Source organism: Ranitomeya variabilis, chromosome 4, assembly GCF_051348905.1.
Source record: "Ranitomeya variabilis isolate aRanVar5 chromosome 4, aRanVar5.hap1, whole genome shotgun sequence".
Lineage (NCBI taxonomy): Eukaryota > Metazoa > Chordata > Amphibia > Anura > Dendrobatidae > Ranitomeya > Ranitomeya variabilis.
The window spans coordinates 718025073-718169251 of NC_135235.1; the positions used below are offsets into that span (position 1 = coordinate 718025073).

Below are 144179 nucleotides of genomic sequence, written 5' to 3' on the forward strand. Positions count from 1 at the left end.
CTCTCAGATGCCATTTATCCATTTGCTATTTTCCTCCTTTGACTGTGCCTTTTTGAACAACCAAACATCCACTCACTGGCATTTTTGCCTTTTTCAATATTGATTTTACATCTTTCACTGCTTCCTTTTTGCAATCTATACAGCGGTTTTTGGATCCCATTGGGGGCCCTGACTGCACACAGAATAAGTTGCCCATGGCTTCAACTTATCCGCTCAATAACACCAAGCAGGTTAACCACCTACCACTCGGTGGACTTAAAGGATTTTACCAAGCAGGTTAACCACCTACCACTCGGTAAATCAGCTGGCTAGCACAGCTCCATGGACGGCAAGGTTACACCACCTAATGCCGTAGACTGACTGTAGCAGGTTACACCACCTATACTACATCAGCCGTGCAGTTGGTTACCTCCTCTGCTGATCCTCAATTTGCTATATCAATCACTCAACTTGAAGCAGGTGAATCTTTTACCAATCTTTCAATCACTTACAAGTTTTCCTCTAAAATAGGCACAGTTCTTTTTCACTTTCAATTTCATACAGTACTTATTGCTTTAAACACAAATCTCTCAGCGTGTACTAAACTAAGAACAGAGAAACTTAGAATGCAATACATGCCCTCCCTTCCTCTGGCCCACAGCGCAAAGGGGAGAAATCTCAAGCAAGTCGCGCAGGGGTCCGCTTCCCTCCTCCCATCTGGTATTTTGCACAGATAAGAGCTTGGTGTCTTCTACACAGAAACGGATTGCAGCAGTTTTCAGACTTAATCTCTACAAAACATTCAAACATTCATCCTCTAGGAATTAAAAACAATTTCTCTATACAGGCAAATCACTGCACAACTTGAATAAGCTGATTCTGACCGCGTCCGGCCAAACCACATATAGACATATCCACAACTCATTCATCCTGGACCTTCAACAACAGTTAGATAAGTAATGATACTTATGTGATGACTCATTCATACATGCTCATTCAGGAATTGTTTCTTTTCTTTCTCCTTTCACTTTTCAGTTGATTTTACAAGAAGAAAATCCTTTATCTCAATCATGCCACCTAATTCAGCTCAAACTGAGTTGAATAATGTCTTCTGTCTTAGGTGTTAGGACCACACCTAACGGAACCCCTCATCAATCAGGGATTTATTTATCCTCATTTACTCACCTCTCATCTCATTCAGAGGTTTCTCATAGACATACATACAAGGCTCACACAGCCTGCCCATTTTGCACTTTGGAATTAACATAACTCTATATAAATAAAACTGCAGCAGTGTCCACTGACACTCTGAAAGCACTTTAAGGCCAAACAACAAAAACCACGGCCTTATACAAAATACAAGCTTCATATAATGTACTGCCAATCCAAAATGACCAAAATAACAACACTGCACAGAGCCTATCCCAGCTCTTGTATTACACACACTAAACAAATACACAACCAATTAGGATATTGACAAATAATACAGATAACAATTATCACAATTATCATCTTATAACTCTATTATTCAACTCTCATACGGACATAAACAGACAAAAACAGAAAACTCACTGGTGATGTGGATTCTTTGAACTGTGTTTACAGCCTTTTACCCAGAGGTATGGAGAAATTCGGAAGAGATATTGCAGGTGCAAAACAATTGTAAGAATAACATTTCTCACCTTGCTGCAGCTGTTGTTTTGCATGTCCAATCTCTCAGGAAGCTCCCACATACGGATTCCGAATAGGCGGCTGGTTACACGGCCCCACGTTGGGCGCCAAACTGTCGTAGCTGTTTTTGTTCTGACCCAGTGTCAGCTGACAGATCACCAGTGAGGCCTAATTGTGGATTTACGCCCTTAATTGACAAGCGCTTGGAGACAAAAGACACCTCACACGTATCCTGTGAGCAAGTCACTTTTATCTGATATATTAAAAGCCAAAGCAATGTTTTATACCATTTACACAAAATGCATTTCAATGTAAGTCATGTAGCCCCCACCATCACCCAGGGTCATACTGACCTTTATTCCTCACAACGTACCAAAAACATGTTGTGACTGACTATTGAGAACATACATGATAAGAAGTGTAGTCTCCTTGAAGGGGAGACCATCAGACTACTGCGTTAACAGATTCTAGTAATTCTAACACTTAAAGGCAAGAGGCACTTAAAGGCAAACTATTAACCCTTCTATAACAGTCTCATATTCAGGCCCCAGCACCATGCCCCATTATACAGAAGAATAGCGCGATCTCCATAGTTCTTACACAGGAGACACAGATCAGACAAGGTCTCCTATTCAGGCCCCAGCGCCATGCCCCATTATACAGAAGAATAGCGCGATCTCCATAGTTCTTACACAGGAGACACAGATCAGACAAGGTCTCATATTCAGGCCCCAGCTCCATGCCCCATTATACAGAAGAATAGCGCGAGCTCCATAGTTCTTACACAGGACACAGAGATCAGACAAGGTCTCATATTCAGGCCCCAGCGCCATGCCCCATTATAAGGAAGAATAGCGCGATCTCCATAGTTCTTACATAGGAGACAGAGATCAGACAAGGTCTCATATTCAGGCCCCAGCACCATGCCCCATTATACAGGTTGGAGGTGTGTTTAAACTAGGGATTGGGGGGGAGGGTATTCAATTTATAGGAGGGGTATATAATGCAGATAGAGACCTGGGCACAAATAAGAAAGTTGGGGGTGGCGGTGGCATGGGGGGTGGGGTTAGAACAGGTAATAATTTAAGAAAGAATAGAGGTACAGAGAGGAACATCAAGTGCATGTATACTAATGCCAGAAGCCTCGCCAACAAAATGGATGAATTAGAACTAATGTTGTTGGAACATAATTATGACATGGTGGGATATCTGAAACATGGCTGGATGTGAGCCATGACTGGGCTGTTAACTTGCAGGGCTATAGCCTTTTCAGAAATGACCGTACAGATGAGCGAGGGGGTGGGGTGTGTCTATATGTAAAATCGTCCTTAAAACCCATCCTGCGTGATAATATAAGTGAATTTAATGAAAATGTAGAGTCCCTGTGGGTGGAGATAAGGGGAGGGGGAAAATAATAAATTACTGATAGGGGTTTGTTATAAATCTCCAAAAATAATGGAAGCAATGGAGAATATCCTCGTCAAGCAAATAGATGAAGCTGCGACTCAAGGAGAAGTCATTATTATGGGAGGACTTCAACTACCCTGAAATAGATTGGGGAACAGAAACCTGCAGTTCCAGCAAAGGTAATCTGTTTTTGACAACTATGAGAGACAATTACCTTTCACAACTGGTTCAGGACCCAACAAGAAGGGGGGCACTGCTAGACCTAATATTAACCAACAGGCCAGACCGCATATCAAATATAAGGGTTGGGGGTCACTTGGGGAATAGTGATCACAAAATAATACGTTTTCATGTATCCTTTAATAAGATGTGTAGTTAGAGGGGTGACAAGGACACTAAACTTCAGGAGGGCAAATTTCCAATAGATGAGAGAGGATCTTGGTGCAATTAACTGGGACGATATCCTGAGACCTAAAAATACACAAAGAAGACGTTTATTAGCATCCTGGATAGGACCTGTGCACAGTATATACTGTATGGGAATAAACATACTAGAAATAGGAGGAAAACAATATGGCTAAATAGAGCTGTAAGAGGTGCAATAAGTGACAAAAAGAAAGCATTTAGAGAATTAAAGGAAGTAGGTAGTGAGGAGGCATTAAATAAATATAGAAAATTAAATAAATTATGTAAAAAGCAAATCAAGGCAGCAAAGATTGAGACAGAGAGACTCATTGCCAGAGAGAGTAAAAATAATCCCAAAATATTCTTTAACTACATAAATAGTAAGAAACTAAAAAATGATCGTGTTGGCCCCCTTAAAAATAGTCTGGGTGAAATGGTGGATGAGGATGAGGAAAAAGCCAATATGCTAAATGACTTTTTTTCATCAGTATTTACACAAGAAAATCCCATGGCAGACAAAATGACTAGTGATAAAAATTCCCCATTAAATGTCACCTGCTTAACCCAGCAAGAAGTACGGCGGCGTCTACAAATCACTAAAATTGACAAATCTCCGGGCCCGGATGGGATCCACCCCCGAGTACTGCAGGAATTAAGTACAGTCATTGATAGACCATTATTTTTAATCTTTAAAGACTCTATAATAACAGGGTCTGTACCACAGGACTGGCGTATAGCAAATGTGGTGCCAATATTCAAAAAGGGGAAAAAAAATGAACTTGGTAATTATAGGCCAGTAAGCTTAACCTCTACTGTAGGTAAAATCCTGGAGGGCATTCTAAGGGATGCTATACTGGAGTATCTGAAGAGGAATAACCTCATGACCCAGTATCAGCACGGGTTTACTAGGGACCGTTCATGTCAGACTAATTTGATCAGCTTCTATGAAGAGGTAAGTTCCAGACTGGACCAAGGGAATCCAGTGGATGTAGTGTATATGGACTTTCAAAAGCTTTTGATACGGTGCCACACAAAAGGTTGTTACATAAAATTAGAATAATGGGGATAGGGGAAAATATGTGTAAGTGGATTGAGAGCTGGCTCAGGGATAGGAAACAAAGGGTGGTTATTAATGAAGCACACTCGGACTGGGTCGCGGTTAGCAGTGGGGTACCACAGGGGTCAGTATTGGGCCCTCTTCTTTTTAACATATTTATTAATGACCTTGTAGGGGGCATTCAGAGTAGATTTTCAATATTTGCAGATGACACTAAACTCTGCAGGGTAATCAATACAGGGGAGGACAATTTTATATTACAGGATGATTTTTGTAAACTAGAAGCTTGGGCTGATAAATGCCAAATGAGCTTTAATGGGGATAAATGTGAGGTCATGCACTTGGGTAGAAGTAATAAGATGTATAACTATGTGCTTAATTCTAAAACTCTGGGCAAAACCATCAATGAAAAAGACCTGGGTGTATGGGTGGATGACAAACTCATATTCAGTGGCCAGTGTCAGGCAGCTGCTACAAAGGGAAATAAAATAATGGGATGCATTAAAAGAGGCATAGATGCTCATGAGGAGAACATAATTTTACCTCTATACAAGTCACTAGTTCGACCACACTTAGAATACTGTGCACAGTTCTGGTCTCCGGTGTATAAGAAAGACATAGCTGAACTAGAGCGGGTGCAGAGAAGAGCGACCAAGGTTATTAGAGGACTGGGGGGTCTGCAATACCAAGATAGGTTATTACACTTGGGGCTGTTTAGTTTGGAAAAACGAAGACTAAGGGGTGATCTTAGGTTAATGTATAAATATATGAGGGGACAGTACAAAGACCTTTCTGATGATCTTTTTAATCATAGACCTGAGACAGGGACAAGGGGGCATCCTCTACGTCGAGGAAAGAAGGTTTAAGCATAATAATAGACGCAGATTCTTTACTGTAAGAGCAGTGAGACTATGGAACTCTCTGCCGTATGATGTTGTAATGAGTGATTCATTACTTAAATTTAAGAGGGGACTGGATGCCTTTCTTGAAAAGTATAATGTTACAGGGTATATATACTAGATTCCTTGATAGGGCATTGATCCAGGGAACTAGTCTGATTGCCGTATGAGGAGTCGGGAAGGAATTTTTTTCCCCAATGTGGAGCTTACTCTTTGCCACATGGTTTTTTTTTGCCTTCCTCTGGATCAACATGTTAGGGCATGTTATGTTAGGCTATGGATTGAACTAGATGGTCTTAAAGTCTTCCTTCAACCTTAATAACTATATAATCCCGCCCCCAACCACATTACCACACAATCCCGCCCCCCACATCACACTCGCTAATCCCACCCCCTGCACAGTAGCTCCGCCCCAACACATCACCACACACAATCCCACCTCCCACCACATAATCCCGCCCCCCAACACATCACCACACACAATTCCGCCCCTCCACCCCATCACACACACAATCCCACCCCCACCCCATCACCGCACATAATCCCGCCCCAACCCATCACCGCACAAAATCACGCCCCCCATCACCGCACACAATCACGCCCCCCACCCCATAACCACCCATAATCCCGCCCCCCACTACATTACCACACGTAATCCCGCCCCCACCACATTACCACACATAATCCCGCCCCCCACCACATTACCACACATAATCCCGCCCCCCACCACATCACCACAATCCCACCCCATCACCACACATAATTCCACCCCCCCACCCCATAATAGCACATAATCCCACCCCCCACCATATCACTGCACATAATCCCGCCCCCACCACCTCACCACACATAATCCCGCCCCCCCAACACATTACCACACATAATCCCGCCCCCCCACCACATTACCACACATAATCCCGCCCCCCCACCACATTACCACACATAATCCCACCCCCCACCATATCACTGCACATAATCCCGCCCCCACCACCTCACCACACATAATCCCGCCCCCCCCACCACATTACCACACATAATCCCGCCCCCCCACCACATTACCACACATAATCCCGCCCCCCCACCACATTACCACACATAATCCCCCCACCACATTACCACACATAATCCTGCCCCCCACCACATTACCACACATAATCCCGCCCTCCGACCACATTACCACACATAATCCCACCCCCCACCATATCACTGCACATAATCCCGCCCCCACCACCTCACCACACATAATCCCGCCCCCCCACCACATTACCACACATAATCCCGCCCCCCACCACATCACCACAATCCCACCCCATCACCACACATAATTCCACCCCCCCACCCCATAATAGCACATAATCCCACCCCCCACCATATCACTGCACATAATCCCGCCCCCACCACCTCACCACACATAATCCCGCCCCCCCAACACATTACCACACATAATCCCGCCCCCCCACCACATTACCACACATAATCCCGCCCCCCCACCACATTACCACACATAATCCCACCCCCCACCATATCACTGCACATAATCCCGCCCCCACCACCTCACCACACATAATCCCGCCCCCCCCACCACATTACCACACATAATCCCGCCCCCCCACCACATTACCACGCATAATCCCGCCCCCCCACCACATTACCACACATAATCCCCCCACCACATTACCACACATAATCCTGCCCCCCACCACATTACCACACATAATCCCGCCCTCCGACCACATTACCACACATAATCCCACCCCCCACCATATCACTGCACATAATCCCGCCCCCACCACCTCACCACACATAATCCCGCCCCCCCACCACATTACCACACATAATCCCGCCCCCCCACCACATTACCACACATAATCCCGCCCCCCCACCACATTACCACACATAATCCCCCCACCACATTACCACACATAATCCTGCCCCCCACCACATTACCACACATAATCCCGCCCTCCGACCACATTACCACACATAATCCCGCCCCCCCACCACCACATTATGACACACAATCCCATCCCCACACATTAAATTGTACCTGGTAGAAGTCAAGGAAAGATCTTTGAAAATTACGAAAATGACTATACATTTAATTGTGTTTACAGAGAAATTTTTACTTAATTTATGTTTCGTTATGAAATTTGTTTAGATGATGGAATGAATAAAAAACGCACATCTTGCTGAATCCAGTTTGTTTTTGATTTTACACTGTGAATAAAATGTATTTTTAGTATTATTCAGATTTTTAATGATTATTATTATTAACTTCATTTTAAGTTAAATTACCACCTGCGTAAGCGGTATTGAATGTTGTCATTATTTACTTTAGTTTAATCACCAGCAGCGTTAATTAGAAAGCAATGAGCGTGCCGAGCGTTAGCTGGCTGGAAACAACTAGTACTGTATAATAGCCCCACATGATGCTCCATACTGTATAATAGCCACACATGTTGCTCCATACTGTATAATGGCCCCACATGATGCTCCATACTGTATGATGGCCACACATGTTGCTCCATACTGTATAATGGCCCCACATGATGCTCCATACTGTATAATGGCCACACATGATGCTCCATACAGTATAATGACTGCACATGATGTTCCATACTGTATATTGGCTGCACATGATGCTCCATACTGTATAATGACCGCACATGATGCTCCATACTGTATAATCACCACACATGATGCTCCATACTGTATGATGGCCACACATGATGCTCAATACTGTATAATGACTGCACATGATGCTCCATACTGAATATTGGCCGCACATGATGCTCCATACTGTATAATGACCGCACATGATGCTCCATTGTCATGTCGGACACTATTCACTCTAGGGTGTCCGACAGACAGCGGTAATTCCGCATTCATCCACTATGCGCTCAGTGGCGCCGGCTAGATTTTATGTAGGTTGTCCAGGGTTAATGTAGCTGGTACTCTGATTGGAGGCTGGGTCACGCCCACTGCCTTTAAATAGTTCTGCTGAACTTTGGGCGTCGCCAATTATAGCTTGTGTCTTGTGCCTGGTGATCTCGGTCTGGAGTGGTGGTCTAGGAGAAGAAATATCGTATCTGGTGGTGTATTATCCTTTGTCATATTTCTCCTTCCTGTATTTGTATTTGTTTTGCCCTGGGCACATTATAGTGTTTTCCTGTGTGTCTGCGGCGTGGTGCGTTTTTTGGTTTTCCCTGTCTGTGCTTTCTGTGGGGGTTGGTGTGTGGTCTATTCACTGGGTGGCGGGTGGAGGTTTCAGCATAGGGCTGAAACAGGAGTCAGGGTCAGGCCTGGCGGCCCAGACAAGCACACCATTAGTGTAAATTCTGGGAGAGGGTTTTACCTAGTCTGAGGGATATCGCAGAGGCCCGGGTAACCAGCCTTAGTCTACCCAGTACCCCCGTGATGTCCATACTGTATATTGGCTGCACATGACACTTTGTACCGTATAATGGCCACACATAGCTACTCCTACAAACGCGGCTGCGCTCCGTACACACACACGGCTCCACTCCATATACCTTGTACACATTCAGCTCTGCTCTATACACCTCGTACACATTTAGCTCCGCTCCATACACCTCGTACACATTTAGCTCGACTCCATACACCTCATACATACACGGATCCGCTCCGTACACCTTGCACACATTCAGCTCCGCTCCATACACCTCGTACACATTTAGCTCCGCTCCATACACCTCATACACCCACGGCTCCGCTCCGTACACCTTGTACACATTCAGCTCTGCACCATACACCTCGTACACACACGGCTCTGCCCCGTACACCTCATACACACACGGCTCCGCTCCATACACATTGCACACACGGCTCCGCTCCGTACACCTCATACACACACGGCTCCGCTCCGTACACATTCAGCTCCGCTTCATACACCTCGTACACATTCAGCTCTGCTTCATACACCTCGTACACATTCAGCTCCGCTCCATACACCTCGTACACATTCAGCTCCACTTCATACACCTCATACACACACGGCTCCGCTCCATACACCTCGTACACATTCCGCTCTGCTCCATACACCTCGTACACATTTAGCTCCGCTCCATACACCTCATACACACAGCTCCGCTCCATACACCTCGTACACATTTAGCTCCGCTTCGTACACCTCGTACACATTCAGCTCCGCTCCATACACCTCGTACACATTCAGCACCGCTCCATACACCTCGTACACACACGGCTCCGCTCCATACACCTCACACACACACACGGCTCCGTTCCATACACCTCGTACACACACGGCTCCACTCCATACACCTCACACACACACACGGCTCCGTTCCATACACCTCGTACACATTTAGCTCTGCTCCATACACCTCATACACACACGGCTTCACTCCGTACACCTCGTACACATTCAGCTCCGCTCTATACACCTCGTACACATTCAGCTCTGCTCCGTACACCTTGTACACATTTAGCTCCACTCCCTACACCTCATACACACACGGCTCCGCTCTATACACCTCGTACACATTCAGCTCCGCTCTATACACCTCGTACACATTCAGCTCTGCTCCGTACACCTTGTACACATTTAGCTCCACTCCATACACCTCATACACACATGGCTCCGCTCTATGCACCTCGTACACATTCAGCTCCGCTCCATACACCCATGGCTCTGCTCCATACACCTTGTACACATTTAGCTCCGCTCCATACACCTCATACACACACAGCTCCGCTCCGTACATCTTGTACACATTCAGCTCCGCTCCATACACCTCGTACACGTTTAGCTCCACTCCATACACCTCATACACACACGGCTCCATTCCATACACCTCGTACACATTTAGCTCTGCTCCATACACCTCATACACACACAGCTCTGCTCCGTACACCTCGTTCACATTCAGCTCCGCTCCATACACCTCATACACACATGGCTCCGGTCCGTACACCTCGTACACATTCAGCTCTGCTCCATACACCTCATACACACACGGCTCCGCTGCATGCACCTCGTACACATTCATGATAGGGAATTTAGATTGTGAGCCCCAACGGGGACAGCGACGATAATGATTGCAACCTGTAAAGCGCTGCGGAATATGTTAGCGCTATATATAAAAAAAAAAATTTAAATAAATAAATGCAAGGGGGCGTGTCTGCTGCTTCTCCTGCTGGCTGCGGGAGAAGCAGATTCCCGTGCAGGACTGCGGGGCAAAGCCTGAAAATCGGGACAGTCCCGCAGAATGAGGGACGGTTGGGAGCTATGACTAACGCTGTGACGCCGGCTGCGCTACCTTGCTACATCTAAAACTACGCTGTACTAACTACTATAATTTTTTTCTAAAAAAAAAATAAAAATCGGACGTCAGTTAGACTGTGATGTCCCTACACTAACTAGCTAAAAAGAGAAAAATCCCTGTGGCGCAGTCTCTGATCAGCAGTGATACTGATTAGAGTGCAGCGGACACAGGAAGAGCACAAATGCTCTGCGCAGGGCTCAGCGCACACAAAAAAAGCACAAAAAGAGTGCGCTAAAAATTCAATTGCGGGTGGGGGAGGGGGTACTGGAACAGGGAGGGGGGATGGGAAATGGGATGTCACCAAACACTGATGCCGGCTACGCTACCTTGCTACATCTAAAACTACACTGTACTAACTACTATTATTTTTTTCTTTAAAAAAAAAAAAAAAAAAAAGAATCGGACGTCGCTTAGACTGCGAAGTCCGCTATGCTAACTATCTAAAAAAAGAAAAATTCCTGTGGCGCAGTCTCTAATCAGCAGCGATACTGGTCAGAGTGCTGCAGACACGGGAAGAGCACGAATGCTCTGCGCGGGACGCCGCGCACAGGAAAAAAGCGCTAAAAAAGTGCACTAAAACGATAAATTGGGGGAGGGGAGGTGGAGGGTGTTCTGGAACAGGGACGGGCAAGGGGTGGGGGAAGGGCTGCTTCTCTGCTGTGATCACAGGCCTCACACAGCAGGCAGATGGCAGCAGAGAGCACGAAGCTGGAGCAGGAGATCAGCACAGCACAGGGGGGCAGGAGATTGCCGGGATGATCACACTGCCCACCAATGGATTCCTTCATTCAGGTCAGACAGAGGGGCTTGGACAACTGCTCTGCATGCCAAATCTGAGGTAAAGATAGCGTGCAGGTCGGTGATCGGCATTTTAAATTAACCCCTTTGGCGCTGATTGGCTAGAAGCTATTGTTCAGACACATATCTCCCAACCATCCCGGATCCAGCGGGACTGTCCCGATTTTGACAGTCAGCCCTGCGATCCCGGGTGGGACATTAGTTGTCCCGCACTGGTTGGGAGGTGTGTATATCACCCGGTCAGCTCCCTGAGCCCCTGCAACCGCAGAGCAGCATATTGGCTGCTCTGTGCACACAGGACCTGTGATGAAGTCACAGGATGGGAGGAGTCAGGGGGTCACATGATTGGGAGGACCTCCATGTACAAGACTCTGCTGGTTGTCATGGAGCTGGAGGAAGGTAAGTGTATGTGTCAGGAGGTGTTTACAGTGTGGATGTAGCAGAGCCGTGTGTGTACGAGGTGTATGGATCGGAGCAGCATGTGAAAGGTGTTATGGAGCGAAGTCGTGTGTGTATGAGGTGTACGGAGCGGAGCAGCGTGTGAACGGTGTATGGAGCAGAATCGTGTGTGTAAGACGTGTACGGAGCAGAGCCACGTGTGTAGGAGGTGTACAGAGCAGAGCCACGTGTGTACGAGGTGTGCGGAGTGGAGCAGCATGTGCAATGTGTATTGAGAGGAGCCGTGTGTGTACGAGGTGTATGGAGCGGAGCCGTGTGTGTACGAAGTGGAGCCATGTGTGTACGAGGTGTACGGAGCGGAGCCGTGTGTGTACGAGGTGTATGGAGAGGAGCCGTGTGTGTATGAGGTGTACGGAGCAGAGCCATGTGTGTACGGAGCGGAGCCGTGTGTGTATGAAGTGTACGGAGCGGAGCCGTGTGTGTATGAGGTGTACAGAGCAGAGCCACGTGTGTACGAGGTGTGCGGAGTGGAGCAGCGTGTGCAATGTGTATTGAGAGGAGCCGTGTGTGTGCGAGGTGTATGGAGCGGAGCCGTGTGTGTACGAGGAGTATGGAGAGGAGCCGTGTGTGTATGAGGTGTACAGAGCAGAGCCATGTGTGTACGAGATGTGCGAAGTGGAGCAGCGTGTGCAATGTGTATTGAGAGGAGCCGTGTGTGTACGAGGTGTATGGAGCGGAGCCGTGTGTGTACGAAGTGGAGCCGTGTGTGTACGAAGTGGAGCCGTGTGTGTACGAGGTGTACGGAGCGGAGCCGTGTGTGTATGAAGTGTACGGAGCCGAGCCGTGTGTGTATGAGGTTTACAGAGCAGAGCCACGTGTGTACGAGGTGTATGGAGAGGAGCCGTGTGTGTATGAGGTGTACAGAGCAGAGCCATGTGTGTACGAGGTGTGTGAAGTGGAGCAGCGTGTGCAATGTGTATTGAGAGGAGCCGTGTGTGTACGAGGTGTATGGAGAGGAGCCGTGTGTGTATGAGGTGTACGGAGCAGAGCCACGTGTGTATGAGGTGTGCGGAGTGGAGCAGCGTGTGCAATGTGTATTGAGAGGAGCCGTGTGTGTACGAAGTGGAGCCGTGTGTGTATGAGGTGTACGGAGCGGAGCCGTGTGTGTATGAGGTGTACGGAGCGGAGCCGTGTGTGTATGAGCTGTACGGAGCGGAGCCGTGTGTGTATGAGGTGTACGGAGCGGAGCCGTGTGTGTATGAGGTGTACGGAGCGGAGCCGTGTGTGTATGAGGTGTACGGAGCGGAGCCGTGTGTGTATGAGGTGTATGGAGCAGATATTGCTCCTCGCTCTGACACTGACTGGCACAGGAGACACAGGAGGTCTTTATCAGTGGCGTATCACAGCTGCAGCGACGTGAGCAGTCAGCGGCACAGCTGGATGACACCATTCAGTGCCGTGGGAGTGGAAGCTGCCGGCTGCTGCGAGGGAGCGCGGTGAAAGGTATGTGTGTGTAGTGATGGAGAAGGCAATAATGGGGGTGAGGTAACCATGTGTGGCCATTATACTGCACCCAGCATGGTGTGGGGCCATTTTACTGTATGGAGCATCGTGAGGGGCCATTATACTGTACCCAGCATTATGTGTGGCCATTATACTGTACCCAGCATCGTGTGGGGCCATTATACTGTACAAAGCATCATGTGGAGCCATTATACAGTATGGAGCATCATGTGTGGCCATTATACAGTATGGAGCATAATGTGGCCATTATACAGTATGGAGCATCATGTGTGGCCAATATACAGTATGGAGCATCATGTGGACCCATTATACAGTATGGAGCATCATTTGTGGCCATTATACAGTATGCAGCATCATGTGGGCCCATTATACTGTATGGAGCATCACGTGGGGCCAGTACACTGTACACAGCATCATTTGGGGCCATTATACAGTATGGAGCATCATGTGTGGCCATTATACAGTATGGAGCGTCATGTGTGGCCATTATACAGTATGGAGCATCATGTGTGGCCATTATACAGTATGGAGCGTCATGTGTGGCCATATTTTTTTTGTTTATAATTATTGTTTATGAAAAATTGTGATCAAAAGTGCTAGCTAAATGGGTGTGGTTGGGGCATGACTAGTCGTGAAATGGGTGTGGTCAGAGGTGTGGCCTAAAATTTGCCGCTGCACGCGCCGCTGACTTTGTCCCTCTTTGCCTTCCTCGAAAGTTGGGAGGTATGCAGACAATCAGTGCTCTAGGGGTTAATCAGGTGAGGTGACGTTGTGATCACCCCACCCATTGTGACGGCTGTGATTGGTGCTATGTCACTCAGCACCAATCACAGCCTGTCACATGTTTTTTTTCTTTTTTTTATTAAACTTTATATTTTATTGCTGTGATTGGCTGGTCAGAATTGACCAGCCAATCACAGCGATCGCCGATGTGGGGGCGCAGTGCAGCCCCCCGGGGCTATGTGCGGAGATGGTCTGCTGTCATGGACAGCAGCCATCGGAACCCGGTCACCGCGCGATGCCGTGTGGTGACCAGAAAATGGCAGCGCCGTACTAGTACTGCGCTGGTCAGAAATGCACCTCCCGCAGCGCAGTACTAGTACGGCGGAGGTCGGGAAGGGGTTAAGACTCTATAGAAATAAAGGGAGAAAATGGGCATCTGTGTGTTGAATTCTAAATGACAGATGCTGCCCAAAAGGTCCTAAAGATTTAGAGGGAGAGCACCCAAAGAGTCGCTCTTAGGCTATGTTCACACTTTGCGTTTTTTGCTGCGGATCCGCAGTGGATTTGACGCTGCGGATCCGCAGCAGTTTTCCATGCAGGGTACAGTACAATGTTACCCTATGGAAAACAAAAACCGCTGTGCCCACATTGCGGAAAATCCCGGAAAAAAACACGTGGAATTGCTGCGGAAAAAAAGAAAAAAAAGAAGGAGCTTGTCACTTCTGCGGATTCCGCAGCGGTTTTCAACATGCACCAATAGGAAAGTGCTGTTGAAAACCCGCAGAGGAATCCGCAGAAGAAACCGCAGGAAAATCTGCAGTGAAAACCGCAGTGGTTTTGCACTGCGGATTTTCCAATTCCGCAGCGGAAAAATCCCCAGAAGAATCCGCAAAGTGTGAACGAGCCCTTAAAGGTGACAGCAACCACAGAGTCGCTAAGGTGCGGCAACCAGAAAAGTTGCTCTAATGTCTGTAATTATAGCAGCGGCTGTTGCAGAAGTAATTGGGGCCTCATTTATGAGAATTTCCTCACAGTAAGATCGTTCTAGTAACCTATAGCAACCAGAGTGCAGCTTTCAGCACTGAAGCTGCTGAGGTAAAGTGAAATCTGAGCTCTGATTGGTTGCTATGGACAACTAGAACAGTCTGACTGGGAGGCAGTCACACATTTTCTGCTTTAATATATATATATATACATATATATATATATATATATATATATATATATATATATATATATATACGGTATATAGATTCACCTACTGTATTAGATCTCTAATCAGTGTGGCCTGATTACTAACGGTCATAACACTAAGAACTGTTTTTTAAAATGCTGCCCCAAAAACGACCTTCTATTGGCCAAGTTAATCCAAAAGCTCAGAAAGTAAATGTTCTCAAACAGCTGAGACAAGGGAACAATGTGGGCCCTGGCTTGAAAAGAAATGGATGAGACAGGCTGAATCAAAGGCAACTGAAACATCTGAGCAATGGAAATGTCAGGCAGGCTGACTTGAGTTTAGAAGTTAGGTCACATCTGAAAGTCATAATAAGCAAAATGGACGTAATATGAGAAGATTGTTCAGCAAAAAAGGTTTAACTTTAAAGGGAACCTGTCACCCCCCCCCCCAGGTGGTTTTAATTAAAAGAGCCACCTTGTGCCGCACTAATGCTGCATTCTGCCAAGGTGGGTCTTTTAGTTCGGGTCCCTGCCAACTCTGAAATAATCATTTTTATGATGTGCCCCTCATACCTGAAGTTTGTCAGGGGGCATGTCTTTTCCCCCCTGACACAAACGCCTCCCAGCCGTCACTCAGGCCCTCCATGTGCCTGCTCCATTTCCTTCCTGAAAGTCTCCGGCACCTGCGCTGTAAGTTTTTTTTTTTTTCGGGCATGCACAGTTTGTGCTGCCCTTCGACTCCCATCACATGATGGGAACTTACAGCGCAGGCGCCGGGGATGTTCAGGAAGGAAATGGAGGAGGTGCCCGGACTGCTCCCCACACTGCGAGGCCGACCAATAAACCAACCAATAACGAAAATATCAGATATGGACTTCTACGCCTACCAAATAATGACCAGACAACAATGTGGACAACTTTCTCATAAATGTATAGTAGATCTGTATGCCAAGGTGGAGAGCGAGCGTCTTCTGTACATACAACTGAACCAACAAACACTTACAGGGAGGCCATGCCAAAAGCGTGGTCTGATGGAAGATGGTCCACACTGGGACATGACATTGCAGGAGGCGTCCCTCGCTCACTTTCCACCTCATCTTCTAACCTGCTCCCTATAATAACTACAACCTGTGCACCTTCCAATCCCCGGGCTCTGTGGGACAAATACACGGAATATCCTAGAGGAGATATCCATAGAGAGCACAGGAGAGGTAATCCGGACTTAGCCATAAATGTCACTGCCAACAGATCCACCACAGTCCTCCTGACTCTAGAAGAAAGGAGCCAATGTGTCAGTAGTGACCCTCTAATAGCATCAGGTCACCGGCACCAGCTCCACCAGCCTGTGTGTTATGGGGAGAGAGATTCTGGGAGAGAAAAGCCAGGATTTGGGGAAGATGAGAGGATTTGTCCCAGTAAATAAGTCTCTTCTGGTTGATGACCACAGATCGGGGGATTTGGCAATTATGGCTCAGATTCCAGGTGGAAATAGGAGACGGTTTTCCTTGATGCCCCAGGAGGTTCCGGTAAAACATTCTTATTAATCTGCTGCTCTCAGAAATTCCCTCCATCAATAACATTGCTCCGGCCGCTGCCTCGTCTGGAGTTGTGGCCGTTCTCTTAGGCTACTTTCACACTTGCATCTTATGACGTACGTCGCAATGCGTCGTTTTGGAGAAAAAATGCATCCTGCAGAGTTGCCCGCAGGATGCGTTTTTTCTCCATAGACTTGCATTTGCGTCGTGCGACGGATGCGTCGTGTTTTGGCGGACCGTCGGCACAAAAAAAGTTCCATGTAACGTTTTTTTTGTTCCCTTTAAATGAGCATCACCAGCAGAGGAGCTGAATACTTGTCAGCACAGCAGAGTCCTGCAAACACTGAGGCCCCTGATCATGTGATCCCTGACTCCTCCCCTCCTGTGACCTCATCACAGGTCCTGTGCGCACAGAAAAACAATGTATGTGGAGTGCGGCTCTGCAGGTTGAGGTAAGCGCTGGAGATTCCCCATTACTGAGGGGGGACATTAACCCCTTCCGCACTGAGACTCTTTTGGGGTCTCTGTGTGGTGTGAGCAGTGATGTGGAGCTTACTCTTTGCCACATGGGTTTTTTTTGCCTTCCCCTGTATCAGCATGTTAGGGCATGTTAGGTTAGGGGCTATGGGTTGAACTAGATGGACCTAAAGTCTTCCTTCAACCTTAATAACCATGTGACTATGTTACAGAGGTGTATCTTGGGTTTTGGTTCAGGGGGGTGAAGCTTCTGAGTGGCCCCTAACCAGGTAACCTGGATTACAACTCAGTGACGCACCCTAAGGCCGGGATCACACACACATGCGAGATACGGCCGAGTCTCGCATAGTAATCCCCGGCCCTGCCGCCTGCACTCCGGAGCGGCTCCATGTATTGCTATGCGGCTGCACGCTCCGCTCCGGAGTACAGGCTGCAGGGCCGGGGATTACTATGCGAGACTCGGCTGTATCTCGCATGTGTGTGATCCTGGCCTAATACTGGAGGAGAACCTCAGCAGATGACCGCGCTGTTACTGAAGATAATCTCTATATAAAGACCAACATGGATATTACCGCCATATGGTCAGTGGTAGATACCAGCCCTACAGAACATATAAGAGATCACAGCACAGTTATAGATAATGACTTACCACTGACGATCTTTTTGATAGAATCGTTCACTTTTCCCGTCTTTTCCATCTGGCCCAGACCGACATGTCTTCTTCTAGCCAGGAGTCGGCTGCAGAGAATACAACAAAGACACGTTTCACTTCTCATATTCCAGCCCCATCACCATCTATTCCCAACCTGCACAAACTCCTCATCCTGCTGATATCCCAATACTGAGCCGCTGCTGCGGTATGTGTCCCTATTACTGCCCCTGATACCCCAATACTGAGCCACTGCTGCCGTATGTGTCCCTATTACTGCCCCTGATACCCCAATACTGAGCTGCTGCTGCCGTATGTGTCCCTATTACTGCCCCTGATACCCCGATACTGAGCCGCTGCTGCCGTATGTGTCCTGATTACTGCACCTGATACCCCAATACTGAGCCGCTGCTGCCGTATGTGTCCCTATTACTGCCCCTGATACCCCAATACTGAGCCGCTGCTGCCGTATGTGACCCTATTACTGCCCCTGATACCCCAATACTGAGCCGCTGCTGCTGTATGTGTCCCTATTACTGCCCCTGATACCCCAATACTGAGCCGCTGCTGTTGTATGTGTCCCTATTACTGCACCTGATACCCCAATACTGAGCCTCTGCTGCCGTATGTGTCCCTATTACAGCACCTGCTGTGTGGTTCTCTGTGCCTTCTAAATTCTAAAGCAACCCCCTAGAATATAGTAATGCCAGGTGCAAGTGCCCGAGAAAACAGCACCCACATTTTTCCAACTAGAAAGTAATAATTCCCCCTGTGTGCCCCTTTGACAGTCACAGTAACCTGAGTTCCCCTATAACAATAAGTGCCCACTTTACAGTTTATAATGTCCCGAGACTTCCCCCTGTACAGCTCCCCTATGCACAGTATGATGCTCTCTTATACACAGTATAATGCCCCCTCACTGTATATACTGACCCCTTAGTATCCCCCAAGTGGTTTAATAGCTCCAACTGTGTATCTCCACACTGTATGATGGCCCCCTAGATAGCCTCCATATAGTATAATGCACCAGACAATCCTCAATATAGTCCTCAATATTGTATAATGCACTCCCCATAGGCAGACTCTATATAGTATAACACACTCTCCGTAGGCAAATTCTATATAGTATAATACACTCCCCATAAGCAGACTCTATAGTATAATGCAGTCCTTAAAGGGAATCTGTCACCAGTTTTGTCCTATATAAGTTACGGCCATCACCTTTCAGGGCTGATATACAGCATTCTATAATGCTGTATATCTGCCCCAACCCGACCTGTAAGAGAAGAAAAAGACCTTTTATTATAATCACCTGTAGGGCAGCCCAGTCTGAGGGATGTCGCAGGTCAAAGAGCCCCGGCATCTGCGCACTGCAGTACTTTGCTCTGCCCAAAACAGGGCAGATAAGTACGCCTGCGCAGGAGCGCGATGTCGGGGAGCCTGTGTGGATGAAGCAGTGATGCATCATCCACATGAAGCAAGCAGGAGGACGGTGATCATAAGAAGATGGGAGGCACTGGGCCAAGAAGAGCGACACCCCTCAGACCAGACTGCCCCATAGGTGAGTATAATAAAAGTTATTTTTCTTCTCTTACAGGTCGGGTTGGGGCTACATAGCATTATGGAATGCTGTAGATTTGCCCTGAAAGGTGATGGCCGTATCTCTTATCGGCCAAACCTGGTGACAGGTTCCCTTTAATATAATGCACCCCCATAGACCGCCTCAATAATATATTGCATCCCCAAATATAATGCACCCCCATAGGCATCCTCTATAGCATAATGCCGCCTTTATTATAAAGCACCTCCCATAGACAGCCTCTATAGCATAATTCAGCCCCTAATATAATGCACGCTCATAGGCAGCCTCTATAGTATAATGCACCCCCATAGGTAGACTCTATAGCAGAATGCAGCCTTAATATAATACACCCACATAGGCAGCCTCTATAGCATTATACAGCCCTTAATATAATGCACCCCCATAGGCAGCCTCTATAGCATAATTCGGCCTTTAATATAATGCACCCCCATAGGCAGCCTCTATAGTATAATGCAGCCCTTAATATAATACACCCGCATAGGCAGCCTCTATAGTATAATGCAGCCCTTAATAAAATGGACACCCATAGGCAGCCTCTAAAGTATAATGCAACCTTTAATATAAAGCACCCCCATAGGCAGCCTCTGTAGAACAATGGAACTTTTAATATAATGCACCCCAATAGGCAGCGTCTATAGCATAATGCAGCCCCTAATATAAAGCACCCCCATAAGCAGCCTCTATAGCAGTGTTCCCCCAACTCTGGTCCTCAAGAGCCACCAACAGGTCATGTATTCAGGATTTCTTTAGTATTGCCCAGATGATGGAATTCTTGCCTTTCCAGGTAATGCAATTATCCCCTGTGCAATACTAAGGAAATCCTGAAAACATGACCTGTTGATGGCTCTTGGGGACCGGAGGGGAACACTGCTCTATAGCATAATTCAGCCCCTAATATAATGTGCCCCCATAGGCAGCCTCTATAGTATAATGCAGCCCTTAACCCCTTCCCGACATGTGACGGTATAGTACGTCACATGTCGGGACCCCCGCTTTGATGTGCGCTCCGGCGGTGAGCGCACATCAAAGTCGCGACATTTCAGCTGTTTTTTACAGCTGACATGTGCGCGCAATAGCGGCGGGTGAAATCGCGATCACCCGCCGCTATTAACTAGTTAAATGCCGCTGTCAAACGCAGACAGCGGCATTTAACTACCGCATCCGGCCGGGCGGCCGGATATGAGCGCATCGCCGACCCCCGTCACATGATCGGGGGTCAGCGATGCTTGTACATTGTAACCATAGAGGTCCTGGAGACCTCTATGGTTACTGATCGCCGGTGGCTGTGAGCGCCACCCTGTGGTCGGCGCTCACAGCACACCTGCATTTTAGCTACATAACAGCGATCTGATGATCGCTGTTATGTAGCAGAGCCGATCGGGCTGTGCCTGCTTCTAGCCTCCAATGGAGGCTATAGAAGCATGGTAAAAGTTAAAAAAAAAAAGTAAAAAAAAATGTGAAAAAAATAAAAAAAATATAAAAGTTTAAATCACCCCCCTTTCGCCCCAATCAAAATAAATCAATAAAAAAAACCCCAACCTACACATATTTGGTATCGCCGCGTTCAGAATCGCCCGATCTATCAATAAAAAAAAGCATTAACCTGATCGCTAAACGGCGTAATGAGAAAAAAAATCGAAACGCCAGATTTACGTTTTTTTGGTCGCCACGACATTGCATTAAAATGCAATAACGGGCGATCAAAAGAACGTATCTGCACCAAAATGCTATCATTAAAAATGCCAGCTCGGCACGCAAAAAATAAGCCCTCACCTGACCCCAGATCACGAAAAATGGAGACGCTATTAGTATCGGAAAATGGCGCAATTTTGTTTTGCTTTGTTTTTTGCAAAGTTTGGAATTTTTTTTCACCACTTAGGTGAAAAATAACCTAGTCATGTTAGGTGTCTATGAACTTGTACTGACCTCGAGAATCATAATGGCAGGTCAGTTTTAGCATTTAGTGAACCTAGCAAAATAGGCAAGCAAAAAACAAGTGTGGGATTGCACTTTTTTTGCAATTTCACTGCACTTGGAATTTTTTTCCCGTTTTCTAGTACACGACATGGTAAAACCAATGATGTCGTTCAAAAGTACAACTCGTCCCGCAAAAAATAAGCCCTCACATGGCCAAATTGACGGAAAAATAAAAAAGTTATGGCTCTGGGAAGGAGGGGAGCGAAAAACGAAAACGGAAAAACGGAAAAAGCTCCGGGGGTGAAGGGGTTAATATAATGCACCCCCATAGGCAGCCTCTATAACATAATGCAACCTTTAATATAATGCACCCCCATAGGCAGCCTCTTGCATAATGCAGCCCTTAATATAATGCACCCCCATAGGCAGCCTCTATAGCATAATGCAGCAATTAATATAATGCACCCCCATAGGCAGCCTCTATAGTATAATTCAGCCCCCAATATAATGCACCCCCATAGGCAGCCTCTAGCATAATTCAGCCCCTAATATAATGCACCCCCATATGTAGACTCTATAACATAATGCAGCCCCTAATATAATGCACCCCCATAGGCAGCCTCTATAGCATAATTCAGCCTCTAACATAATGCACCCTCATAGGCAGCCTCTATAGTATAATGCAGCCGTTAATATAATGCATCCCCATAAGCAGCCTCTATAGTATAATGCAACCTTTAATATAATGCACCCCCATAGGCAGCCTCTATAGCATAATGCAACCCCTAATATAATGCACCCCCATAGGCAGCCTGTATAGTATAATGCAACCTTTAATATAATGCACCCTGTGACGCGGTGACCCCTGTTACAGCTAATGGGCGCTGTGTGTGCGCTTCAGAATGCGCTTGGAGGCACAATTCTGATGGTGAATTAGGGACTGGCATTACTGTAAATGGCCGGTATGTTTCTCTGCACTGTAAGCCCTAAATGATACAGTTATGCTGGGACTTATAGTTTCACAAGTGTTTGTTGTGTTTACTTATAAGGGGGGCTTATAGGGTTATTCAAAGAGCTGGGTGGGAATTGACTAACCACACATGCACCGCCCATCCATGGGGGGTGGTTACAACCATATAATGTGACTGAGGTCTGGTCACATTGTCAGAGTGTATGGACCTGAGTGGTCTGTATTGTAGGTCCTGAAAGAGGTCAGGTCTGTGTTGGAAGCTCCGGCGAGTGGAGACTTCCTGAAGAGCACGTGGAGAGACCGTGGACCTGGATGGTCGGTGTTGGAAGCTCCTGTGAGAGGAGACTTCCTGGAAGCACCTGGTGATACCATGTACCTGCAGAGTCTGTGACAGCTTCTGTGTTGGCGAAGCCAAGACTGACAAGGAGTCAGCTTGTGGAGCGGAGCTCCTGAGAGGTAACCCCGGGTATGGGGAAAGAACTATGTGCACTGACAAAGGACAGTTACTATACTGCGCGGTCACCCGGTGACTAGAGAGACAGGCTTGACTAGTGAATGCTTTGTAAAGCCATGCGTGATGAAGTAATGGACTATGTGTAAGCCGGTGAAATGCAACCTGGCTTACGGAGCGGATTATGACATTTCAAAAACCGTATGGACTGTTTTGTGTGAAAAAACTGTGCCTGACTACATTAATCCGCTGCCAAGCGAGTGTTCCCCAACACAAACAGTAGGCGCAATGCCACAGCCCCCATAGGCAGCCTCTATAGTATAATGCAGCCCTTAATATGATGCACCTTTTTGACCTAGAGAGCCACATTCAGTACTGAGAGAGGGTCGCGAGCTTCATTCAGCTCTGACAACGGGTCCTGCTCCTGTCCCCCTCAATGTAGTGTCAAGCAAAGCCCCCATTACGGGTTCAATGATACCCAAGCTTTTCGACAGAAATAATTCCAAAGCAGTACACTGAGATCCAGGGGTTACCACAATGCCCCAATTCAGTATTCTCCCATCAAGGACTGACAATACATTGTCGCATCCAGCTTCAAGAACCTCCTCTAACAGGTAATATCATCCTCCATACCTAAAACACCTCTAAACCCCTAAGACCAGTATATGTGAATCCAGATCTGCTCTTCTGTGCAGGGCTACTCAAAAATTCACCATTTTTAGATGTACTCTTCACACCTGTTTGCTAGACCTGGAGCTAATGCATCAAGCTGGCAGACAGTCGCGAGCCACATTTCATGGGACCGCAAGCCACATGCGCTCCCGAAGTACAGGTTGGGGACCTCTGCTCTATAGTATAATGCAGCCCTTAATATAATGAACCCCCATAGGCAGCCTTTATAGCATAATTCAGCCCCATTAAAAAATTAAACCAATGCTCCCCTTTCTTCCTGGTTTCTCCGCTGCCCTGAGCGCCCGCACATCTCCGGACAGCGGGCGCCAGGTAGTGATGTCATCGTGACCCCCTGTCAGTGTCGGCGTTAGTGATATCAGACGCTGAGAGGAGGATAATGGGAGAGGGAGCATAACGCTCCTTCCTCATCAATGCGGTTAGCTGTATCGGAATCTAGCCGATACTGTTGAACTTACGATGATGGGCATGGGGGGACCACTGCTGGCACCAGGCCCCCTGCCTACTCAAGGGCCCCATAACGGCTGGGCAGCAGAGCTGGGAGATCGATTGTCTCTGCACTGCCGCAGAATGTAACTGTATGGGCACACTGTGCACGCCAATACAGTTACAGTAGCGTAGCTCCGGCTGGGCCCCCTCAGAGCACGGCTGGTTCCCAAGCCCACATTAGATCCATTCATACAACAGCAGGATGAGAGGACAGAAGCCCAAAGAAGTTCTCACAAAATGCAATTATTTCTCTCCTAGTTCTGTTCCAGCACAATAATGTAAATACTAGTGATGAGTGAGCCGCTCTCCACTACTCGATCAGGCATCGGGAGCTCAGACAAGCTTGTTACTGGAGTGAGTATCTCAGGTGATGGAGAGCCATGCTCCAGTTCCCAGCCAATAAACATGTGGGGATTTCCCGCCATACAAGGTAATACCGTAGCCATGTTGGCTACTGGCGTTATTGTGACTATCTGGCTGCATCACGTCATCTATACAATGTGCACAGCCAATTTTTTGTACAATACTTTGGCTTTTCTCATGGCACTGTAGAGTTTGAGGACCTGATCTGAGAGTTCTGCACCACCCATGTACCGATTGTAATCCAAGTTACAATCTGGCTTTGGGACTTGTGTTGTGGTACCACGGACAGTGACAAAGGAGCTGTTGTCACGGTGTATGGTGGTGAAGATGAGGACATCCCTTTTGTCCTTATAATTGACCACCAGCATTTTGTCGCTGCTTTGGGCTCGGCTTTCGCCTTTTCTCTGCGCTTGCCCATTTAGTGGCTTAGGCAGGCCTCTCTGATTTTTTTCGCATGGCGCCGCAGGCAACATTACCTCTGCAGAGAGGGTCTTGAAGAGGGGGATGCTGTGAAAGTTATCAATGTAGAGGTGATAACCCTTATCCAGCAGTGGGTGCATAAATTCCCACACAATTTTCCCACTCACCCCCAGTTCAGGGTGGCATTCAGGGGGGTGATCTGGGTGTCTTTTCCCTTGTAGACCCTAAATCTGTGTGTTTACCCTAGGGTACTCATGTACAGTTTGTACATTTTAATTCCATACCTGGCCCTCTTACTGGGCAGGTATTGTTGGAATATTAGCCTCCCTTTGAAATGAACCAGATATTCATCTATAGTGATGTCCCTTTGGAGGTTGTACGCCTCAGCAAATTTTTTACTGAAGTGTTCAACCACTGGCCTAATGTTATATAGACTATCAAAGTTCGGATCATCTCAGGGAGTACACTGCCCATTATCACTATAATGCAATCATTTTTGGATCTCTTCAAATCGTGTACTTGTCATGGCCATACAGAATATTGGTACTGTAGAGAATGCAGCACAATTCCCCAAAATGTCGTCATCTCTGCTGCATCTACAGGGGTCCATCTGATGTACGATGACGTGGGATTTTGGGTGAAAAATAGATGGGCATACAAGTTTGTCTGGGCCACCATAAGATTTATTATTTCCTCACTGAAAAAGAATATAAAGAATTCAATTTCAGTGAGGCCAGTGGTGTCAAACTGGATTCCTTAGCTGCTGATCAAATCCGGAATGACGGGCTGATAATTTTTGGGAGATGCAATCTATATAGGATCGATTGTTGGAGGGGTTGCCTGGGTCCTAGGGTGCCTTGTTGGGGTTCATTCCTAACTAGATGAGGAGGAGGACTACAGGAATGTGGGATCTTCCTCACTGGCTGAATCCGTCTTGGAGGCAAGGAAAGCGTATGCCTCCTCTGGTGAATACCGTCTTGACGAATGGGGCATTTTTATTTTATCTTTCAAAACCCCGGGGATGTTTGTGCGAGTGGTGCTTTACACGTGTAATGTGTGGAGCTTGTGTATAGGATACTATTTATTAAAAAACAGCAGGTAAAGACCCCAATATCCACAGGTGTCCCTTCTAATTGGGGGAAACTATCACCTCTAATAATCCTCGGACAGTTCTGACAAACACGGAAAAGTGCCCCTTTATGGAGGTGACAGAAAGTCTGTTTAGTCACTTTAGCTTCATAGTATCAGCTCTAATCCAATGGTGAGAGAGCGATTTACCCTGAAGAGTCACAGATTGTGGGGTTGGTATAAAAATGTTATATTTAGAGGGTTATGTGTTCTATCCTTATAAGAATCACAATGGTTTTGTTTCTTTTCAACTGATAGATACAAACGACCCAACTATGAAAGACCGGAACCAAGCAAACATGTATTACTCTAATTGTATGTATTGTGCCCCTTTTTTGGCCCCCACACACCCTATAATGTTCTCACAGTACCACCATCCTCAATATTATTCTTGTATTCAAGATAACGGAATGGAGAAAGTCAGCTCTCACACCTTTTTGAAGATGCTTCAGTTCTTCTACTGGTCCATGTTCATAGACCAGTGGAGCATGGACCAGTAGAAGCGCAAATTAAGCCTGAAACATTCATTGTCTGTCAGGTCTTTTTTTTTGGAAATCACTGAACCTGCCGCCACGCTGCTAGCAGTGTTGCACTTTTTGTCATTGTCCTGAATCAAATGAAAATGAAAAAGGACTGAAGTATCTTCTAAAATGGGTGAGTGCTGATTTTCTTCATTCCGTTGTCTTGATTATAAATAGTCTCACGTATGCAGCATCCTGAAGATTTAATATACTGGAGTTTGTAACATTGGTTCAATGTGTCCATATACTGGGTAAAAACTTTCTATTTGGTGCCTCAACACTTCAATATAATTATTTTTGGAATATTTTCACACCTTTTTTTGGTGTTGTTCATGTAATATATGGAAGCCTACATGGAGACTTTGGCATCAAATAACTCCTGTCTTGATGATCTTGTAAAAAAGCTTTTTTAAAAGCCTCAAACTTCTGTGTGTGAATCAGAGCTGAGATCTAACGTGATAGAAGATTCCAGTGCGGGGAAGACGGGAAACCTCCATATAGAGGCCGGTGGGGATGGAGTCAGTGACGGACTCTGGACAAATCTGTTTCTAGAGCCGTAGTAGAAGATGAAGATGTCGTCCTCATCATGAAGTAGTTATTTCTCCTGTCACGTGTAATGAATGTCTCCTGCAGTATTACTAATGCCGATTCCAGGGTCGGGAAATGAGACGAGAATTAGCGTTATGGAAGATGAGTCTATGAGAAACGTATTCAGCTGCCGACTCCGAGGAAGAAACTGCTTGTTGTCTGTGGCCTAAAATATATAGGTTTTATTAGTAGATCTAAAGAAGAAAACTGAATACTGTAAAATAATTAATCTCCTCATATGTTTCCCTTATTATCTCCAGTCATTGTATTACACAGGATTTATATGATGTTACATCGGCTCATCTTCTCATTCAGGTTTCTACAATATCGGATCCTCTCAGTGAAGATCTACATAAGAATATTTTCCTGATTTACCTAGCAAAGATGGATATGGACAGAGACAAGATGGTGGAGAGGATATTACACCTCACCCTAGAGAGAGAGATGTGTAATTAACCGCACCTGTAACTTACCTGTGGCAGCTAACAGGTGTTGGCAATAACTAAATCACACTTGCGGCCAGTTGACATGGATTAAAGTTGACTCAACCTCTGTCCTGTGTCCTTGTGTGTACCACATTGAGCATGGAGAAAAGAAAGAAGACCAAAGAACTGTCTGAGGACTTGAGAAACCAAATTGTGAGGAAGCATGAGCAATCTCAAGGCTACAAGTCCATCTCCAAAGACCTGAATGTTCCTGTGTCTACCGTGCGCAGTGTCATCAAGAAGTTTAAAGCCCATGGCACTGTGGCTAACCTCCCTAGATGTGGACGGAAAAGAAAAATTGACAAGAAATTTCAGCGCAAGATTGTGCGGATGTTGGATAAAGAACCTCCACTAACATCCAAACAAGTTCAAGCTGCCCTGCAGTCCGAGGGTACAACAGTGTCAACCCGTACTATCCGTCGGCGTCTGAATGAAAAGGGACTGTATGGTAGGAGACCCAGGAAGACCCCACTTCTTACCCCGAGACATAAAAAAGCCAGGCTGGAGTTTGCCAAAACTTACCTGAAAAAGCCTAAAACGTTTTGGAAGAATGTTCTCTGGTCAGATGAGACAAAAGTAGAGCTTTTTGGGCAAAGGCATCAACAGAGTTTACAGGAGAAAAAAAGAGGCATTCAAAGAAAAGAACACGGTCCCTACAGTCAAACATGGCGGAGGTTCCCTGATGTTTTGGGGTTGCTTTGCTGCCTCTGGCACTGGACTGCTTGACCGTGTGCATGGCGTTATGAAGTCTGAAGACTACCAACAAATTTTGAAGCATAATGTAGGGCCCAGTGTGAGAAAGCTGGGTCTCCCTCAGAGGTCATGGGTCTTCCAGCAGGACAATGACCCAAAACACACTTCAAAAAGCACTAGAAAATGGTTTGAGAGAAAGCACTGGAGACTTCTAAGGTGACCAGCAATGAATCCAGACCTGAATCCTATAGAACATCTGTGGAGAGATCTAAAAATGGCAGTTTGGAGAAGTCACCCTTCAAATATCAGGGACCAGGAGCAGTTTGCCAAAGAATAATGGTCTAAAATTCCAGCAGAGCATTGTAAGAAACTCATTGATGGTTACCGAAAGCGGTTGGTCGCAGTTATTTTAGCTAAAGGTTGTGCAACCGAGTATTAGGCTGAGGGTGCCAATACTTTTGTCTGGCCCATTTTTGGAGTTTTGTGTGAAATGATCAATGTTTTGCTTTTTGCTTCATTCTCTTTTGTGGTTTTTCATTTAAGACAAATTAAATGAAGATAATAATACCAAAGAATTTGTGTTTGCAATCATTTTCAGGAAGAAACTGAGTATTATCTGACAGAATTGCAGGGGTGTGAATACTTTTGGCCATGACTGTATATGTCAGAAGCATTAATCATGATTGGTATGGAAAGAGGATGTGACGCTTGCTCAAAAGGTGGCGCATGCGCAGTCCACCGCTCAGAGGTAAGAATCACTAAGGGCGTCATCGGATGAGAGAGTACACGTCACCAGGCCACACCCACGGGTGAACACGTGAGCGGGGCCGTGGACGCAACCCGCCCAGAGCTGTAATGAAGACGCCGTCGGCAATGCCAAACAAAGGAGCGCCGGGACGCACAGAGCAATTTAACATGAAGAAAGGTGTCCGGATACCACAGGAGGTAAAATAAGTGGGGAAAGAAGGGGTGATAATAATTGTGAGTAAAATCACATCCTATGTTTTTGCCTTGGGCTTTATTGCCTGTTTTTACTGTGGTGCCTTCCTTGCTCTTGGTTGACCACTGTCATTTTCCTGTGATTACCCTTTTGTTATGTTTGTTTCTGTATTTTAATGGTATTTAATAAAGTTTTGTACATTCGTCTATTGGTTCGGTTTGGTGCTTTTTTCCTTTATATGATTTTCATTAATTGAGCAGTGAGGGCCAAGTGTGACTTTCTGTACAATAACAGGATGTACAGTAACAAATTGTATTGTGGTAAAGTGTTAGCCAGAAAAATCGATGTGAATACTTTTCTGCCCAATGATGACAAAAGTATTCTAGGAATGATATCTTAATTGGCGAACCAGAAAATAATATGTTTGCAGCTTTCAGAGCACAGGTGTGAATTGTATCCATGTAGCGACTCATAAATCCAAGTGTTCATTATGACTACAGCTCCTCCTTTGTCTCCTGGTTTGATGATGATATTGTTATTGGCTTTTAAAGGGAACCTGTCACCCCCAAAATGGCTGGTGAGGTAAGCTCACCGGCATCAGGGGCTTATCTACAGCATTCTGTAATGCTGTAGATAAGCCACCGATGTTACCTGAAAGAGGAGAAAAAGACGTTATATTATACTCACCTAGGGGCGGTCCTGCTGCGGTCCGGTCGGATGGGTGTATTCGGTCCGCTCCGGCGCCTCCCATCTTCGTTCCATGACGTCCTCTTCGGGTCTTTACGCCGCGGCTCCGGCGCAGGCGTACTTTGTCTGCCCTGTTGAGGGCAGAGCAAAGTACTGCAGTGCGCAGCCGCCGGAAAGGTCAGAGAGGCCCGGCGCCTGCGCACTGCAGTACTTTGCTCTGCCCTCAACAGGGCAGACAAAATACGCCTGCGCCGGAGCCGCGGCGTAAAGACCCGAAGAGGATTTCATGGATGGGAGGCGCCGGAGCGGACCGGAGACACCCATCCGACCGGACCGCAAAAGCAACGATGCCAGCAATGTTTTACAATGGTAACCAGGGTAAATATCGGGTTACTAAGCGTAGGGCCGCGCTTAGTAACCTGATATTTACCCTGGTTACCATTGTAAAAGTAAAAAAGTAAAAGTAAAAAAAAAAAAACCACTTCATACTCACCCTCTGATGTCTGTCACGTCCCCCGGCGTCCGCGCTGCTGCTCCTCAGAGCTTCCTGCACTGACTGTCACTGCCGGCCGTAAGGCAAAGCACAGCGGTGACGTCACCGCTGTGCTCTGCTGCCGGCGCTCACACAGTGCAGGGAAGCGGACGCGACAGGCACCGGAATGTAAATATGTACTGTTTTTTTTTTTGTTTTTTTTTTACATTTACACTGGTAACCAGGGTAAACATCGGGTTACTAAGCGCGGCCCTGCGCTTAGTAACACGATGTTTACCCTGGTTACCAGGGGACTTCGGCATCGTTGGTCGATGGAGAGCTGTCTGTGTGACAGCTCTCCAGCGACCACACAGCGACGCTGCAGCGATCGGCATCGTTGTCGATATCGCTGCAGCGTCGCTTAATGTGACGGTACCTTAAGAACTTCATTCCCACTGCCTCTCCATTTGTAAGAAAATACCTAATTAGATTTCCTTGGTTTATCTTTAGGAGGCATCACACCTCCCACCCCTGAACAAATGTCCTACTGTAGTATTCCTTAAATGTTGTGCTTTTTTCTTATTAACCTATTTGTAATCTTGCCTGAAGAAGGAGCCACTGTGCTCTGAAAGCTGCAAACATACTATTTTCTGGTTAGCCAATAAAGGTATCGCTCCTAGAATACTTTTGTCATCATTGGGCATAAAGTATTCACATCGATTGTACAATAACAGCAGAGTTTCCCTTTATCCTGAAATTTCAATTTATTTTAGAACCTGTCAGCAGGATTGTGCACAGTAAACTACAGACAGTGTCAGGTCAGCGCTGTTATACTGAGTACATTGATACCTGTTGGTGAAATCCTTCTTGTGGTTGTTGTTTAATCTTTATTTGTAGTTTTCAGTTAATGAGATTCTTGTGCTCTAGGGCGGGGCTCTGTGATTACATATTCATCTGTATTGGCTTATGGCAGGTCACTGATCCCTCACTGACCTTCCTCCCATTTTTACATAATGCATATAATAGTGTTGATATTATTGTTGATCATGGCTATAATATTGTGGCTATTGTGAGGGTTCGAAAATTTTTTACATCCAACAAAATGACACTGACGGCGCCTGCCAGTTGCATCTATCTCTTACTTATAGATGCTACTACACAGGCGCCGCCATCACCGGTGACATTTTGCTGGATGTAATTTATTTTCTAAGCCTCACAATAGCCACAATATTATAGGCATTATCAACAATAATATCAACACTATTATATGCATTATGTAAAAATGGGGGGCAGGTCACTGAGGGATCAGTTACCCGCCATAAGCCAATACAGATGAATATGTAATCAGAGTATCACAGAGCCCCGCCCACAGCCTCGCCTCGGAGCACAAGAATCTCATTAACTGAAAAGTACAAATACAGATTAAACAACAACCACAAGAAGGATTTCATCACCAGGTATCATTGTAATCAGTATAACGGCACCGACCTGACAGTGTCTGTAGTTACTGTGCACAATCCTGCTGACAGGTTCACTTTAAGACATCTCAGCTCTGCACTATTATACACAGTTCTTTTTAAATGAGTAATATTTCTTCTTGATACTCATCTGACAGAAAATATTGGCCCTTAGGATAGTTTAGATGGTGAAGTCACTAAGACCCATACTTTTATTACCCCAGAAAGAGGTTTCACTGCTACCTATTACAGATGAAGACTATTGAGTTTTGATGATTTCAGTAGTTGTGTTATTGTCTATAGTCACAGTTTTTGATTACAGTAGTCAGTGTCAAAAATACTCTGATTTAACCTCTTCCTGCAGCCAGTTTTGTGTTCCTAATCAGGCCCCATGTTTCATATCTGACTTGTCACGTTATGTAGTGATAACTTTGGAATTATTCAGAAAGGATAATAGAAAACAAATGGATCTTACAAATTATTTTCCAGCTTTGCACAATACGCTACATACGATTGTACTGTCTGGGCACATGGAAGTGTCCAGAATGGAAGGAGCGCCATGTAACTATTTGAATGTAGATCTAGCTAGACTAGATTGCAGACACAATGTATTGGGTCACCTGGCAGCTCAAAAGATATCCACCATGAACATGCTTGGCACGATCTTCTCTGCTTTCCATATCCCAAGGATTGCCTTGCTCATCGACCTGTAAAACCTTTACATGTATCTGGACTTACACTGGGACCCCTAGGCTTGGACCATGGTGTTACCTGCTATTCTGTGGTGTTAGATGGCAAGAAGAATAGTCAAGTAGCTGGGTCAGAACCAGAAGGACAGAATCAGAAGACACAAGAGTAGTCAGTAATCGGGCCACATTCACAACAGGAAGCAAATACACAAGCCGCAAGGTGAGCACAGAGGACTGAACCAGAGGAGAACAACGCAGATTCCTGTCATGTCCTTTGAGCTTTAGTAGGGTGTGGTACTTTCCAAATGACTGAATTAGGGAGCAGATTACTCCAGCTGGACAGCAGGAACAGATCCCAGAGGAGATTCGACACACCATATGCAGAAGGCCTAACTAGGGTTGATCGAATAGCTTCGGATAAGGGCTTATCCGAATAGCTATAGCACTTCCCGAATAGCTGCCTCGGTAACCTGGATACCTGTAGCGCTCCTGATAATGAGCTGTTCGGTGTCGCTGCTGCATGTTTCGTGACTGTGTGACAGTCACAACACATACGTGGATAGCCCAAAAACAGGCACAGGCTCTGCATGTATGTGTTGTGACTGTCACACAGCCACAACACAGGCAGCTGCAGCGCTGAACAGATGATTATCGGGAGCGCTCCATGTAACAAGGTTCCCGAGGCAACTATTCAGTAAGCGCTATAGCTATTAAGATAAGGAGCTATTCGATCAACCCCCTAGCCCTTATATAACTAAATGGCAGAAAACAAGAATAGTCGAAATCCCCATAAAGTGATTCCATTTTATAAATTAATTCACTGAGGGTTATCATCTACGCACACGTGGTCAAAATTGTTGGTACCCCTCGTTTAATGACAGAAAAACACACAATGGTCACAGAAATAACTTGACTCTAACATTAGTAACTAGTGTTGAGCATTCCGATACCGCAAGTATCGGGTATCGGCCGATACTTGCGGGTATCGGAATTCCGATACCGAGATCCGATACTTTTGTGGTATCGGGTATCGGTATCGAAACAACATTAATGTAAAAATGTGTAAAAGAGAGAATTAAAATAAAAAATATTGCTATACTCACCTCTCCGACGCAGCCTGCACCTTACCGAGGGAAGCGTCAGCGTTCTTTGTTTAAAATTCGCGCTTTTCTTTCCTTACGTGAAGTCCCGGCTTGTGATTGGTCGCATGCCGCCCATGTGGCGGCGACGCAACCAATCACAGCAAGCCGTGACGTAATTTCAGGTCATTCAGTATTTTAAAATTACGCTCCGGCTTTGTGATTGGTTGCGTCGCAGTCACATGGGCGACGCAACCAATCACAGCAAGCCGTGACGTAATTTCAGGTCCTTAAGGATTTTAAAATTACGTCCCGGCTTTGTGATTGGTTGCGTCGCAGTCACATGGGCGCCGCAACCAATCACAAGCCGTGACGTCACGGGAGGCTGGACACGCGCGCATTTTAAAATGGGCGCGTGTCCAGCCTCCCGTGACGTCCCGGCTTGTGATTGGTTGCGGCGCGGTCAACCAATCACAAGCCGGGAGGCTGGACACGCGCGCATTTTAAAATGGGCGCGTGTCCAGCCTTCCGTGACGTCCCGGCTTGTGATTGGTTGCTTCGCGGTCAACCAATCACAAGCCGGGAGGCTCAACACTAGTCATAACTGATACAAGTCTGTTCCAATGATTCCATTTCTTTGAGGAGCGTAAGATCATCTCTTCAATCTTCATGTAAAATACCAATATATTTAATATACAGAATGTAGTGGTGCATTTTATTGCTGGCTAGATGGTGAAATGTGGTTTCCTAAATTAATTTGACCCAAAGGACGTGCTTTGTTCCATATCATTCTGGTCACTGAAAATACAGCTTTCAATTTGTTCAAATCTGAAAATCATTTCAATGTTCCCCAGTTTTGCACTGATAAAATGAAGAAAAACCTTGAAAAGTTATTCTATGCATGGATATAGAGAAAGTTAGACAAAAGGCATTTTTGTATGGCAGAGAACTTTTTTTGAGCGCATTTTAAAATGCGCGCGTGTCCAGCCTCCCGGCTTGTGATTGGTTGCGGCGCGGTCAACCAATCACAAGCCGGGACGTCACGGGAGGCTGAACACGCGCCCATTTTAAAATGCGCGCGTGTCCAGCCTCCCGGCTTGTGATTGGTTGACCGCGCCGCAACCAATCACAAGCCGGGACGTCACGGGAGGCTGGACACGCGCCCATTTTAAAATGCGCGCGTGTCCAGCCTCCCGTGACGTCACGGCTTGTGATTGGTTGCGGCGCCCATGTGACTGCGACGCAACCAATCACAAAGCCGGGACGTAATTTTAAAATCCTTAAGGACCTGAAATTACGTCACGGCTTGCTGTGATTGGTTGCGTCGCCGCCACATGGGCGGCATGCGACCAATCACAAGCCGGGACTTCACGTAAGGAAAGAAAAGCGCAAATTTTAAACAAAGAACGCTGCCGCTTCCCTCCGTAAGGTGCAGGCTGCGTCGGAGAGGTGAGTATAGCAATATTTTTTATTTTAATTCTTTCTTTTACACATTAATATGGATCCCAGGGCCTGAAGGAGAGTTTCCTCTCCTTCAGACCCTGGGAACCATCAGGGATACCGTCCGATACTTGAGTCCCATTGACTTGTATTGGTATCGGGTATCGGTATCGGATTGGATCCGATACTTTGCCGGTATCGGCCGATACTTTCCGATACCGATACTTTCAAGTATCGGACGGTATCGCTCAACACTATTAGTAACACTAAATAAAAAAGATTGTAGACGCCTGTGATACTAATTAGTGGACACACCTTGATTTAACATGTCCCTTTTGTCACGTTTTCAGGGGTACAATCATTTCTGTCCAGGCCTATTTCATGAGTTTCATTTTTTTTTTTTATTCTGTGGACGCATGGTTGAAAAGCAATGTCTGACGTTCATTTTCATAGATTATTTAATACTTTTGTCAGATTCAAGTTATTTTTGTGACTGTTGTGGGATTTTCTGTCATTAAACGAGGTAAATAATCACAGTTTTTTACATAGCTTGCCATTTTTATGGACAGTTTACGTAGAAATGTTGAAAAATATGAAATTCCAGGATATTTTATTCAAAAATAATTGTTTTTTTTCTTAGCAGATGACTGTACCCAGAGATCAGAGGGACAGCTGACATCTTCAATTTTTAAATCGGATGATCTCGAAATCCCACAGGCTGCAACTGAATTGAATGCCATTACTTCAGATATACCATCATCCCTTCACAGCAAAGTTCTGTCATCTGATCCTTTGAAACAGGTACTGTCTTCTGATTTATTACTGACTAAAAAGGAAAATGAAAGTCACAAAATAAGCATTTGGAGAGCCTCTAATGTGCCTAAACAGTGGAAACCCCCCAAAAGTAACACCATTTTGGAAAGTAGACGATCAAAAATCTGTTTCCAAACTGTTTCATGATAGTGTTGGATCTCAGTGACGCGTATTATCACATCCCCATCCACAAAAACTCTAAAAAAAATTCCTCAGACTAGCAGTGGCCATGAAAGGGGAAATAAGGAAATACCAATACAGAGCCCTTCCCTTTGGCATATCAGTCGCACCCCGCATATTTACCAAACTGATAGTGGACATGATGGCCCATCTGAAAGAAAAAGACATATTGATAGTCCCATACTTGGACGACTTTTTGATTGTGAGCAATTCGGCCCGACGTTGCCAACAACACTGCGACATAGTGATAAACGCTCTAACAAAATTAGGCTGGCTCCTAAACTTACAAAAATCAAAACTAAACCCAACCAGAGTTCAGGAATTTTGGGGTCTAACATTGGACACAACACAAGAATGCCACCTCCCAGTTCAGAAAAAACAAAAGATAGTAAATCTGGTGTCAAAAGCCTTCTTAAACCCTTCTATGACCCTAAGAAGGGCGATGTCGTTATTAAGGTCCCTTTCTGCCTGCCTCGCAGCGGTCCAATAGGCACAACTTCACACGAGAGACCTCCAATGGGATGTTTTGAAAAACCAGACTTCTCCAAGAGGTCACCTAGAAAACCACATGAGTCTAAGTTCAGCCACTATTCATTCCCTAGTCTGGTGGATGGATCTCAACAACCTAGCGAAAGGGATCCCTTGGGTAATAGAAGTACCTCAAATAGTTAACACAGACGCAAGCCCCACGGGGTGGGGAGCTCCCCTGAACAACAGGGTCACTCAGGGAGTTTGGACAGGTCAGGAACTCGAGGCTTCCTCAAAGCAAAAAGAACTCTGAGCAGTGGGCCGTGCCCTATTATCTTTCCTCCACAGCCTACGGGGGCATCATGTCCGAGTATTTTCGGACAATCAGACTGTAGTAGCCTACCTGAACTACCAAGGGGGGACCAGGTCTCGAGCCCTAATGACGGTCACCTCCGAAATCTTCAGCTTAGTAGAAAACAACCTACTATCCCTCTCTGCTCTGCATATAAAAGGAGTAGAGAATCAGAAAGCAGACTTCCTGAGCCGTACCCAAATAAAACAGGGAGAATGGGCATTAAATCAACACATTTTCGACCAGATCACAGCGCTTTGGGGAATTCCTGTAATAGTCCTTTTTGCCAATATAGACAACAGAAAAGTGAAAGCTTTTTGTTTTCTAGACTCAAGGGGGTCCCTTGGGCGCTAGATGCGTTCATGATTCCCTGGACATAAGGCCTTGCATATGCGTTTCCCCCACTAATCCTCATCCCAGCAGTTCTCCGAAAAATCAGGCGGGGCAAGACTATTCTTTTGGCCCAAAAGAGCCTGGTTCTAGTGGCTGAGAATGCTATCGATCACCGATCCCTGGGTTCTTCCGGATCTGCCGGACCTCCTATCACAGAGACCGGTGTTCCACCCTCAGTCAGAGAAAACTCCACTTAATAGCGTGGAATTTGAAAGGTCACTACTGAAGGAAAGAGGGTTTTCGGATAAACTAGTCTCCACATTAAGGAAAAGTAGGAAAACTGTAACCACTAAAATCTATGGCAAGACCTGGAGAAAAATGTTATCCACATCCGGGGTAAAATTATAGGATGGGGTTCCAATTGCTGAGATATTAGAATTTCTACAGAAGGGTCTAGATCTGGGCCTCTTAGTGAGTACTCTAAAAGTACAGATAGCGGCTCTAGGAGCATTGTACAGTGAAAATATAGCTGCCAACCCTTGGATAACAAGATTTGCTAGAACTGCGTCAAGATCTAGACCGATAACTATAAAAAGACTTCCTCCTTGGGACTTAAATCTAGTCTTGTCAGCTTTAACAGACTCTCCATTTGAGCCTATAGAGTCAATACCCCTTAAAACCTTATCACTTAAAACGGCCCTTCTGATAGCTCTAACGTCAGCCCGTAGAATAAGTGATCTCCAAGCCCTGTCTGCGAGTCCTCCCTTCACAAAAATCTTGGATGATAGTTATCCTTAAAACTGACCCTGCCTACCTACCCAAAGTAGCGTCCAGATTCCACAGATCTCAGGAGGTAATCCTTCCTTCCTTCTGCTCAGACCCAAATAATAAAAAGGAAGAAAATTCCACAAATTAGATGTAAAACGGCGTCTAGTTCAATACCTAGAATCCTCCCAGCAGCATAGGAAGGAAGGGTTTTTCTTTATCTGCTTCCAGGGACCCAGGAAAGGACTCAAAGCTTCCAAGGGCACTATAGCACGCTGGATAACAACAGATGCGATAGCCCTGGCATACTCCTCTACCAGGAATACAATTTCAGAGGGACTGAAAGCCCACTCTACAAGGGCTGTGGCAACCTCCTGGGCCGAAAGGTTGGAGATACCAACAGAGGAAATATGTAAGGCGGCCACCTGGTCATCACCTTCAACCTTCTTTAGACACTACCATCTATACCTAGCCTTTTCTCTGACTTAACCTTCGGAAGAAGGGTTCTGCAGGCTGTGGAAACTCCCTAAGCAACAATCTGTGCAATTCTCTCTGTGGTGCTGTCATGGGGGACTGAGAAAAGACATAGTTACTCACTGATAACAGTGTTTCTCAGAGCCAATGACAGCACCCGCTTATTTCCCCCCTCATCACGTGTGCGATGAGCACATTATATTATACGAAGTGTGTGTTTCATATAGACACGGTGTACACCTGTTAAGCATTATGTTAAAAGTGTCTATTTTTTATTGCCACTAACCTGGAGGACCTCCGATGCTCTGTAAACCAAACTGATGCAGGGGAGAGGTACCACCCTTTTATCCTGTAGGTTTCCTGTCCCTGAAGGGCGGATCCCCTCTCTCTGTGGTGCTGTCATGGGCTCTGAGAAACACCGTTATCAGTGAGTAACTATGCCTTTTTTTTCACAAAAATGATTTTTCGCCCCCAATATATTATTTTCCCAATGGTAACAGGAGAAATTTGACCCCAAACGTTGTTGTGCAATTTGTCCTGAGTACACTGATACCCCATATGTGGGGGTAAACCATTGTTTGGGCGCATGGCAGAGCTCAGAAGGGAAGGAGCGCCATTTGATTTTTCAATGCAAAATTGTCTGGAATTGAGAGAGGACGCCATGTCTCTTTGGAGAGCCCCTGATGTGCCTAAACAGTGGAAACCCCCAAAAGTGACACCATTTTGGAAAGTAGACCCTCTAAGGAACTTATCTAGACGTGTGGTGAGCACTTTGATCGCCCAAGTGCTTAACAGAAGTTTATAATTTATAACAAAGACCGACTTTGCAGATACATTCATAAATGTACCACTCCCTTCTACAAAAAGTTCCCATAGCACTTTGAAGGGGAGGAGGTGGGGCAAACTCCCACATAAATATTATCCTATAAACTTAACAAGAACATGATACCCCTTAAATAAACATGATGTCATCAATTATAAAGAATATAAACTTTATTAGTATAGTACAGCAATTTTTTTTAAATACCAGTAGTCCAACAATAGAAGTGTTTGAGGATCGGTGAATGAACAATGGATAACTCCAGCAAAACCCCCATTCAGCAAATGTAAAGGTGCAACCCAAAACAGCACATAATGTAATGCTCGGCTGTATAGGGCATAAGGGGCTTCTGAGATGTGGGGATAGGTACGGATAATACTATCCTGGACTAATACATAGTTACCAATAAGAAGTAAAGGCCAGTAATCCTCTCCTGTCTTAACCCACCCATATTGCACTTAGCCCATTCAGTAAAAAGATCTATCTATATAAAGTGCCGTACGTTTTGCTTACCCATATGTGGTTTACTGCTGGGTACATCCATCAATTAGCCCCGACACGTGTTTCGCGTGCTGAGCTTCCTCGGGGGGCTGTGTGGATTATGGTAAAAATTGGGTCTTATATGTCCCTGCTGCATCTGTGTCTAATTGCCGCTCAGATTTGTGCGGTGCATGGGGGCGGGTCTTCCCGCCGGTGCCACGCTCCTTCCGGCAATCTCAGCGGCGCACAGATGGGGAATAACGTTCCCGTGACGTCAATGTTCTGTGCGCCACTGTTAGAGATGCCTTTTGGAGCGTAGCCAGACAGGGAGTCCACCGCGCATGCGCACCACCGTCGCGGCCATTTTGGAACAGGGAAAGCTGCTGGCAAACAGCAACGAAGGATGAGACACATTGGGAGCTCACTAATGCAGGTACAATTATAAACAATTCCAGAGAAAACATGCAAGACATCAGATATTTAAATGTACAACAGTAATTTCTCTGATCGCCCATGACGGCACCACGGAGAGAGGGGATCCGCCCACCAAGGACAGGAAACCTACGGATAAAAAAGGCGGTACCACTCTCCTGCATCAGTTGGTTTCCTGTCCTTGATGGGAGACCTACGGACTTACCAGTTCGACGTTGGAATTCCGGGGCCAACCAGTCCGATTCAGGCAGCTGGGGTCCCTCTGCCTCGGCTAGGGTGGTGACCCGAAGCGCCACCGCTGGGAGCCAGGGGCGACAGGGTGTGCGGGGGAGGTGACAAGGAGTCGCGGTCACCTCCCCAGGTAAGATGCAGCAGCGGCAACATCCAGGGGGGTCCCTCTGTGGTTGCGGGAGGTGCAGCGCGACCCTCCCTGAAACAAGCATGAGTCTGCACGCTGCACCGCCATCGGGCGTGCAGAGGAACGCGCTACAAGGGCTGCATAGGACCGGGGGCGCCGGTCAGCAGCGCCATAGCTGCTTCCCGGGCGCCATCTTGAAAGTCGGCGCATGCCCGGGATCCAAACTGGTCTCGCGAGAGCTCGAGCGCTGAGCGCGGTCTGCGCAGGCGCTGACGGGGCGCCGCTCGAGAGCGCGGTCTGCGCAGGCGCTGAGGGGCGCCGCTCGAGCACTGAGCGCGGTCTGCGCAGGCGCTGACGGGGCGCCGCTCGGGCGCTAGGAGCGATCTGCGCAGGCGCCGGCGGTGGGCGCCGAGCTAATGCAATACGCGGCTCCTCTCCGTGGACAGCGCAGAAGCGGCGGGAGAGTTTAAATATAGGAACCAGGACACCAGCAAAGAACGCCAAAGGTCCCAGCACAGTAAGGAGTCCAGTACGGCGTCGGGGAAGAAGCCAGAGGCAGACAATCCCCAACCGGTATTTATGGGTCCTGGAGGTGGTAAGTGGATCTTCGTGAATGTCAGAGACAGTAAGATTGTTATTTGTCTCTTATAGGGGAGGAAAAGCGTATGTAAAACTAAGCACAAAAGTTGCGCCATCTGTAGAGAGGATCTTCCACCTACATGGGATAAGAGACTATGCAATACTTGCATTCAGCAAACTTTATCCGAAAACCTTCCTGGGTTTGCAACAGACCTTAAGAGCCTGATTAAAGAACAAGTAGAGGACACCTTCAGATCACTAAAAAGTGGGAAAAAAAGGAGAAAAACCAGACTCAGGTCCCCATCTCCCATCTCAAAATCAGGAAGTGATAGTGAGGGTTCAGTGTCCTTCAACTCCTCCACCTCATCTTCATCATCTACTTCTTCCTCGGGGGGACATAACTGTTTCCCTCTAGAGGATACTGATGGCCTCATAAAAGCTGTGAGAAGTACCATGGGTCTGGTAGACTCCCACCCTAAAAAATCGGTACAAGACATAATGTTTGGGGGCCTGGAACAAAAAAAGAGAAGAGCTTTCCCTCTTAACGAAGCAATAGCAGCCTTAATTAAGAAAGAATGGAAGAAGCCTATGAAAAAGGCTCTTTTAACGCCTAAAAGAAAATACCCCTTCGAGGAGGAATCCTGCTCCTTTTGGGAGAAGGCCCCCAAATTAGATGTAGCGATCGCTAAGGCCTCAAAAAAATTTTCCCTCCCGTTCGAGGACATGGGAGTCCTAAAAGACCCTATGGACAAAAAGGCAGACGCCTTTCTCAAAGGTGCCTGGGAGGCAGCGGGAGGAGGCCTGAAGCCGGCGGTAGCGGCAGCATGTACTTCACGCTCCCTGATGATTTGGCTGAACCAACTAGAGGGCCAATTAAAGGGGAAAACTTCCCGGGACTCAATGCTGGACACACTACCTGTAATGAGAGGGGCCGCGGCTTTCCTAGCTGATGCCTCGGCCGACTCTATCAGGCTATCCGCCAGAGCAGCAGGGTTTGCTAATGCGGCCAGGCGCGCCCTCTGGCTTAAGAATTGGCCAGGCGACCTACAGACGAAAACAAAACTGTGTACTATCCCCTGTGAAGGAGAATTTCTGTTTGGTTCCACCCTGGATGACATCTTGGAAAAAGCGGGGGACAAGAAAAAATCCTTCCCCCCTCTGGGTCTCCCCTCTTATAGGAAGCCCTTTCGGAACAAGAGGTTTTTCCGTAGGAACTCGGGGAGAAACCAGGGGAAATGGGAAGATAAAAAGAACAAAAATAAGGGGTTTATCTTTAATAAAAACCTCAATGACAACAAAAAACCTTCACAATGAAGGTTCGCCCCAGGTGGGGGGGAGATTATCTCTCTTTCTCCCAGCCTGGGAAAAGATTACCTCAAGTCGATGGATACTAAACATCATAGAGTCGGGACTGAGATTAACATTCAAGAGGTACCCCCGTCCCTCCTTCAAGATAACACCCACAAGATCCTCGGCAGAAGAGCAGTTGACGCTAGAAAACGAGGTTGTCGGGTTAGTAAAAAAATGAGTACTACTGGAAGTTCCCCCTCAGGAAAGAGGGCAAGGGTACTATTCCCCTCTTTTCCTGAGGAAGAAGCCAGATGGTTCCTTCAGGACCATTATCAATTTGAAAAACCTAAACAACTACCTAGAGGTTCAAGCATTCAAGATGGAAACAGTAAAATCATCTATCAAGATGCTATTTCCTCAAAGCTTCATGGTGGTCCTGGACCTAAAGGACGCATATTATTATGTCCCAATACACAAGGACCACCAAAAATTCCTCAGACTGGCAGTCCACATCCAGGGAGTCCTAAGTCACTTCCAGTTCTCAGCTCTACCATTTGGTTTAGCAATCGCCCCGAGGGTTTTTACAAAGTTGGTGGCGGAGGTAATGGCGCACCTCAGGGAAGAAAATACCCTGATCGTACCATATCTGGACGACTTCCTGGTGATGGGCTCCTCCCCGCAGCATTGCAAGAGTCAACTAGACCTAGTGACTCATTCTCTAAAAAATCTAGGTTGGCTAATAAACCTAGAAAAATCCAGACTGGTGCCTTCTCAGGTTCAGGAGTACCTAGGTATCACTCTAGACTCCAAACAAATGGAATGTCGGCTCCCAGAGACCAAAATACAAAAGATAAAAAGTTTAGCGTTAAGAGTACAATCTCTTCCCTCCATAACACTCCATCAGGGCATGTCCCTATTAGGCTCTATGACCTCTTGCATCCCGGTGGTCCAGTGGGCCCAACTACATTCAAGAGATCTCCAATGGCAACTACTGTCAGAGCAAAACCTTCTAGGAGAACATTTAGACGGGCGGTTAACATTGTCTCCTCGCACCAATCACTCTCTGACTTGGTGGACATTGCAGGAAAATCTTTCCCAGGGAGTCCCATGGGTAATCCCGATCTCGAAGGTCCTAACTACGGACGCAAGCCCCTCAGGGTGGGGGGCTCATCTGGGCGACCTAGTAGCCCAGGGCATTTGGTCTCCGTCCCTTGCAAACAATTCCTCCAATATGAAGGAACTCCTGGCAGTGAAATTTGCCCTTCAGGAATTTTTGGGAGTCCTTCAATCTCACCATGTAAGGGTGATGTCGGACAATCAAGTAGTAGTATCCTACCTAAATCATCAGGGGGGTACCCGTTGCAAAAATCTAATGGAAGTGACCAGCTCAATCCTTCAAATAGCCGAGAGCAACCTTCTATCCCTGACAAGCCTACACATAAAGGGCGTAGACAATTACAAGGCAGACTTTCTAAGTCGTTCCAGCCTAAAACAGGGGGAATGGGAACTAAATCCAGTGATATTTACTCAGATCACAAAAAAATGGGGGGTTCCCAAAATAGATCTCTTCGCGAGCCATTTAAACAAAAAAGTAGCCTCCTTCTGCTCCCTATCTCCCTTGGGAAACCCAGTAGCTGTGGACGCTTTCCTGATTTCTTGGGGTCACCATCTGGTCTATGCATTTCCTCCTCTCATCCTGATTCCAGCAGTGCTGAGGAAGATTCGGGAGGACGGGGCACTGGTCATCTTGATTGCCCCGTTCTGGCAGAAGAGACCTTGGTTCTCATGGATGAGGAAAATGTCAATATCCGACCCGTGGGTATTACCAGACCTCCAGGATCTGTTATCGCAGGGCCCAGTCTGTCATCCGCAAGTCAAGAACTTGCACTTGACAGCTTGGCTCTTGAGAGGAAGATATTAGAAAACAGGGGGTTCTCTTCGGGTGTAATCTCAACTCTGTTAAAAAGTAGGAAGCCGGTTACAACAAGACAGTACGGCAAAATATGGAAAAAGTTTGTCTTCTTCAGGTGCAAAAATAGGGAAGGAGATTCCCCTTAATTCCATATTAGAGTTCCTACAAAAAGGTTTGGAGATGGGTTTAGCCACCAGTACCCTAAAAGTTCACGTGGCAGCATTAGGAGCATTATTCAATTTTGACTTAGCTTCAAATAGGTGGGTCTCTAGATTCATCAGAGCAGCAGGAAGATCGAGGCCTCTGCCAGTGAAAGTGGTTCCACAATGGGACTTAAACTTGGTCCTTAAAGCCCTGACTAGTCCACCATTTGAACCATTACACAAAACTTCAATAAAAAAACTTCTCTCAAAACCGCTCTGTTAGTCGCCCTCACCTCTGCCCGTAGGGTTAGCGACTTACAGGCTCTATCAGTTAATTCCCCTTACACACAAATTTTAGAGGATAGGGTCATTTTAAAAACAGACCCAGCATATCTCCCGAAAGTGGCTTCGAAATTTCACAGGTCTCAAGAGATATCTCTCCCCTCCTTCTGTCCCAACCCTACAAATAAGGAGGAACAAACATTACATACTCTGGACGTAAGAAGGTGTCTCTTACAATACCTAGAAGCCACTAGAGAGAGTAGGGAGGATTCCTCTCTGTTTGTGTGTTTCCAGGGTCCCCGGAAGTGGAAAAAAGCTTCTAAAGCCACCATAGCAAGATGGATCACGGACGCCATCAGTCTTTCATACTCGGCAAGTGGGATGTCCGTTCCCGGGGAGGTTAAGGCTCACTCGACAAGGGCAGTGGCGACTTCCTGGGCGGAGAAGGCTGGAGCTTCTATAGACCAGATATGTAGAGCTGCTACCTGGTCCTCACCATCCACATTCTATAGGCACTATAGATTGGACCTAATCTCTTCCTCAGATCTTACCTTCGGTAAAAGGGTTCTGGAAGCAGTGGTCCCTCCCTGAATGTACTATCTATGCAATTCTCTCCGTGGTGCCGTCATGGGCGATCAGAGAAAAATATAGTTCTTACCGATAACGGTATTTCTCTGAGCCCATGACGGCACCCGTACATTCCCTCCCTTCACTTATGGGTGTGCACATTTAAAGAGTGCCATAGTCTATTCATAGTCTACTTTTAGTTAAAGTCACGCGGTATCTTACTAGGCTAAACAGTTAAAAATTACAAATGCCTTAGTAGTCTCCCATCATTCTCTATGTAAACAAACTGATGCAGGAGAGTGGTACCGCCTTTTTTATCCGTAGGTTTCCTGTCCTTGGTGGGCGGATCCCCTCTCTCCGTGGTGCCGTCATGGGCTCAGAGAAATACCGTTATCGGTAAGAACTATATTTTTTGGAATTACAAAAGAAACATTCTCCACGAAGTCCGTGTCCACATAATTATACTGGATCAGATAACATGGAATTCGAAGACCCTGCAGTGCCAATGGTGAAAGGTTCCATTAGTCATCCTCTTTACTAACTATTCAGTCAGCCAAATGTCCATTAGACGAATATATTGACACAGAATAAGACTGGGCAATATTGGAAAACTGTAACTAAAGAAAAAAACATAAATTAATCAATAAAACCACAAATAACAGATAAAAATTAAAAAAGTGGAAAACGGGGCAAAGGAAAAGTGATTTTATATTAAAACACACCTATAAAAAGGGGAACAAAGGACAATTTTTCATTGAGGCCATTCGGGGTCATGGTCCCCAATGTCACTATCCACCGGCATTCCAGTTGTGCTAGCGTACGCTTCAGATCCCCACCCCTAATGCCCGAATGGACCCAATCAATCCCCCGTATTTTAAGAGCATCTGGATTACAATCATGATGTAACCTAAAGTGTCTCGGAATGGTTTTCAACTCCGAGACATCGTCGGCATCCCAGGCAGCCATAATGTCTCTGACATGTTCTCGGGCCCTAACACACAGAGCTCACGAGAGGTGAGACCTACATAAATTAGGTTACAAGTACATACCGCATAATAAAGTACATGGGTGGTACTACATGAAATGTAGCTCATAATCCGGTACTCCCTACCTCCACCCGCCGCCGAGAACACAGTGGCCCACACGATATTCCTGCATGCCTTACAGGAACCACAGGGAAAGCATCCCCACCTCTGATGTCCGGATCCAAACAAACTAAGGGGGGCTGAGACATAGTGACTCCTTACCAGTTGGTCCTTCAGACTCCTCCCCCTTCTAGCCATAAGAAGAGGTCGATCTGGTAGAATTCTATTTAAGGTAGGTTCTGTTTTCAGTTCTGACCAATGTCTCTGCAGAATCTCCCGAATATTATCCCATTTGTTGTTAAATGTAGTGATGAATCTAAGTGGCTGATCCCTCTTAATGGGAATGGAGGGTGAAAGATCTGCAGAGTAATTGATCTCTTGGGGCCCTCCTGGCGCGAAGATAACCCTTCTTGATATCCCTCCTGCTATAACCCCGATCCAGGAAACGAGAGATCCCGAGCCTGACTCTCAAAGACCTCATCCGTGGAGCAAATCCTTTTCATTCTTAGAAATCGGCCTGTTGGTATAGCACGTATTGTGGATCTGGTATGTGCTGAGGTGGAGTGTAGCAGGGCATTGACCGACGTCTCTTTATGGAACACATCGGTCTGTACTCTGCCACCCTTACATCTGTTGACCTTGATGTCCAGAAAGTCAATGTCACCTACAGCTACCCTGTTCTTAAGGCGGATATTACGATTGTTCTGATTTAGTCCACGGATGAAGTCCAAGAGGACAGACTCTGGGACCTGCCAAATCATGAACACGTCATCAATGTACCGGTACCAGCACTGCACATGGGAGGCGGCGCACATGCCCTCCCCAAAAATCTCCCTCTCCCGGTTTCCAAGAAAGAGATTAGCGTACGAGGCCGCGCCCTTGGCAGAGCCGCGGTTCTGGAGGAAGAACCGATCTTTGAACGTGAAAAAATTGTGTATCAGAATGAATTGAAGTTATTCCAGGATCAGGGAACGCAGTGAGGGATCAAGGTTACTCATGCCCAAGAAGAACTCAACCGCCTCTAACCCGTCACCATGCTTAATGCTAGTGTACAAGGATTCTACATCAACTGTTGCAAACAACATGTCTGGTTCTAAGGTGAGGCCATCGAGTTTCCTCAGGACGTCCGTAGTGTCCCTGACATAGGAGGGGAGCGACTCAACCAAGGGATGCATGTAGGGTTCAATGAACTTACAAATGGGGTCGCATAACCCGCCTATGCCAGAAACAATCGGACTCCCCAGGGGTTCCACTGGGTCCTTGTGAACTTTCGGCAGCAGATAGAAGGTAGGGACCACCGGATACTTGACAATCAGGCCCTCAAACACCCTCTTAGATATGATGCCCAGTGTCAGGGCCCAGTCCAGGATCTCGAACAAATTTCTAGAGAAACTGGACAGTGGGTTATGTGATCGGGAAGTATAGGACTCCTGATCTCTTAGCTGATGAAATGCCTCCCTCTCATACTTATCCGCTGGTTTAATTACAACATCACGCAGAGATCTCAACTCCTTGAGAGCTCTCCTTTGTGCCACTGTCAAATTGTCACCCCTTTTGTCACTTGGGATTTTTTTCAAATCCTCCAAAACAAGTTTTATTGAAAATGTCAATCTGGGGACATAGGGAGAAGGGGGGAAACGTGGTACATCTCGGTGCAACGGAAGCAGGAAAGGTACCTGTGGCAGGTGGATCACTTTCTACTGTGAGTTCCTCCAAGGCAGCAAGTGCCTGTTGCTCTAAGGTTGTGTCCAAACTGAGAGTATCCATATGTTTAGCATGTAATTTTCGCTGGATAACCTTCCTCAGAAACAGCTGTGTGTCCTTCATAGCTGCAAAATAATTAAAGTTATTAGTCGGAACTAACGTTAATCCAATCTAATTGATCCTTAGACAACACATGATCTGATAAATTGATTACCTATAAATTATTAGTAGATTTAGATTTTCTCTCCTGGGATTGGGGTGGGGTAAAGCGTTGCTTATTTTTCCCTTCCCGATTTCCAAATTTGCCCAATCCTAGTCTTTCAGTAAGAACACTATTGGAATGACTGCTGCCGGCCGGTTCTTCATCCATAGAGGATGCAGAAGAAAAGGAGTTACGATGAACCGAGGATTTGGGCTGAATAGCCTGTCTTTTCCTCCATCTATATACATGGTTGTTTTTAAAATCCAGCACATCTCTCTGGTACTTCTTAGTCTTGGATGCAACTATTTATTTTTCCCATTTTTGGAATTCCCCCTCAAGTTCTTCATTGAGTTTTGTTTTGGCTGTCACCGTAAAGGGATAAAGGTGCTGAATAAGGTCTCCTGTAGGGAACCAATTTCATTCTCCACCTCCTGTAAGAAAGTCATGTTTGATTTGATCAATAATTCCATATAGCCTTTAGAACAATTCGAAGATGGCTCCTCCCACTGTTTAATAAGGAGTTCGTCCTCCATGGTAAACGATGGAAAAACCTGTATACTTAGACCTCTGGGGATTAGACCCTTGGCAATGTACCGCTCTAAAAAAGCCTTGTTCCACCATAGGCGTGTTTTTTTTGGTTAGCAAGTATTTCAATTTAGTAACAGAATCCTCTGTTTCCCTTGAATTAAAAACCACAACTGAGTCATCACCGAATACCTCATCCAATTTGGTGAGCCATTTTTTTTCCCGGGCTCTATGATCCATGCGATCGGTTGGAAAAGCTGTGAAAATACACAGTAACAAGATTAATTTATAACACAGACCGACCTTGCGGGTACGTTCATAAATATACCACTCCCTTCTACAAAAAGTGCCCATAGCACTTTGAAGGGGAAGAGGTGGGGCAAACTCCCATATAAATATTATCCTATAAACTGAACAAGAGCATGATGCCCCATAAATAAACATGACGTATGGGCGCACGGCAGAGCTCAGAAGGGAAAGAGCACCGTTTGACTTTTTCAATGCAGAATTGTATGGATTGAGATCGGACATCATGTTGCGTTTGCAGAGCCCCTGGTGTGCCTAAACAGTGAAAACCTCCCAATTCTAACTCCAACCCTATCCCTAAGACACCCCTTACCCTAATCCTAAACCTCACCACACCCCTAACCCAAACACACTTCTAACCCTAATCCCAACCCTAACCATACCCCTAACCCTGACACACCCCTAACCCAACCATAAACGTAATCCAAACCCTAACCCCAACTTTAGCCCCATCCCTAACTTTAGGTCCAACCCTAACTTTAGCCCCAACTCTAACCCTAAGGCCAGGTTCATATTGCGTTGGTGTAGACCATTTAACGCGTGCGATAAATGGACTGCACAATTCTAGTGCCTTTTCTAAGATCGCGTTATGCGATCGCGATGGCACAGAAGCTTCACCTGTGCTAGCAGTGACAGACCCGAAAATGCTGCAGCCCGCGTCCGAGGGTCTGTCACAGAATGACGGCACATCGCTAGCGCATGCCGATTATGGTATGCGTCGGCGATGCGCCCAATAATAGGGTTAATGGCAGCGTTAACTGACTGCGTTATGCCGCGGTGTAACTCAGTCCGTCTAACGGACTGCCGTAACGCAGTGTGACCTCAGCCTAACCCTAATGGGAAAATGGAAATAAATACATTTTTGTATTTTATTATTTTTCCCTAACTAAGGCAGTGATAAAGGGGGATTTGATTTCCTATTTATAGCGGGTTTTTATAGCGGGTTTTTATGTTTGGCAGCTGTCACACACTAAAAGACGCTTTTTATTTCAAAAAATATTTTTTGCGTTCACATTCTGAGAGCTATAATTTTTCCATATTTTGGTCCACAGAGTCATGTGAGGTCTTGTTTTTTGCGGGACGAGTTGTCGTTTTTATCGGTACCATTTTTAGGCACATTACATTTTTTGATCACTTCTTATTCCGATTTTTGTTAGGCAGAATGAACAAAATACACCAATCTATGAATTTCTTTTGGGGGGGGGGTGGGGCGTTTATACCGTTCCGCATTTGGTAAAATTTATAAAGTAGTTTTATTCCTCGGGTAAGTACGATTACAGCGATACCTCATTTATATCATTTTTTATGTTTTCGTGCTTTTATATAATAAAAAAATATATATAATTAACCCCTTACTGACATCGGACGGGATAGTACGTCCGATGTCAGCTCCCCTGCTTTGATGCAGGGCTCCGCGGTGAGCCCGCATCAAAGCCGGGACATGTCAGCTGTTTTGAACAGCTGACATGTGCCCGCAATAGCGGCGGGTGAAATCGCGATTCACCCGCCGCTATTAACTAGTTAAATGCCGCTGTCAAACGCAGACAGCGGCATTTAACTACCGCATCCGGCCGGAAATGATGGCATCGCCGACCCCCGTCACATGATCGGAGGTCGGCGATGCTTCTCCATTGTAACCATAGAGGTCCTTGAGACCTCTATGGTTACTGATCACCGGTAGCTGTGAGCGCCACCCTGTGGTCGGCGCTCACAGCACACCTGATTTTCTACTACATAGGAGCGAACAGCAGATCGCTGCTATGCAGCAGAGGCGATTGAGCTGTGCCTGCTTCTAGCCTCCCATGGAGGCTATTGAAGCATGGCAAAAGTTAAAAAAAATGTTAAAAAAATAAAAAAAAATATAAAAGTTTAAATCACCCCCTTTCGCCCCAATCAAAATAAATCAATAATAAAAAAAAAATCTACACATATTTGGTATCGCCGCATTCAGAATCGCCCAATCTATCAATAAAAAAAGCATTAACCTGATCGCTAAACGTCGTAACGAGAAAAAAAATCGAAACGCCAGAATTACGTTTTTTTTGGTCGCCGTGACATTGCATTAAAATGCAATAACGGGCGATCAAAAGAGCTTATCTGCACAGAATTGGAATCATTAAAAACGCCAGCTCGGCACGCAAAAAATAAGCCCTCAACCGACCCCAGATCATGAAAAATGGAGACGCTACGAGTATCGGAAAATGGCGCAATTTATTATTTATTTTTTTTAGCAAAGTTTGGAATTTTTTTTCACCACGTAGGTAAAAAATAACCTAGTCATGTTAGGTGTCTATGAACTCGTAATGACCTGGAGAATCATAATGGCAGGTCAGTTTTAGCATTTAAAGGCACAGATGATTGGCCTCGGGGAGACCAAAACATCCAACACCGCGGAGACACCATCACGTGTTTCTCAACGCAGTGATCCAGAACACTGCCCCCATCCCTTATGGGAAATATGCAAATGCATGTGGGATAGCTGCGGAGACACCATCACGTGTTTCTCAACGCAAGCAGTGAATAGCCAGGCCTTTCCCCGGGAAGGAACAACCACGGGAAGGGCAGCATCCAATACAGGAAAACCACCTATGCCAAGCATGGTATCCATCCACAGACAGCTGTTTCGGGGTGTTTGCCCCTCATCAGTGTGGAGTAGGAATCTGGCTATTAGGAGCAGTGCCTAGTAAAAGGCTGTAAAGGCACAGATGATTGGCCTCGGGGAGACCAAAACATCCAACACCGCGGAGACACCATCACGTGTTTCTCAACGCAGTGATCCAGAACACTGACCCCATCCCTTATGGGAAATATGCAAATGCATGTGGGATAGCTGCGGAGACACCATCACGTGTTTCTCAACGCAAGCAGTGAATAGCCAGGCCTTTCCCCGGGAAGGAACAACCACGGGAAGGGCAGCATCCAATACAGGAAAACCACCTATGCCAAGCATGGTATCCATCCACAGACAGCTGTTTCGGGGTGTTTGCCCCTCATCAGTGTGGAGTAGGAATCTGGCTATTAGGAGCAGTGCCTAGTAAAAGGCTGTAAAGGCACAGATGATTGGCCTCGGGGAGACCAAAACATCCAACACCGCGGAGACACCATCACGTGTTTCTCAACGCAGTGATCCAGAACACTGCCCCCATCCCTTATGGGAAATATGCAAATGCATGTGTAGCATTTAGTGAACCTAGCAAAAAAGCCAAGCAAAAAACAAGTGTGGGATTGCACTTTTTTTGCAATTTCACCGCACTTGGAATTTTTTTCCCGTTTTCTAGTACACGACATGGTAAAACCAATGATGTCGTTCAAAAGTACGACTCATCCCGCAAAACTTAAGCCCTCACATGGCCAAATTGACGGAAAAATAAAAAAGTTATGGTTCTGGGAAGGAGGGGTGTGAAAAACGAACACGGAAAAACGAAAAATCCCACGGTCATGAAGGGGTTAATAGAATATAATATAATAGAAAAAAAATATATTTTTGCATAACTTTATTCTTTGGGCTATAACTTTTTTATTTTTTTGCTAATGACGCTGTCTGTCGGCTAATTTTTTGCGGGACAAGATGACATTTTCGGCGGTCTTTTTGATTGAATGTTATTCCACTTTTTGTTTGGCGGTATTATGATAAAGCATTGTTTTTTGCCTCATTTTTATTTTTTCACGGTGTTCACTGAAGGGGTTATCTAGTGGGACACTTATAGGTCGGGCCGTTATGGACGTGGCAATACTAAATATGAGTACTTTTATTGCTTTTTTTTTTTAAATTTACATAAAGAAATGTATTTATTGGGACAATATATAATATTTTTTCAATTTATTTAGGATTTTTTTTTTTTTTACACATGTAATTATTATTTTTTTAACTTTTTTTCTTTGTCCCAGGGTGGGAGATCACTATGTAGTGACAGATCGCTGATCTGACACTTTGCATTGCACTGTGTCAGATCAGCGATCTCACAGGCAGTGCTGCAGGCTTGCCAGCACCTGCTTTGAGCAGGCGCTTGCAAGCCACCTCCCTGCAGGACTTAGAAAAAGCCCCGCGGCCATTTTGGATCCAGGGCCTGCAGGGAAGAGGACAGAGGAGAGGCTCGGAGCAACGCGATCACATCGCGTTGTTCTAAGGGTCTCAGGGAAGAACGCAGGGAGCCCCCTCCCTGCGCGATGCTTCCGTATGCCTCTGGAACGCTGCGATTAGGGTTGAGCCACTTTTACTTTTTTAGGATCGAGTCTGGTTTCCCGAAACCCGACTTTTTCAAAGTGAAATCGTCCTTTTATCGCGCAAAGTCGGGGATCGACCGAAACACGAAACCCAATGCAAGTCAATGGGGAATTTTTCTCTCTCTCTCTCTCTCTCATATGGCGGTTATAATCCCTGTGACGCCGCACAAAGCAAGCCGGATCCTATCTCATCACACTCCTTCATTGGCTGAAAAATGGCAGGGAAAGCGTCATACGAAACGTGACTTTGGCGAGAAGATTGCCGACCGCATAACTGATCCCACGCTGGGATCGAGTCGAGTTTCACGAAACCCGACTTTACTAAAAGTCAGTGATTTTTGAAAATATCCGATCCGTTTCGCTCAACCCTAGCTGCTATCATGTTAATGTGCCAGATGTCAGCTGTGGTAATCTATTAGAGGCACCTTTTCAAGCAAGCGCTTTGCCTGGCTCTTCCCACTTGCTCTGTAGCGGAGACAAGTGGGGTTAATACAGGTCCTTCTCAAAAAATTAGCATATAGTGTTAAATTTCATTATTTACCATAATGTAATGATTACAATTAAACTTTCATATATTATAGATTCATTATCCACCAACTGAAATTTGTCAGGTCTTTTATTGTTTTAATACTGATGATTTTGGCATACAACTCCTGATAACCCAAAAAACCTGTCTCAATAAATTAGCATATCAAGAAAAGGTTCTCTAAATGACCTATTACCCTAATCTTCTGAATCAACTAATTAACTCTAAACACATGCAAAAGATACCTGAGGCTTTTAAAAACTCCCTGCCTAGTTAATTACTCAAAACCCCCATCATGGGTAAGACTAGCGACCTGACAGATGTCAAGAAGGCCATCATTGACACCCTCAAGCAAGAGGGTATGACCCAGAAAGAAATTTCTCAACAAATAGGCTGTTCCCAGAGTGCTGTATCAAGGCACCTCAATGGTAAGTCTGTTGGAAGGAAACAATGTGGCAGAAAACGCTGTACAACGAGAAGAGGTGACCGGACCCTGAGGAAGATTGTGGAGAAGGACCGATTCCAGACCTTGGGGAACCTGAGGAAGCAGTGGACTGAGTCTGGTGTGGAAACATCCAGAGCCACCGTGCACAGGCGTGTGCAGGAAATGGGCTACAGGTGCCGCATTGCCCAGGTAAAGCCACTTTTGAACCATAAACAGCGGCAGAAGCGCCTGACCTGGGCTACAGAGAAGCAGCACTGGACTGTTGCTAAGTGGTCCCAAGTACTTTTTTCTGATGAAAGCAAATTTTGCATGTCATTCGGAAATCAAGGTGCCAGAGTCTGGATGAAGACTGGGGAGAAGGAAATGCCAAAATGCCTGAAGTCCAGTGTCAAGTACCCACAGTCAGTGATGGTGTGGGGTGCCATGTCAGCTGCTGGTGTTGGTCCACTGTGTTTCATCAAGGGCAGGGTCAATGCAGCTAGCTATCAGGAGATTTTGGAGCACTTCATGCTTCCCTCGGCTGAAATGCTTTATGGAGATGAAGATTTCATTTTTCAGCACGACCTGGCACCTGCTCACAGTGCCAAAACCACTGGTAAATGGTTTACTGACCATGGTATTACTGTGCTCAATTGGCCTGCCAACTCTCCTGACCTGAACCCCATAGAGAATCTGTGGGATATTGTGAAGAGAAAGTTGAGAGACGCAAGACCCAACACTCTGGATGAGCTTAAGGCCGCTATTGAAGCATCCTGGGCCTCCATAACATCTCAGCAGTGTCACAGGCTGATTGCCTCCATGCCACGCCGCATTGAAGCAGTCATTTCTACCAAAGGATTCCCGACCAAGTATTGAGTGCATAACTGAACATTATTATTTGATGGTTTTTTTGTTTGGTATTAAAAAACACTTTTATTTGATTGGTCGGGTGAAATATGCTAATTTATTGAGACAGGTTTTTTGGGTTATCAGGAGTTGTATGCCAAAATCATCAGTATTAAAACAATAAAAGACCTGACAAATTTCAGTTGGTGGATAATGAATCTATAATATATGAAAGTTTAATTGTAATCATTACATTATGGTAAATAATGAAATTTAACACTATATGCTAATTTTTTGAGAAGGACCTGTATTTGTGGGGTTGATGTCACCTTTGTATTGTTAGGTGACATCAAGCCCACGGCTTAGTAATGGAGAGGTGTCTATAAGACACCCACCCATTACTAATCCTATAATTGTATGGTAAATACACAGCCAGACTAAAGTCCTTTATTTGAAAAAATTACACAGACTCCTTTATTAATCTCAGTTAAACCCTACTTACTGCATCCCCTAATGTCAGCGAAGCCCTCATTCTGTTGTAATAAAAATAAAATAAAAAACCAACAATATACCATACTTGTCTATCGTTCTGTCCCACGCCGTAATCCATGTCTGGGGGGCTAAATAGTTTTCAACCTTCACGGTGCCAAGATGCAACCGTCCCGGCTGATAGCGCAGCATCATTCACCAGCGGTGACATTATCGAGGCCGGGCTGAACTTCAGTGACCTCAGGACCGTGGGAAAATGCCAGTGATGATGTCACTCTGGTCAATGATGTTGCGCTCTCAGCATCTCATTCACCAGTGGTTTTCAGCCGGGGCAGTCATATCTTGGAACTGTCCAGGTTGAAAACTAGCCCCCAGACATGGATTACGGCGTGGGAGAGACCAATGGACAGGTATGGTATATTGTTTTTTTTTTTATTTTATTTGTATTACAGGAGATCGAGAGCTTCGCTGGGATTAGGCGTAATAATAAAAATGGAAAACTGTGTTTAGTTTTATTTCAAGTAAAAGACTTTGTTCTGGCTGTGCCTTTATTCAACATGTAACTATAGGATCAAACATGATCGCGCCTCTCCTCCATCCTCCTCCCTGCAGGCCCTGGATCCAAAATGGCCGCGGGGCTCCTTCCGGCTCCTGCAGGGAGGTGGCTTGCAAGTGCCTGCTCAAAGCAGGCGCCGGCAAGCCTGCAGCACTGCCTGTCAGATCGCTGATCTGACACAATGCAATGCAAAGTGTCAGATCAGTGATCTGTCACTACATAGTGATGTCCCACCCTGGGACAAAGTAAAAAAAATAATTATTACATGTGTTAAAAAAAAATAAAAAATCCTAAATAAATTGAAAAAAATATATTGTTTCAATAAATACATTTCTTTATGTAAATAAAAAAAAAACAAAACAATAAAAGTACTCAAATATTAACCCCACTTGCCACCACTACAAGGCAAGTGTGATGAGCCGGGTAAAGCGCCAGAATAGGTGCATCTAATAGGGCAGCTTCGGGCTCCTATTGTAAGGCTGGGGGCCTATATCAATGACCTCTTACCAGCCTGAGAATACCAGCCCCCAGCTGTGAGCTTTAGCAAGGCTGGTTATCAAAAATGCCGTTGATTTAAATAATAAATCTCATATGTTTCCCTTATTGTCTCATTCTTATGATGTTACATCGGCTCATCTTCTTCTCATTCAGTTCTCTACAATATCGGATCCTCTCTGTGAAGATCTACTTAAGAAAATTTTCCTGATTTACCCATCAAAGATGGATATGGACAGAGACAAGATGGCAGAGAAAATATTACACCTCACCCTAGAGATCCTCTTCCGGCTTACTGGAGAGGTGAGAGATTCTGATGACGTCACATTACATCATTCTTATCTATGGGAATAACAGATGGACAGAACTGGAGAGGTGAGGACTCTGGAAATGTCTGTAGTGAGATTTATTAATGTGTCTCTCCATAACCAGGATTATACAGTAGTGAAGAAGACCTCTAGTGAGCGCTGTCAGGACCCTGTGTCTGAGGGTTGGGGAAGACCCCTGAGCCCAATCACGGGGCCTCAACCTCACCCCCTGATATATGTGGACATCAATGACCAGAAGATCCTAGAACTCACCTACAAGATGATTGAGCTGCTGACTGGAGAGGTGACACTGCTGGGAATGCTGGGACATTATACAGTAACGCTATGAAGGGATTGGGGAGATGACGGTATCATTGTATGTGTCAGGTTCCTATAAGGTGTCAGGATATTGCCGTCTATTTCTCCATGGAGGAGTGGGAGTATTTAGAAGGACACAAAGATCTGTACAAGGACGTCATGATGGAGGTTCCCCAGCCTCTCACATCACCAGGTAATAGGACTAAATACACACGGCCTATAATTATCTGTATGTAAAGAATGAATTCAGTCCCTGTATGTGTTTCCTCCAGATCTGTCCAGTAAGAGGACAACACCAGAGAGATGTCCCCGTCCTCTTCTTCCACAGGACTGTAAACAAGAAGATCCCAATGTTCCTCAGGATCATCAGGTAGATGGAGGGAAGGTGTCATGAGATCTCCCCTATGATGTGTAGACGGCTGTGAAGGTCTTGTGCTCAGTCTTGTTTTATCCCCAAGTATTGTATGTTTTATACTTGTGTAATGAGAATGGTGGAGATGGCAGGATTAGAGCTGATCATAGATGTGACTTCTCCATCCGTCTGTGACTTTTACAATATTTGTTTTAGGGTGAAGATCTGACCCATATTAATACTACAGAGACATATGTGAAGGGTGATGAGCGGTGTAAAGAGGAGATTCCTACATACGACTACCCAGGTGAGTAGTAACCACTAAATACAGAGAAGTCACAGATTCTTCACAGTTACCGGCTGTGGCTGCTTTATCGGTGGTGTAGTCCGGCCATATTACCATGATCGCCATTTTGCCTCTAGACCACATGTATTTTGACATTTTTGTATGTAATATTTACTAAATAAATGAAGTGTTTTAGAATGATTTGTGAGACCTTGTGCTTACTCCATGATTTTGCAAGTATAGTGCTCCATATAGTATAATGCACCTCCATAGTCATCCATATAGTACAATTCACTTAACATAGTATAATGCACCCCCATAGTTCTTCATATAGTATAACGTAATCCCCATAGTCCTTGATATAGTATAATGCAGCCCACATATAGTATAATGCAGCCACCACCCTACAGAATATAATGCAGCCCCCTCAGAGTATGATGCAATCACCCCTCAAAGAATATAAATATAATACAGCCCCCCACAGAATATAATGTAGACCCGAATAGAATATAATACAGCCCTCCTCCCTACAGAATATAATGCAGCCCCAACAAAGAGTATGATGCAATCATCCCTCATAAAATCTAATACAGCCCCCATAGAATATAATACAGCCCACTTCCCCATAATATATAATGTAGCTCCCATAGAATATAATGCAGCTTCCCCCATAGAGTATAATATACCCCCCATAGTATAGAACACGGCCTCCCCATAGAATATAATATACCCCCCATAGTGTATAGCAAAGCCCGCATAGTATATAGCACAACCCGCATAGTATATAGCACAACCCGCTTAGCAGATAATACAGCCCACGTAGTAGTATACAGCACAGCCCACACAGTAGTATACGGTACAGACCACGTAGCAGTATACTTAGGCTGTTACCATGAGGGATTTTACTTATTTCTCCACTTATCCCCTGGTATTCCACTAGTTTGTTCCTTGTCCTATCCTGTATTTTTCATACTATGTATTTTGACATTTTTGTATGTAATATTTACTAAATAAATGAAGTGTTTTAGAATGATTTGTGAGACTTTGTGCTTACTCCATGGTTTTGCAAGTATTATATTCGGGAGTACTCTCACTCAAATAAATTCCTTTGATAATTATGATGGGAAAGTGATACCGTCTCACTCTTGGCCACGATGTGATTTAGTGCTTTATGACCCATTAAGTGAATATATGGAGCACTTTGAGGAGTGTATTATGCTATATGGGGGAATAAGCAGTGTATTTTAATATATGGAGGACTATAGGGAGTGTATTATACTATATGGAGGACTGTGGTGCACATTATAATATATGGAGGACTATGGGGTGTATTTTACTAAACAAGTAAAATGCTGCATATTCAGATTGTTTTTGCTGGAACAAAAATCATTGTTCTCAGCAGCACAAAGTGTAAACTGTAGATGTGCTGCTGATAACATGATACTGTATGGTGATCTGTTAGTGATCATTCTGTCCCATCATTGTTCCTCAGCTGGTGGAAAGAGGCCAGAAAACAAGCGTTGAACAACTTCAGTATGGTCGATCACACTCATTTAGCGGCCTGAACTCAGGGAATGTAAATACAACCAAAATGCTTCTGTGTGATGTGCAATATGTTAGCATTTGGGGCCCCATTTTAAACTTTGCCTAGGGCCCCACTTTGCCTAAAACCGGCCCTACCTACAAGTGTACAAATATATTATACAGTCACCATGTGACAAATGGGCCTGTGTGACTTCAAATGCCAGGGCTGAATTTTAGTCCCAGTCCGGCCCTGCTGCAAACATATTATTTTCTGGTTAGCCAATAAAGGTATCGCTCCTAGAATACTTTTGTCATCATTGGGCAGAAAGTATTCACATTGATTGTACAATAACAGCAGAGTTTCCCTTTATCCTGAAATTTCAATTTCTTTTAGCGCCAACGAACTTCAAGGAAGATTGTGATAAACTACATAAAATCCATTACATCTGTGCCGTGATGTAGCTCTGAGCTGTGCGCGGCTGATTGCTGTAATATACATTTATTCACGCCTGCAGGAGATGTGTTGGCTCGAGCCCTGGTTTCATGGCTTCACTCCATGTTATAAATGACATTCTGTTTTCCATCCTAAGGAATTCAGATTACTGCACAATCTCTCCTGAAATCGGGAGCAATATTATTTTCTCTAATCTTCTGGTCAGGACTCATAGTAGCTTCAATGGTCCACCATAAATGAGTGCAACTCCGGTTTAATGTTGAAGTTCTTCCCTCGCACATACGTTGTTGTTGGGAATGTAACATATAATAAAAAAATGTTTTTTTTACCTGTTCATTCTGTATGATAGTTTAATTGTGGTGGGATTGATCTGCCTCACTTATGTGAGTCTGTAACTCCCTGATAGTCTTTAAAAAAAATGCTCTCCATTGATACCTAGTGATGAAATCCGTCTTGTGGTTTTTCTAATTAATGAGATTCTCGTGCTCTAGGGCGGGGCTGTGTGGTGCTCTGCTTTCATATTCATCTGTATTGGTTCATGCAGGGCTGTGGAGTCGGGGAGTCTGAGTCGGAGTTAGTTTTGGTTGGAGTCGGTAGAAATGTACCGACTCCGACTACAGCTTTAAAAAAAAGTATTAATATTTTATAATTGAACTTTCATATGAATTTTATAAATGTTACTCAAATATATATGTTCTATCAAACTATGAACAACAGTGATAAGCAGTTCTGCTGGAGATGGAGACATTTCTTACTTCTTGTGTGTCACTGTTCTCCACTGCCATTATCTAATCTTATACTTGGTTAACCTCATGCTTCCCCAACCCCCCTACTTACAATGTATGAAACTGAAAGTGAAAATGTGTTGCATATTCTTAGTAGTAAAGCTCCTCCTCTAGACTAGATGTTTACTAGGTGTGCGTCTTCCAAGCATCTCACAGCTGCTACTCAGAAGAGGAAGACTGTAAGAAGTGTTATCCTTTCAACAAACTTTGCATCAGACTGTGAGTACATGAGGAATAACAGTATTACTGACCACTATATCAGTTGTACGACCTGGCAATAATTTTGTACAATTGTTTTATTGTCATTTGGATTGTGAATGCAGAATTAAAAACCTGAGAATGTCAAAGAAGTGTCACATTAAATCAGCTGTATTTGAACATTTTACCATCACTCAAGATAGAAAACATTATGTCTGTCAGTGTATGACAAATGATCCAGACGAAAACAAATGCTGTGAAGCCAAGATCAGTGCATATTCAGGCAAATATAAAAATGCTCCTACCAGAGCTTCTAATCTAAAGAAACATTTACAGCGCTTTCATCCAGAAGTACTGAAAGCAGTGGATGAGAGACTGCATCCAAACCAATGAACCAGTGCCCAGCTCTTCCAGCCAAACAAAGGAGCAGAGAACTTTGCAGCCATCAGTTGCAAGATATTTTGTCAGTGACAAAGTTACTGTGACAATGACAGTAGATACATTTAAAAAACAGATCATAGAGCTTGTTGTAAAGGATAGTGTGCCTATTTCATTATTTTCACGACCAGCTTTTATGTGTCTAAATGGGGAAATGGCCCGCAAGCTTGGTGTTTCTCTGGAGAGAGAGTATTAGAAAACTAGTAACCGAAGAAGCTTTTAAACAAAAGGAAGAACTTAGAAATCGTCCCTTGAGAGTTTTTTTGTTTCTTAAAATGGATGCCTTCACATGTCACAGAGTGAACTATTTTGCCATCAATGTCCGATTTGTTTGTGACAAAAATGAAATAGTTACCAAGACATTGGCAGTAAAAGACACCAAAGCTCATCACACCAGTGAGTTTCTCCAGGTCTTGGTGGAAAAGGTTCTGCAAGACTATGAACGTAAAAAAGAGCAAGTTTTTTCTGTCGTAACTGACAATGCTTCAAATATGATAAGTACTATTAAGCTAATGAATGAGAGTAATGATGGTGACCAGCAGCTAGAAGAACATTCTGGGTCCACAGACACAGAAATGTTTGAAATAGAGGAACACAGTATTGTAACTGAGGAGCAAACTGAAGTTGGTTCAGATGAACAGCAACATGATAGTTTAGATGATCTTGTTGAAACTGTGTCAATACGTTCTTTCATTCATCACATGCGCTGTGTTGTGCATACGCTACAGCTGGCTATAAGAGACAGTCTGCAAGAAGGACATGCTACTGCACTGATTGGCAAGGTGAGAAAATTGGCTACTGTTGCCAGAACGCCTAAAGTTGACTCAATTTTGAAGAGCCATGCTGGAAAAGGGGCAATTATTGATCAAGCCACACGATGGGGCAGTACTTCCTTAATGATTCAGCGCTTGGTTGAACTGAAAACCTTTCTTGTAGACATGGCTAACCCTCAACTGACGCTAAATGAAAGTCAGTGGAATCGGGTGACTGAGCTGGAAAAATTGCTAGAGCACCCATTTACAGTGACTAAAAAATTACAAGCAGAGGACTTAACTCCAGGTATTTTCTTAAAGGAGTGGAAGAACCTGATGTTTCGCCTGTCTCAAAGAGGAGGGTTAATTGCAAGTGGCATTGCTTCATCAATGAAACGGAGAGAGGAGCTACTATTACAAAATAACATTCTTTTGGCAGCTGTTTATGTAGACCCAATGCATCGGATTCTTCTAGATGATCAACATCTAACTAAAGGAAAAGAAGCTCTGTTTGAAATAGCAGTAAGGATGAAAGGGTTGCAGAACAGTCAGGAGGAACTGAAGAATTTGGTCGTCCTGCCACATCTTCACCCTCCTCAACTGATGAAGAATTTAATTTCGAAAAATATTTGGATCACATGGACCGTGCAAAGCGTTCCCGCATAGAAGAAGAGTCATCCCCATCAAAGAACACAGCCAGTACATTTCAGCAGAATTTTTTATGTGCACTAAAAGAAATTGAGAAATTTGACCGTTCATCAAAAATAACAGTGCAACAAGCGATTCCTCTGTATCCTGACATTGTCAGAGATGTTAAAACACAAAAGACCGGAGTCTCTTTGAGAAAGCTGACCGCGAAACGTGCGTCAGGGGGCCGCTGGTGGAACAGGGAGAACCTCTCTTGGTGCTTCTCACATGGGTAAGCTATGATATCTTATAATCTTACTGGGGTCAGTATGGAGGTGTATTTTTGCACAACTATGTGCCTCACACCCAGCTTCTGATTATGGGTATTTCCTCATATACTCCCAGGTTAAATGCATGATGCTTATATATACCCTGTTTTGGGACAACTAGACTCCACTGTACCACTGGCATACCTACGGGTTTTCCTGTGTATGTTCTCCTGCTCTATATGTGCTATTACAGTATTTGATGTTTTATATTGTTATTTATTGGTAAAATAAAAATCTATATATGTTTTTTGAACATGTGTTTTGGGATGTTCTTACTCCGGTCTTTTGTGATTTATGCTTTTTGGAGTTTCCCTACCAGCCATTTTGGTGTGGTTAATATTAGTGGAGGAGCGACACCTTTGTGCTCCCAGCCATTAACCCATTATAGGCCTTGCGGTTTTTGTATAGATTGTCAGAGATGTTGCCCGAGTGGTTACTGCTTTGCCACCAACCCAAGTTAGTGTAGAGAGGTTGTTCTCTGCTCTCAAAATAATTAGATCAGATTTGAGGGCATCCATGAAGGAGGATCTGACAGAGGCAATACTTTTTTCTAAGGACAAATTATAGATTTCTTCTTATTAACTGCATAACAGTGTTTATTGCATATTTACTTACAAGAGTTTAGAAAAGTTTATAAAACTTATTTGCTATATTCTAATTGTATTCTAATAAATATAGTTTTTGCTCTAAGTGGTCTGATTACTTATATGATGGTGAGAAACTGAATAAGCACGATGTTAATATTTTACAACAGTAAATTTATTGTTACGAATTGGCCATTTATGAAGGAGTCTGAGCCGGAACCTGATAAAATCCAGGAGTCGGAGTCGCAACTGTGGCTTACTGACTCCACAGCCCTGGGCTTATGGCAGGTCACTGATCCTTCACTGACCTGCCCTCTATTTTTACATAATGCATATAATAGTGTTGATATTATTGTTGATCATGCCTATAATATTGTGACTATTGTGAAGCTTAGAAATTTTTTTACATCCAGCAAAATAACACCGACGGCACCTGCCAGTTGCATCTATCTCTTACTTATAGATGCTACTGCACAGGCGCCGCCATCGCCGGTGACATTTTGCTGGATGTAATTTATTTTCTAAACCTCACAATAGCCACAATATTATAGGCATTATCAACAATAATATCAACGCTATTATATGCATTATGTAAAAATGGGGGGGCAGGTCACTGAGGGATCAGTCACCCACCATAAGCCAATACAGATGCATATGTGATCAGGGCACCACATAAAGCCCCAGCCACAGCCTCGCCTCAGAGCACAAGAATCTCATTAACTGAAAAGTACAAATACAGATTAAACAACCACCACAAGAAGGATTTCATCACCAGGTATCAATGTAATCAGTATAACGGCACCGACCTGACAGTGTCTGTAGGTTACTGAGCACAATCCTGCTGACAGGTTCACTTTAAGACATCTCAGCTCTGCGCTATTATGCACAGTTCCTTTTAAATGTGTAATATTTCTTTTTGAAACTCATCTAATAGATAATATTGGACCTTACGATAGTTTAGATTGTGAAGTCACCGAGCCCAATGCTCTAATTACACCAGAGAGGTTTCACCACTAGCTACTCATTTATTACTGATGAAGACTGTTGAGGTTGATCATTGCAGTAAATGTGTTTATTGTCTATAGTCACAGTTTTTTATTACAGTAGTCAGTGTCAAAAATACTCTGATTTAACCTCTTCCTGCTGCCAGTTTTGTGTTCTTAATCAGGTCCAATTTTTAATATCAGACTTGTGTCACGTTATATATTCACAATATATGCTCAATTCAAATAAATTTCCTCTACTTCTGGGAACTCTATACCACTTTAACATTTATCTCACAAAAGATCAGATCTTAGTAAAAAGACGACCGTGACCATGGTACTGTCTTAAAACAAATATTTTATTAGACAATTCTTAAAAAATACATATAATATGTGTATTTGAATGAAAGGTACCGGACCAAAGATAGAGACGCCAGCAATTATGTACGAGGTTACTTCCACAATAATGGCCGTAGCTTAATGATAGTAAAATTTCAGACAACCGTTCTATAGCAGTAGCTATGCAGGGGATTTTTGATAGACTGAAAATATCTTATGCTATTATAATGCACTGCTTTTTAGATAAATGAGACCTTCGTCCCTTATTCTTACATATACATTCCCCTGCAAAGGTTGGACTTTATGTGTATCAAAAAATAGCTGTATTACCTTGTGGTTGGCCAGATGGGAAATGTGGAACGAGTACCTCGGCGTCCCTTTGCCCCGACGCGCGTTTCGCACTGCTGCTTCTTCGGGAGGCGTGTCAGGGCAGGGGGCTAGCCGGTTTAAATACCATGAGCTGAGCAGTTGATTGGGTGCTAATTTGCTATTGATCGCTATGCGGTGAGTTATGATATCATAACTCACCGCATAGCGATCAATAGCAAATTAGCACCCAATCAACTGCTCAGCTCATGGTATTTAAACCGGCTAGCCCCCTGCCCTGACACGCCTCCCGAAGAAGCAGCAGTGCGAAACGCGCGTCGGGGCAAAGGGACGCCGAGGTACTCGTTCCACATTTCCCATCTGGCCAACCACAAGGTAATACAGCTATTTTTTGATACACATAAAGTCCAACCTTTGCAGGGGAATGTATATGTAAGAATAAGGGACGAAGGTCTCATTTATCTAAAAAGCAGTGCATTATAATAGCATAAGATATTTTCAGTCTATCAAAAATCCCCTGCATAGCTACTGCTATAGAACGGTTGTCTGAAATTTTACTATCATTAAGCTACGGCCATTATTGTGGAAGTAACCTCGTACATAATTGCTGGCGTCTCTATCTTTGGTCCGGTACCTTTCATTCAAATACACATATTATATGTATTTTTTAAGAATTGTCTAATAAAATATTTGTTTTAAGACAGTACCATGGTCACGGTCGTCTTTTTACTAAAATTGTGTCACGTTATGTAGTGATAACTTTGGAATTAGTCACAAACTAGAACACTGGTCAACTGGTCAACGCAATTTTTCTGGCAAAAGGTTTTAAAACATATTTTAAGTCAATTTTGGCTGCTGATTACGAATATGAACTGCGGTTTTTGCTATCACATCAGGATTTTGAGATATTTTCAATTTTTGATGAAAATTACTCCTAATGTTTTATGATAAAAACACATGATTTTCGGTTCTACATTTTGTATATTTTTAATCAAGGAATAACAAAGATTACAAAGTCTATGTACAGCAAATCAAATATACTTACAGAATTAAACTACAAGATATAAAAACACATATGTATGGCACACAGATGAATGACAAATGGCAGCTATTTGAACTTTCTTTTCTTGGCTGATCTGTGATGTACAGCTTCTGGGTTGTCTCTCATCAAGCTCCAGCAATAGTCAGCCATCATATGTGATATGTGAGTCCCACCGGCCTTGATACCATTCTTCCATTGTTTTAATGTCCTGATGAAAACGCTCCCCTGGTTCCTTGCTCACATCCCCAAGGTTCTCTGGAAAAAAGTCCAAATGGCTGTGTAAATAGTGAACCTTGATACTCATTCTACATCCAAGATTTCGCAGACTCATTAGTAGCTCTTCCACAATCTCTTCATAGTTGTCTGCTTTCTTATTCCCTAGAAAATTCTGCACCACATTACAAAATGCATTCCAAGCTCTTTCTTCTGTCTCATTCATTGATGTGATAAAATTTGGGTCTCTCATAAGTGTTCTTATTTGAGGTCAATCAAATATTCCAGCCTTTTTCTTCTCTTCACTAAGACCAGGAAAAGTTGAACATATATAGTTAAAGCATTCTCCACTGTGACTGAAAGCTTTGACGAACTGCTTCATCAATCCAAGTTTTATGTGTAAGGGAGGAAAGACAAAGTCCTTCCTATCCACTAGAGGATCATGGATGACATTTTTATCGCCAGATGCCAAACTGTCGCTGAGGCCATTCAGTTTTCACCCAATGCTCTGCTGTAGCTCTACTGTCCCAGTAGCACAGAAAACAAGGGTGTTATCATAACAAATGGGAATTATGCATGTTCAAAGAAAACAAAGATATTTTCACATTTATTGGGAGAATAAATGAAAACTAAATTTACCTTAGTGAACCGTGTAAACTGGCACTTTTCATACACTACTTATATTTATCATAGAATTCATGAAAATGAGCGCAAAAGCGCCTATAGTGCAAAAACGTGATGTGATAGAGAAATTATAAGACCAGATTTGAATTCAGCACCCTCAAATTAGTCTAAAACTGTTCTTAAAGTCCATGCCAGAAATTTTTTTTTTGTTGTAGACTAGTGTAATAGAAAACAAATGGATCTTACAAATTATTTTCCAACTTTGCACAATACGCTACATACGATTGTACTGCCTGGGCACATGGCAGTGTTCAGAATGGAAGGAGCACCATGTAACTATTTGAATGTAGATCTAGCTAGAATAGATTGCAGACACAATATATTGGGTCACCTGGCTTCTCAAAAGATATCCACCATGAACATGCTTGGCTGTTGTGAAATTGGATTCTGGGCTCCCCCGGTGGCCACTTGTGGAATTGAACTTGTGTGCATCATCACCTCTGTTCACCTGCTCCTATCAGGATGTGGGAGTCGCTATATAACCTTGCTCCTCTGTCAGTTTCATGCCGGTCAACAATGTTATCAGAAGCCTTCTGTGCTTGTTCCTGCTACTAGACAACCCCCAGCTAAGTTGGACTTTTGTCCTTGTGTGTTTTTGCATTTTGTTCCTGTTCACAGCTGCTGTTTCGTTACTGTGTCTGGAAAGCTCTTGTGATCGGAAATTGCCACTCTGGTGTTATGAGTTAATGCTAGAGTCTTAAAGTAATTTCTGGATGGTGTTTTGATAGGGTTTTCTGCTGACCATGAAAGTGCCCTTTCTGTCTTCCTGCTATCTAGTAAGCGGACCTCGATTTTGCTAAACCTATTTTCATACTACGTTTGTCATTTCATCTAAAATCACCGCCAATATATGTGGGGGCCTCTGTCTGCCTTTTGGGAACATTTCTCTAGAGGTGAGCCAGGACTGTCTTTTCCTCTGCTAGGATTAGGTAGTTCTCCGGCTGGCGCTGGGCATCTAGGGATAAAAAAACGTAGGCATGCTACCCGGCCACTTCTAGTTGTGCGGCAGGTTTAGTTCATGGTCAGTATAGTTTCCATCTTCCAAGAGCTAGTTCTCATATATGCTGGGCTATGTTCTCTCGCCATTGAGAATCATGACAGTTTGACCGGCCCAAAAAAGGGTTAAATTACTGGCTGAGAAAGGAGAGAAAAAAAAGTCTGCTACAATTTTTTTTTTTTTTTTCCTCTAGTTCTGAGTGTGCTCTTAATTGAATCACTTGCTAGTCTGCCTATACTGCAGCCTTCCTCTCTTTCTCTCCTTCTAATCCTTGAATGGCTCTGTGTTCACCTATTTCAAATGGATCTTCAGAGTGTAGCTACAGGTTTGAATAATCTCGCCACAAAGGTACAAAATTTGCAAGATTTTGTTGTTCATGCACCTATGTCTGAGCCTAGAATTCCTTTGCCTGAGTTCTTCTCGGGGAATAGATCTCACTTTCAAAATTTTAAAAATAATTGCAAATTGTTTTTGTCCCTGAAGTCTCGCTCTGCCGGAGACCCTGCACAGCAGGTCAGGATTGTAATTTCCTTGCTCCGGGGCGACCCTCAAGACTGGGCTTTTGCATTGGCACCAGGGGATCCTGCGTTGCTCAATGTGGATGCGTTTTTTCTGGCCTTGGGGTTGCTTTATGAGGAACCTCATTTAGAGCTTCAGGCGGAAAAGGCCTTGATGTCCTTGTCTCAGGGGCAAGATGAAGCTGAAATATACTGCCAAAAATTCCGCAAATGGTCTGTGCTTACTCAGTGGAATGAGTGCGCCCTGGCGGCGATTTTCAGAGAAGGTCTCTCTGATGCCATTAAGGATGTTATGGTGGGGTTCCCTGTGCCTGCGAGTCTGAATGAGTCCATGACGATGGCTATTCAGATCGATAGGCGTCTGCGGGAGCGCAAACCTGTGCACCATTTGGCGGTGTCTACTGAGAAAACGCCAGAAAATATGCAATGTGATAGAATTCTGTCCAGAAGCGAGCGGCAGAATTTTAGACGAAAAAATGGGTTGTGCTTCTATTGTGGTGATTCAACTCATGTTATATCAGCATGCTTTAAGCGTACTAAGAAGCCTGACAAGTCTGTTTCAATTAGCACTTTACAGTCTAAGTTTATTCTATCTGTGACCCTGATTTGTTCTTTGTCATCTATTACCGCGGACGCCTATGTCGACTCTGGCGCTGCTTTGAGTCTTATGGATTGGTCCTTTGCCAAACGCTGTGGGTATGATTTGGAGCCATTGGAGGCTCCGATACCTCTGAAAGGGATTGACTCCACCCCATTGGCTAGTAATAAACCACAATACTGGACACAAGTGACTATGCGTGTTAATCCGGATCACCAGGAGGTTATTCGCTTTCTGGTGCTGTATAATCTACATGATGTTTTGGTGCTGGGATTGCCATGGCTGCAATCTCATAACCCAGTCCTCGACTGGAGAGCTATGTCTGTGTTAAGCTGGGGATGTAAAGGAACTCATGGGGACGTACCTTTGGTTTCCATTTCATCATCTATTCCCTCTGAGATTCCTGAATTCTTGTCTGACTTTCGTGACGTTTTTGAAGAACCCAAGGTTGGTTCACTACCTCCGCACCGGGAGTGCGATTGTGCCATAGACTTGATCCCGGGTAGTAAATACCCTAAGGGGCGTTTATTTAATCTGTCTGTGCCTGAACACGCTGCTATGCGAGAATATATAAAGGAGTCCTTGGAAAAGGGACATATTCGTCCTTCGTCATCTCCCTTAGGAGCCGGTTTTTTCTTTGTGTCTAAGAAAGACGGCTCTTTGAGGCCGTGTATTGATTATCGACTTTTGAATAAAATCACGGTTAAATATCAATATCCGTTACCATTGCTTACTGATTTGTTTGCTCATATAAAGGGGGCCAAGTGGTTCTCTAAGATTGATCTCCGTGGGGCGTATAATTTGGTGCGAATCAAGCAGGGGGATGAGTGGAAAACCGCATTTAATACGCCCGAGGGCCATTTTGAGTATTTGGTGATGCCTTTTGGTCTTTCAAATGCCCCTTCAGTCTTCCAGTCCTTTATGCATGACATTTTCCGCGATTATTTGGATAAATTTATGATTGTGTATCTGGATGATATTCTGATTTTTTCGGATGACTGGGACTCTCATGTCCAGCAGGTCAGGAGGGTTTTTCAGGTTTTGCGGTCTAATTCCTTGTGTGTGAAGGGTTCTAAGTGTGTTTTTGGGGTTCAGAAGATTTCCTTCTTGGGATACATTTTTTCCCCCTCTTCCATCGAGATGGATCCTGTCAAGGTTCAGGCTATTGGTGATTGGACGCAACCCTCTTCTCTTAAGAGTCTTCAGAAATTTTTGGGCTTTGCTAACTTTTATCGTCGATTTATTGCTGGTTTTTCTGATGTTGTAAAACCATTGACTGATTTGACTAAGAAGGGTGCTGATGTTGCTGATTGGTCCCCTGATGCTGTGGAGGCCTTTCGGGAGCTCAAGCGCCGCTTTTCTTCCGCCCCAGTGTTGCGTCAGCCTGATGTTGCTCTTCCTTTTCAGGTTGAGGTCGACGCTTCTGAAATCGGAGCTGGGGCGGTGTTGTTGCAGAGAAGTTCCGACTGCTCCGTGATGAGACCTTGTGCTTTTTTTTCCCGTAAATTTTCGCCCGCCGAGCGGAATTATGATATTGGGAATCGGGAGCTTTTGGCCATGAAGTGGGCTTTTGAGGAGTGGCGTCACTGGCTTGAGGGGGCCAGACATCAGGTGGTGGTATTGACTGACCACAAAAATTTAATTTACCTTGAGTCTGCCAGGCGCCTGAATCCTAGACAGGCGCGCTGGTCGTTGTTTTTCTCTCGGTTTAATTTTGTGGTGTCTTACCTACCGGGTTCTAAGAATGTTAAGGCGGATGCCCTTTCTAGGAGTTTTGAGCCTGACTCCCCTGGTAATTCTGAGCCCACAGGTATCCTTAAAGATGGAGTGATATTGTCTGCCGTTTCTCCAGACCTGCGGCGGGCCTTGCAGGAGTTTCAGGCGGATAGACCTGATCGTTGCCCACCTGGTAGACTGTTTGTTCCTGATGATTGGACCAGTAGAGTCATCTCTGAGGTTCATTCTTCTGCGTTGGCAGGTCATCCTGGAATCTTTGGTACCAGGGATTTGGTGGCAAGGTCCTTCTGGTGGCCTTCCCTGTCACGAGATGTGCGAGGCTTTGTGCAGTCTTGTGACGTTTGTGCTCGGGCCAAGCCTTGTTGCTCTCGGGCTAGTGGATTGTTGTTACCCTTGCCTATCCCGAAGAGGCCTTGGACGCACATCTCGATGGATTTTATTTCGGATCTGCCTGTTTCTCAGAAGATGTCTGTCATCTGGGTGGTGTGTGACCGTTTCTCTAAGATGGTCCATCTGGTTCCCTTGCCTAAGTTGCCTTCTTCTTCCGAGTTGGTTCCTCTGTTTTTTCAAAATGTTGTTCGTTTGCATGGTATTCCGGAGAATATCGTTTCTGACAGAGGGACCCAATTCGTGTCCAGATTTTGGCGGGCATTCTGTGCTAGGATGGGCATAGATTTGTCTTTTTCGTCTGCTTTCCATCCTCAGACTAATGGCCAGACCGAGCGGACTAATCAGACCTTGGAGACATATTTGAGGTGTTTTGTGTCTGCGGATCAGGATGATTGGGTTGCTTTTTTGCCTTTGGCGGAGTTCGCCCTCAATAATCGGGCCAGCTCTGCCACCTTGGTGTCCCCGTTTTTCTGTAATTCGGGGTTTCATCCTCGATTTTCCTCCGGTCAAGTGGAATCTTCGGATTGTCCTGGAGTGGATGCTGTGGTGGAGAGGTTGCATCAGATTTGGGGGCAGGTGGTGGACAATTTGAAGTTGTCCCAGGAGAAGACTCAGCTTTTTGCCAACCGCCGTCGTCGTGTTGGTCCTCGGCTTTGTGTTGGGGACTTGGTGTGGTTGTCTTCTCGTTTTGTCCCTATGAGGGTTTCTTCTCCTAAATTTAAGCCTCGGTTCATCGGCCCGTACAAGATATTGGAGATTCTTAACCCTGTGTCCTTCCGTTTGGACCTCCCTGCATCCTTTTCGATTCATAATGTTTTTCATCGGTCATTGTTGCGCAGGTATGAGGTACCGGCTGTGCCTTCCGTTGAGCCTCCTGCTCCGGTGTTGGTTGAGGGTGAGTTGGAGTACGTTGTGGAAAAGATCTTAGACTCTCGTGTTTCCAGACGGAAACTCCAGTATCTGGTCAAATGGAAGGGATACGGTCAGGAGGATAATTCTTGGGTCACTGCCTCTGATGTTCATGCCTCCGATCTTGTCCGTGCCTTTCATAGGGCTCATCCTGATCGCCCTGGTGGTTCTGGTGAGGGTTCGGTGCCCCCTCCTTGAGTGGGGGGTACTGTTGTGAAATTGGATTCTGGGCTCCCCCGGTGGCCACTTGTGGAATTGAACTTGTGTGCATCATCCCCTCTGTTCACCTGCTCCTATCAGGATGTGGGAGTCGCTATATAACCTTGCTCCTCTGTCAGTTTCATGCCGGTCAACAATGTTATCAGAAGCCTTCTGTGCTTGTTCCTGCTACTAGACAACCCCCAGCTAAGTTGGACTTTTGTCCTTGTGTGTTTTTGCATTTTGTTCCTGTTCACAGCTGCTGTTTCGTTACTGTGTCTGGAAAGCTCTTGTGATCGGAAATTGCCACTCTGGTGTTATGAGTTAATGCTAGAGTCTTAAAGTAATTTCTGGATGGTGTTTTGATAGGGTTTTCTGCTGACCATGAAAGTGCCCTTTCTGTCTTCCTGCTATCTAGTAAGCGGACCTCGATTTTGCTAAACCTATTTTCATACTACGTTTGTCATTTCATCTAAAATCACCGCCAATATATGTGGGGGCCTCTGTCTGCCTTTTGGGAACATTTCTCTAGAGGTGAGCCAGGACTGTCTTTTCCTCTGCTAGGATTAGGTAGTTCTCCGGCTGGCGCTGGGCATCTAGGGATAAAAAAACGTAGGCATGCTACCCGGCCACTTCTAGTTGTGCGGCAGGTTTAGTTCATGGTCAGTATAGTTTCCATCTTCCAAGAGCTAGTTCTCATATATGCTGGGCTATGTTCTCTCGCCATTGAGAATCATGACACTTGGCACTAGCTTCTCTGCTTTCCATATCCCAAGGATTGCCTTGCTCATCGACCTTTAACACCCTTACATTTATCTTGACTTACACTGGGACCCCTAGGCTTGGACCACGGTGTTACCTGCTATTCTGTGGTGTTAGATGACAAGATGAATAGTCAGGTAGTTGGGTCAGAACCAGAAGGATAGAATCAGAAGACACAAAAGTAGTCAGTAAACGGGCCACGTTCACAACAGGAAGCAAATACACAAGCCACAAGGTGAGCACAGAGGACTGAACCAGAGAACAACTGTTGTGAATTCTGCTCTTGGGCTCCCTCCGGTGGTTGTTAGTGGTAGTGCAGTGGTCTCTGGATTGTAGCCAGGGCAGGTGTTTCTGCTTATTGCAGTTCTATTAAGTATTTAGGTGTTTGGGATCCTTCAATCCCTGCCAGTTGTCCATTGTATCTTGGAGGGATTGCATCTCTGCCTGGCTCCTCTTGCCTGCTGTCATTTCAGCTCAGATAAGTGTCTGTTTTTTTGCTCTCTGTAGCACGCATGCAGTGTGCTTTATGTGCAGTGCAATCTATTTCTGTTTTTGTCCAGCTTAGACTTGATTTGATTTTTCTGTCATGCTGGAATCTCTGGAGATGCAGATATACATTCTATGTCTTTAGTTAGATGTAGTTTAAAGTATATTCTGCTGTGGATTTTTCTAGAGTTTAATACTGACCGCTTAGAACTCTGTCCTATCCTTTCCTATTTGGCTAGAAGTGCCTCTTTTGCTAAATTGTCTTTTCTGCCTGTGTACGTATTTCCTCTTAACTCAGTCAATATTTGTGGGCGGCTGCCTATCCTTTGGGGATCTGCTCTGAGGCAAGATAGTATTTCCCATTTCCATCTTTAGGGGTATTTAGTCCTCCGGCTGTGTCGAGGTGTCTAGGCCATGTTAGGTACATCCCACGGCTACTTCTAGTTGCGGTGTCAGTATTAGGATTGCGGTCAGTACAGATACCACCTACTCCAGAGAGAGTTCCATGCGGCTCCAGGGTCACCGGATCATAACAGTACAACTGGCCAACAATGAGTTAAATGCATCTCAGAAGAAGGGAAGAAAAGTGCTGAGCCATTTTTTTTTTCTGCAGTCTGTTCTGTCTTTCCTTCCCTCTTTTCCCCTGGGTGACTGAGGAGCTGTGTGCTAGCATGGATGTGCAGAGATTAGCTTCTCGTGTAGACCAACTTGCTGCTAGGGTACAAGGTATTTCCGATTATATTGTTCAGACTCCGGTTCTAGAGCCTAGGATTCCTACGCCTGATTTATTTTTTGGGGATAGGTCTAAATTTTTGAGTTTTAAAAATAACTGTAAACTGTTTTTTGCTCTGAAACCTCGTTCTTCTGGTGATCCCATTCAGCAGGTTAAAATTGTCATCTCCCTGCTATGTGGTGATCCTCAGGATTGGGCATTTTCCCTGGAATCTGGGAATCCTGCCTTGCTTAATGTAGATGCCTTTTTTCAGGCTCTAGGGTTATTGTATGATGAACCAAATTCTGTGGATCATGCTGAGAAGACCTTGTTGACCCTGTTACAGGGTCAAGAAGCGGCAGAATTGTATTGTCAGAAATTTAGAAAATGGTCTGTGCTGACTAAATGGAATGAGGATGCTTTGGCGGCAATTTTCAGAAAGGGTCTTTCTGAATCTGTTAAAGATGTTATGGTGGGGTTTCCCACACCTATTGGACGGAGCGATTCTATGTCTCTGGCCATTCAGATTGATTGGCGCCTGCGTGAGCGCAGAACTGTGTGCGCTGTGGCGTTGTCCTCAGAGCAGATACCTGAGCCTATGCAGTGCAATAGGATTCTGTCTGGAGCGGAATGACGGGGACTCAGAAGTCAGAATGGGTTGTGTTTTTACTGTGGCGATGCTTCTCATGTCATTTCGGTCTGCCCTAAGCGTACTAGGAGAATCGCTAGTTCGGTTACCATTGGTACCGTACAACCTAAATTTCTGTTATCTGTGACGTTGATCTGCTCATTGTCATCATTTTCTGTTATGGCGTTTGTAGATTCTGGCGCCGCTTTGAACTTAATGGACTTTGAATTCGCTAGACGTTGTGGTTTCCCCTTGCAGTCTTTGGAGAACCCTATTCCTTTAAGGGGCATTGATGCTACACCTTTGGCTAAAAATAAACCCCAGTTTTGGACACAGGTGAACATGTGCATGGCGCCAGCCCATCGGGAGGAGTGTCGCTTTCTGGTGTTGCATAATTTGCATGATGCTATTGTGCTGGGTTTTCCATGGTTGCAGGTACATAATCCGGTGTTGGATTGGAAATCTATGTCTGTGACTAGTTGGGGTTGTCAGGGAGTTCATGGTGACGTTCCTTTGATGTCAATCTCCTCTTCCCCCTCTTCTGAAATTCCAGAGTTCTTGTCTGATTTTCAGGATGTGTTCGATGAGCCTGAAGGTACCTTCACACGAAACGACTTTGCAACGATATCGCTAGCGATCCGTGACGTTGCAGCGTCCTGGCTAGCGATATCGTTTAGTTTGAAACGCAGCAGCGATCAGGATCCTGCTGTGATGTCGCTGGTCGCTGAATAAAGTTCAGAACTTTATTTGGTCGTCCGAATGCCGTGTATCGTTGTGTTTGACAGCAAAAGCAACGATACCAGCGATATTTTACACTGGTAACCAGGGTAAACATCGGGTTACTAAGCGCAGGGCCGCGCTTAGTAACCCGATGTTTACCCTGGTTACCAGCGTAAAATGTAAAAAAAACAAACAGTACATACTTACATTCGCATCCCCCGCCGTCTGCTTCCCACACTGACTGAGTGCCGCAAAGTGAAAGTGAAAGCACAGCACAGCGGTGACGTCACCGCTGTGCCCTGCTACTGCCGGCGCTCAGTCAGTCAGTCAGTGCAGGAAGCGGACGCCGGGGTACGCGAATGTAAGTATGTACTGTTTGTTTTTTTAAAATTTTACGCTGGTAACCAGGGTAAACATCGGGTTACTAAGCGCGGCCCTGCGCTTAGCAACCCGATGTTTACCCTGGTTACCCGGGGACCTCGGCATCATTGGTCGCTGGAGAGCGGTCTGTGTGACCGCTCTCCAGCGATCAAACAGCGACGCTGCAGCGATCGGCATCGTTGTCGCTATCGCTGCAGTGTCGTTTCGTGTGAAGGTACCTTAAGTCCAGTTCCCTTCCACCGCATAGGGACTGTGACTGTGCTATTGACTTGATTCCAGGTTGTAAGTTTCCTAAGGGCCGACTTTTCAACCTGTCTGTGCCTGAACATACCGCCATGCGGAGTTATATTAAGGAGTCTTTGGAGAAAGGGCATATTCGGCCATCTTCTTCACCATTGGGAGCGGGATTTTTTTTTGTTGCCAAGAAGGATGGCTCCTTGAGACCCTGTATTGATTATCGCCTCTTGAATAAAATCACGGTCAAATTTCAATACCCTTTGCCTTTGCTTTCCGATTTGTTTGCTAGGATTAAGGGGGCTAGTTGGTTTACTAAGATTGACCTTCGAGGGGCATATAATCTTGTTCGTATTAAGCAGGGTGACGAATGGAAAACTGCGTTTAATACGCCTGAGGGCCATTTTGAATACCTTGTGATGCCTTTCGGGCTCTCTAATGCGCCATCTGTTTTTCAGTCCTTCATGCATGATATCTTTCGGAATTATCTTGATAAATTCATGATTGTATATTTGGATGACATTTTGATTTTTTCCGATGATTGGGAGTCTCATGTGAAACCGGTCAGGATCGTATTTCAGATCCTTCGCGATAATGCTTTATTTGTGAAGGGGTCTAAGTGTCTCTTTGGAGTGCAGAAGGTTTCTTTTTTGGGCTATATTTTTTTCTCCCTCATCTATTGAGATGGATCCGGTTAAGGTTCAGGCTATTCATGATTGGATTCAGCCCACGTCCGTGAAGAGTCTTCAGAAATTCTTGGGCTTTGCTAATTTTTATCGCCGTTTCATTGCTAACTTCTCCAGTGTGGTTAAACCCCTGACCGATTTGATGAAAAAGGGCGCTGATGTGACGAATTGGTCCTCTGCGGCGGTCTCTGCATTTCAGGAGCTTAAACGCCGATTTACTTCTGCCCCGGTGTTGCGTCAGCCAGATGTTTCTCTTCCATTTCAGGTGGAGGTTGACGCTTCTGAGATTGGGGCAGTGGCCGTTTTATCTCAGAGGAATTCTGATGGTTCCTTGATGAAACCATGTGCCTTCTTTTCTCGAAAGTTTTCACCTGCTGAACGTAATTATGATGTCGGCAATCGGGAGTTGTTGGCTATGAAGTGGGCGTTCGAGGAATGGCGACATTGGCTTGAGGGAGCCAAGCACCGCATTGTGGTCTTGACCGATCATAAAAATCTGATTTACCTCGAGTCTGCCAGACGGCTGAATCCCAGACAGGCGCGATGGTCTTTGTTTTTCTCCCGTTTTGATTTCGTGGTCTCGTATCTTCCGGGTTCTAAGAATATTAAGGCTGATGACCTCTCTAGGAGCTTTTTGCCTGATTCTCCGGAGGTCCTTGAACCAGTCGGCATTCTAAAGGAAGGGGTGGTTCTTTCTGCCATCTCCCCTGATTTGCGACGGGTTCTTCAGGAATTTCAGGCTGACAAACCTGACCGCTGTCCAGTGGGGAAACTGTTCGTTCCTGATAATGGACTAGTAGAGTGATTTCGGAGGTCCATTGTTCTGTGTTGGCTGGTCATCCTGGTATTTTTGGTACCAGTGATTTGGTTGGTAGGTCTTTTTGGTGGCCTTCTTTGTCGCGGGATGTGCGTTCTTTTGTGCAGTCCTGTGGGACCTGTGCGCGGGCTAAGCCTTGTTGTTCCCGCGCTAGTGGGTTGCTTTTGCCGTTATCGGTCCCTGAGAGGCCTTGGACGCATATTTCTATGGATTTTTTTTCAGACCTTCCGGTTTCCCAGAGGATGTCGGTTATCTGGGTGGTTTGTGACCGGTTTTCTAAGATGGTTCATTTGGTGACTTTGCCTAAGTTGCCTTCCTCTTCTGATTTGGTTCCATTGTTTTTTCAGCATGTGGTTCGTTTGCATGGTATTCCGGAGAATATTGTGTCCGACAGAGGTTCCCAGTTTGTTTCTAGGTTTTGGTGAGCCTTTTGTGCTAGGCTGGGCATTGATTTGTCTTTTTCTTCCGCATTCCATCCTCAGACAAATGGCCAAACCGAGCGAACTAATCAGACTTTGGAAACTTATTTGAGATGCTTCGTGTCTGCTGATCAGGATGATTGGGTGGCTTTCTTGCCATTGGCCGAGTTTGCCCTTAATAATCGGGCTAGTTCTGCTACCCTGGTTTCGCCCTTCTTTTGTAATTTTGGTTTTCATCCTCGTTTTTCTTCAGGGCAGGTTGTGCCTTCTGATTGTCCTGGTGTGGATTCTGTGGTGGACAGGTTGCAGCAGATTTGGACTCATGTGGTGGACAATTTGGTGTTGTCTCAGAAGGAGGCGCAGCGTTTTGCTAATCGTCGTCGGTGTGTTGGTTCCCGGCTTCGGGTTGGGGATTTGGTCTGGTTGTCTTCTCGTCATGTTCCTATGAAGGTTTCTTCCCCTAAGTTTAAGCCTCAGTTTATTGGTCCTTATAGGATTTCGGAGATTATCAATCCAGTGTCTTTTCGTTTGGCCCTTCCGGCATCTTTTGCCATCCATAATGTTTTCCATAGATCTTTGTTGCGGAAATATGTGGTACCCGTTCTTCCCTCTGTTGATCCTCCGGCTCCTGTGTTGGTTGATGGGGAGTTGGAGTATGTGGTTGAGAAGATTTTGGATTCTTGTTTTTTGAGACGGAAGCTTCAGTACCTTGTCAAATGGAAGGGCTACGGCCAGGAGGATAATTCTTGGGTTTTTGCCTCTGATGTCCATGCTGCTGATTTGGTTCGGGCCTTTCATCTGGCTCGTCCTGATCGGCCTGGGGGCTCTGGTGAGGGTTCGGTGACCCCTCTTCAAGGGGGGGGTACTGTTGTGAATTCTGCTCTTGGGCTCCCTCTGGTGGTTGTTAGTGGTAGTGCAGTGGTCTCTGGATTGTAGCCAGCGCAGGTGTTTCTGCTTATTGCAGTTCTATTAAGTATTTAGGTGTTTGGGATCCTTCAATCCCTGCCAGTTGTCCATTGTATCTTGGAGGGATTGCATCTCTGCCTGGCTCCTCTTGCCTGCTGTCATTTCAGCTCAGATAAGTGTCTGGTTTTTTGCTCTCTGTAGCACGCATGCAGTGTGCTTTATGTGCAGTGCAATCTATTTGTATTTTTGTCCAGCTTAGACTTGATTTGATTTTTCTGTCATGCTGGAATCTCTGGAGATGCAGATATACATTCTATGTCTTTAGTTAGATGTAGTTTAAAGTATATTCTGCTGTGGATTTTTCTAGAGTTTAATACTGACCGCTTAGAACTCTGTTCTATCCTTTCCTATTTAGCTAGAAGTGCCTCTTTTGCTAAATTATGTCTTTTCTGCCTGTGTACGTATTTCCTCTTAACTCACAGTCAATATTTGTGGGGGGGGCTGCCTATCCTTTGGGGATCTGCTATGAGGCAGGATAGTATTTCCCATTTCCATCTTTAGGGGTATTTAGTCCTCCGGCTGTGTCGAGGTGTCTAGGCCATGTTAGGTACACCCCACGGCTACTTCTAGTTGCGGTGTCAGTATTAGGATTGCGGTCAGTACAGATACCACCTACTCCAGAGATAGTTCCATGCAGCTCCAGGGTCACCAGATCATAACAAACAACGCTGTTTCTGGAAGAATCCTGTCATATGTTTTGGGTTTTAGTAGGGTGTGGTACTTTCCAAATGGCTGAAGTAGTGTAGGAGATTACTCCAGCTGGACAGCAGGAACAGATCCCAGAGGAGATTCGACACACCATATGCAGAAGCCCTAATTAGGGTTGATCAAATAGTTTTGGTTAAGTCCTTATCCGAATAGCTATAGCGCTTCCCAAATAGCTGCCTCGGTAACCTGGATACCTGTAGTGCTCATGATAATGAGCTGTTCGGCGTCGCTGCTGCATGTGTCGTGGCTGTGTGACAGTCACAACACATGCATGGATAGCCCAAAAACAGGCACCGACTCTGCATGTATGTGTTGTGACTGTCACACAGCCACAACACAGGCAGCTGCAGCGCTGAACAGATGATTATCGGGAGTGCTCCATGTAACAAGGTTCCCGAGGCAACTATAGTAAGTGCTATAGCTATTAAGATAAGGAGTTTTGCAAAGCTAGGCGATCACCCTAGCCCCTAATATAACTAAACGACAGAAAACCAGAATAGTGGAAATCCCCATAAAGTGATTCCATTTTATAAATTAATTCACTGAGGGTTATAATCTATACAGACGTGGTACCCCTCATTTAATGACAGAAAAACACACAATGGTCACAGAAATAACTTGACTCTAACAAAAGTAATAATAAATAAAAAAGATTGTAGACGCCTGTGATGCTAACTACTGGACACACCTTGATTTAACATGTCCCTTTTGTCACATTTTCAGGGGTAACATTATTTTTGTCCAGGCCTATTTTCATGAGTTTTATTTTTTTTTTTAATTCTGTGGACGCATGGTTGAAAAGCAATGTCTGATGTTCATTTGTTCATTGTTATAGATCATTTATTATTACTTTTGTCAGATTCAAGTTATATTTGTGACTGTTGTGGCATTTTCTGTCATTAAACGAGGGGTAACAACAATTTTGACCACGTGTGTAGGACGACTGAATATTTTGATTCCACAGCCACTTTCCAGAAATTAACATGCAGTGGAATTTGGAGAGTGAAAATTACACATTTGCCATTTTATTACCCAACACTTAGTGCCAAGATTATGCTCACTATAATATTGCTAAACACAGGGATCCTAAATTTTGTTTTTGCACACTGCAAGACTCAGAAGTGAGAGCGGATTTTGCTGAATTGGTTTATAGAAACCCTGTTGCTTTTCAACAGCCTTTGAGCCACTAATAGTGTGGGAACCTCTGTTTTTCCATTGACAGATGATGGAACTGTGTGGGGACTTGTTTTTTGTAAGATGAGAATCGATATTATTTTCTCTATCCCCATGATGGCACCACGGAGAGAGGGGTCCGCCCCCAGGGACAGGAAACCTACAGGTTAAAAAGGGCGTACCTCTCTCCCACATCAGTTGGTTTCCTGTCCCTGACGGGGAACCTACAGCACGTACCTGAAGGATTCTTCGTGGGATTCCAGGGGCTGGTGCAGTCGACTTCTTGACAGGGGGCGCCCTGTTACGGCTGGATCAAGCGTTTTTTTCCCCTTTTTTTCTCCCTTTCCTGAAGCACCACCACAGGGGTCGGTGGGCCTCATGGGTGAGTGGGGGGAAGGCAGTGAAAGGATCAAGTCTGCCTTCCTCGAAAAAAAAAAAAAAAAAAAAAAAGGGGGGTATGAAGGAGCGGGTGACGGCGGTCACCGAAGGGCTCTACACAATAACATGGAGGTAGCGGCGGCTATCTTTCCATAAGCCCAGGTAAAGATCGGGGGACACCCGTGGGCAGAGATGCCGGTTACCGCCAAGTCGGTGCAGGCGCCGACAACGGAACGCTGGTATACGCTCGCCGGCGCCATTACCGCAAAGCGCCGACAACGGAGCGCTAGTGCGCGCGCGCCGGCACCCCAGCGCTTACATTCCTCATGTGAGGCCGGCGAACTAGGGAACCGGAAGTTGGGCGGGCGCATGCGCAGACCGTCACTTCCGGCGTCGCCGGCACAATACAATAAAAGAACGCCCAGTAAACGGGAAAGTGTGGCAAATTTCAAACTCCAGTGCACCAGACAGTGCGGAGGCCACTATGAGCGAAAACGAGCAGCAGGTTATGCAGGAAGCTGTCCAGTGATCTCCTGAGCAGGCACAAGTGCAGCGGCGTCTGCACTTACAGCATCAGCGCAAAGGAAACACTCCCTCTGTACAGCGCAGTAGCAGCGGACGATCAGAGTCTCAACGCAGTCGGGGGTCTGCAAAAACCACACGGCCGGCGACGGTTCCAGCGGATACAGTTCCCAGGCCCGAGACGGTATCTCTGATCCACAGGGGGTGAGTGATCTACGTGAAAGTGCTGAGTTTAATGGGGTTACTCTTTTTTCCTAGGGGAGAAAAAGTACAGGCAAAACTAAGCACAGGGAATGTGCCATATGTTCAGACGAGCTGCCTTCCTCCTGGGAGAAGAGACTGTGCAGCGGTTGTATAAAAAAGACGATTCAGGAGGAAACCCCATCATTTGCCTCAGAATTAAAGTCATTGATAAAAAGCAAGGTGGAAAGTGCCATTAAAGGCATTAAAACCACAAAGAAAAAACATAAAAAAAAGTCCTGAGTTCCCTGAATCTAGTGCGGACGAGTCAGAAAGCGAGTTATCCGACTCAAATGATTCGTCAGCCTCGGACACCTCTTCAGTATCCTCAGAGGGGGGGCGCAGTTGCTTCCCTATCGAGGAAACAGACGCTTTAGTGAAAGCGGTCAGAGCAACAATGGGGCTAGTAGATGAGCGACCTAAAAGAACAGCGCAGGACATAATGTTCAGCGGTCTGGAACAAAAGAAAAGAAGAGCATTTCCAGTAAATGAGAAAATTCACTCTCTAATTAAGAGAGAATGGAAAAAAACAGACAAGAAAGCTCTCCTGACCCCCAAGAGGAAATACCCTTTCGATGACCCAGCCTGCTCGTCCTGGAGTAAGGAACCAAAGTTAGATGTGGCCATAGCAAAGGCCTCAAAAAAGTTTGCCCTGCCATTTGAGGACATGGGTACCTTTAAAAGACCCGATGGACAAAAAAGCCGAGATTTTCTTAAAAAACTCCTGGGAAGCGGCAGGAGGCGGACTGAAACCAGCTGTCGCGGCCACTTGCACGGCCCGCGCGCTAATGGTGTGGCTCGAGCACTTGGATTCCCAATTAAAGGAGAAAATCTCAAGAGACACAATTCAAAAATCGGTGTCCGTAATGAAAGGTGCAGCAGCCTTCTTGGCTGATGCATCGGTAGATTCGGCCAGACTAGCAGCCAGGTCTGCCGCCTTCTCAAACGCCGCAAGACGTGACCTGTGGCTAAAATGTTGGCCAGGGGACCTTCAAACAAAAACGAGACTGTGTTCAATACCCTGCGAAGGCGAATTCTTGTTCGGCGCAACGCTAGATGATATCCTCGATAAGGCTGAGGACAAGAAAAAATCTTTCCCTGGTTTCCCCAACCAGTCTTACAGACGTTCCTTTCGGAATAAAAAATTTATGCGAAGAAAACCGCCGAAAGGAAACAAAGAAACATGGGAGGACAAAAGAAACAAAAGCAGAGGTTTCCTATTCAATAAACCCACTCCTGATAATAAGAAAACTCAATGAAGGTGTCCCCCAGGTTGGTGGGAGACTAACCGGGTTTCTTCCAGCCTGGGAAAAAATTTCAAGCAGTCCCTGGATACTAGGCATAGTACGAGAAGGGCTCAAACTAAAATTCCGCGTTCCTCCCAACAACCTCTTTATGGTGACACCGCAGAGACAGTCACAAGAACAGTCGGCTCTCCAGGAAGAAATTCTAAGCCTAATCCAGAAGGAAGTCTTACGAGAAGTCCCACACCAGGAAAGAGGCATAGGCTTCTACTCCCCCCTCTTCCTCCGAAGGAAGCCAGACGGATCATACAGGACGATAATAAATCTCAAAAAATTAAACAGTTTTCTCGAGATCCCACACTTCAAAATGGAGACAATAAAATCTTGTGTAAAAATACTCTTTCCCAGGTGTTTCATGACTGTTCTAGACTTACGAGATGCGTACTATCATGTACCGATCCACAAGGATCATCAAAAGTACCTCCGGCTAGCAGTGAATATCCAGGGGGAGGTGAAACATTATCAGTTTCGGGCCCTACCGTTCGGGTTAGCTATCGCACCCCGGGTATTCACGAAAATAATGTCGGAAGTGATGGCTCATATACGGGAACAGAATATCCTGATAGTTCCCTATCTGGACGACCTCCTTGTAGCAGGAACATCATTCCATCACTGCAAACAGCAGTTGGATTTGGTTATGACTTCTCTGTCAAGCCTAGGTTGGCTATTGAACCTTACCAAATCCAAAGTAGTCCCATCCCAGGTACAGGAGTACTTAGGGATAGTCCTCGACTCAACCACACAAGTGTGCTATCTTCCTCAGGGGAAGATTCAAAGAATGACACAGGCTGCGGTGCAGTTGTCAACATCCCCAGTCACCACTCTCAGAAAAGCTATGTCCCTGCTGGGCTCCATGACAGCCTGTATCCCGGCCGTACAGTGGGTACAGTGTCATACCCGGGACTTACAATGGGAGACTTTATGTTCAAGCCTGTGTCTGGGAGGAAATTTAGACGGGCAATTAAGTATATCACCAACTACGATACACTCCCTAGAGTGGTGGGCGGACCCAATAAATTTTACCAAGGGGGTCCCTTGGGCACTACCGACGGAGAAAATCCTAACGACGGATGCAAGCCCCTGGGGGTGGGGAGCTCATGTAGACGGTCAGGTGGCACAAGGGAACTGGAGCAAAAATCAAGAGCTAACCTCATCAAACATGAAAGAACTGCTAGCGGTAAAACTCGCCCTAACACACTTTCTAAAACTCCTCCGCTCCCACCACGTAAAAGTCTTCTCAGACAATCAGGTAGTGGTGGCATACCTAAACCACCAAGGGGGCACGAGGTCGCAAACACTGATGGAAGAAACCCGATCCATCTTTTATATAGCAGAGCACAATCTGAAGTCCCTAACAGCCCTTTACATAAAGGGCTCGGAAAATCAGACCGCAGACTTCCTCAGCAGGACACGCTTAAAACAGGGGGAGTGGGAGCTGAAACAGTCGGTGTTCAACCAGATAGTGAAGCGTTGGGGAGAGCCAGAAATAGACTTATTCGCGGACAATCAAAACCGGAAAGTAAGAAAGTTCTGCTCAATCGATCCCCGGGGAGGCCCAGTAGCTCTGGACGCTCTTACAATCCCCTGGAACTATCGTCTCGCCTACGCGTTCCCTCCAATATCCCTCATTCCCCTAGTCCTGAGGAAAATTCGGGAGGAGGGGGCAACAGTGATATTAATAGCTCCATTCTGGCCTCGCAGAATATGGTTTTCTTGGTTGAGGAAGATGTCCATAGACAGCCCGTGGGTTCTACCAGACACGCAAAATCTGTTATCCCAGGGCCCAGTGTGTCACCCCAGTGTGAAAAGCCTACATATGACAGCTTGGCTTTTGAAAGGAAGCTATTAAGCAACAAGGGGTTTTCATCCAAGCTGGTATCCACATTACTACAGAGTAGGAAACTCGTAACCACCAAAATATATGGTAAAGTGTTGAAAAAATTCATGTCTGTATCGGGGGCTGACCCAGCTGGGGAAATCCCAATAGAAAAAATTCTCGAGTTCCTGCAAAAGGGTTTGGAAAAAGGTTTAGCTACAAGTACTCTAAAGGTTCAGGTAGCAGCCTTGGGAGCGCTGTATAATTATGATCTAGCCAGAAACCGATGGATCATGAGATTCATCAAAGCCTCGGGTAGATCAAGGCCTGTCCCTTTGCATAATGCCCCTCCATGGGACCTAAACCTTGTTTTAAATGCGCTAACCAAATCTCCTTTTGAACCCCTGGCAGACGCACCTCTAAAGATCCTGTCTTTAAAAACCACACTCCTAGTGGCCCTAACCTCAGCCCGTCGCGTTAGTGACATACAAGCATTGTCCTCGTGCCCTCCCTTCACTCAAATTCTAGAAGACAGAGTCATTCTGAAAACAGACCCGGCTTACCTCCCTAAAATCGCGTCACAATTTCACAGGACACAAGAGATCTCCCTGCCCTCATTCTGTCCCAACCCCAAAAATGAAGGGGAAAAAACACTACATACCCTTGATGTTAAAAGGTGCCTACTCCAATACTTGTCAGCCACTAGGGAGTGCAGGAAGGATAGGGCTCTGTTTGTCTGCTTCCAGGGTCCACGGAAGGGACAGAAAGCGTCAAAAGCTACGTTAGCGAGGTGGATAAGAGATGCCATCGCCCTATCCTACTCATCCAGCGGGGCGGCCATCCCGGAGAATATAAAAGCGCACTCGACCAGAGCAGTGGCATCATCCTGGGCGGAGAGAGCTGGCGCTTCAATACAACAGATATGTAGAGCGGCCACTTGGTCTTCCCAGTCTACATTTTTCAAACACTACCGCTTAGACTTGACCTCCTCTGATCTCACCTTTGGTCGAAGGGTTCTAGAGGCAGTGGTCCCTCCCTAAAAAGTTACAATCTATGCAAATCTCTCCGTGGTGCCATCATGGGGATAGAGAAAATTGTAGTTACTTACCGATAACGGTATTTCTCTGATCCCATGATGGCACCCGTATATTCCCTCCCTTTTCACACACAGGTGTGCACATGATAATGATATTGATAATTAATTTAGTCACGGTGCCTCTGTTAAGTTAAATTGTTAAGCTTAATTTGTGTAAATATTAAGTTGCAGCTGAAGTTCTGTATAAGGCTCTGTAAACCAACTGATGTGGGAGAGAGGTACGCCCTTTTTAACCTGTAGGTTTCCTGTCCCTGGGGGCGGACCCCTCTCTCCGTGGTGCCTTCATGGGATCAGAGAAATACCGTTATCGGTAAGTAACTACAATTTTCGCCTACATAACATTGATTTGTTTATTTTGATTCAATATTTGGGAGGCAGAATGAACAAACAGTTGAACACCACCCACTACTGATTCATCTAATAAGGTTTTCTATTAGACTGTGAACTGTCATTGACTTGGTAAATAGTGACAGTTTTTACATAGCTTGCCATTTTTATGGACAGTAAGTAGATATGTTCAAAAATGTAAAATTCATGGATATTTTATTCAAAAAGAATTGTTTTTTCTTAACAGCTGACTGTACCCGGAGATCAGAGGGACAGCTGACATCTTCAATTTTTAAATCAGATGATCTCGAAATCCCACAGGATGCAACTGAATTGAATGCCATTACTTCAGATATACCATCATCCCTTCATAGCAAAGATCTGTCATCTGATCATTTGAAACAGGTCCTGTCTTCTGATTTATTACTGACTACAAAGGAAAATGAAAGTCACAAAATAAGCATTAAAACACAATCTGCTCCTAAAGAAAATAAGTCATTTTCACATTCAGAATATGGGAATACCATAAACCAAAGAACCCACACAGGGGAGAAGTCTTTTTCCTGTTCAGAATGTGGGAAATGTTTTAACCGAAAATCAGATTTGGTTGTGCACCATAGAACTCACACAGGGGAGAAGCCTTTATGCTGTTCAGAATGTTGGAAATGTTTTAACCGAAAATCAGAATTGGTTCTGCACTATAGATCTCACACAGGGGAGAGGCCTTTTTGCTGTTCAGAATGTGGGAAATGTTTTTACCGAAAATCAGATTTGGTTGTGCACCATAGAACTCACACAGGGGAGAAGCATTTTTGCTGTTCAGAATGTGGGAAATGTTTTACAAAGAAATCAAACTTGGTTATGCACCAGAGAACCCACACAGGGGAGAAGCCTTTTTTATGTTCAGAATGTGGGAAATGTTTTGTGAATAAATCAAATCTTCTTAGTCACCAGAGAACTCACACAGGGGAGAAGCCTTTTTCATGTTCAGAATGTGGGAAATGTTTTAAACAGAAATCAGATCTGGTTAGTCACAAAAGAATTCACAGAGGGGAGAAGCCTCTTTCATGTGATTAATGTGGAAAATGTTTTACACAGAAATTAACTCTAAATAAACATCAGCGCAGTCACACAGGGGAGAAGCTCCTTGGGGGTCTAGTTTCCAATATGGGGTCACTTGTTGGGGGTTTCTACTGTTTAGGTAAATTGGGGCTCTGCAAACGCAATGTGACGCCTGCAGACCAATCCATCTAAGTCTGCATGCCAAATGGCGCTCCTTCCCTTCCGAGCTCTGCCATGCGCCCAAACGGTGGTTCCCCCCACATATAGGGTATCCGCATATTCAGGACAAATTGGATAACAACATGATCACTGCACCCCTAGATGAATTAGTTTAGAGGTGTAGTTTATAAAATGAAGTCACTTATGGGGGGGTTCTGGCAACTCAGGGGCTCTCCCAGAGGGTCAAGGCACCCGCAAACCATAACAGTAAAATCTGCACTATAGTATGCGGTCCTTCACTTCTGAGCTTTGCACTGTGCCTCAAAAATATTTCCCGATTACATGTCGGGTATTGACGCACTCAGGAAAAAATGGACCTCAGTTTGTTTGAAAAAATTTCTATTAGCCCTTAGAAAACTTAATAACTTGGGGCTAAAACAATATTAAAGTTGTAAAAATGTAATTAATTGTTTCTTCACTGCTCAATGGTATAAAATTCTGTGAGGCACATGTGGTGTCAATATGATCACTGCACCCCTAGATGAATTCATAGGGAAGTGTAGTTTGTAATATGATGGGGGGGGGTTTGTTCTGGCACCTCAAGGGCTCTGCCAATGTGACATGGCACCCTCAAACCATTCCAGCAAAATCTAAACTCCCATATGGCACCTCTTCCCTTCTGAGCTGTGCACTGTGCCTCAAAAGAAGTATTCTCCCACATTTGGGGTATCCGCATACTTCAGGAGAATTTGCAGAACAAATTGTATGGTGCAATTTCTCCTGTTACCCTTGTGAAAATAAAAATAAATTGGGGCTAAAATCACATTTTTCTGAGGAAAATGTAATTTTTTATTTTCATGGCTCAACGTTATAAATTTCTGTGAAGCACCAAGGTGCTCACCACACATCCAGATACATTTCTTGAGGGTTCTAGTCTCCAAATTTGGGTCTCTTGTGGGGGGTTTCCACTGTTCAGGCATATCAGGGGCTCTGAAAATGGGACATAGCGTCCACTAATGATTCCAGCAAATTCTACATTCAAAAATTAAAATTACGCTAATTCCCTTCTGAGCTCTGCTGTGCACACAAATAGTAGTTCTCTCCCTCATGTGGGGTATCAACGTACTCAGGAGAAATTGCACAACAAATTGTATGGTGCAATTTCTCCTGTTTCCCTTATAAAAATGCTAAATTTGAGGCTAGAATAATATTTTCTGGGGAAAATGTGATTTTTTTCACGGCTCAACATTATACACTTCTATGAAGCCCTCAAGAGTTCAATGTGCTTACCACACATCTAGATCCATTCGCTGAGGGGTCTAGTTTCCAAAATGGCGTCTCTTGAAGGGGATTTTCACTGTTTAGGCACATCAAGGGCTCTTCAAATGCGACATGGAATCTGCTTATTCTTCCAGCAAAGTTTGCATTCAATTAGTCAAATGCGCTCCTTCCCTACCAAGCTCTGCTGTGCACCCAAATAGTGGTTTTCCTCCACATATGCCATATTGTCATGCTCAGTATAAATTGCACAACACATTTTGGGGTCCATTTTCTTCTTGTAAACTTTGTGAAAATAAAAAATTTTGGGTCGAAACTATTTTTTTTTGTGGAAAAAAGTAAAATGTTAAATTTTTTTTCCACATTTTAAATATTCCTATGATGGACCTGAAGGGTTTATAAACTTTTTGAATGTTTTGTGCAGCTTGAGGGGTGCAGTTTTTAGAATGTTGTGACTTTTGGGTATTTTCTGTCATATAGGCACCTCAAAGTCACTTCAAATGTGAGGTGATCCATAAAAAAAAATTGTTTTGTAAATTATTTTTTAAAATTTTTTTGGAAAAAGGAGAAATCACTGGTCAACTTTAAATCTTCCCAGCAAATAAATGTTTCAGAAAATTGTGTAAAGTGGTCATGTGGGAAGTGTTATTTATTAACTATTTTATGTGACATATCTCTCTGATTTTAGGGTATAAAAATTAAAACTTTTAAAATTGCTAAAGAATGTTTCACAATTAAGCACAAGCTATATCAAAAAGTTTTTACTACTACTATGAATTACAATATGTCACGAAACACCAAGGTTACTTACCGGTAGCCGGTTTTTCTGGAGCCCATGACAGCACACCTGAGAGAGGGGATCCGCCCAGTCAGGACAGGAAACCTACTGAAAAAAAAGGGCGGTACCTCTCCTTCGCTTCAGTTGGTTTTCAGAGCATGAGAGGCCCCCTTGGTTAGTTCACATGGCAATCTACCACCACATTATAATAATAACAAAAAACACCCAATTAAAAGTGTGCACCAAAGGGTGAAAAAGAAGGGAGGGAATATACAGGTGCTGTCATGGGCTCCGGAAAAACCGGCTACCGGTAAGCAACCTTGATGTTTTCCCGTCTCCCATGACAGCACACCTGAGAGATTTTTGGAGAAAGGAACACCTTAGGGAGGGACCACCACTTGCAGGACCCTTCTACCAAAGGTAAGGTCAGTAGAGGAAGATAAATTAAGTCGGTAGTGTTTAAAGAAGGTAGACGGTGAGGACCAAGTAGCGGCCTTACATATCTGATCAATCGATACCTCTGCTTTTTCAGCCCAGGAAGTAGCCAAGGCCCTGGTGGAGTGAGCCTTGATGCCTTCAGGGATCGGAACGCCACATGCAGCATAGGATAAGCTAATGGCCTCCCTAATCCATCTGGCAATAGTACCTTTGGACACCCCATGATCTTTCCTGCTACCCTGGAAAGCTACAAATAGAGACTGATCTTTCCTCCACTGACTGGTGAAGGATATGTACTGTAACATAGACATCCTTACATCAAGAGTATGAAACCTTTCCTCACCTGGATTTCTAGGATTAACACAAAATGAGGGTAATACAATCTCCTGACTCCTATGAAATTTAAGAACTACCTTAGGTAGATAAGCCGGATCTGGTCTTAGAACCACCCTGTAGTCATATATCGGTGTGTATGGAGGACAAACGGACAGGGCTTGCAAGTCACTCACCCTCCGTGCAGACGTTAAAGCTACCAGTAGCATTGTTTTTAGAGTGAGACATTTTACCGATAACTCTTGCAAAGGCTGAAAAGGACTTTTAGTTAGAGCATCTAAAACCAGATTCAAATCCCAGGGAGGAATTTTCTGAATTACTACAGGTCTAGACCTACTACATGATTTAATGAAACAAGCTACCCACTTATTGGAGACTAAATTACAATGATTTAAAGCTCCTAACGCTGACACTTGAACTTTAAGCGTATTGGTTGCCAACCCTAGTTGTAAGCCTGCTTGTAGAAACTCTAAAATAGCACCCACAGGAGGCTCCTCCGACAAAGGTTGTCCTAAAAACTCTAGAAACCTCTTCCATGTCCTACCATAAATTCTCGATGTAATAGGCTTCCTACTTCTCAACAGGGTGGAGACTAGCCCTGGAGAGAATCCCTGTCGGCTTAGTAATGCCCTCTCAAATTCCAGGCTGCCAGATGGAAGCCCTTCACTTGAGAGTGGCATACTGGTCCCTGGGTAAGCAGGTCCGGAACCTCTGGTAGAATCCATGGATCGGTTACCGACATTTGTCTTAGGAGGGAAAACCACGGTCTTTTCGGCCAAAATGGAGCAATCAGAATCACTCTCGCCTGCTCCATTCTGATCTTCCTTACTACTACCGGAATTAATGCTATCGGTGGAAACACGTAAGCGAGGCTGAATTTCCACTGTATTTGAAGGGCATCTACTGCAACCGGGTTCCCCCTCGGGTCTAACGAGCAGAACCTCTCCACCTTCCTGTTGTGAAGAGTGGCAAATAAGTCTATTACCGGTTTGCCCCAGGCCTGCACTATCTGTTAGAATACCCTGGGACTCAGCGACCATTCTCCCTGTCTTAGCTTTTTGCGACTTAAGTAGTCCGCTTTCGTGTTTTCAACCCCCTTTATGTGCAGAGCTGTGAGGGACAGTAGGTGAGATTCTGCTAACTGAAGAACAGATGTTGCCCCCATAAGTGAAAGGGACCTTGTTCCGCCCTGATGGTTGAGATAGGCTACTACTGCGTAATTGTCGGACATAACTCTGGTATGACGACCCTGAAGGATAGGAAGGAAATGTCTTACTGCCTGTTCTACAGCCCATAACTCTTTTACATTGGATGTCTGATGTGTTTCTGTATGGGACCAGGATCCCTGTATCGAAAGGGTCCCTAGATGTGCACCCCATCCTGTACCACTCGCGTCTGTTGTGATCACGTCTTCTATCGGAGTCAGCCACTGAACCCCTGACCTCAAGTGATCCCTTACTGACCACCAGATTAGGGAATCTCTGACGCCTACTGAAAGGTGAACTTTTCCCTCCAAACGCCCTTCTAACAATCTTTGTGTTCACAGGATCTCCCACTGTAATTGCCTCAGGTGAAACTGTGCCCATTTTACAGCGGGAATACAGGATGTTAGTGACCCTAGCAGGGACATCGCCTTCCTCAGTGTCATTACAGGCTGATGTATCGCCAATTCCACAAGACTTTGTATTTTGGATACCTTGCTCTCCGGCAGGAGACAGTTGGCGCGTGGAGTCCAGAACCAACCCCAGGAAGGACTGAACTTTCTCTGTTGTTAATCTCGACTTGGCGACATTTATTATCCAACCTAACAGTGCTAGTGTCGTAGTCACCTCTTCTATTTGTGCAAGACAGTGATCCACTGATCTGCCTATTACAAGGAAGTCGTCTAGGTACAGAACAATGACTATGTCCCAGGAACGGAGGAAGGATATGACCTCTGACATTAATTTTGTAAATATTCTTGGTGCTATCGATAAACCAAATGGAAGGGCAGCATACTGGTAGTGTTTGAGTTGCCCTTGGACAAACACTGCTACCCTCAGAAATTTTTGATAGTCCCGATGTATTGAGACATGGTACCATAAGCGTCTTATAAGTCTATACCTGCCATGAAGCAGTCCGGGAGCAGCATCTTTATTGCTGTGTTTACCGACTCCATCTTGAAGGAGTAATTTATTACTGACCGATTGAGTTTTCTTAAGTTGACAATAGTCCTTAGCGAGCCATCTGGCTTTCGTATCAAAAAGAGAGGGGAATAAAAACATTTTCCTCCTCTTCCCTTGGAACTTCTACTAGGACCCGTTTTAGAACTAGCCCCAATACCTCTGTTTCCAGAGCTAGCTGTTCCTCCGGAAGTTTTCTGTGTGGTGTCAACACAAAAGTCTGTCGAGGTGGATGAATGAATTCTATTTTTAGTCCGTCACTGACGACACTTAACGCCCAACTGGCTGAAATACTTATCCAGGCATGAAGAAAGAGAGCCTTCCCCCTACTTCTGGCTTGGCATCATTGGGAGGGCTGTTTTGCCGATGTGGAGGGTCCCTTAAACATGTACCCAGATCCTTTTCCATCTCTATAGTCCTAGTTCCTTCTATCTCCCGGAGGGCGACCTCTATTAAAATTTCCTCTCCGAAAATAAGGCCTTCTGATATCCACCGGAAAGCGAGGAAAACCTTTTTTCTTGTCGCTTGCTTTTTCTAAAATGTCCTCCAGCTTCTGACCAAAGAGGAATTTGCCGTCGCACGGAATGGAACAAAGTCTATTTTTAGAGGGTAAGTCCCCTAGGCACCCCTTGAACCACAAGGCACGTCTTGCTGCGTTAGACAATCCCGCTGCCCTAGCTGCTAGTCTTACAGAGTCTGCTGAGGAATCTGCTATGAAAGCTGCCGCTCCTTGTGCCACTGCCATATTGGCTAGGACCTCTTCTCTCGGGACTTTAGATTTCAACTGATCCTCTTTTTGTTGCAGCAAGACAATAAGGAGCGGGCAACGCATGTTCCGGCTATTGACGGTTTTAGGCCTCCTGCGGCTGTCTCCCAGGTATGTTTCAAAAAAGCATCCGCTTTTTGTCTAAAGGGTCTCTTAGGACGCCTGAATCCTCTAAGGGTAGGGATGACTTTTTAGATCTAGCCACCGCACCATCAATCTTAGGGACTTTATCCCATACTTCTGAATCCTTTTCCTCAAAAGGATACCGTCTCTTAGAAGCTGAGGGAAGGCTACCAGACTTCTCAGGCTTCTTCCACTCTTTTTCTATAAGGGCTTTTACTTTAGTATTAACTGGGAAAGTACGCTTCCTTTTCTCCTCCAAACCACCAAACATAACGTCCTCTACCGATCTAGACGCTTTCTCATCCTTAAGCCCTAACTGATTTCACCAGTTTATCTGTGTTCTCAGTTAGAAAGCATGGTCGACCCCCAACATTGCTATCTGAAGAGGAGCCAGAGGACACAGAAGAGGATGAAAAGGGAGACAGAGGTTCCTCTTGATATTCCTCGCCAGACTGAGAGGCACCAGAATCCGAAACAGTCTCTAGGCTTTTGCTACTTTTCTTTTTAAGGACTGATTTTAAAGACCCTTTAACCTCTGCCCTAATCATGGCTCTGAGGCTAGCGGCAAAGCCAGGGGATTCAGCATGAATAGTCTTTTGGACACAGTCCACACAGAGGCTTTTCTGCCATTGGACTGCTAGCGGGACTGTACAGAGAGCACATTCTTTGACTTGGCACTAGCCTTCCTCTGCGCCTGACAAGTAAGCAGAGAAATGTAGCCCGTTACCACCAATGTGACATTCACGAAGATCACTCACCACCCGCTGACACTCAAGAGTACCGGATTTTGAGGCCGATCTGGAGTACGGACAATGTCTCTCCTAGAAGCTGAGGAGTCCTGCGACTTTCGATCCAGACGACTGCCGCTTCTCCTCTTAGTATGCTGGTGAGCAGACATAGCACCTGGTAAGATCTCTTGCTGCTGCTGCTGTAGCAATGGCTGTTGTTGGTGCTGCTCCATACAATCCTCCATAGTGGAGCTCTGTAGATGTGAGCACTTCCACTGTGGACTCACCACCTTTTGAAGGGTGATCCACTCTGCTCACCGCCTCATCCAGTTCAGAAATTGCTCCTCCCCCGCCTCTGCGCCCACCAGGAGACCACCAGAAGATCCCTGTGACCTGGCCAGCGTTTGTCTATGGGCGCCGCCATCTTGGATCCATATATATACAAATAAACACCGTGTGCACTGCTATGTATTGGTGCAGAGACTAGGTTCCCAAGCCGTATAGTTAATTATAAGAAAGTCTCGCACTCAACTTAAATCTGATAGATTTATTGGTATTAAGGTAGCACTGGAAACGTTTCAGCTCTTATCGAGCTTTCATCAGTCACGTGCTGTGCCTTTTAGTGTGTCGAACGTGTCCTTATTTAGAATGCAGATCATGCATGATGCAATAAATGTCCGCTATTAACGATTGTAGAGGTGATTCCATATATGAGGCAAGATGCTTCAGAGCTTGTGTGCGTTATAGGTATAGTAGTCCCAGTGTGAGACAGTTCCTTTCATAGGCACTGGGGGGGAGGAGAGAACCGCATGGATATGTACACTAACAGGGGCTGATAAAGGAGCCGCCTGGGCGCGTGTATTCACCTCCTGGACGCGGTATCCACCGCTAGTCTGGTGGAGGTGGGAGGGAGATAGGCAGGGGCTGGCTGGCAAATTTTAGCCTGGGGGGCAAGCACACAGCAGTGGCCCATGAGTAGCGGCCCATCCTTAAAGGGGTTGTCGGATCTTAAGCTACATGTCTAGTCACTATGTGTGAATCCTCATATCGTGCGCACTGTGCGCTGTGAGGATTCTCCTGTGCCTGCGCCGGGAACAAGTGGTCTTGTGACTGCAATATATATGACACACACATGCACAGTCCCACTGTAAAATTGACACGCACAGCCCCACTGTATAGTGACACACACGCACAGCCCCACTGTATAGTGACATATACACGCACAGCCCCACTGTATAATGACACACGCACAGCCCCACTGTATAGTCACACACACACAGGGCCGGACAGGGACAAAAAAGCAGCCCTGCCACAAAAAACCTCACCAGTCCACATACTCAAACACTCCCCACCCCCAATCAGTGAATTTTGCTATACTTTGTTCTGCCCTTCAACAATCCTCTTAAAGGAGTTATTTGAAGAGCCACATGTGAATGGCGCCGAAGTGCGCATGATCGACCACAGGTCCATTTACATGGTGCTCTTTAGAGCTCCAGCTCTCGGGATCATGGGGGTCTCAGCGGTTGGACCCCGGCGATTCCAAGATCTCGGCATAGGAGATTACTTGGGATAATCCATTTAAATGGATTTTTCAATATTTTTTAAAATTTTCCTATAAAAAAACTGAAAATAATAAACCAGTATTGACCTTCCCAAAGACCAATGTCGCCTCTCTGACAACCGAACAGGAGAAATGGCACCATGCAGTGTATATATACAGGACAGGAGAGGTGGTACTGTGCAGTGTATATATACAGGACAGAAGGAGTGGTACTGTGCAGTGGATATAGACAGTACAGAAGGAGCGGTACTGTGCAGTGTATATATATACAGGAGGAGTGGTACTGTGCAGTGTATATATACAGGACAGGAAGAGTGGTACTGTGCAGTGTATATATACAGGACAGGAGGAGTGGTACTGTGCAGTGTATATATACAGGAGGAGCGGTACTATGCGGTATATATACAGGACAGGAGGAGTGGTACTGTGCAGTGTATATATACAGGACAGGAGGAGTGGTACTGTGCAGTGTATATATACAGGAGGAGTGGTACTGTGCAGTGTATATATACAGGACAGGAGGAGTGGTACTGTGCAGTGTATATATACAGGAGGAGTGGTGCTGTGCAGTGTATATATACAGGAGGAGTGGTGCTGTGCAGTGTATATATACAGGACAGAAGGAGTGGTACTGTGCAGTGGATATATACAGTACAGAAGGAGTGGTACTGTGCAGTGTATATATACAGGAGGAGTGGTGCTGTGCAGTGTATATATACAGGAGGAGTGGTACTGTACAGTGTATATATACAGGACAGGAGGAGTGGTACTGTGCAGTGTATATATACAGGACAGGAGTAGTGGTACTGTGCAGTGGATATATACAGTACAGAAGGAGTGGTACTGTGCAGTGTATATATACAGGAGGAGTGGTGCTGTGCAGTGTATATATACAGGAGGAGCGGTGCTGTGCAGTGTATATATACAGGACCGGAGGAGTGGTACTGTGCAGTGTATATATACAGGACAGGAGGAGTGGTACTGTGCAGTGTATATATATATATATATATATATATATATATATATATATATATATATATATATATATATATATATATATATATATATATACAGGAGGAGTGGTACTGTGCAGTGTATATATACAGGAGGAGTGGTACTGTGCAGTGTATATATACAGGAGGAGTGGTACTGTGCAGTGTATATATACAGGAGGAGTGGTACTGTGCAGTGTATATATACAGGAGGAGTGGTACTGTGCAGTGTATATATACAGGAGGAGTGGTACTGTGCAGTGTATATATACAGGACAGGAGGAGTGGTACTGTGCAGTGTATATATACAGGACAGGAGGAGCGGTACTGTACAGTGTATATATACAGGAGGAGTGGTGCTGTGCAGTGTATATATACAGGAGGAGTGGTGCTGTGCAGTGTATATATATATATATATATATATATATATATATATATATATATATATATATATATATATACAGGAGGAGTGGTACTGTGCAGTGTATATATACAGGACAGGAGGAGTGGTACTGTGCAGTGTATATATACAGGAGGAGTGGTGCTGTGCAGTGTATATATACAGGAGGAGTGGTACTGTGCAGTGTATATATACAGGACAGGAGGAGTGGTACTGTGCGGTGTATATATACAGGAGGAGTGGTACTGTGCAGTGTATATATACAGGAGGAGTGGTGCTGTGCAGTGTATATATACAGGACAGGAGAAGTGGTACTGTGCAGTGTATATATACAGGACAGGAGGAGTGGTACTGTGCAGTGTATATATACAGGACAGGAGAAGTGGTGCTGTGCAGTGTATATATACAGGACAGGAGGAGTGGTACTGTGCAGTGTATATATACAGGAGGAGTGGTGCTGTGCAGTGTATATATACAGGAGGAGTGGTACTGTGCAGTGTATATATACAGGAGGAGTGGTGCTGTGCAGTGTATATATACAGAATAAGGCCACATGTTCAGTATTTGGTCAGTATTTTTTATCCCTATTTGTAGCCAAAACCAGGAGTGGGTGATATGTGGTGCATATGTTTCTATTATACTTTTCCTCTGATTGTTCCACTCCTGGTTTTGGCTACAAATACTGATGTAAAATACTGACCAAATACTGATAGTGTGAACGTGGGCTTAATACAGGTACTCATTAGGGTGGAATCACAGTAGAATATGGCATCGGATGTGAGAAGAAAATCGTACCACTTTTGTGGAAGAAAATGGAACCGATTTTTTTTTTATACTCTTTATTAGCCCATGTGGCAACATTTCACTTCCATATCAGAGAAATGTTCAGTTATGGATCTGAAACGTTGCCACATGGACTAATAAAGAGTCCGCTAGTTTTCTCACAATTAATTGGAATGATAGATATATAGATACACACATACATAGTAAGAATAGATACTGAGAATTACACCATTTATGCAGGACAGTAGAAGTATACACAGCTCCCAATATACCGTATGTACTCGAGTATAAGCCGAGGCACCTAATTTTGCCACAAAAAACTGCAAAAACTTATTGACTCGAGTATAAGCCGGGTATACATTGTCCCCACATCCCTGTCCTTGTGTGCATGGCTCCTTATACCCGTCCTTGTGTGCATGGCTCCTTATCCCTGTCCTTGTATTCATAGCTCCTCATCCCTGTCCTTGTATGCATGGCTCCTTATCCCTGTCCTTGTATTCATAACTCCTCATCCCCGTCCTTGTGTGCATGGCTCCTTATCCCTGTCCTTGTTTGCATGGCTCCTTATCCCCGTCCTTGTATACATTGCTCCTTATCCCCGTCTTTGTATGCATGGCTCCTCATCCCCGTCCTTGTATGCATGGCTCCTCATCCCCATCCTTGTATGCATGGCTCCTTATCCCCGTCCTTGTATGCATGGCTCCTTACCCCCATCCTTGTATGCATGGCTCCTTATCCCTGTCCTTGTATTCATAACTCCTCATCCCCGTCCTTGTGTGCATGGCTCCTTATCCCTGTCCTTGTTTGCATGGCTCCTTATCCCCGTCCTTGTATACATTGCTCCTTATCCCCGTCCTTGTATACATTGCTCCTTATCCCCGTCTTTGTATGCATGGCTCCTCATCCCCGTCCTTGTATGCATGGCTCCTCATCCCCATCCTTGTATGCATGGCTCCTCATCCCCGTCCTTGTATGCATGGCTCCTCATCCCCATCCTTGTATGCATGGCTCCTTATCCCCGTCCTTGTATGCATGGCTCCTTACCCCCATCCTTGTATGCATGGTTCCTATAAAAAAAAAAACAAAAAAAAAAAAAACACTTCCTACTTACCTTCCCTGCATGCCCTCGCAGCATCTCGTTCTGGTGCCAGCAGCTCCTATGGCTGGGCGATCACATGTCCCCCACTCATTAAGGTAATGAATATTTACCCACACCTATGGGAGTGGAGAGGGGTGAATACTCATTACTTTAATGAGCGGAGGACACGTGATCGCTCGGCCTGAAGAGCTGCTGGCCCCGGAACGAGATTCAGTGAGGGCGCGCAGGGAAGGTAAGTAAGATGTGTGCTGGAAGCCGGCGGCTGTGGCTGTGCACACTGTAAGAGAAATGAATATTCACTGCCAGCGCAGTGAATATTCATTTCTCTTTAGCAGCGGCACAGACTTTAGCCTCAGCCGCCGGCTCCTACCTCTATGACCCGCTGCTCCCCCTCCGTCTTTCTGTGACAATGACTCGTGTATAAGCCGAGGGGGGTGTTTTCAGCACTAAAAAAAGTATGCTAAAAACCTCGGCTTATACACGAGTATATACAGTATACTACAATCTATTATATACACAGCTGCATATTATATATCGTGTTAAGGAATATAGAGCGGTGTATATATTATATAGTGTATAGATGTGGCAGCAGTGTATATATATAGTGTGAATTCCACACTATATACATAGCACCACACTATATAAACATCTCTACACCATATAAACATCTCTCCCTCTCTCTCAATATATTATAATTAAGACACCATTATACTATATTATGATGCATATATTATGATGCATACATCACATAAGAGACACCGAGGCTGATGTACATAGGAGACACCGCGACTGCTGAATATATATCACATTGAAACTACTGTATGTACAATATATAGTTGATACTGCGACTGATGTGCATAGTTGTAGTATCACCTATATATTGTGTGATACTGTGACTGCTGTAGACACATTATTTAGGTGAAACTGATATATATATATATATATATATATACACACATACACACACAGAGATATATAGTGCGACTGTACACAGCAGTATTACCTATATAACGTATATGCAGTAGTCAACATTATACAGGTGATACTGCAAATGTTGGATACATATTATATAGGCAATACCGCTACTGCTGTGTATGATAGTATCACCTATATAGTGTATATACAGCAGTCTATATAGATTATATAGGCAATGCTGCTACTGGTGTGTATATACATTATATATAGGCGATACTGCTGTGTATATATGTACGTGTGTGTGTGTATATATATATATATATATACACACACAAGTATCGCCTATATAACGATACAGTATATACACAGCAGTATCACCTATATAACGTATATACACATCAGTAGCAGTTTTGCCTATATAATGTATATAGACTGCCGTATATACATTATATAGGCGATACTGTGATTACCGGTATATACAGGAGTAGCAGCCAGTATCACCTATATAATGTATATACACATCAGTAGCAGTATTGCCCATATAAGATACAGACTGCTATACATACGTTATATAGGTGATACTGCTGTGTATACAGTGGTGTGATATATACCCCCCCCCCCCCCGCAGTGTCACCTATATAAGTTATATACACATCAGTAGCTGTCTCACCTATTTAAGATATAGACTGCTATACGTACATTATATAGGTGGTATAGTGATTATATACAGCAGTATCACCTATATAATGTATATATATAGCAGCCTATACACATTATATAGGTGATACTGCTGTATATAATCACTATACCACCTATATGATGTATGTATAGCAGTCTATATCTTATATAGGCAATACTGCTATTGATGTATATACGTTATATAGGTGATACTGCTGTGTATACATGTACATATATATACATACATACACACCCCGCAGTGTCTCCTATATAAGGTATATACTCATCAGTAGCAGTGTCCCCTATATAAGATATAGACTGCTATACATACATCATATAGGTGGTATAGTGATTATACACAGCCACCTATATAATGTGTATATATAGCAGTCTATACACATTATATAGGTGCAACTGCTGTATATACATTAAAAAAATTCATCTTGGGACTCACCCAGGTCCCTGAGATGGGGGGGAGGTCGGGAGGATGAAGAGCTGAAGTGGGTCGGGTTCTGTCCAGCATAGGCGGTGAAGAGGAGAGGATCCCAGGCATTGGTGAGGAGAACAGTCTTCTCTGACGCTGGTACAGGCCGGCCAGCGTCAGACACACAGTCAGGTGGAGGCGCCCTCTATGCGCGCCAGACTTTTCAAATCTCTCCATGTGCGCGCGTGGTCTCATGCTTGCCCGCGCTGGCACAGGCAGCAGACGAGCACGCGCAGGAACTAGTAATGCGGCCGTGCTCGTGCACTACCCGGGCCGCCGCGGCACTTCTCAGCGAGGGCAATGCGCGCACACAGGACCTGACTGACAAGATTTAAAGGGCCGGCTGGCGAGATGCGCTATACACTCACCGGCCACTTTATTAGGTACACCATGCTAGTAACGGGTTGGACCCCCTTTTGCCTTCAGAACTGCCTCAATTCTTCGTGGCATAGATTCAACAAGCTTCTGGAAGCATTCCTCAAAGATTTTGGTCCATATTGACATGATGGCATCACACAGATGCCGCAGATTTGTCGGCTGTACATCCCAAAGATGCTCCATACAAGGCAGGATGGATCCATGCTTTCATGTTGTTTACGCCAAATTCTGACCCTACCATCTGAATGTCGCAGCAGAAATCGAGACTCATCAGACCAAGCAACGTTTTTCCAATCTTCTACTGTCCAATTTCGATGAGCTTGTACAAATTGTAGCCTCAGTTTCCTGTTCTTAGCTGAAAGGAGTGGTACCCGGTGTGGTCTTCTGCTGCTGTAGCCCATCTGCCTCAAAGTTCGACGCACTGTGCGTTCAGAGATGCTCTTAGGCCTACCTTGGTTGTAACGGGTGGCGATTTGAGTCACTGTTGCCTTTCTATCAGCTCGAACCAGTCTGCCCATTCTCCTCTGACCTCTGGCATCAACAAGGCATTTCCGCCCACAGAACTGCCGCTCACTGGATTTTTTTTCTTTTTCGGACCATTCTCTGTAAACCCTAGAGATGGTTGTGCGTGAAAATCCCAGTAGATCAGCAGTTTCTGAAATACTCAGACCAGCCCTTCTGGCACCAACAACCATGCCACGTTCAAAGGCACTCAAATCACCTTTCTTCCCCATACTGATGCTCGGTTTGAACTGCAGGAGATTGTCTTGACCATGTCTACATGCCTAAATGCACTGAGTTGCCGCCATGTGATTGGCTGATTAGAAATTAAGTGTTAACAAGAAGTTGGACAGGTGTACCTAATAAAGTGGCCGGTGAGTGTATATTAAAATCGCTGCCGGTCCTCCAGCGGCCCTGTGCAGCTGCTCAGGCACCGGCCCGGGGGGCATATGCATTCCTGCAACCCGGGCCAGTCCGCCCCTGGAGATGGGAAAGGGGAGGGGTAATGAAAGGAAAATGGTTATAATGCTTGTGAGTATGGTGGTAGTGATATCCTATGGGATCTATGGGCTATATTCAGAGAACTTGTGATAATCTGTATCTTACTACCTGCATTTTACTCCACGCGGTGTGTGCGTTCAGTGCAGTACCTGGTGGTATACATAGGTGAACTATAGAGAAAAAAAAGAATTATTCGTGCTAAGAGTGCCGTCCATATGGGATCACATATCCGTGGTGAGTGGTGGCACAGAGAGTGGTGCTTGATCAGGTGGTATTTCATGATGTGCCAGTCGTTAGTATAGACGGTTCTAAAAAACAAAGATCACAGTCAGTATACAGATACACTTTCCATCAGGTTTTTACATCATCAGTATATAGAGATAACCGGAGTAATCAACAGTGTCATCACACAAAAGCAGACAGCTCATATTCTCTATTTAGTCCTTTTGGTGATAATGTGTCCAGCATATGGATCCAGTAAGCCTCGCGTCTCTTAAGCATTAGCATTCTATTACCCCCCCCTGCGTTGTTTGGGAACTTGCTCTAAGACCTGAAACCTCAATTGTGCAATATTGTGTTTTAATGCATGGAAATGGTGGGGTAATGGTAATAGGAGATTATTGCAACGAATAGTAGATTTATGTTTGGACACACGGTCCTTAATCGGTTGTGACGTCTCCCCCACATATAGTAGGCCGCACGGGCATTTTATCACATACACGACGTAAGTCGAATCACACGTAAAATATCCACGGATTCTGAACTCTTTTCCAGAATGTGGGTGTCTGACTACGTTGCCTCTTTGAACATTATTGCATTGAACGCAATGCAGGCAGGGGAAAGTACCTTCCCTAGGTGTACCCAGGAAACTTTGCCGTGTAGTAGAACTAGTGCCAACATCGGCTTTGACCAAGTTATCCCGCAGACTGGGGGCCCTTTTGAAACATGGGAGGAAAGGATTTTGAAATTCCTGAACATTAGGATAAGCATTTGAGAGGATGGACCAATTGCTACGTATAGCGTTATGTAGTCTGTACATGAAAGGATGAAAGGCGTGTACAAATGGTATGCGTGAAGTACTGTCCGCCCTGGGTCTGCTGGTCGTGGTTCTGGATCTTTCAAGAAGGTATGAGGGATAGCCTCTAGCTCTGAATTTCTGAGTCATTTCCTCTGTGCGTTTGTGCGGTAGATACCGCGTCCAGGAGGTGAATACACGCGCCCAGGCGGCTCCTTTATCAGCCCCTGTTAGTGTACATATCCATGCGGTTCTCTCCTCCCCCCCAGTGCCTATGAAAGGAACTGTCTCACACTGGGACTACTATACCTATAACGCACACAAGCTCTGAAGCATCTTGCCTCATATATGGAATCACCTCTACAATCGTTAATAGCGGACATTTATTGCATCATGCATGATCTGCATTCTAAATAAGGACACATTCGACACACTATAAGGCACAGCACGTGACTGATGAAAGCTGGATAAGAGCTGAAACGTTTCCAGTGCTACCTTAATACCAATAAATCTATCAGATTTAAGTTGAGTGCGAGACTTTCTTATAATTAGCCATCTTGGATCCGGCACGCAGCACTGACGTCACGTGGGCACGCCCATTCCCAGCGTGCCCTGCGCGCAACGCCTGCCGCCCACCCGGAAGCCAGGCCCAGGGCTGAAGGCAGCAGCAGAGGGGCAGAGAGCGGCATGGCAGCCGCAGAAGAGCCACAGGACTCTGGACTGCGCTGACCCGACGCCCGCACGTGCAAGAAGGCCCCAGGACCTGCGAACGGCGCTTCCACAACCTGAAGGCCGGCATACAGGCTCTCTGCCTGTTCTTCCAGTGCCAGGACAGGAGTGGGTGAGACTTCAAAACCGCCATGATTCCAGAACTAGGGCTCCCATCAGGACAGGAAACCCAACTGAAGCAAGGGAGAGGTACCGCCCTTTTATTTCAGTAGGTTTCCTTTCCTGACTGGGCGGATCCCCTCTCTCAGGTGTGCTGTCATGGGAGACGGGAAAAAACATCTTTTTGTCTTATACTATTTGTATATTGTTTTGGAAAATTCAATAAAAATTCTGTTTAAAAAAAAACAAAAAAAAAACCTGAAAGTCTCCACTTTAATTGTACCTCAGTTGTTTCGTATTAAACCTAAATTTGTTGGCCTGCAAAGCTGAAATCAAGTTTGTCACTGACCAAATATTTCTGGACCTAACTGTGTTCATATATGAACAACTATTGCATCTTTTGTCCCCACCCCCAAAACAAAACCCAAAATGTCTCCTGCCCCTTTTCTTAACTCCCAATCCCAAATTAGACAAGGACATTCCAAGTTGCCAATCCTCCCTCTATTGTAAAATTCTCTAGATAAAGCATCTTCAGCCTCGCTCTTTACCTCTCCTACAGACAAAATAGGGGGAAACAAAAACTTTTATTAATCAGTTATTTTTTTATTAGTTTTTTTAAAAGGACAATTACGATAAAATGTCCCCAATCCCATTTTCCCAATCCAAAATGCTTGGTCAGATTATATCTCCAAAGACCCCTGTAGAGGAATATTCAGGTCCCATCGCCATTATACAGAAGAATAGCACGATCTCCATAGTTCTTACACAGGACACAGAGATCAGACAAGGTCTCATATTCAGGCCCCAGCACTATGCCCCATTACACAGAATAGCGCTATCTCCCCATTATAATAATCTTTATATAGCGCTAACATATTCCGCAACGCTTTACAGGTTGCACACATTATCATCGCTGTTCCCATTGGGGCTCACAACCTAAATTCCCTATCAGTATGTCTTTGGAATTTGGGAGGAAATCGGAGGAAACCCATGCAAACATGGAGTGAACATACAAACTCTTTGCAGATGTTGTCCTTGGTGGGATTTGAACCCAGGACTCCAGCGCTGCAAGGCTGCTGTGCTAACCACTGCGCCACCATGTCCCATTATACAGAACAATAGCGCAAACAAAGACCCCATCTGGTCCTAACATGCTTGGGGTCTGGAGTATCCAGCCACGGGGCCCTGATTTTCTCATTTGTAGCCCCAGTATTTCTTGTAGAATTAATCAATTTCTCATACAGTCCTGCAGTAATGACTTTGTTCTCACGTTTTGTAGGAGGGTTCCTCTGACTCCATCTTAGGTTATCGATATATGGCCGGGGACACACTTAACGTATAAAAAAACGGTCCGTTTTTCACGGCCGAGAATCGCACAAATGTTTCAAAAACAGTGATCCGTGTGCAGTGCGAGGATGCGATTTCCTCGCATCAAATGATGCGTGTGACATCCGTATGGCATCCGTATGCCGAGATTTTCTCACAAGCTTGCAAAACCGACATCTAATGGATTTATGTGCTCAAATGTTCGGGAAAACGTATATACAGTATATATATATGTCATTGAGACACATATATATATAGTCTGTATTTATATTTCATTCAGCGCGATATCTGTGAAAAGCCGGTAATTCAATTGCCGGCTTTGCATTTCTCCTTCACAAACCCGACAGGATATGAGACATGATTTACATACAGTAAACCATCTCATATCCCCTTTTTTTTTTTTGCATATTCCACACTACTAATGTTAGTAGTGTGTATGTGCAAAATTTGGCCGCTGTAGCTGCTAAAATAAAGGGTTAAATGGCGGAAAAATTTGGCGTGGGCTCCCGCACAATTTTCTACGCCAGAATGGTAAAGCCAGTGACTGAGGGCAGATATTAATAGCCAGGAGAGGGTCCATGGTTATTGGCCCCCCCGTGGCTAAAAACATCTGCCCCCAGCCACCCCAGAAAAGGCACATCTGGAAGATGCGCCTATTCTGGCACTTGGCCACGCTCTTCCCACTCCCTGTAGCGGTGGGCTATGGGGTAATGAAGGGTTAATGCCACCTTGCTATTGGAAGGTGACATTAAGCCAGATTAATAATGGAGAGGCGTCAATTATGACACCTATCCATTATTAATCCAATTGTTTGAAAGGGTTAAAAAACACACACACACACAAATGATTTAAAAGTATTTTAATGAAATAAACACAGCGGTTGTTTTAATAATTTATTGCTCTCTCAATCCATTTTCAGACCCTCGCTTGGCAAAACAATAAACACACAATATACATACCCTCTCTGATGTCCTATCACGTCCCACGAGGTAATCCATCTGGAGAGGTTAACTAATATTACAGGCACGAGCTGTGGTAAACCACTCGCTCGTACCTGTAATCCCCGGGTGCTGAAAGGAAAGCAGTGATCTATACTTACATTCAGTCGCGGTGATGCGCCCCCTGGTGGATGTCCTCATATGACCTGGAGCGTGGGAAAAAGTTCCCAGGCTGCAGTTCATGAGAACATCCAGCAGGGGCGCATCACCGCAACTGAATGTAAGTATAGATCACTGCTTTCCTTTCAGCACCCGGGGATTCCAGGTACAAGCGAGTGGTTTATCGCAGCTCGTGCCTGTAATATTAGTTAATCCCTCCAGATGGATTACCTCGTGGGACGTGATAGGACATCAGAGAGGGTATGTATATTGTGTGTTTATTGTTTTGCCAAGCGAGGGTCTGAAAATGGATTGAGAGAGCAATAAATTATTAAAACAACCGCTGTGTTTATTTCATTAAAATACTTTTAAATCGTGTGTGTGTGTTTTTTTAACCCTTTCAAACAATTGGATTAATAATGGATAGGTGTCATAATTGACGCCTCTCCATTATTAATCTGGCTTAATGTCACCTTCCAATAGCAAGGTGGCATTAACCCTTCATTACCCCATAGCCCACCGCTACAGGGAGTGGGAAGAGAGTGGCCAAGTGCCAGAATAGGCGCATCTTCCAGATGTGCCTTTTCTGGGGTGGCTGGGGGCAGATGTTTGTAGCCAGGGGGGGGGGGCAATAACTATGGACCCTCTCTAGGCTATTAATATCTGCCCTCAGTCACTGGCTTTACCATTCTGGCGGAGAAAATTGCGCGGGAGCCCATGCCAATTTTTTCCGCCATTTAACCCTTTATTTTAGCAGCTACAGCGGCCAAATTTTGCACATACACACTACTAACATTAGTAGTGTGGAATATGCAAACAAAAGGGGGATATGAGATGGTTTACTGTATGTAAACCATGTCTCATATCCTGTCGGGTTTGTGAAGGAGAAATGCAAAGCCGGCAATTGAATTACCGGCTTTTCTATAGAACACCGGTGCGTATTTCTCGCAATGCACACGCATGGTCCGTGTGTAATCCGATTTTTTTCTCGCACCCATAGACTTGCATTGGCGAGTCTCGGCCGAGATACGCTGACAATCGCAGCCTGTTGCGAGTTCCCTCGGATCCGAAATACGGTGGAGAAAATATTGGATGATGGGAGCTGAACCATAGATTAACATTGGGCCGAGTGCAATGCGATTTTTTATCGCATAGCACTCGTCCGTATTACGGTCTAGTGTGACCCCGGCCTATGTGCGAGAAACAAGAAACTGACCACCGCTGTTTTACCGTGTGTGTCCGGTGTAGAGATGAGTGAACTTGTTCAGAAAACCAATCGCAAATTCGGCACGAACGTAGCACATTCAGATTTCTTGTTCACTTTCACAAGCATTTTTATTCAAAGCCAGCAAAATTCGGTGACAGTTCGATAAATCATTTCGTTTGGCTAGGATAGTGTTGCTCTATGATGAGCGGGGGGCACGGGGAGACGCATTTGATGAGGAGGGTGTGGGGAGAGGTTAGAGGAGTGACTTGCGCTTTTTTTTCCCTTTAACTTTGTGTTGCAATCGGCCCACAAATCATCCACAAGGTTATATAACAAGGTCTGTGATTGGCTGCAGAAGTCGCATGTTCCTGGCCCTATAAAAAGGGGACATCTTATTTTGCTGGTGCTATTGTCAGTGTCACAGTGCAGAGAGGTTGCTCCTGCGCTAGTGCTGCTGCTGCTGAAAGTGAATTTGTCATTTAAATAGATAGGATTCTGTCCTACGTGAAATCCATCTTCCAGCATCGAAGAAGATTGTGCAAAAACTGTGTGGCAGCCTCCACAGGCACCGTTTGCTACTCCAAATCATTTGTGATAAAACTATTTCAGTGGCAAATCAGAAGGAGTGATTCACCGCAGTTCACCGGGAGAATGTCATTGTGGTGAATTTGAACTGCAGTGAACTCGCCTTTGCACCATATTGAGACCTTCTCATTGTACTAGCAGGGATCTCACTGAGGTCGCCGCAGTTCAGACCGGCTGGGAATGCAGCCTCAGTGATCTGCAGTAACCTCTATAACGTCACCGCTGGTCACCGATACTGTGCTCGCAGCAGCTCATTCTCCAGTGGTTCCCAGCCTGGACGGTCACATCTTAGCACTGTCCAGGTTGAAAACTATTAAACCCCAGACATGGATTACGGCGTGGGACAAAACGATAGAGAGGTGAGTGATATTGTTGTTTTTTATTTTTGTTTTATTGGAGTGGAATTAGGCGTTAGATGAGGATAACTGTGTTTCTTATCTAATATATAAAGCTGTGTGTGTGCGCGTGCGTGTCTGTATGGCCGGCCTCACACTCAGCGTATGTAAATATGGTCCGTTTATTACGGCCGTAATACGCAGAAAAGTCCCCAAAATAGTGATCCGTATGTCCTCTGTAGGCAGGGTGTGTCAGCGTATTTTGCGCATGGCATCCTCCGTATGTAATCCGTATGGCATCCGTACTGCGATATTTTCTCGCAGGCTTGCAAAACCGACATCTAATGGATTTATGTGCTCAAATGTTCGGGAAAACATATATACAGTATATATATATATATATATATATATATATGTCATTGAGACACATATATATATATTCTGTATTTATATTTAATTCAGCGCGATATCTGTGAAAAGCCGGTAATTCAATTGCCGGCTTTTCATTTCTCCTTCCCAAACCTGACAGGATATGAGACATGGTTTACATACATGGCTATTGTGGGGGTCCCCTGCGGTGGGATTTAGGGGGGCTCCGCTGCTGTTGGCTATTGTGGGGGTCCTGCTGCTGTTGGCTATTGTGGGGGACCCCTGAGGTGGAATTTGGGGGGGCTCTGCGGCTGCTGACTATTGTGGGGGTCCCCTGCGGTGGGATTTGGGGGGGCTTCGCTGCTGCTAGCTATTGTGGGCAGCACGGTGGCGCAGTGGTTAGCACAGCAGCCTTGCAGCGCTGGAGTCCTGGGTTCAAACCCCACCAAGGACAACATCTGCAAAGAGTTTGTATGTTCTCTCCGTGTTTGCGTGGGTTTCCTCCGGGTACTCCGGTTTCCTCCCACAGTCCAAAGACATACTGATAGGGAATTTAGATTGTGAGCCCCAAATGGAGACAGCGATGATGATGTGTGCAAACTGTAAAGCGCTGCGGAATATGTTAGCGCTATATAAAAATAAATATTATTATTATTATTATTGTGGGGGACCCCTGCAGTGAGATTTTGTGGGGCTCCGCTGCTGCTGGCTATTGTGGGGGTCCCCTGTGGTGGGATTTGGGGGGGCTCCGCTGCTGCTGGCTATTGTGGGGGACCCCTGCGGTGGGATTTTGGGGGGCTCCGCTGCTGCTGGCTATTGTGGGGGACCCCTGCGGTGGGATTTGGGGGGCTCCACTGCTGCTGGCTTGTGGGGGACCCCTGCGGTGGCGGTGGGATTTTGGGGGGCTCCGCTGCTGCTGGCTATTGTGAAGGACCCCTGCGGTGGGATTTGGGGGGGCTCCGCTGCTGCTGGCTATTGTGGGGGACCCCTGCGGTGAGATTTGGGGGGCTCTGCTGCTGGCTATTGTGGGGGACCCCTGCGGTGAGATTTTGGGGGGGATCTGCTGCTGGCTATTGTGGGGGTCCCCTGCGGAGGGATTTGGGGGGGCTCCGCTGCTGCTGGCTATTGTGGGGGACCCCTGCGGTGAGATTTTGGGGGGCTCCGCTGCTGCTGGCTATTGTGGGGGACACCTGCGGTGGGATTTGGGGGGGCTCCGCTGCTGCTGGCTATTGTTGGGGACCCCTGCGGTGGGATTTGGGGGGCTCTGCTGCTGCTGGCTATTGCTGGGGACCCCTGCGGTGAGATTTTTTTGGGGGGATCTGCTGCTGGCTCTTGTGGAGGTCCCCTGCGGAGGGATTTGGGGGGGCTCCGCTGCTGCTGGCTATTGTGTGGGACCCCTGCGGTGAGATTTTGGGGGGGATCTGCTGCTGGCTATTGTGGGGGTCCCCTGCGGAGGGATTTGGGGGGGCTCCGCTGCTGTTGGCTATTGTGGGGGTCCCCTGCGGTGGGATTTAGTGGGGCTCCGCTGCTGTTGGCTATTGTGGGGGACCCCTGTGGTGAGATTTTGGGGGCTCCGCTGCTGGCTATTGTGTGGGACCCCTGCGGTGGGATTTTGGGGGGCTCCGCTGCTGCTGGCTATTGTGTGGGTCCCCTGCGGTGGCATTTGTGGGGGCTCTGCTGCTGCTGGCTATTGTGGGGGACCCCTGCGGTGAGATTTGGGGGGCTCTGCTGCTGGCTATTGTGGGGGACCCCTGCGGTGAGATTTTGGGGGGGATCTGCTGCTGGCTATTGTGGGGGTCCCCTGCGGAGGGATTTGGGGGGGCTCCGCTGCTGCTGGCTATTGTGGGGGACCCCTGTGGTGAGATTTTAGGGGGCTCCGCTGCTGCTGGCTATTGTGGGGGACACCTGCGGTGGGATTTGGGGGGCTCCGCTGCTGTTGGCTATTGTGGGGGTCCCCTGCGGTGGGATTTGGGGGCTCCGCTGCTGCTGGCTATTGTGGGGGTCCCCTGCGGTGGGATTTGGGGGGGGCTCCGCTGCTGCTGGCTATTGTTGGGGACCCCTGCAGTGGGATTTGGGGGGGCTCCGCTGCTGCTGGCTATTGCTGGGGACCCCTGCGGTGAGATTTTTTTTGGGGGGGATCTGCTGCTGGCTATTGTGGAGGTCCCCTGCGGAGGGATTTGGGGGGGCTCCGCTGCTGCTGGCTATTGTGTGGGACCCCTGCGGTGAGATTTTGGGGGGGATCTGCTGCTGGCTATTGTGGGGGTCCCCTGCGGAGGGATTTGGGGGGGCTCCGCTGCTGTTGGCTATTGTGGGGGTCCCCTGCGGTGGGATTTAGTGGGGCTCCGCTGCTGTTGGCTATTGTGGGGGACCCCTGTGGTGAGATTTTGGGGGCTCCGCTGCTGGCTATTGTGTGGGACCCCTGCGGTGGGATTTTGGGGGGCTCCGCTGCTGCTGGCTATTGTGTGGGTCCCCTGCGGTGGCATTTGTGGGGGCTCTGCTGCTGCTGGCTATTGTGGGGGACCCCTGCGGTGAGATTTGGGGGGCTCTGCTGCTGGCTATTGTGGGGGACCCCTGCGGTGAGATTTTGGGGGGGATCTGCTGCTGGCTATTGTGGGGGTCCCCTGCGGAGGGATTTGGGGGGGCTCCGCTGCTGCTGGCTATTGTGGGGGACCCCTGTGGTGAGATTTTAGGGGGCTCCGCTGCTGCTGGCTATTGTGGGGGACACCTGCGGTGGGATTTGGGGGGCTCCGCTGCTGTTGGCTATTGTGGGGGTCCCCTGCGGTGGGATTTGGGGGCTCCGCTGCTGCTGGCTATTGTGGGGGTCCCCTGCGGTGGGATTTGGGGGGGGCTCCGCTGCTGCTGGCTATTGTTGGGGACCCCTGCAGTGGGATTTGGGGGGGCTCCGCTGCTGCTGGCTATTGCTGGGGACCCCTGCGGTGAGATTTTTTTTGGGGGGGATCTGCTGCTGGCTATTGTGGAGGTCCCCTGCGGAGGGATTTGGGGGGGCTCCGCTGCTGCTGGCTATTGTGTGGGACCCCTGCGGTGAGATTTTGGGGGGGATCTGCTGCTGGCTATTGTGGGGGTCCCCTGCGGAGGGATTTGGGGGGGCTCCGCTGCTGTTGGCTATTGTGGGGGTCCCCTGCGGTGGGATTTAGTGGGGCTCCGCTGCTGTTGGCTATTGTGGGGGACCCCTGTGGTGAGATTTTGGGGGCTCCGCTGCTGGCTATTGTGTGGGACCCCTGCGGTGGGATTTTGGGGGGCTCCGCTGCTGCTGGCTATTGTGTGGGTCCCCTGCGGTGGCATTTGTGGGGGCTCTGCTGCTGCTGGCTATTGTGTGGGACCCCTGCGGTGGGATTTTGGGGGGCTCCGCTGCTGCTGGCTATTGTGGGGATCCCCTGCGGTGGCATTTGTGGGGGCTCTGCTGCTGCTGGCTACTTTGGGGGACCCCTGCGGTGGGATTTGGGGGGGCTCCGCTGCTGCTGGCTATTGTGGGGGACCCCTGCGGTGATATTTTGGGTGGCTCCGCTGCTGCTGGCTATTGTGGGGATCCCCTGCGGTGGGATTTTGGTGGGCTCCGCTGCTGCTGGCTATTGTGGGGGACCCCTGCGGTGGGATTTGGGGGTCTCCGCTGCTGCTGGCTATTGTGGGGGACCCCTGTGGTGGGATTTTGGGGGGTGCTGCTGCTGGCTATTGTGGGGGACCCCTGCGGTGAGATTTTGGGGGGCCCCTGCGGTGGGATTTGGGGGGCTCCACTGCTGCTGGCTATTGTGGGGGACCCCTGCGGTGGGATTTTGGGGGGCTCCGCTGCTGCTGGCTATTGTGGAGGTCCCCTGCGGTGGGATTTGGGGGGCTCCGCTGCTGCTGGCTATTGTGGGGGACCCCTGCGGTGAGATTTTGGGGGGGCTTTGCTGCTGCTGGCTATTGTGGGGGACCCCTGTGGTGGGATTTGGGGGGGGCTCCGCTGCTGCTGGCTATTGTGGGGGACCCCTGCGGTGAGATTTTTTTGGGGGGGGCTCCGTTGCTGCTGGCTATTGTGGGGGACCCCTGCGGTGAGACTTTGGGGGACCCCTGAGGTGGGATTTTGGGGGGCTCCGTTGCTGCTGGCCATTGTGGGGGACCCCTGCGGTGAGATTTTGGGGGACCCCTGCGGTGGGATTTTGGGGGGCTCCGCTGCTGCTGCCTATTGTGGGGGTCCCCTGCGGTGGGATTTGGGGAGGCTCTGCTGCTGCTGGCTATTGTGGGGGACTCCTGCGGTGAAATTTTGCAGGGCTCCGCTGCTGCTGGCTATTGTGGGGGACCCTTGCGGTGAGATTTTGGGGGACCCCTGCGGTGGGATTTGGGGGTCTTCACTGCTGCTGGCTATTGTGGGGGACCCCTGTGGTGGGATTTTGGGGGGCTCCGTTGCTGCTGGCCATTGTGGGGGACCCCTGCGGTGGGATTTTGGGGGGCTCCGCTGCTGCTGGTTATTGTGGGGGACCCCTGCGGTGGGATTTGGGGGGGCTCCGCTGCTGCTGGCTATTGTGGGGGACCCCTACGGTGAGATTTGGGGGGGCTCCGCTGCTGCTGGACATTGTGGGAGACCCCTGCGGTGAGATTTTGGAGGACCCCTGCGGTGGGATTTGGGGGCTCCACTGCTGCTGGCTATTGTGGGGGACCCCTGCTGTGGGATTTTGGTGGGCTCCGCTGCTGCTGGCTATTGTGGGGGACCCCGCAGTGGGATTTTGGGGGGCTCCGCTGCTGCTGTCTATTGTGGGGGACCCCTGCGGTGGGATTTGGGGGGGCTCCGCTGCTGCTGGCTATTGTGGGGGACCCCTGCGGTGGGATTTGGGGGGCTCCGCTGCTGCTGGCTGTTGTGGGGGACCCCTGCGGTGGGATTTTGGGGGGAACCCCTGTGGTGGAATTTTGGTGGGGGACCCCTGTGGTTGGATTTTTTGGGGGACTGCTGCAGCTGGCTGTTGTGGGGGACCCCTGTGGTGGGATTTTGTGGGGGCTCCGCTGCTGCTGGCTATTGTGGGGGACCCCTGCGGTGAGATTTTGGGGGACCCCTCCGGTGGGATTTGGGAGGCTCCGCTGCTGCTGGCTATTGTGGGGGACCCCTGCGGTGGGATTTGGGGGGGCTCCACTGCTGCTGGCTATTGTGGGGGACGCCTGCGGTGGGATTTGGGGGGCTCCGCTGCTGCTGGCTATTATGGGGGACCCCTGCGGTGGGATTTGAGGGGGCTCAGCTGCATCTGGCTATTATGGGGGACCCCTGCGGTGGGATTTAGGGGGGCTCTGCTGCTGCTGGCTGTTGTGGAGGACCCCTGTGGTGGGATTTTGGGGGGAACCCCTGTGGTGGAATTTTGGTGGGGGCTGCTACTGGCTGTTGTGGGGGACCCCTGTGGTGGGATTTGAGGGCCATCTGCTTGTGGGGTGCGACCTGCTTGTCGTGGAATGTGGGGAGGCGACCTGCTTGTCGTGGAATGTGGGGAGGCGACCTGCTTGTCGTGGAATGTGGGGAGGCGACCTGCTTGTTGTGGAATGTGGGGAGGCGACCTGCTTGTCGTGGAATGTGGGGAGGCGAAATGCTGCTGGCTATTGGGGAGGATCCCATGGTGGGATTTGGGGACAACCTGCTGCTTACGGATGGAACCCTTTTATTGGGGGTGACCTGCTGCTTACTGGGGTATCCCTTTTATTGGGGGGCGACCTGCTTATGGGTTGGGTTTGGGGGGGGTGAAGAGGGTTTAAGCTGGGTGGGGGGTGGACATCCGAAGGGGGTGTGTGATGTCCGATGGGGGTTGGACGTCCGATGGGGGTTGGATGTTTAAAGGGGGTGTGTGCTGGGTGGGGGGTCCACGTCTGATGGGGGTTTGTGCTGGGTGGGGGTCTGCATCTGGGGGTTTGTGCTGGGTGGGGGGTTGTTGTGAATTCTGCTCTTGGGTTCCTTCCGGTGGTTGTTGGTGGTAATGCAGTTGTCCCTGAGTTGCAATCTTTGGCAGGTGTCTCTGCTGATTGCAGCTCTGACTGGGCTATTTAGGTCTGCTGGATTCTTTAGTCATTGCCAGTTGTCCATTGTTCTTGGAGGTTTCACATCTCTGTCTGGTTCCTTCTGCCCTGCTGCCCAAATCAGCAAGATAAGTTCTGGTTTTTGTTTCTTCTACCCACCTTCTCCAGAGAAAGTTTCATGCTGCTCCAAGGTCACCGGATCATAACAGTACAACTGGCCTACAATAAGTTAAATGCATCTCAGAAGAAGGGAGGAAAGGTGTTGAGCCATTTTTTTTCTGTAGTCTGTTTTGCCTGTTCCTCCCTCTTTTTCCCTGGGTGGCTGAGGAGTTTGGTGCTGGCATGGATATTCAGGGATTGGCTTCTCGTGTGGACCAGCTTGCTGCTAGGGTACACGGTATTTCGGATTATATTGTTCAGACTCCGGTTTTAGAGCCTAAGATTCCTACTCCTGATTTGTTTTTTGGGCACAGGTGACCATGTGCATGGCGCCAGCCCATCAGGAAGATTGTCGTTTTCTGGTGTTGCATAATTTGCATGTTGCTATCGTGCTGGGTTTTCCGTGGTTGCAGGTACATAATCCTGTTGTCAAATAGTATATTTTCAGGTAGTTTTTCTTTGGTTATATGTTATGTTTCTACTTGGAATGTTAAAATATTGGGTTAGAATTTTCTCCTTGGTTTTTGGTTAAAACATAATCCTGTGTTGGATTGGAAGTCTATGTCTGTGACTAGTTGGGGTTGCCAGGGGGTTCATAATGATGTTCCTTTGATGTCAATCTCCTCTTCTTCCTCTTCTGAAATTCCAGAGTTTTTGTCTGATTTTCAAGATGTATTCGATGAGCCCAAGTCCAGTTCCCTTCCGCCGCATAGGGACTGTGATTGTGCTATTGAAATTCCTGGCTGTAAGTTTCCTAAGGGCCGACTCTTCAACCTGTCTGTGCCTGAACATACCGCCATGCGGAGTTATGTTAAGGAGTCTTTGGAGAAGGGGCATATTCGGCCATCTTCTTCACCGTTGGGAGCGGGATTTTTTGTTGTTGCTAAGGATGGCTCCTTGAGACCCTGTATTGATTATCGCCTCTTGAATAAGATCACGGTCAAGTTTCAATACCCTTTGCCTCTGCTTTCCGATTTGTTTGCTACGATTAAGGGGGCTAGTTGGTTTACGAAGATTGACCTTCGGGGGGCATATAATCTTGTTCGTATTAAACAGGGTGATGAATGGAATACTGCGTTTAATACGCCTGAAGGCCATTTTGAATATCTTGTGATGCCATTCGGGCTCTCTAATGCTCCATCTGTGTTTCAGATCCTTCGTGATAATGCTTTATTCGTGAAGGGGTCTAAGTGTCTCTTTGGAGTGCAGAAGGTTTCTTTTTTGGGCTTCATTTTTTCTCCCTCATCTATTGAGATGGATCCGGTTAAGGCCATTCATGATTGGATTCAACCCACATCCGTGAAGAGCCTTCAGAAATTTTTGGGCTTTGCTAATTTTTATCGCCGTTTCATTGCTAACTTCTCCAGTGTGGTTAAACCCTTGACCGATTTGACGAAGAAAGGTGCTGATGTGACAAATTGGTCCTCCGCGGCTGTCTCTGCCTTTCAGGAGCTTAAATGCCGATTTACTTCTGCCCCGGTGTTGCGTCAACCGGATGTTTCTCTTCCGTTTCAGGTTGAGGTTGACGCTTCTGAGATTGGGGCAGGGGCCGTTTTGTCTCAGAGTGATCCTGTTGGTTCCTTGATGAAACCATGTGCCTTCTTTTCCCGTAAGTTTTCGCCTGCTGAACGCAATTATGATGTCGGCAATCGGGAGTTGCTGGCTATGAAGTGGGTGTTTGAGTGGCGACATTGGCTTGAGGGAGCTAAGCACTGTATTGTGGTCTTGACCGATCATAAAAATCTGATTTACCTCGAGTCTGCCAGACGGCTGAATCCTAGACAGGCTCGATGGTCTTTGTTTTTTTCCGGTTTTGATTTCGTGGTTTCATATCTTCCGGGTTCTAAGAATATCAAGGCTGATGCCCTCTCTAGGAGTTTTTTGCCTGATTCTCCTGAGGTCCTTGAACCGGTCGGTATTCTGAAGGAGGGGGTGGTCCTTTCTGCCATTTCTCCTGATTTACGACGGGTTCTTCAGAAATTTCAGGCTGACAAACCTGACCGCTGTCCAGTGGGGAAATTGTTTGTTCTTGATAGATGGACTAGTAGAGTGATTTCTGAGGTTCATAGTTCTGTGTTGGCTGGCCATCCTAGTATTTTTGGTAATATTTGGTTGGTAGGTCCTTTTGGTGGCCTTCCTTGTCACGTGATGTGCGTTCTTTTGTGCAGTCCTGTGGGACTTGTGCGCGGGCCAAGTCTTGCTGTTCTCGTGCTAGTGGGTTGCTTTTGCATTTACCGGTCCCGGAGAGGCCCTGGACGCATATTTCTATGGATTTTATTTCTGATCTTCCGGTTTCTCAGAGGATGTCGGTTATCTGGGTTGTTTGTGACCGGTTCTCTAAGATGGTTCATTTGGTGCCTTTGCCTAAATTGCCTTCCTCTTCTGATTTGGTTCCATTGTTTTTTCAGCATGTGGTTCGTTTGCATGGTATTCCGGAGAATATTGTGTCCGACAGAGGTTCCCAGTTTGTTTCTAGGTTTTTGGCCGAGCGAACTAATCAGACTTTGGAAACTTATTTGAGATGCTTTGTGTCTGCTGATCAGGATGATTGGGTGGCTTTTTTGCCATTGGCCGAGTTTGCCCTTAATAATCGGGCTAGTTCGGCTACCTTGGTTTCGCCCTTCTTTTGTAATTTTGGTTTTCATCCTCGTTTTTCTTCAGGGCAGGTTGAGCCTTCTGACTGTCCCGGTGTGGATTCTGTGGTGGACAGGTTGCAGCAGATTTGGGCTCATGTGGACAATTTGGTTTTGTCTCAGGAGGAGGCTCAACGTTTTGCTAACCGTCGTCGGTGTGTTGGTTCCCGGCTTCGGGTTAGGGATCTGGTCTGGCTGTCTTCCCGTCATGTTCCTATGAAGGTTTCTTCCCCTAAGTTTAAGCCCCAGTTTACTGGTCCTTATAAGACTTCTGAGATTATTAATCCGGTGTCTTTTCGTTTGGCCTTTCCGGCCTCGTTTGCTATCCATAATGTCTTCCATAGATCTTTATTGCGGAAATATGTGGTGCCCGTTGTTCCCTCTGTTGATCCTCCGGCCCCTGTGTTGGTTGATGGGGAGTTGGAGTATGTAGTTGAGAAGATTTTGGATTCTCGCTTTTCGAGGAGGAGGCTTCAGTACCTTGTCAAATGGAAGGGTTATGGCCAGGAGGATAATTCTTGGGTTTTTGCCTCTGATGTCCATGCTGCTGATTTGGTCCGTGCCTTTCATCTGGCGTGGCCTGATCGACCTGGGGGCTCTGGTGAGGGTTCGATGCCCCCTCCTCAAGGGGGGGGGTACTGTTGTGAATTCTGCTCTTGGGTTCCCTCTGGTGGTTGTTGGTGGTAATGCAGTTGTCCCTGCTGATTGCAGCTCTGACTGGGCTATTTAGGTCTGCTGGATTCTTTAGTCATTGCCAGTTGTCCATTGTTCTTGGAGGTTTCACATCTCTGTCTGGTTCCTTCTGCCCTGCTGCCCAAATCAGCAAGATAAGTTCTGGTTTTTGTTTCTTCTACCCACCTTCTCCAGAGAAAGTTTCATGCTGCTCCAAGGTCACCGGATCATAACAGGGGGTTCCGCGTCCGGTGGGGGTTGGACGTCCGATTGGGGTTTGTGGAGGTTGGACATCCGATGGGGGTTTGAGGGGGTTGGACGTCCGAAGGGGGGGTGTGCTGGGTGGGGAGGCCCACGTCCGATGGGGGCTTGTGCTGGTTGGGGTGTCTGATGGGATTTATGGTTGGGGCAGGGGGCGTCATATTTGGATTTACGCTTGAAGGGAGGGAATGTCTTGTGGGCTTTGGATGTATCCTGTGGGGTCCGCTGGTTAATGTGAGGTGGAGGTTTCTGACTGGGGGAGCGAGGTTATGCTGTGTGGCCCGCTGGTTAATGTGAGGTGGAGGATTCTGACTGGGGGAGCGAGGTTATGCTGTGTGGCCCTCTGGTTGATGTGGGGGGGCTAATGCTTCATTGGGGTACACAAAAAAACATGAGTGTATGCTGCTTATGCTATGCAAAAAAAATTTTAAGTATTTCCCTGTAAAGTAGGCTACACCACCAACTGGCACGAAGCTACCGTAATCCTTTTTAGCTTAATGTCAGTAGGAGGCAGACATGGGTCTGGACCGTCCAGCCCAGTTTCTGACTTAGGTTTTGGGGTTTTTTTATTAACGATTTTCCTTTTTCTTTTTAATTTTTTTTTTTTTTCAGATTCGGCTTTTGAGGGCGAATTGTCACTCTAATCTCCCACCTAGAATTGTCACTACCGTATCATGTGTGGTCTACGAGGCAAGGCCCTAACACATCAAAAGTGTTTGTGGTTCCCCAGAGGACGATCCATGCCACGAATCCCCCTACCCTCTCGCCCCCGCAGAGCCAGATAGAGTAGGGAGGGAAGACGAATCTGTTATGTGCCAGCCGCCGAAAGGTCTGCGTCCAGGTTATTCCATGCCCATCTTCATCATCGGTCTGCGAAGAATGATGTGTGATCTTCAGGACAGGTATTTCCTACCTGGCAGTGAGGAGGCTGCTTTAAAAAAAAAAAAAAAAAAAAAAATGGAAAGGACAGGACAAATATGTCCTAGTTTTCCCCTGAGCAATATGGACGTCTGCTGGGGAAACCTTCCTATTCATGCAGCCTCCATGTTTTCCAGAGGCTCCTGTGACCCTGCTCTTAAAATATCCAGGCTTCGGTCTAGGCCTTCTCTGGTGGCCGGTCCACACCGCCAGTGCCCTGAACAATCATGCACACCAACTTTCTAGTGTGTCCTACTCTGCGCCTATCAGTTAGTACTTCGCTTCTGCAACAGAGGACTAAAGTCTGCCTCCCAAGAGATCTGCTGTTCAATTTTGGTTGTTTTGGAAATTTTCTGTCAAAAAAACCGACGGGACAACTCTCCGACCCGCCAGGAAAAGACGAGACCTTCCTTTAGGCCAGCTCCCTCCTGGCATCCATGAACCCACCAGCACTGGTCTGCTAGGCCTGGATCTAGCAGACTCGCTTCGACATGGTGGGGCGTTCCCACCTTGGATGTTTCTCAGGGTTGGCTGCCGTGTCCTTCACTATTCAAGGCCGGTATTATGATCTCTGGTCCGGGACACCGAAACCTCAGACACCGGAGGCAGGCCTGGGGGGCAGAGCCACAGACCAAACTGACAGTCCAGCCCACATGCACCAACAGCAGATTACAGTTTTACAATACTTTAGAAATACATAAAATGAAACAAGCAAAGGCATACAGTTATTCAATGCAAAAAAAAAATGCAGTTTTATAAAATTAGAAATGTTTCTATATCTAATGTTAAAATGATATTTATCCAGTATTTCTATAAGTAAAAGTCTGAGATTTATGTTGGAAATGGTAATTTGTTCCTCTTAAACCAGTTCTGAATGTAAATAAAACATTGCTCTGATTAAGTCTCCACATTGTATTTTAGCCTTTCATTTCATGCGTAGGGCAGGACAAGCCCATGATGTATCTGTGTAAGACATGTAAGGTGCTATAATAACAGCCTTAGGCTGGTTTCACACCAGCGTTCGGCAGGGCTGCGGATGGCAGCCTTCTTCCTCCGTTAAGGCTACTTTCACATTAGCGTCGTGTGACGCACGTCTCAATGTGTCGTTTTGGAGAAAAAACGCATCCTTCAAAGTTGCCTGCAGGATGCGTTTTTTCTCCATAGACTTTCATTAGCGACTCATTTGGACGGAGTGCCACACGTTCCATGTAACTTTTTTTGTGCGTCGAGTCCTCCATTTTCGACCGCGCATGCGCGGCCGAAACTCTGCCCCCTCCTCCCCGGAACTCTCAATGGGCCAAGGATGCGTTGTAGAACTGCATCCGCTGCCCACGTTGTTCTACATAAAACACACTGTCCGTTGGGCCGACGGTTTGCGACGGCCCGTACCGACAGACTAGTGTGAAAGTAGCCTAAGCCCCGCTCACTGCCACACCTCTTCCTTCAGTTCCGCCTATGTCTGCATGCGTCCTGCATACCCTGGTACGCAGGCCAAGCGGATGCCTCCGCATGCATTTTCTGTATTTTAGTGACTATGAAAATTGTACATTCACACTGAAGGCATCAACACTATGAATTAACACATGTGGAATTATATACTTAACAAAAAAAGTGTGAAACAAATGAAATTATGTCTTGTATTCTAGGTTCTTCAAAGTAGCCACCTTTTGCTTTGATGACTGCTTTCGACACTCTTGGCATTCTCTTGATGAGCTGCAAGAGGTAGTCAACGGGAATGGTTTTCACTTCACAGGTGTGCCATGTCAGGTTTAATAAGTGGGATTTCTTGCCTTATAAATGGGGTTGGGACCATCAGTTGTGTTGTGCATAAGTCTGGTGGATACACAGCTGATAGTCCTACTGAATAGACCGTTAGCTGCTTTTTTTCTTGCCATAATACAAATTCTAAGTAAAGAAAAACGAGTGGCCATATTACTTTAAGAAATGAAGGTCAGACGGTCCGAAAAATTGGGAAAACTTTGAAAGGAAGACCAAGAGTCACCTCTGCTTCTGAGGATAAGTTTATCTGAGTCACCAGTCTCAGAAATCGCAGGTTAACAGCAGCTCAGATTAGAGACCAGGTCAATGCCACACAGAGTTTTAGCAGCAAATGCATCTCTACAACAACTGTTAGGGCTTGTTTCCATTTGCGAGAAACACATCCGTATCTCGCATGTGGAAACCAAGCTGTGGCGCCGGCACTTTGGAGCGGAGCGTGCAGCTCCATGTGTTCCTATGCGGCCGAACGCTCCGCTCTGGAGTGCCGGCGCCACAGCTTGGTTTCCACATGCGAGATACGGACGTGTTTCTCGCAAATGGAAACAAGCCCTTAAGGCTACTTTCACACTAGCGTCGGGAACAACCCGTCGCTGTGCGTCGGGCCGCCGTTCCCGACGCTAGCGTGGTCTCCGCCGCACAACGGGGGCAGCGGATGCATTTTTCCCACGCATCCGCTGCCCCATTGTTAGGTGTGGGGAGGTGGGGGCGGAGTTCCGGCCGCGCATGCGCGGTCGGAAAAAGCGGACCGTCAGGAGCAAAAAACGTTACATGTAACGTTTTTTTCTCCCGACGGTCCGCTACCACACGCCCAAGCGTCGCAAAACGGACGCAACGTTTGGCAATGCGTCGCAAATGCGTCGCTAATGTTAATCTATGACGAAAAAACGTATCCAGCAAGAACATTTGCTGGATGCGTATTTTCGGCAAAACGACGCATTTGCGACGTATTGCAGTTAACGCTAGTGTGAAAGTAGCCTAAGAGGAGACTTTGTGCAGCAGGCCTTCATGGTAAAATAGCTGCTAGGAAACCACTGCTAAGGACAGGCAACAAGCAGAAGAGACTTGTTTGGGCTAAATAACACAAGGAATGGACATTAGACTAGTGGAAATCTGCTTTGGTCAGATGAGTCCAAATTTGAGATCTTTGGTTCCAACCACCGTGTCTTTGTGCAACACAGAAAAGGTGAATGGATGGACTCTACATGCCTGGTTCCCACCGTGAAGCATGGAGGAGGAAGTGTGATGATGTGGGGGTGTTTTGCTAGTGACACTGTTGGGGATTTATTCAAAATTGAAGGTATACTGAACCAGCATGGCTACCACAGCATTTTGCAGCGACATGCTATACCATCCGGTTTGCTTTTAGTTGGACCATCATTTATTTTTCAACAGGACAATGACCCCAAACACACCTCCAGGCTGTGTAAGGGCTATTTGACCAAGAAGGAGAGTGATGGGGTGCTACGCCAGATTACCTGGACTCCACAGTCACCAGACCTGAACCCAATCGAGATGGTTTGGGGTGAGCTGGACCGCAGAGTGAAGGTAAAAAGGGCCAACAATTGCTAAGCATCTCTGGGAACTCCTTCAAGATTGTTGGAAGACCATTCCCGGTGACTACCTCTTGAAGCTCATCAAGAGAATGCCAAGAGTGTGCAAAGCAGTCATCAAAGCAAAAGGTGGCTACTTTGAAAAACCTAGAATATAAGACATTTTTTCAGTTGTCTTACACTTTTATTAAGTATATAATTCCACATAGTTTTGATGCCTTCAGTGTGAATGTACAATTTTCATAGTCATGAAAATACAGAAAAATCTTTAAATGAGGTGTGTCTAAACATTTGGCATGTAGTGTGTGTGTGTGTGTGTGTATGTATGTATGTGTGTGTGTATATATATATATATATATATATATATATATATATATATATATATATATATATATATTTATATTCTATCACACAGACAGCAGAATAGCCGATAGTTAATTTGTCGGCTTCTGTCAAATCATTGCAGATGCTGACAGGATAGGAGACATGGTTTACATACAGTAAACCATTTCAGAACAGTTAGACTTATATAGATCAGTGACTAATACGGTTAGTAATGTGTGTGTGTGTGTGTGTGTGTGTGTGTGTGTGTGTGTGTGTGTGTGTAAAATTTGGGGCCTGTATGTATGTATTTAATAAAAATGTTTTCACAAAAAAAAACTGGCGTGGGCTCCCGCACAATTTTCTGTGCCACAGAGGGAAAGCCAGTGACTGAGGTCAGATATTATAGCCTGGAGAGAGACCATGGTTATTGCCACCCCAGAAAAGGTGCATCTGTAAGATGTGCCAATTCTGGCACTCAGCCTCTGTCTTCTCACTGCCCTGTAGCGGTGGCATATGGGGTAATAAGGGGTTAATGTCACCTTTATATTGTAAGGTGACATTAGGCCAGCTTAGTAATGGAGAGATGTCTGATAGATGTCTCTCCATTACTAACCTGTGGGCTTGATGTTACTTGACAATAAAAAGGTGACATCAACCGCACAAATATACAAATATGAACCCCACTGCTACAGGGCAAGTGGGAAGAGCAAGGCTAAGTGCCAGAATTGGCGCATCTATAAGATGCGCCATTTCTGGGACGGCTGAGAGCTGATGGTTTTTAGCCTGTGGGGCTGCCAATATCCATGGCCTCTTCACAGGCTATTAATATCAGCCTACAGCTGTCTGCCTAGCCTTTGCTGGTTGGATTTTATAGAGGAACCCCATGTCAATATTTTGTGTCCCCCTGTAAAATAGCCAGTAAAGGTATAAGCAAACAGCTGTGAGCTAATATTAATAGCCTGGGAACCTTTATGGTTATTGGCTCCTTTCCAGAATAGTATCATCAGCTGTCAGCTTTCCCTCTGCTGGTTATGAAAATTATGCGGGAGCCCATGCAGGTTTTATTTTTATTTTTTGAAAAATAAACATATTGAATTTCACCCAGGTTTCTTAGTTGTTTTTTTTACAGCATATGTAGGTTAATTATGTTAATGCTCCTACATGGGTGTGTGTGTGTCTTTAGTTAATATTAATGAAGGTATCTTGTGAAGAGTTTGAATAAGGAAAATGCATCACAAATCCTTTTATTTTTTTTAATATATATTTAGCGCTCACGATTTATAGAAATGCATCAAATCCGCATAAAAAAGTACAGAATTTCCACTGCGTTTTCTGCTAAGAGACGCAGTAACCATGCAGAAATTTCCTCAAGCAAATCTGCAACGTGCGCACATAGCCTTAACCATTTAGGTGCTTAAGTCACTTGACAGCAGCATTTAAGGGGTTTAAACAGCCAAGGTCAGTGCCAACACTGATTGTGGCTGATGCAGCATTTTGTCAGCTATATTGTACAGCCAACAGCTGCAGGGTTGCCACCTGTCTGGGGATGCTATTCTCTTACAGGCGTATTAGTCATTAAGGAGTTAAAGGGAATCTGTGACCAGGTGTTCCCCATTAAAAAAAAATAATTGAAATGGTGTGCATGCAGCATGTAAGTACACATTCACACTGGCCTCTTGTCACGATGCACACCGTGACCGTCACCCCTACGTCACGGATCGGGGTGACTTTAGGCTAACAGACGGCTATCACATGTGCTGGGGGGCTTATCCTAGTTATCCCTTCACTGCTACAATGTGATGGAAAAACACAAGGCTATTGACCTCTTAGTTTACAGCAGGGGCTTATTTTAGTTATCCCACTGCTCTTCAATATACCACGAACTGCAGGGATTTATGTATATCCCGCTTTACAGTTCCGCTTGAACTTGCAGCTCTCTGGTGCCCCCCTTACCCTCAGGTCAGGTTAGGTACTGCACCTAGGGTAATTAGTCACCAGAAAGGCTGCCTGCTTTGTACTGGCTATTGGGCAAGCTGCAGCGAGGCGATATAACTACTCCCACTCAGGCAGGAACTAATAATTATCAACGCCGCCGTTGCTACAACGACTCCCAAAGGCACAGAACAAAGGTATGCTGCCACCAGCTTCGATTAAACGGGTCCGAAGCTAACCCAAAACAGTAGCGTAATTCCCTTCAGAAGACTTAGGGTACGTTTTAGAACAGGAGAACGAAACTAGTATTTAGATATGTTACTCCGTAAAAAATTAAGGCAGTGTTTACAAAAAGGCATATAAAGATGTTACAATATGAGACAATTTAAAATATGTACAAGGTAATTATAAAAATAACAGGGGTTAAATGAGACATTAACACTTACATGTGTTCAGGACATTGCAGGCAACCAGGCTAGTGGGCGGAGTTCCCATATGTGCCAGTTCATCAGGGCTAGCAGTCAGGGCTCCTCAGGTAAAACCAACTGCTGGGGGCCTGCCAGAGACTTATAGACTGCAGCCCATGACATCACCAAAAGGGCTGGCTTTCCCAGTCCGTCCTCTCCCTTCAAACTTACCAAATTTAACTCTAATTCTTATAAGTCTCGTATTTTCGTTCCCAAATATGTCAGAATCATAACACACCCAGCAGTCTTCTTATTTTACAATTGGCTTTCTAATGATACTAAATTCGGGCTCGTTGTGATGCCCGGTTCCGGAGAAATCTGTACTCTGTCCCTGTCTGAACTAGAGGCTCATGCTTACAGAGTTTGACAGATCCGCCGATGGACATTAGCAATATGTACTTATTATTTTCCTAGCCTAAATTGTTGGACCAATATCTTACAATATTGGAAGAAAGGACTTCATGGATTTTGGGAAATTCTATACCAGTTCTAGCTGATTCTACATGGGAGGAGGGATGAGTAAGTTGCCCAGAGCCAGGAATTTACAGCTAGCAATAAAACCTTTTCTATACGTCCACATCTCAGCAAACACAGAGAGAATGGGGGGGGGGGGGTTTAGCCCGCAGCATGGGTCTGACAGGCAAAGCTACAAATTCATTACATGTCATACAATATCGTGACACCTCTGAACAGAAAAAAAAACAGACTGAAACATGATTGAATACCCTGCAGTAAATAAATAGCATAGTGCATGAAAATAATATAGGGTATTTAGTTAACACTTTTTTTATGTAAAAAAAAAAAAAAAGCCGAAGCCATCCCACCACTTCACGGTGACCGTAATTTGGACAGTCCTAAGTCTAAAATTAAAAACATTATTTTGTCATGTGACATGTATGTGGATAAGGTTTGAGAAGGATTAGGCCTACCTAATGGACACAGCAATGGAAAACCACATCAATATACACTGCTCAAAAAACTAAAGGGAACACTTAAACAACAGAATATAACTCCAAGTACATTAAACGTCTGTGAAATCAAACTGTCCACTTAGGAAGCAACACTGTTTGACAATCAATTTCACATGCTTTTGTGCAAATGGAAAATATAACAGATGGAAATGATTGGCAATCATCAAGACACTCAATAAAGGAGTGGTTCTGCAGGTGGGGACCAGAGACCACATCTCGGTACCAATGCTTTCTGGCTGATGTTTTGGTCACTTTTGAATGCTGGTTGTGCTTTCACATTCGTGGTAGCATGAGATGGACTCTACAACCCACACAAGTGGCTCAGGTAGTGCAGCTCATCAAGGATGGCACATCAACGCGAGCTGTGGCAAGGTTTGCTGTGTCTGTCAGCGTAGTGTCCAGATGCTGGAGGCGCTACCAGGAGACAGGCCAGTACACCAGGAGATGTGGAGGGGGCCATAGGAAGGCAACAACCCAGCAGCAGGACTGCTACCTCAGCCTTTGTGCAAGGAGGAACAGGAGGAGCACTGCCAGAGCCCCGCAAAATGACCTCCAGCAGGCCACAAATGTGCATGTGTCTGCACAAATGGTTAGAAACCGACTCCATTAGGATGGTCTGAGTGCCCAACAACCACAGATGGGAGTTGTGCTCACAGCCCAACACCGTGCAGGACGCTTCGCATTTGCCACAGAGCACCAGGATTGGCAAATTCACTACCGGCGTCCTGTGCTCTTCACAGATGAAAGCAGGTTCACACTGAGCACATGTGACAGACGTGACAGAGTCTGGAGACACCATGGAGAGAGATCTGCCTGCAACATCCTTCAGCATAACCGGTTTGGCAGTGGGTCAGTAATGGTGTGGGGTGGCATTTCTTTGGAGGGCCACACAGCCCTCCATGTGCTCGCCAGAGGTAGCCTGACTGCCATTAAGTACCGAGAGGAGATCCTCAGACCCCTTGTGAGACCATATGCTGGTGCATTGGGCCCTGGGTTCCTTCTGATGCATGACAATGCCAGACCTCATGTGGCTGGAGTGTGTCAGCAGTTCCTGCAAGATGAAGGCATTGATGCTAAGGACTGGCCTGCCCGTCCACTAGCCCTTAATCCTATCGCGCACATCTTTGACATCATGTCTTGCTCCATGCACCAATGTCACGTTGCACCACAGACTGGCCAGGAGTTGGCGGATGCTTTATTCCAGGTCTGAGAGGACATCCCTCAGGATAACATCCACTGCCTCATTAGGAGAATGCCCAGGCATTGTAGGGAGATCATGCACGCACGTGGAGGCCACACACATTACTGAGCATCATTTCCTTGTCTTGAGACATTTCCGCTGAAGTTGGATCAGCCTATAACTTCATTTTCCACTTTGATTTTGAGCATCATTCCAACTCCAGACCTCCGTACTATATTAGTTGTGATTTACGTTCTTTTTTAGCTTTTATTGTTTTCAACACATTCCACTATGTAATGAATAAAGATTTACAACTGAAATATTTCATTCAGTGATATCTAGGATGTGGGATTTTAGTGTTCCCTTTATATTTTTGAGCAGTGTATATTAAGATTTTTAATATTAGTTAGGACTGTCCCAATTAGGTTCACAATGAAGTGGTGGGATTGCTTTTGCAATTTTTTTTCAATTAAAAAAAACGTGTTAACTAAGTACCCTATATTTTCTTGCACTATAGCCGTTTACTTACTACAGGTTATTCAATCATTGTTTCTGCCCCCCCCCCATATAAAGTACAACCACCATCTATATGCATGCATATACAGCATTCTAGAATGCTGTGTATATACAGGTCCTTCTCAAAAAATTAGCATATAGTGTTACATTTCATTATTTACCATAATGTAATGATTACAATTAAACTTTCATATATTATAGATTCATTATCCACCAACTGAAATTTGTCAGGTCTTTTATTGTTTTAATACTGATGATTTTGGCATACAACTCCTGATAACCCAAAAAACCTGTCTCAATAAATTAGCATATCAAGAAAAGGTTCTCTAAATGACCTATTACCCTAATCTTCTGAATCAACTAATTAACTCTAAACACATGCAAAAGATACCTAAGGGTACCGTCACACATTGAAATTTTCATCGCTGCGACGGCACGATTCGTGACGTCGCAGCGATCGTATGGTTATCGCTCCAGCGTCGTAGACTGCGGTCACACGTTGCAATCACGGCGCTGGAGCGATGCCGAAGTCCCCGGGTAACCAGGGTAAACATCGGGTAACTAAGCGCAGGGCCGCGCTTAGTAACCCGATGTTTACCCTGGTTACCAGCGTAAACGTAAAAAAACAAACAGTACATACTCACCCGTCGGTGTCCTTCAGGTCCCTTGCCGTCTGCTTCCTGCTCTGAGTGCAGCCGTACAGTGAGAGCAGATCACAGCACCGCTGCGCTCTGCTCTCACTTTCCGGCCGGCACTCAGAGCAGGAAGCAGACGGCAAGGGACCTGAAGGACACCGACGGGTGAGTATGTACTGTTTGTTTTTTTACGTTTACGCTGGTAACCAGGGTAAACATCGGGTTACTAAGCGCGGCCCTGCGCTTAGTTACCCGATGTTTACCCTGGTTACAAGCGAAGACATCGCTGGATCGCTGTCACACACAACGATCCAGCGATGTCAGCGGGTGATCAAGCGACGAAAGAAAGTTCCAAACGATCTGCTACGACGTACGATTCTCAGCAGGGTGTCTGATCGCAGTAGCGTGTCAGACACAGCGATATCGTAACGATATCGCTAGAACGTCACGAATCGTAACGTCGTAGCGATGGAAATTTCAATGTGTGACGGTACCCTGAGGCTTTTAAAAACTCCCTGCCTGGTTCATTACTCAAAACCCCCATCATGGGTAAGACTAGCGACCTGACAGATGTCAAGAAGGCCATCATTGACACCCTCAAGCAAGAGGGTAAGACCCAGAAAGAAATTTCTCAACAAATAGGCTGTTCCCAGAGTGCTGTATCAAGGCACCTCAATGGTAAGTCTGTTGGAAGGAAACAATGTGGCAGAAAACGCTGTACAACGAGAAGAGGTGACCGGACCCTGAGGAAGATTGTGGAGAAGGACCGATTCCAGACCTTGGGGAACCTGAGGAAGCAGTGGACTGAGTCTGGTGTGGAAACATTCAGAGCCACCGTGCACAGGCGTGTGCAGGAAATGGGCTACAGGTGCCGCATTCCCCAGGTAAAGCCACTTTTGAACCATAAACAGCGGCAGAAGCGCCTGACCTGGGCTACAGAGAAGCAGCACTGGACTGTTGCTAAGTGGTCCCAAGTACTTTTTTCTGATGAAAGCAAATTTTGCATGTCATTCGGAAATCAAGGTGCCAGAGTCTGGAGGAAGACTGGGGAGAAGGAAATGCCAAAATGCCTGAAGTCCAGTGTCAAGTACCCACAGTCAGTGATGGTGTGGGGTGCCATGTCAGCTGCTGGTGTTGGTCCACTGTGTTTCATCAAGGGCAGGGTCAATGCAGCTAGCTATCAGGAGATTTTGGAGCACTTCATGCTTCCATCGGCTGAAATGCTTTATGGAGATGAAGATTTCATTTTTCAGCACGACCTGGCACCTGCTCACAGTGCCAAAACCACTGGTAAATGGTTTACTGACCATGGTATTACTGTGCTCAATTGGCCTGCCAACTCTCCTGACCTGAACCCTATAGAGAATCTGTGGGATATTGTGAAGAGAAAGTTGAGAGACGCAAGACCCAACACTCTGGATGAGCTTAAGGCCGCTATTGAAGCATCCTGGGCCTCCATAACATCTCAGCAGTGTCACAGGCTGATTGCCTCCATGCCACGCCGCATTGAAGCAGTCATTTCTGCCAAAGGATTCCCGACCAAGTATTGAGTGCATAACTGAACATTATTATTTGATGTTTTTTTTGTTTGGTATTAAAAAACACTTTTATTTGATTGGTCGGGTGAAATATGCTAATTTATTGAGACAGGTTTTTTGGGTTATCAGGAGTTGTATGCCAAAATCATCAGTATTAAAACAATAAAAGACCTGACAAATTTCAGTAGGTGGATAATGAATCTATAATATATGAAAGTTTAATTGTAATCATTACATTATGGTAAATAATGAAATTTAACACTAAATGCTAATTTTTTGAGAAGGACCTGTATAGTAGGCCAACTGCCTGTATACCCTTTTATACAGCATTTTATAAAGCACAACCACTATGTGTATGCCCTTAAGATAGTGGCATATTAGACTTTCCTAGCCCCATCCAATGGGCTTCGGCGCTAGGGTTGAGTGACTTTTACATTTTTTAGGATCGAGTCAGGTTTCGCGAAACCCGACTTTGTCAAAAGTCGAGTTGAGTGAAATCGGCCGATTATCGCCAAAAGTCGGGGGATCGACCGAAACACTAAACCCAATGTAAGAGAATGGGGAATCAAAGCCTCTCTCTATCTCCTCCGTCCCTGCAAATTGTGTTTGACTATGGAAATCGCTACATCCCCAAACGGTGGGATGGCGGTTCTACCCCGTGACGCCGCACAAAGCAAGCCGAAACCTATGTCATCACGCTGCCCACACTCCTTCATTGGCTGAAAAATGGCGGGGAAAGTGTCATATGAAACGCGACTATGGCGCCAAGATCGCTGACCGCATGGCCGATCCCACACTGGGATCGGGTCGGGTTTCATGAAACCCGACTTTGCTGAAAGTCGGCGATTTTTGAAATTGTCCGATCTGTTTCGCTCAACCCTAGGCTTCGCTAGTCTTAATCCGGTGCCTTCTCTTCTATCACCATCCTTCTTTCTTTCTTTGAGTCGATGATGCGTCCTATGTCATCCATACGGTGTCTTCCATCGTGCTCCTTTGCAAGTGCACTTCTTTCTGCCCTTTGCAGTACTTTGCTTTGTGTTCGGCAGAGAAATGTTCCTGCACAGAAGCGTGATGAGGGAGGTTGTGTGGATGATGTAGAACACATCATCCACGGGAAGGACTGTGCCAGATGAAGACCAGCACCAAACATAACACCGAACCGCCCCGTAGGTGAGTATAAGAAGTTACTTACATTATGCACATTGGCTTAGGGACATACCATATATACTTGAGTAGAAGTCGACCCGAGTATAAGCCGACCCCCCCAATTTTGCCACAAAAAACTGGGAAAACTTAATGACTCGAGTATAAGCCTAGGGTGGAAAATGCAGCAGCTACCGGTAAATGTCAAAAATAAAAATAGATACCAATAAAAGTAAAATTAATTGAGACATCAGTAGGTTAAGTGTTTTTGAATATCCATATTGAATCAGGAGCCCCATATAATGCTCCATACAGTTCATGATGGCTCCATAAGATGCTCCATATTAAAATATGCCCCATATAATGCTGCACAAATGTTAATGGCCCCATGAGATGCTCCATTGAAACTTTTGCCCCATACAATGCTGCATAAAGGTTGATGGCCCCATAATATGCTCCACTGATTATGCCCCATAAGATGCTCCACACATTATGCCCCATACGATGCTCCACACATTATTCCCCATGATTAAAATAAAAAATCACATACTCACCTTTCTTCGCTCAGGCCCCCGGTACTTGCGATAGTCACCTTCCACATTCCACCGTTGCGCGCTGCTCTGTCTTCCATCCTCTGCACTGACTGTTCAGGCAGAGGGCGGCGTGCACACTATGTCATTGCGCCCTCTGACCTGAACAGTCACAGCCAGAGGACGGAAGACAGAGCGGCACCCTGCGGTGGAACGGGGAGAGGTGAGTATCGCGCAATGCTCACCTCCCCCCGTCATACTCACCTGCACCCGGCGCGGTCCCTGGCAGCTTCTCACTGTCAGATGGTCTCCGGGAGTCAGCAGCGTCTTCCTATGTTCAGCGGTCAAGTTCCGCTCATTAACCCCTTACTGACATCGGACGGGATAGTACGTCCGATGTCAGCTCCCCTGCTTTGATGCAGGGCTCCGCGGTGAGCCCGCATCAAAGCCGGGACATGTCAGCTGTTTTGAACAGCTGACATGTGCCCGCAATAGCGGCGGGTGAAATCGCGATTCACCCGCCGCTGTTAACTAGTTAAATGCCGCTGTCAAATGCAGACAGCGGCATTTAACTACCGCATCCGGCCGGAAATGATGGCATCGCCGACCCCCGTCACATGATTGGAGGTCGGCGATGCTTCTCCATTGTAACCATAGAGGTCCTTGAGACCTCTATGGTTACTGATCGCCGGTAGCTGTGAGCGCCACCCTGTGGTCAGCGCTCACAGCACACCTGATTTTCTACTACATATCAGCGAACAGCAGATCGCTGCTATGTAGCAGAGGCGATCGTGCTGTACCTGCTTCTAGCCTCCCATGGAGGCTATTGAAGCATGGCAAAAGTAAAAAAAAAAAAAAATGTGAAAATCAAAATAAATCAATAAAAAAAAAAAATCAAATCTACACATATTTGGTATGGTCACATTCAGAATCACCCGATCTATCAATAAAAAAAAGCATTAACCTGATCGCTAAACGGCGTAACGAGAAAAAAAATCGAAACACCGGAATTACATTTTTTTGGTCGCTGCCACATTGCATTAAAATGCAATAACGGGCGATCAAAAAAACGTATCTGCACCGAATTGGAATCATTAAAAACGCCAGCTCGGCACGCAAAAAATAAGCCCTCAACCGACCCCAGATCATGAAAAATGGAGACGCTACAAGTATCGGAAAATGGCGCAATTTTTTTTTTTTTTTTTAGCAAAGTTTGGATTTTTTTTTCACCACTTAAGTAAAAAATAACCTAGTCATGTTAGGTGTCTATGAACTGGTAATGACCTGGAGAATCATAATGGCAGGTCAGCTTTAGCATTTAGTGAACCTAGCAAAAAAGCCAAGCAAAAAACAAGTGTGGGATTGCACTTTTTTTGCAATTTCACCGCACTTGAAATTTTTTTCCCGTTTTCTGTTACACGGCATGGTAAAACCAATGATGTTGTTTAAAAGTATAATTCGTCCCGCAAAAAATAAGCCCTCACATGGCCAAATTGATGGAAAAATAAAAAAGTTATGGCTCTGGGAAGGAGGGGAGTGAAAAACGAACACGGAAAAATGAAAAATCCCACGGTCATGAAGGGGTTAAAGTAATGAATATGCATCCATATTCATTACTTTAATGAGCGGTACCACGTGACCGCTGAACACAGGAAGAGCTGCCCGGAGACCATCGGACATGCAGGGACCGCGCCAGGAGCAGGTGAGTATGTGACAGCCGCTGCTCACCCGCCGACAATGACTCGAGTATAAGCCGAGAGGGTTGCTTTCTGCCCAAAAAAAGTGGGCTGAAAATTTCGGCTTATACTCGAGTATATACGGTACAGCACTCAAGAAGGGTGTGTATAAGGGCATATAGGTGCTGGTAGTACTATATATGGGGAAAACCTGGTGACAGGTTCCCTTTAAGAAACCTATGGAACTAGGTTAAAATTAGCATTTTTTTGGATGGTGAAAAACTTGTAATTTAAATATTGATGGTGGCTGAACTGCAGGTGGTCTGTGTCGCTTCATAAGTTTAAGGCCGGGGTCACACTAGCGTAGAATACAGACGAGCGCTATGTGAGAAAACATCGCATGGCACTCGGACCAGTGATAATCTATGGGGCAGATCACATCTGTGATTATTTTTTCATGCCGAATCAGCATACGAGAACAATCGCAGCATATATACCTGATAGGGGCCCATACATTCTGATATTATCACTAATATACACCTGACAGGAGCCCATACATTCTGATATCATCACTAATATACACCTGACAGGGGCCCATACATTCTGATACCATCACTAATATATACCTGACAGGAGCCCATACATTCTGATGCCATCACTGATATACAGTTAGGTCCATATATATTTGGACAGAGACAACATTTTTCTAATTTTGGTTATAGACATTACCGTAATGAATTTTAAACAAAACAATTCCGATGCAGTTGAAGTTCAGACTTTCAGCTTTCATTTGAGGGTATCCACATTAAAATTGGATGAAGGGTTTAGGAGTCTCAGCTCCTTAACATGTGCCACCCTGTTTTTAAAGGGACCAAAAGTAATTGGACAGATTAAATAGTTTTAAATAAAATGTTCATTTCTAGTACTTGGTTGAAAACCCTTTGTTGGCAATGACTGCCTGCAGTCTTGAACTCATGGACATCACCAGACGCTGTGTTTCCTCCTTTTTGATGCTCTGCCAGGCCTTCACTGCGGTGGTTTTCAGTTGCTGTTTGTTTGTGGGCCTTTCTGTCTGAAGTTTAGTCTTTAACAAGTGAAACGCATGCTCAATTGGGTTGAGATCAGGTGACTGACTTGGCCATTCAAGAATATTCCACTTCTTTGCTTTAATAAACTCCTGGGTTGCTTTGCCTTTATGTTTTGGGTCATTGTCCATCTGTAGTATGAAGCAACGACCAATCAGTTTGGCTGCATTTGGCTGGATCTGAGCACACCGTATGTCTCTGAATACCTCAGAATTCATTTGGCTGCTTCTGTCCTGTGTCACATCATCAATAAACACTAGTGACCCAGTGCCACTGGCAGCCATGCATGCCCAAGCCATCACACTGCCTCCGCCGGGTTTTACAGATGATGTGGTATGCTTTGGATCATGAGCTGGACCACGCCTTCGCCATACTTTTCTCTTTCCATCGTTCTGGTAGAGGTTGATCTTGGTTTCATCTGTCCAAAGAATGTTCTTCCAGAACTGTGCTGGCTTTTTTAGATGTTTTTTTAGCAAAGTCCAGTCTAGCCTTTTTATTCTTGATGCTTATGAGTGGCTTGCACCTTGCAGTGAACCCTCTGTATTTACTTTCATGCAGTCTTCTCTTTATGGTAGATTTGGATATTGATACGCCTACCTCCTGGAGAGTGTTGTTCACTTGGTTGGCTGTTGTGAAGGGGTTTCTCTTCGCCATGGAGATTATTCTGCGATCATCCACCACTGTTGTCTTCCATGGGCGCCCAGGTCTTTTTGCATTGATGAGTTCACCAGTGCTTTCTTTCTTTCTCAGGATGTACCAAACTGTAGATTTTGCCACTCCTAATATTGTAGCAATTTCTCGGATGGATTTTTTCTGTTTTCACAGCTTTAGGGTGGCTTGTTTCACCTGCATGGAGTACTCCTTTGACCGTATGTTTACTTCACAGCAAAACCTTCCAAATGCAAGCACCACACCTCAAATCAACTCCAGGCCTTTTATCTGCTTAATTGAGAATGATATAACGAAGGGATTGCCCACACCCGTCCATGAAATAGCCTTGGAGTCAATTGTCCAGTTACTTTTGGTCCCTTTAAAAACAGGGTGGCACACGTTAAGGAGCTGAAACTCCTAAACCCTTCATCCAATTTTAATGTGGATACCCTCAAATGAAAGCTGAAAGTCTGAACTTCAACTGTATCTGAATTGTTTTGTTTAAAATTCATTGTGGTAATGTCTATAACCAAAATTAGAAAAATGTTGTCTCTGTCCAAATATATATGGACCTAACTGTATATACCTGATAGGAGCCCATACATTCTGATGATATCACTAATATATACCTGACAGGAGCCCATACATTCTGATATCATCACTAATATATACCTGACAGGAGCCCGTACATTCTGATATCATCACTAATATATACCTGACAGGAGCCCGTACATTCTGATATCATCACTAATATATACCTGACAGGAGCCCGTACATTCTGATATCATCACTAATATATACCTGACAGGAGCCCGTACATTCTGATATCATCACTAATATATACCTGACAGGAGCCCGTACATTCTGATATCATCACTAATATATACCTGACAGGAGCCCGTACATTCTGATACCATCACTAATATATACCTGATAGGAGCCCATACATTCTGATATCATCACTAATATACACCTGACAGGGGCCCATACATTCTGATATCATCACTAATATATACCTGACAGGAGCCCATACATTCTGTATCTACAATAATATATACCTGACAGGAGCCCATACAGTCTGTATCTACAATAATATATACCTGACAGGAGCCCGTACAGTCTATACAATAATATATACCTGACAGGAGCCTGTACCATCTGTATATACAATAATATATACCTGACAGGAGCCCGTACAGTCTGTATATACAATACTACATACCTGACAGGAGTCCATACAGTCTATATATACAATAATATACACCTGACAGGAGCCCGTACAGTCTGTATCTACAATAATATATACCTGACAGGAGCCCATACAGTCTGTATCTACAATAATATATACCTGACAGGAGCCCATACAGTCTATATCTACAATAATATATACCTGACAGGAGCCCGTACAGTCTATATCTACAATAATATATACCTGACAGGAGCCCGTACAGTCTGTATCTACAATAATATATACCTGACAGGAGCCAGTACAGTCTGTATCTACAATAATATATACCTGACAGGAGCCCGTACAGTCTGTATCTACAATAATATATACCTGACAGGAGCCAGTACAGTCTGTATCTACAATAATATATACCTGACTGGAGCCCGTACAGTCTGTATCTACAATACTATATACCTGACAGGAGCCCATATAGTCTGTATCTACAATAATATATATCTGACAGGAGCCCGTACAGTCTATATCTACAATAATATATATCTGACAGGAGCCCATACAGTCTATATCTACAATAATATATACCTGACAGGAGCCTGTACAGTCTATATCTACAATATTATATACCTGACAGGAGTCCGCACAGTCTGTATCTACAATAATATATACCTGACAGGAGTCCGTACAGTCTGTATCTACAATAATATATACCTGACAGGAGCCTGTACAGTCTATATCTACAATAATATATACCTGACAGGAGTCCGTACAGTCTGTATCTACAATAATATATACCTGACAGGAGCCTGTACAGTCTATATCTACAATAATATATACCTGACAGGAGCCCGTACAGTCTATATCTACAATAATATATACCTGACAGGAGCCCGTACAGTCTATATCTACAATAATATATACCTGACAGGAGCCCAGTCTGTATATACAATAATATATACCTGACAGGAGCCCGTACAGTCTGTATCTACAATAATATATACCTGACAGGAGTCCGTACAGTCTATATCTACAATAATATATACCTGACAGGAGCCCGTACAGTCTATATCTACAATAATATATACCTGACAGGAGCCCGTACAGTCTATATCTACAATAATATATACCTGACAGGAGCCTGTACAGTCTGTATCTACAATAATATATACCTGACAGGAGCCCGTACAGTCTATATCTACAATAATATATACCTGACAGGAGTCTGTACAGTCTATATCTACAATAATATATACCTGACAGGAGTCCGTACAGTCTATATCTACAATAATATATACCTGACAGGAGCCTGTACAGTCTGTAGATACAATAATATATACCTGACAGGAGCCCGTACAGTCTGTATCTACAATAATATATACCTGACAGGAGCCCGTACAGTCTGTATCTACAATAATATATACCTGACAGGAGCCCGTACAGTCTATATCTACAATAATATATACCTGACAGGAGCCCGTACAGTCTATATCTACAATAATATATACCTGACAGGAGCCCGTACAGTCTATATCTACAATAATATATACCTGACAGGAGCCCGTACAGTCTATATCTACAATAATATATACCTGACAGGAGCCTGTACAGTCTGTATCTACAATAATATATACCTGACAGGAGCCCGTACAGTCTATATCTACAATAATATATACCTGACAGGAGTCTGTACAGTCTATATCTACAATAATATATACCTGACAGGAGCCCGTACAGTCTATATCTACAATAATATATACCTGACAGGAGCCTGTACAGTCTGTATCTACAATAATATATACCTGACAGGAGCCCGTACAGTCTATATCTACAATAATATATACCTGACAGGAGTCTGTACAGTCTATATCTACAATAATATATACCTGACAGGAGTCCGTACAGTCTATATCTACAATAATATATACCTGACAGGAGCCTGTACAGTCTGTAGATACAATAATATATACCTGACAGGAGCCCGTACAGTCTGTATCTACAATAATATATACCTGACAGGAGCCCGTACAGTCTGTATCTACAATAATATATACCTGACTGGAGCCCGTACAGTCTGTATCTACAATACTATATACCTGACAGGAGCCTGTACAGTCTACAGTCATATGAAAAAGTTTGGGCACCCCTATTAATCTTAAGCTTAATGTTTTATAAAAATTGTTTTTTTTGCAACAGCTATTTCAGTTTCATATATCTAATAACTGTTGGACACAGTAATGTTTCTGCCTTGAAATGAGGTTTATTGTACTAACAGAAAATGTGCAATCTGCATTCAAACAAAATTTGACAGGTGCATAAGTATGGGCACCTTTATCATTTTCTTGTTGTAAATACTCCTACCTACTTTTTGTTGACTTACTAAACCACTTTTTTTGGTTTTGTAACCTCATTGAGCTTTGAACTTCATAGCTAGGTGTATGCAATCATGAGAAAAGCTACTTAAAGTGGCCACTTGCAAGTTGTTCTCCTTTTTGAATCTCCTGTGAAGAGTGGCATCATGGGCTATACAACGCACTGTGTTTTTTTGCCACCATGCATAACACCTTTTTGTATGACCAAACAACTCAATCTTGGTTTCATGAGTCCACAGGACCTTCTTCCAAAAAGAAATTGGCTTCTCCAAATGTGCTTTTGCATACCTCAGCCGACTCTGTGGCGTGCTTGCAGAAACATGACAATGATCCAAAGCACACCGCCAGGGCAACGAAGGAGTGGCTTCGTAAGAAGCATTTCAAGGTCCTGGAGTGGCCTAGCCAGTCTCCAGATCTCAACCCTATAGAAAACCTTTGGAGGGAGTTGAAAGTCCGTGTTGCCAAGCGAAAAGCCAAAAACATCACTGCTCTAGAGGAGATCTGCATGGAGGAATGGGCCAACATACCAACAACAGTGTGTGGCAACCTTGTGAAGACTTACAGAAAGCGTTTGACCTCTGTCATTGCCAACAAAGGATAGATTACAAAGTATTGAGATGAAATTTTGTTTCTGACCAAATACTTATTTTCCACCATAAAATGCAAATAAAATGATAAAAAAACAGACAATGTGATTTTCTGGATTTTTTTTTCTCAGTTTGTCTCCCATAGTTGAGGTCTACCTATGATGTAAATTACAGACGCCTCTCATCTTTTTAAGTGGTGGAACTTGCACTATTGCTGACTGACTAAATACTTTTTTGCCCCACTGTATACAATAATATATACCTGACAGGAGCCCGTACAGTCTGTATCTACAATAATATATACCTGACAGGAGCCCGTACAGTCTGTATCTACAATAATATATACCTGACAGGAGCCCGTACAGTCTGTATCTACAATAATATATACCTGACAGGAGCCCGTACAGTCTGTATCTACAATAATATATACCTGACAGGAGTCCGTACAGTCTGTATCTACAATAATATATATCTGACAGGAGTCCGTACAGTCTATATTTACAATAATATATACCTGACAGGAGCCCGTACAGTCTGTATCTACAATAATATACACCTGACAGGAGCCCGTACAGTCTATATCTACAATAATATATACCTGACAGGAGCCTGTACAGTCTATATCTACAATAATATATGTCATGATCTCTGCAGGCAGAGATCATAGCAAGCCTATAGAGGGACAAGCTCTCGGAAGATGGAACTATACTGACCATGAACTAAGCCTGCCGCGCAACTAGAAATAGCCAGGTAGCATTTCCTATTTATCGCTAGATGCCCAGCTCTGGCCTAAGACCTAAATATCTAGCAGAGGGAAATATAAGACCTGGCTCACCTCTAGAGAAATATTCCAAAGAAGACAGTAGCCCCCCACATATAATGACGGTGAGTTCAGATGAAACAACAAACGCAGCAGGAAAATAGTCTTAGCAAATTTGAGGTCCGCTTACTAGATAGCAGAAGACAGATAGTATACTTTCATGGTCAGCAGAAAAACACTAACAAAACACCATCCAGAGATTACCTTAAACTCTGGCATTAACTCATAACGCCAGAGTAGCAATCCCTGATCAACGAGAGCTTTCCAGACACAGTAACAAAACTTCAGCTGTGAACTGGAACAAATAGGCAAAACAAAACATGGACAAAAGTCCAACTTATCTAGTAGTTGTCTAGAAGCAGGAACAAGCACTGAAAGGCATCAGATAACATTGTTGACCGGCAAGAAACCACCAGAGAAATGAGCTTAAATAGCGACACCCACTACTGATGGAACCAGGTGAAACAGGAAAGAGGATGACAAGTCCAATTCCACAAGCGGCCACCGGGGGAGCCCAGAATCCAAATTCACAACAGTACCCCCCCCTCAAGGAGGGGGCACCGAACCCTCACCAGATCCACCAGGGCGACCAGGATGAGCCCTATGGAAGGCACGAACAAGATCAGAAGCATGAACATCAGATGCATTGACCCAAGAATTATCCTCCTGGCCGTAACCCTTCCAGTTGACCAGATACTGGAGTTTCCGTCTGGAAACACGAGAGTCCAAAATTTTCTCCACAACGTACTCCAACTCACCCTCAACCAACACCGGAGCAGGAGGCTCAACTGAAGGTACAACAGGTACCTCATACCTGCGCAATAACGACCGATGAAAAACGTTATGAATGGAAAAGGACGCAGGGAGGTCCAAACGGAAAGAAACAGGATTAAGAATCTCCAATATTCTATAAGGGCCGATGAACCGAGGTTTAAACTTAGGAGAAGAGACCCTCATAGGGACAAAACGAGAAGACAACCACACTAAATCTCCAACACAAAGCCGAGAACCAACACGACGATGACGGTTGGCAAAACGCTGAGTCTTCTCCTGGGACAACTTCAAATTGTCCATAACCTGCCCCCAGATGTGATGCAATCTCTCCACCACCGCATCCACTCCAGGACAATCCGAGGATTCCACCTGACCGGAGGAAAATCGAGGGTGAAACCCCGAATTACAGAAAAACGGGGACACCAAGGTGGAAGAACTGGCCCGATTATTGAGGGCGAACTCTGCCAATGGCAAAAAAGCAACCCAATCATCCTGGTCAGCAGAGACAAAACACCTCAGATATGTCTCAAGGGTCTGATTAGTCCGCTCGGTCTGGCCATTAGTCTGAGGGTGAAAAGCAGATGAAAAAGACAAATCTATGCCCATCCTAGCACAGAATGCCCGCCAAAATCTAGACACAAATTGGGTACCTCTGTCAGAAACAATATTCTCAGGAATACCGTGCAATCGGACAACATTCTGAAAAAACAGAGGAACCAACTCAGAAGAAGAAGGCAACTTGGGCAGAGGAACCAAATGGACCATTTTAGAGAAACGGTCACAGACCACCCAGATGACAGACATCTTCTGGGAAACAGGCAGATCTGAAATAAAATCCATCGAGATGTGTGTCCAAGGCCTCTTAGGAATAGGCAAGGGCAACAGCAGTCCGCTAGCCCGAGAACTACAAGACTTGGCCCGAGCACAAACGTCACATGACTGCACAAAGACTCGCACATCTCGTGACAGGGAAGGCCACCAGAAGGATCTTGCCACCAAATCCCTGGTACCAAAAATTCCGGGATGACCTGCCAATGCAGAAGAATGTACCTCAGAGATGACTCTGCTGGTCCAATCATCCGGAACAAACAGTCTATCAGGCGGACAACGATCCGGTCTATCCGCCTGAAACTCTTGCAAGGACCGCCGCAGATCAGGAGAAACGGCCGACAAAATTACTCCCTCCCTAAGGATACCTGTGGGTTCAGAATTACCAGGAGAGTCCGGGTCAAAACTCCTAGAAAGGGCATCTGCCTTAACATTCTTAGAACCCGGTAGGTATGACACCACAAAATTAAAGCGAGAAAAAAATAAAGACCAGCGCGCCTGTCTAGGATTCAGGCGTCTGGCAGTCTCAAGATAAATCAAATTTTTGTGGTCAGTCAATACCACCACCTGATGCCTAGCCCCCTCGAGCCAATGGCGCCACTCCTCAAACGCCCACTTCATGGCCAAAAGCTCCCGATTCCCAACATCATAATTCCGCTCTGCGGGCGAAAATTTGCGAGAAAAGAAGGCACAAGGCCTAATGACGGAGCAGTCGGAACCTTTCTGCGACAACACTGCCCCAGCTCCGATCTCCGAAGCGTCAACCTCAACCTGAAAAGGCAGATTCACATCAGGCTGACGCAACACAGGGGCAGAGGCAAAACGGCGCTTAAGCTCCTGAAAGGCCTCTACAGCATGAGGGGACCAATTAGCAACATCAGCGCCTTGTCTGGTCAAATCAGTCAGTGGTTTAACGACATCCGAAAAACCAGCAATAAATCGGCGGTAAAAGTTGGCAAAGCCCAAAAATCTCTGAAGACCCTTAAGAGAGGAGGGCTGAGTCCAGTCACAAATAGCTTGCACCTTGACGGGATCCATCTCAATGGAAGAGGGAGAAAAAATATACCCCAAAAAGGAAATTTTCTGGACCCCAAAAACGCACTTAGACCCCTTCACACATAAAGAATTAGACCGCAGAACCTGAAAA

General features: G+C 45.6%; 1 protein-coding gene across 2 annotated transcripts; it reads left to right on the plus strand.

The window, feature by feature from the left end:
* The first annotated feature begins 17191 nt into the window (after nucleotides 1-17191).
* On the plus strand, nucleotides 17192-90105 carry LOC143766610 (oocyte zinc finger protein XlCOF8.4-like). Of its 2 annotated transcripts, none has more exons than XM_077254413.1 (8): nucleotides 17192-17331; nucleotides 35728-35888; nucleotides 56874-57020; nucleotides 57150-57329; nucleotides 57413-57536; nucleotides 57616-57713; nucleotides 57912-58002; nucleotides 87230-90105. In XM_077254413.1, the coding sequence occupies exons 3-8, from the start codon at nucleotides 56943-56945 to the stop codon at nucleotides 88057-88059; spliced, it is 1401 nt and encodes a 466-aa protein (XP_077110528.1). In that variant the 5' UTR covers nucleotides 17192-17331; nucleotides 35728-35888; nucleotides 56874-56942; the 3' UTR covers nucleotides 88060-90105. The 2 variants fall into 2 exon arrangements, with proteins under 2 accessions (XP_077110528.1, XP_077110527.1); XM_077254412.1 differs by having other exon boundaries at nucleotides 17275-17331; nucleotides 35731-35888.
* The last annotated feature ends 54074 nt before the right edge of the window (nucleotides 90106-144179 follow it).

Bases quoted from the DNA above. Each gene is read 5' to 3' on its own strand.
- LOC143766610 (XM_077254413.1), top strand. From the start codon at position 56,943: ATGGATATGGACAGAGACAAGATGGCAGAGAAAATATTACACCTCACC. The intron at 57,021-57,149 runs GTGAGAGATTCT...CTCCATAACCAG, and splicing joins TCTTCCGGCTTACTGGAGAG to GATTATACAGTAGTGAAGAA. The intron at 57,714-57,911 runs GTAGATGGAGGG...TATTTGTTTTAG, and splicing joins ATGTTCCTCAGGATCATCAG to GGTGAAGATCTGACCCATAT.